Source organism: Monodelphis domestica, chromosome 2, assembly GCF_027887165.1.
Source record: "Monodelphis domestica isolate mMonDom1 chromosome 2, mMonDom1.pri, whole genome shotgun sequence".
Taxonomy (NCBI): domain Eukaryota; kingdom Metazoa; phylum Chordata; class Mammalia; order Didelphimorphia; family Didelphidae; genus Monodelphis; species Monodelphis domestica.
The window spans coordinates 360,628,014-360,772,192 of record NC_077228.1 but is presented as its reverse complement, the minus strand read 5'-3'; the positions used below and the strand labels follow the sequence as shown (position 1 = coordinate 360,772,192).

Sequence of the window (144,179 nt, the reverse complement as noted above, 5' to 3'; positions counted from 1 at the left end):
CTAGCTTCTCTACACCTCATAGCTGTACTTGCCTTCCTTGATATTTAATAAGAAAGTGAGAAATCATTGTGTTGTTCCTTTTGAATGCTCTGGTGGATGTCACTCCCAGTAGGTAACACAACCCTGATAAATCAGAGACTGCACGTAGGTCCTGATATATGTCCCTGTAGAGAGGTTACAGGATGTAGCCTCTGGAAAGCCTCCTGTCCCAGCACAGAGGAACAATGGAAGTAGAGGATGTTGTAGGGAATCAATGTTTAGTTTACAATGGAGAAGAAGAAATCTTAGGCTACAACAGTGGCAATGTCTGCAGCCATTCTGCCTCTGCTTGGAGGAAGTGGAGCAGTGGTTAGGTCCTCGCATAGGAAGCAATGTTTGCCCTGACAAGAGGAACAGTTGGGCTTCAGCAGTGACAATGTTTCTCCTTAGCACAGGGGACAGACCTCAGCACTGTGGCAACTCTTGGCCCTTGTATAGGGAGATGGTCAAGTGAAGGCATATGGAAGCAGAGTTGGATCTTAGTAATTGGAAGTACCTCAGTAGGGAAGAGTAAAGCAATGGCAAAATTTAGGCCTTGGCACAGTCCTAAATGGCACAAAGGAGACAATGCTCATTTCCAGCAGAAGTGGGTAGTGGTACTAACTCCAGTGACTGTGCCAATAGACTGCAGCTCAGGGCCCAGTGGCATCAAGTATAAGGGTAGACAGCAGCAGCAGGCAGCCAGTGGCACATCATAAGTTCCAGCCTCTGTGGCAGTGGTCAACAGTGAGAGGTTGTGAATCTTAAAATTTCTCAGACTCTACCTTGGAACATTTGGTTAAGGCTATTCCCCATTTTAAACAATAGAGGTACTTAGTCAGGAATGTATGTGAGAACTTTACATTACTCCACCCATACTTAGGCATACTTTAGGGGAAGATAAAGTTGTAAAACTCCTTACTGAACAGTGAAGGTACTTAACTCATACTTATAGTGAGGCAAAAGCCCTTAAGCTGGGCCTATTTTTAAATCTAATACAAAAGGGTGCTAAGTACCTATGAAGGTCAAATTAATCACTAAAAGGTCAGGCAACTTGCAAGGGACAACCTTAGCAAAGAGGTGTGAAATACTCAGAAGTTTTAGTATACCCAGAGGTGATAACAAGATGTGAATTAAGAATGGTCAGTCCTTTGGAAAACATCTACTGTGATTGGTAGATGTGAAAATTTAGAGGAGGTGACATGGGAGAAAATTCTCTTTAAAAGGAGGTCAGAGGCTTCTAGAATTAATTCAGCCTTGGAACCTGAAGTGGAGCTCAGGAGCTGAACTGGAGGGTCTCTCTGAACACTAGAGTTTTGCTTGGAAGGATCTTGTGGTGAGTGATTAAAGACTGACTGGTCTCTCTTAAGGAGAAAGGCCTAGGCCATTGGTCTAGGCCCGATTTCCTCTTACTCTCTCTCTCTCCCTTTCCTTAATTCCTTAATTCGTATTAATTAAAATCTCCATAAAGTCCAGCTGACTTGGGTATTTCATATTTGGGAATATTTCCCATGGCAACCACCTTATTTTTAATATAAAATCAAGACACTAAAAATTTATCTTTGCAGTTTGGGCAATTCAAAGTCTTAAACCCATATTTTCTCAGTCACAGTTTATGGCAACCACTCTTTTATCTGAAACAAGGTCCAGCAGAAGCTAAGTGGATAGAGTCACTGTCATGAGCTGTGAAGATCCAGTATAGCTCTTTGCTTCCTGTAATCTAAAATTGATTGTCAGCACCAACCCTCCCTCACTGTTGACAGTACAGACCTTATGGTTTTTGGAAAATTCCTTCCAAGAAGGGAGCTGAGGATTAAAGGTAATGGTTGGTATATGATATGCTTTCGGGCAACATGAGGGAGGGAAGTTCATCTACCTAGCCCTCAAGGAAATAGTCCCAATGATGACAGTGTGGGCAGATACATAGTTTACAGCAGAGTGCTAGCATGGTAAAAGACATCATAACCCCTTTTCAACTATGTAAAGTTGATAAGCCCCCTACCTCATAGTAAAATATAATACCCCGTTGTCATCTTTCAATAGGCATCACTGTTGGGAAGTGGCTTATTTTATGATGACAAAGAGGAAATGGAAGTGTTTACTAATCCTTAAGGGGGCCGGCATGAGAGAGAAAGAGGAGAGAGAGAGAGAGACTGAGATATAGACCAGAAAGGAACAAAGACAGAAAAGAGCTGGAAGCTGTGATGATCTGATCCTAGTAAAGGATCATGAGTCTAGCTGGGATTATGACTGTGTGCTAGAATAAGAAGTAGGATCATAATTCCAGCCTGTATGGGGGGAGAGGAGGGAAAGAATAGGAATCATGTAAACATGGGAAAATATTTTAAATTAATCCATTAAATAAATAAACTTAATTTTGAAAAATAATTCAGCATAAATTGAGGTTGGAGCTTGTAACTGCAAGAGGCCAAGCAGTAGAGGGGTCAGGATTCAGCATAGCCAGGACCTATGGCTGTATACCAGACAGGTATTGGGAACTATCAACCCAAAATAAAGAGGATTACTATAAACTTTAAAATTAATCTTAATAGTAAAAATTATTTTGTTATAATTTAGGAGGTTTATTAAGTGCTCATTAGAAATCAAGGAATAAAAATACAAAAACACCAACATGGAAATGGAGGAGAGGTTATAGGGAATTCTGGGAAATACCAAGGACTTCTGGGGAATTAAGTCAAAGGTTCAAAATCTCCATTTATATACTACCAAAGAAGCAACAACAAAGGGTTTTGATCAGGGTGAGGAACTGCAGTTTAGGTCACCCCACACAACACTAGAATGCAGGAGTGCCCACTCTGAAATGGAAGGAATGGATTTAAATAAGCATCAATAGAGAGGAGTGATTAGGAAGGGTGGCAATGGGGAGAATTGGCTAATATCTGATGCAATTGAAGGCTTTGGGAGTGATAAGTTTACAGAGATTAATCAAATGATCTTCTCCAACCATGAGGTCAATAAAGTCAAGTTAGCCCCTTCCAATAATTGAATTTAACAGAACACAAAATAAACTAGAACTCTATCACTGTGATCCCATAGCAGGAATTCAGGTTCAGCCTACAGACCCAAACTGGAATGAAATCAAGGAACTTGGATCAAAGTCAGTCCTGCATTTCTATCCATATGAACCTGAAAATCTGACAGAAAAGGTAGCTCACTGGACCTGAAGTAAGCAACTTTCCACAGACATTCTGGGTGACCCTGCAGTTTTGTTGCCCAGACCCAAATTAGGTTTTGGACCCTGTAGAACTTAAACTGGAATGGTCATTAGACTTTGCCCTAGGTCAAACCACTTAGAAGATTTACTATTAGTATGCTGAATTATTTCTATTCCCGAGTTCTGAACTGAGACTTGGACTCGTCTCTTATTCCTTTACTCCTAGGAACTTCAAGGAATGCCCCAACCAATGAACTTGTTCCATTGCAGAATAGATAGGAAAACAAGATTATAGGCAAGATGGTGAGATCTGCCTTACTTAGTAAATGACAAACAACTTATGCCAGATGTATCTGCACATTGCACAATCAATTTTTAAAATTTCTCATTATTACAGAGGTCAGTTTTAACCAGGCAGAACCAGATACAATTCCTTCTAGTGATTGAGAGACATGAGATCAATATATGTCTATTAATCATCACCCAGATGATGGGGAGGGGTTGAGAGTTTTGATGGATTGCCTCCCCCATTGGCTATTCACCAATTAAAAATGTATTGTATGTGTAGGGAATGGGGAAGGGGTGAATTCCCAAATTATACTCAGGGATCCCTGTGTGGAAACTTGCCGTCCTTTGGTTACCAAGAGAAACATTAGACCGAATTAATTTGTATTAACCAGTCAAGTAATAAATTAGTACTCAGAATGCCTCTTGACATTTTTTATCATTATCCACCCCACCTTAGGGTATGTGTGGAAATATCACAGTTCTATGGCCTTAGCTACCTCTGAGATCTGTGACAAGGAAATCACTTTAAAAGACTGATATATATTAATTTAAGGTCACCAAGGAATTCAGCTATGTAATTCCTAAATGAAAACTCAAATCAGCAGTCAACCTTTTATGGAGTTTAATTACAAACAGGAGGAAGAAAGGTATTAGAGAGAGAGAGAGAGAGAAGGGACTAGGTCAAAGCCCTTCCATTGTTCAGCAAAAGGTTTCTGTCCTAAAGTAATCTTAAGTAGGGAGGAGAAGGACCCTCCCATGCCAAGGAGGGGTTCACATTCCAATAGACTATCAGTAGGAAATTTTTCAAGTATGAAATTTCCCAATGGTGAAATTTCCAACATTTATAAGTCTAAGAAATTTTAAGGTTTACAGATCATTAAAGAACAAAGTACTCAGGGAACAGCTGGGTAGCTCAGTGGATTGAGAGCTAGGCCTAGAGATGGGAGGTCCTAGGTTCAAATCTGACCTCAGATACATCCCAGCTGTGTGACCCTGGGCAAGTCACTTAACCCCCATTGCCTAGTCCTTACTACTCTTCTGCCTTGAAACCAATACACAGTATTGATTCCAAGATGGAAGGTAAGGGTTTTAAAAAAAAAAACAACAAAATACTCAATGCTCAGAGAAAGCAGCAGCAAGAAACCAGTGAATATAAACCAGGGCCAAACAAAACCTCAACATATCCAAAATGTATAGAACTGTGGCCTCAAACACGTCTTAGTTCAGGAAATAAGACTGGAAGAATGAGTTAACAGTGAAAGGCAATCATAATAAAGGGACATGAGGGAATCAGAGACCCAAAATGGAAACTCAGAAGAGAATAATTCAACAGCGTCTATAAGCAAAGATTCAGAGTCTTTGGGCTTGTCCATAAGGTCAAATAGAATTCTTAAGCAAAATTAAGTAAAATTTTTAAAAATCATGCTGTAAATGTGAAATATGAACACTAGAGGAAATAATTTAAAAGTAAATAAAAGTGTTAGAGAAAAGACTTCCAAGGAGAATTAACAGCTTAGTTCAAGAGATACAAAACCTTACTCTAGTAACAAAAAGGCTGATACACTCCATGAAACAAGAACTATTAAAACAAAATATATTTTTTAAAAGACAAAGGACTAGGATATTGTTTTATTATGTTTCTGATGACCATATAATATCTATATATCTATATACATAGCTATTTGAAGAATTAACTGAGTTTTGTGGGATGTTATTCAAATCTGTGAATGATTTCAAAATATTTTCATTTTTAGTAACAGTAATCTGTAGGGAATTAAAATTTTGTTTCTCTGTTTCTCTCACTAACTTTTTCTGACATTTTCTTGTACAAAATTCAATTCCTGTGCCCAATCTGCACTGAAAAAAGTTCTCCAAGAATATTTTGACTTTATTTGCACTTTTTTCCTGTGTGGTTACCATACAGCTTTTCTCCAAGTCTCTTAACTCTGTTACTATTTGAGAAATGGTATCCTTAATTTCTGCATCAGTTTGTTTTACTTGTCTCTGCCTGTCTCTTGATATTTTGCATTTGCCATCACTCACAGCTTGTACTAAATTTTCACCATTTCCTGTTTCCTCTTAATTTTAACAGCAGTCCCTTTTCATTATCACTTCTCTCCATGTACCAAACTACATACATTTATAAACCTGGCTTCATAATTCTTTCCTAACCATGTCAGAATATTTTGGTTTGGCTCCTGATTTAATAGCATTTCTCATTTCTTGTAGATCTATTGCCTGTTGAGAGGATTTCAGGGACCAATGCTGATAGCAAGTGGGGTTTTGCTTTTTGTATCTAGCTTGTGTGCATTTGTTATTATTTACTTCATATTTCTTTTTCAGAAAACAGTCTTTGATCAGGTGTCCTGTCTTATGGCAGATAAAACATTGTCTAGTTTCTCTCTGTACTGTTTTTGGTTTATAAGTATGTTTTGTGTATGTCCTAAGAGTATTCAGCTTCTTTATTTCCTCAATCTCCTTGTCTCTTAAATTTTTCTGTTTTCTCTAATTTTTCCTTTTAATCCTGCTTCTGTTTATTTTGCTCTGAATGATTTTCATGGAGGTAAGTCACAATTTCCCGTAATTTGATCAAGCTCACTGTGTCATACTTTGGAAAATAATGTCTGAAAAAGTTTTTCAAGTGAAGAGTGCAACCTTTCAAAAACTGTCTCTTCACGTGATTTATAGACTCATCAGTATTTGCCTCTAAACCCATAATTGATTCAGCCATTTCAGAGAGACCATCTATAAATGAAGCTGGATGTTCCCCTGTATTTTGAATTAGTTTGTCAAATCTTGCCCATGCAATAGGCTTTGAACAACAGAGCTTAATAGCTTGGAGCAAGTCTTCCCTACATTTCATGCTGGTGGGATTAGCAAAATCAAGGTCTTCCCTTTGCTCCTCTGTTGGCCAACTAGTCAGGTTGTTTTCTGACCTAGTCTTTTCAATGAATTGTTGATGCTCGTGGGGGCTAAACAGTTCAGACAAGAGAAATTCTATGTCTTGGAAATCTGGATCAAAAATTCAGAAAGCACGTTTGAGTTCTTTCTGACTTTTATAGGGCTGATAGATACATTTTGGAACCCGTTTCTTCAGGGAATCTAACTCATGGGTTGTAAACTGTCCATGCACCTTTTTTTTTTTAATTTTTAAATATTATCATTTTTAATCACCTTCATTTCCAAATATTTTGATTACTTCTCTCTTTATGTTGATAGGTATATTCCTTGTAATAAATAGTATAGAAGAAAGGGATTAGGAGAAGCAGTTTGGCAAAATTAACTAACACATCAACCCAGGCTGATAATGTATATAATATTCCACACTTATGGGTATATTTTCTTATCTTCAGGACCAAAGCATGGTAATAATAAATACATCATTTATTTGTTGTTTGTTCTATTTTTGGTGTTGTAGTCATTGTGTATAGGTTTTTCTTGGTTCTGATTTCTTCACTTTATATCAGTTTGTGTAAAATTTTCCATGTTTCTCCAGATTCTTCACATTTGTTAATTCTTGTGCCAAAATTGTATTTCATTACATTCATATACAATAATATGTATAGTCCTTGATAATGGGTATATAATTTGTTTCCAATTCTTTTTTTTTTTAATATATTTTATTTGATCATTTCCAAGCATTATTCGTTAAAGACATAGATCATTTTCTTTTCCTCCCCCCCACCCCCCTCCATGCACCTTTGAATGTAACACACCAGCTATACTTGATAACTTGGTAACATCTTTTAGTGGAAAAGTTTTTTCAGGTTCACTATCAGATAAGACTTAGTGTCCTTGTCACTGTCATTTCCCTGTGCATTAGCCTTTGCTTTCTTTGCCTTTCTGTCTTTCTCTTTGGGTGCACTATCTGCCTGACCATTTCCCTTATCCTTAATCTGGTCTAGCTCTTTTGCCTTCATAAATTCTTTAAACATATTCTTAATAATGTTTTCCAAGTTAATATCCACCACCATTATCTTTGCTGTCTGTTTGGGAATTACAATATATAGATGTTCTTCAGATAGGTCAGTGTCTGTATAGCAGCCATGGAATGATATAAACTTGAGTCAAAATCTGCCAGATAACAGTTTCTTTTTGGAATGGCCACTGTAGTATGAACATCGTGGTGGTGGTGTTGCCAAGGTATTCCATCAAATCTATAATCATGGTGGTCATTTTACTGTATGGATGTTGTAGATCCAATAACCAGTAATGACTGCCAGCACAACTATCCCACAGAGCACTTACTGAAACATCTTGCTGTTATTTTTGGAGATTGTAAAGTTCAATCAGTCTGAGGTGCCAAATTGTAATAGATAATATTGTGGGGGTATATTTGATGGGTAGATGATAACTAATCAATCCCTTCCTCCTGTTTCCTCCTTCTCTCCCAGCCTCCCTCTTCAGCCTGTTCAGCTTCCTTCCCCTTTGTCTTCTTATTCTGCTTACTAAATCACTCAGGGTGAGTTTGTGCTGTCTCAAATGAAAATATTCTCTATCATCTTTTAACTTAAGTAAGTTTATTTGGGGAAGACAGGAAAAGATGGAGGATGGAGAGAAGAGGGTTGGGGTTTTCCCTAATTCTATAATTAGACTTAGATTGGAGGATATTGAGAGAAATGGTTGATAGGTCTAGTATCTCAGTCACTATCACCAACAGAGCAAGTCAGAAAGATATATGGACTATTGTCCTTCTTTTGCCTTCAAAGTCACCAGGCCACCTCCAGCTTGATTATTCCAAGTCTCAGAGATAAACCCAGCTTCTTCCTTCCCTGATTCAAAGGCAATCAGGAAACCAGTCAGGACCCTGATTTAAAGGCAACCACACCATCAGTCTGTAAAAATGGAGACTTGAACTTGGGACTCCATTTCCCAGGAGTCCTTGCTCACTTCCCAAAATGCCTTGTAACCTCACCTGGGCCAAGAGCGAGATGGGGTATTTAACCTGGTTGTAAAGGCTATTGGGTCTCTTTCCTGATGCCGCTTCCAAGCAGACGTGTCTCTTTTCATAATGTAGGTGAGGTTGTCTAGGCCTCTCTGGGCCTAGACACATGCTTTCTTATTCTGTATTTTCTTTCATCCTTAACCTTTAATAAACCTCTAAAAATATAATACTCCTTGCAGAGAGAAACTAATTTCTACCTGCCTCAATTTCCCCCAAATTTTAATCCTTACAAGCCAAGTCCAGAAGCCCAGAAAATCAGTCACCAGGATCAGCCATGACCCCAGAATTCACCTAGCAGTTGGTTTGGCTTCAAACTGCCTTTCCCAGTAACATTCCAAATCAGAATCTTCATTTAATTGACAGATTACCACTCAGCCATTGCTTCTTGTCTTGCTGCTTGCTTTCCCTCTGGCTTTTGCATGCTTTCCCAATTCCTCTTTCACAAAAGACAGGAGGAAAAACAAAGTACACCAGGAAAGAAAGGCAGAGCAGAAACTTACTAGGTCAAGTAATCTAAAGCACTCCAACCTCACTCTTGTCTGAACATATTAAAGGACACAAGGGTTTTTTTTAAGTTTTGTTTTTTTTTTTAAACCCTTACTTTCTGTCTTAGAATCAATACTGTGTATAGGTTCTAAGGCAGAAGACTGGTAAAGGCTAGACAGCTGAGGTTAAGTGACTTGCCCAGGGTCACATAGCTAGGAAGCATCTGAGGTCACATTTGAACCCAAGACCTCCAATTTCCAGACCTGATTCTATCTACTGAGCCAAATATCTTTCCCTCATTTCTCTTTTAACCACTCAAGAATACCCTGTTGTGGTTCTATGTTCTCCTTGAATTCTACAAGGTCCTCTGTCTCATCAGGTTCATTTTCCTTTGTTTTATAATATTTATTCAAAGCTGCCTAGATTTATTTACTAGTTCTGAAGGACATTTTTTTCTGCTGTTAATGTTTTCTCTGATGTTTTTTTTCTGCTTATATTCAAGGTTTTTTAATTTTATTTTTGAAATCTTTGGTGATTTCAGAGTCTAATCTCTCTCCTTTTCTCTCTCTATTTTTAACTGTCTGCCTTCCTTCACTCTGATGGTGGTTTCCTTCAGTGCTAGATTTCAAAATGACTCAGACTCACTGGGTAATTCATAATTCACCAGACTAGGTCTCTGCCCCAAGTGACTTTTTTTGGTATCATTCTATCATATTCTATTTACTTTCTGCTTTTTATCTATATATTCTCTTATTCATTACCCTAATAGTTATAAAGTTCTTAAGCCTCTTCAGTACCTTAAGAACTTTATGTATCTTAGGTACTTCATGTATCATAGATATCTTAAGCATCTTATTTTTCACATTCTTACTAATAATGTAATCAGTTTAACCCCATTGTTTTCCTTGATTACCTTAAGTATATTAAGTTCTTTAGGTATCTCTTGTCCCATAGAAATCTTAAATATCCTAGTTATCATTTTCCTATGTAGGGAATTCAACTGCACTGATTCCCTTGAGTTTTATCTATTTACCTTTTTATGTTTCTCTTGAGTGTCAGATTTGCTCATTTTCTTTTTAGCTCTAGTTGTTTCATTAGGAATGCCTAGAAGTTCTTTATTTTATTAAATATCCATCTTTTCCCCTGGAATATTATATGCAGTTTCACTAGGTAGGTAATTTTTGATTGGAGGGCCAGATACTTTGACTTGTTCATGTCCCACACCTTCCAATCTTTTAATGTAGATGCTGCTAGGTCCTATTGTAATCCTAACTATGGTTCCACAAATTGATTTTTTCCCCTAGCTTCTTGGAGTATTTTCTCTTTAGACTGAGAGTTCTGGAATTTGGCTATTATAGTTCTGGGATTTTAAATTTTGAGATTTCTTTCAGGATGTGATTGGTGAATTCTTTCAATTTGATTTTCTCCTCCTGTTAAGGAAAATCAGGGCAAGTTTCCCCTGATAATTTCTTGCAATATGCTGTTCAGGTTCATTTTTTTTATCCTGGCTTTCAGGCAATCTAATGATTCTTAGGTTAGCTGTCCTGGATCTATTTTCTAGGTTAGTTGTTTTTCCACTGAGATATTTTAAGTTTTCTTCAGTTTTTTCATTTTCTTGGACTTTAAAAATGGTTTCCTGTTGTTTTATGGAGTCATTAGCTTCCATTTATCTAATTCTAATTTTTAGGGAGCAGTTTTCTTTGAGACCTTGTACTTCCTTTCTTAGGGAGATAATTTTAGTCTCTTATTTGTTTTTTGATCCATTTGGTACTCTTTGAGGAGTTCATTTTGGGCTTAACATTCTTTTCCTTTTTCCTTTAAGGTTTCATGGTTTCACTGTTGCATTGCTATCCTCTTCTGAGTTTGTATATTGACTGAAATATTTTTTCTAGAATTTGTCTTTTTTTCTGTCTTTTGCTCATCTTGAGATTATTTTTTCCCTTAATTTTGTCTTTCTGCTGAACCTTAGCTCTGTTCCTGGGGTGAAGGGAGTATTGTTCCATGTTTGAACTGTGGTCTTTTCCAGATCCTGAAGTAGGCTCAGCTGTCTTGGTCTCAGGTTGAGCACTCGGCAGTAACTGTCTGATAAAATTGCTGTGGAGAGGTTTGCAGCCGCTCATTTTAGATGTAGTTTGTGCTAGGTTGAATTGGGTTCTTCCCAGTCTCCCAGAGGGAGTTTTTTGTTGGGCTGAGTTTCTCCCACTGCTGCCCATGCTGGGCTGTACCTAGCTTCTGTTCCTGCTAGACTATGCAATGCTGAGTTACTCCCACTGCCACCTATGCTGTATTGCATGTTGGTTTCTGCTCTTCTCCTGTTGAGATTGGATCAAGCCAGCTTTCTCCTGCTGCTTGAGCTATATCACATCTATGTTTTGCAGAGGCTTGTTCAGTGCTCTCTCCTCCTACCCTAGTGAAATGGATCCTTCTTCCTATCTCTCCACATTGTTCTGAGCTAAAGTATAGAGAGGGTAGGGGTACAGAGCCCCCATGGTTTGGAAAATCCATATAAAGTTTTTTGGCTTTCCCATCATACCAGAGAAGTCTTAATTTTTTTTTCTTTTATGGAGTATTTACAGTCAAAGAAATTGTATATATTTATGGTATTCAATGATAAAATATATTGATATTATGTGATAATATACATATATCTTATGCATTTCTGAGTTTCTCAACTTTTGCTGTCATCTGCTGGCCTTCACATGCTGTCTGCAACTTCTACAAAACTCCCCCAAAATTTCAATTTAATTTCTTATGACAATACAATATAGCAAAATGTTGATGGGGAAAGTTGCAATGTGGAAAAGGGATATCTGTACTGTTTTACTCCTTCTTTTGTTGGTTCTGCTGCTTCAAGATTCATTTTGAGGCCTTTTTGTTCTTCTGTGGTCTCTTTGGAGGGTGATTGGTGGGTTTCAAGTGTTTCTTACTATGCTATATTGACAAACATAAGTCAACTCCCCTACGTGAATTTTGATGGGACAATATTGATCTCAGAAGAATCCTAAACTCTTTCCTTTGGACTTAGTGGAGCTTTCCTAGGAGGTGGTGATGAGGAAGGAAGCATGCCAGGCACTGGAACATAAGTAAAGAAAATGCTTAGAGCAAAAAGAGGCAACTCTGTCAGTATAACATTACTGTATTGAAGAATATGTGTACCAGAACAAACTCTGCAACTATATGAACACAAGCACAAAATACTTTACACACAAATAAGGGCAGACCTAAACAATTGGAAAAACATTCTAAGCTCACGGGTAGGCAGAAATAATATAATAAAAATGGCAATTCTACCTAAGTTAATTTACCAGTTCAATGCCATACCAATCAAACTTTCCAAAAAATATTTTTTACAACTAGAAAAAATAACAACAAAATTCATCTAGAAAAACAAAAGGTCAAGAATATAATAGGATTTAATGGAGCAAAAAAAAACAAACAAACAAAGGGTGGAAACCAAGTGTACCAGAACTCTAACTGTACTATAAGACAGTAATTATCAAAATAATTTGATACTGAGTAAGACATAGAGTATTATACCAATGGATTAGATTAGGTAATCAACATTCAGTATTAAATGAACATAGTAAGCTAGTATTTGATAAACCCAAATATCCAAGCTTTTGAGAAAAGAACTTGTCTTCTGACAAAAACTTTTGGGAAAACTGGAAAATAGTATGACTAAAACTAGGCATAGACCAGCATCTCATGTACCAAGATTAAATAAAAATGGGGACATTATCTAGAAATAGAGAGTGATATCATAAACAAATTAGGGGAACATAGAATAATTAACCTGTCAGACCTATGGGAAAGGGAAGATGATATGGCCAAATAAGACATAGACAATATTATAAGAAGTAAAATGGATAATTATGATACATCCAATTAAGAGATTTTCCTACAAACAAAACCAGTGGAACCAAGAGTAGAAGTGAAACAACTTGGAAAAAAAAAATTATAGCAAGTATCTCTGACATAGGCCTGATTTCTCAAATATATTGAGAATTAAAGCAAATTTATAAGAATACAAACCATCCCCCAATAATCATGAAAAAAAAATGCTCCAAATCACTATCAATTAAAGAAACACAGACAGTCTCATAGAGGTGGAGTCAAGATGTTGGAGTAAAAGCCGGGAAGTTTGAAACCACTATGAGAAAACTCTCCAACCAATCTTAAAATAATGCCACAAAATGCATACAGGAGTGAAAAAACCAACAAGGAGAAAGAGTGAAGCAACTTAAATACAGAGAATAACTTGAAAGGAGGCAGAGAGCCTCTGGATCACTGGGGTGAGAGGGGAGCACAGCTAGCAGGAGGCTATAACAAGGAACAAGGAGCAAGACAACAGCAACATTGCTCCTGCCCCATCTACAGGTTCTGAACCCAAGGCAACATCCAGTTTCTGAGACTCTACCTAAGCCAACAGCAGTGCAACCCAATGCACACCCATAAAGTTCCAAAGAACCTGTAGTGAAGACCAGAATTCCAATCTAAGGCCATCTGGGCTATGCAGCTTGATCTGTATGCGCTCAGAATGAGTCCCAATCTGGGCTTTTGGTGAGGATCTCAATTTCATTTTCTGTCAGTAGACCCAACTGGGCCCCAATCCCTTGCAGGGCAGTCTCTTGGGTGATGGTTTGTGGGAGCCTGGCTGACCTTTGGCAAAAGTTAAGGTAGAGCTCCAGGGCAGGGCAATCTGAGGTGAGGTTTGCCTGACATGTTCAAGTCTAGAGTGACACCAAAAGCTCTTACCCACGCCTGAGGCTAGAATTTGAGCCATCAGCAATCTCAGGGGGTGATTGAATCAGCAGTTAAGGGGTAGCTTTCAGAGCTCCCATCTCACAGACCATCATATTACCTTGGAAGATTTGAAATTTGTAGAAACCCAAAAATAGAGCTAAGGGTAGCAACAAAGAAAAACTAAAGTTTAAGAGAGTTCACTCTCTAACTTGAGAACAGAACTCATCTTTATGATGAAAGTGAAAGTCAAGAAAAAGACTGGGAAAATGAGCAAACATCAAAACATAACACCTAACCATGGAAAAATGTTATAGAGACAAAGAAGTGCAAGGCACAGACATAGAAAGAGACAGGAAAGCAAAGCAAATACAAGTAAAACTTCAAAGAAAAATATGAATTGGTCTCAGGCTCTGGAAGAGTTCTAAAAGAATTCCAAAGCTGGGTGGCTCAGTGGATTGAGAGCCAGACTCAGAGATGGGAGGTCCTGGGTTCAAATATGGTCTCTGACACTTCCTAACTGTGTGACCGTGGGCAAGTCACTTGACTTCCATTGCCTAGCCCTTAGTACTCTTCTGCCTTATACATGGTATTGATTCTAAGAAGGAAGGCAAAGGTTAAAAAAAAAAGAATTTCAAAAATCAATTAAGAGAGATAGAAGAAAAATGGGGAAAAGAAATGAAAGCAATGCAAGAAGAAGAAAATAATAGCATAATTGGCCAAAAGAAAAAGGTAGTTTGCTGGGGACACCTATGGAGTTGCAATAGGGGACAGTTTAGAACTGTCAGGGGACAGCTTAGAGCTGTTGGAGAACAGCTATGGAGTCACAAGAAAGAAAGACTGGAACATTATCAAAGAGGGATAATGAATGTTTATTGTAAGAAGCGCACAAAATTTTAAGCTCTTCTCGAGAGAAACAATCAATCCTCCCCAATCCTCCCCAGAATGTGAACAGGATAGTTAACCCCTTCTCAGGAGATCTTGGAACTGTTCATGCAGCCTTGAACTGAGATTACTATGTTTTGGAATACTCAGAAGGAATGGTATGTCACAAACACCTGTGAAGAGGAACTCTATTCCATGAAGTCATGAAAGGTTCACTGCAATTCCCCCTTTTTGTTTATGCCATCCAATTCCCTTTGGTACAGGGTCTGATTAATAGTTTTTTGCAATACAGCAAAACTAGTCATTAAAGCTTTTAGTAGAGGAGAGACTCTAAATGAACACTCTAATGCAAATAAATACCAACAACATGGAAATGGGTTCGAACCAAGAACACATGTGATACCCAGTGGAATCGTGCGCTGGCTATGGGAGAGGTGGTGGGAAGGGGGGGGAGGAAAAGAAAATGATCTTTGTTTCCAATGAATAATGTTTGGGAATGACCAAATAAAATAATGTTTAAAGTGAAAAAAAAGCTTTTAGTAAACAAGGCAAGCATAAGCAGATAAACAAAATCACAAGTGCACCAACTATAAGAAGAGTAATATGAAATAAGGAGGAAAACAATCCCTTTTTTGTTTCAATCCAATTATACAAAGAATCTGCAATATGTTGTGGTTCAAGGTCCTCCTGTAAGGATGAATCACTATTCTAAATTAATATACCCAAATCATTAATATCTTTGGTGATATTTTCATGGTCCCATAATCCCTGTAATTGTAATTTTATTTTTTCCAATGTTTTTGTATCATTATTTACTGTTATGGGTAGTAAGCAAAATGCAGTATATCTATAATCACATTTCATGTGTGTTTTCACTGATAGATATTCTACTTAATTCGTTAGATCAATCATATTTTTCTATAACATCAATACTTTTGTAAAAACTTATATCAATTTCTTTTTGTCTTTCTAGTGCTGAGATTACATTAGCAGCCAATGCTTTCAAATAATTGACATCATGCTCAAGAGTATGTAAGTTAGATACTAATTGTGCCAAAGATACAGAACCTATTATAGTAGAAGCCAATGCAGAAACTAATGCTACTATGCCTAATGCAATACAAGTAATACATCATTTACGTCATGGTCTTATTTTTTGTTGTAATACATGAAGAACTTGATCCCCTGGACTACCATACCATGAATCTTTATTTTCAGGGGCAAAAAGGGCCATGTGTGGTCACTTAATGATTAAGACTGGCCCATCCACTTGTGATCCTACACAGTAATTGACCCTGCAATTGCTACAGGTTACGTTCCAATATCTAACTCCTTTGTGTGCTATTTCAGTAATGTTCAAAGCTTCAGGACGATTTTTTACTGTAGTTATAAAAGCATATCCCCCTGTTAGGCAAGCTCAAATGTCCAATGTAACACTTCTATTTACTGGTTTTGGGACTTTTCCATTATTAGTAACATTAACATAATAAGACATATATACTTTATCCAATGCCAGGGCTATCTTTCCATAATCAGTCAAAATCTGTGTGAAATTAGCAGATTGTAACCAATTATCTCTAGGGGCCATTACCCACAAAGTGTAAAAATGGAGACTTGAATCCAGGACTTCAATTCCCAGAAGTCCTTGCTCCACTTCCTCAGAATGCTTTGTAATATCACTGAATTCTCACCTGGGCTGAGATCGAGATGGAGTATTTAACCTGATTGGAAAGGCTTCTGGGCCTCTTTTTTCTTTCCTGTTTCTGCTTGCAAACAGATGGGTCTTTCATGATGTAGGTGAGGTTGTCTTGGCCTCTCTCTGGCCTAGACATGTGCTTTTCTTATTTGTATTTTTCTTAAATTCTCAACTTTTAATAAACCTCTAAAAATATCATACTTCTTGCAGAGAGAAACTAATTTCTACCTGCCTCAGTTTCCCTAAATTTTAACTCTTACAAAAGGCAAGCTGTATCCTCCTATAAAACAATCATGAAATTTATAAGAATCCAGTTTTTTTTCCAATACACCTTGTGTCGTTATACCAAGACACCCAAATCATATTTTTCCAATAAATACATGATGCCCTTTTAGATCTACACGATAGCAAGGACGGAAACATATTAACAGTGTCTCTTTATTCATATTCCATCACATATGGACAAATAGGTCTTTCTTGTCCCTAGCTACTATCACAATATTCCCCTAGCCAACCTAGAAATTACAGTTGGCTGTAACTTTCATATTTTACCCCTTTGTCTACAAGATAAGTTCCTATCCAGGAAGAGTCTGACAGGTCAGGATGACCATAATAATGTGCCTGCAGAGATCTGAGGGGCAGGCATTCAGGATGGTCTCGTGTGAGGCACACCGGGGGTGCCTCAACTAGTCCAGTCCAATTGAAAGGCACAAACAAATTATTGGCCTGATTACTGTCCTTAGCTTATCTCTCAAAATGGTAAACGCCAGGAATATCGGAGTTAGTTTTTGTATATAAGATGACTTCCGGTAAAGCGTGTCCTATGCCGACATACTCTACCCAAAGTGGTTGTTCCCAAAAGACCTATCTCTTTATTTCAGTAGCTGTACTTAAATTCTGGAATAGAAGCAGAAGAGTCAGTATCTTATGGAGATGTTGTCGAGTCTCCTTGCGAGGCTTCCTGCGTCCTCTCCTTGTCCTTCTCTTTATGGTCAATTTCTCGAACTCGGCAGGAAGGGAGCCATACTCTGTCTTTACCTGTGGAAACACAAACAAAACCTCAGCCTTGCAGGACCACTGGGTGGGGTCCTTGCCAAGATTGATTATCATCTTTCCACATGACAAATTTTTGTTCTGTGGCACGGGGCCCAGGAGTGGTGGTACCTGAATTTCGTTCATAAGAAAATGCAGAGAAAAAATTTTCAGCTCTGGATATATTATTGGAAGTAAAGATCAAATTATTTATAGTATATATAGTTATTGCCAATTGTCAATGTGGGGTGCTGTCTCCCCCTTTTTGTTTTAAAAGAAATGTTTTTAGTATTTGATTACTGCACTCCACAATAGCTTGTCCTTGTGTATTGTACAGGATACCTGTGAGGTGTTGAATACCCCAAGTTTTGCAAAAAAGAAAAAATTGTTTGGAAGTATAAGCAGGTCCATTATCTGTTTTAAATATTCTGGGGGGACCAGCCATCTGAAAAGTCATTAAGCAGTGATTAATAGCATGAGAAGTTCTTTCTCCCATCAAGCAGGAAGCCCACAAAAATCCTGAATAAGTATCCACAGTGACATGGATATATTTAAGTTGTCCAAAGGATGGTTCATGGGTCACATCCATTTGCCATATATCTGTACTATTTAAGCCTCTGGAATTCACACCAATATGCATTGGGGGGTGGCATAGAACACAATTAGGACACTTTTTAACAATACTCCTGGCCTGATCCTTTGTGAGTTGGAACATTTTGCGTAAAGCAGTACTATTTTGGTGAAATCTATGATGTGATTCCTCAGCTAATTGCATATTAGTTAGGTAACATTGAGCAATTAAAGCTTGGCCTATGATATAATTTCCTTTAAAAATAGGTCCAGGCAGAGTGGTATGACTGCGTATATGCATGACATATACTGGATGTGTCCCTTGTCATATGACAGTTTGTAATTTACATTTGTACATTGCTTTAAGTAGATCTGGTAACAGCTTGTTCTATACCCTGCAAAGACTGAAAAACATATTTAGAGTCCATTATAAGGTTGAAAGGCTCCTGAAATAACCAAAAAGCTAGTAAAACAGCTGTTAATTCATTTTGTTGGGTAGAAGAAAAAGGAGTGGTAAAAATGACAGGTGAGCTACCTTCCTTGTATACTCCTGCCTTGTAACTAGCATTTGCATCAACATAAACATTAAGTCCTGATACCAGATGATCTCTTAGAATATGAGGAAAAACAATAGGATGTTGTGACAAAAAAGAAAATAAACCTTGTGGAGTGTAGGTGGTAATAGCAATGGGGTATACTAATAGTAAAGACCATTCGTCATGACTTTGTAAATATTTCTGTAGTATATCCTTAGCAATGGGTACCCAGATTTCATGAGGATACCATCCTAAACCTGAGACCACATGTTCTATGCCTTTCCATATTAATTGAGCCACAAGACAGTCATGACTCTGTAAAGCCTTTCCTGTTTTGCTTTTTAGATGTAACCATTCAAAGACTCTTTGTTTCTGCATTATGGTGACATGGGCACTGTACCCCAGAAACCCAGGCAAACTATTGTCAAGGAAACTCTCTTATTGTTTTCTAACTCTGAGCCTAAAAACACCCAATGACCCCACCTAGGGTCCTGAGATGACTATCTTCCTTTGATCGTCCTCTAGATGATCAGAAAGATGCACCTTCAGACCACACCTCGATCCTATCAGATATCTGTTTGTCCCCTAAAACTAAGGAATCTTTATGTTTCCAGGCAGACCCCAGTACGATCACCCCACCTCATGCCTGAGTGACTAACTGTTGTGAAGAATGTATAAAATCCCCAGAACTGATGTCGTCTGGAGGACAGCCTCTCCATTCATGCTGTCCTCTTGGGGGAACAGCCTTTCCTTTCATGCTGTCCTCCCAGGAAACTGCTCCCCATCTTGTTGTTCTACCTTGCTATCCTCCTGGCCACTCTCAACATTACTTTCTAAATTAATAAATCTCTTTTTGTTTTTAAGCTAAGTTTTGGAGTCATTGCATGCTTGCAAAAGGCATCCTTCTCGAAGCCCAAAGGGTATCCTTTCCATGCCCATAACAATGGTACCTGTTGGTAACATTGGAGTTGCAAAAATAGTCACTTCCATGGCTAATTGAGGCTGATAACGGTTCAGTAGAGCCTGATTAAATTTGTCTTCTACTATCTCTAAAGCAAGAGAGGCCTTAAGTGTCAGTATTGTAGGGGAATTCAAATCAGAACTCCCTTTCAGTATTTTGAATAACGGCTGTAACTCAGCTGTAGTAAGAAATGAATATTGCCTAACCCAATTGATATCACCTAACAATTTCTGATAATCATTTAAGGTATTAAGGCAGTCCTTTCTTAATTGTATTTTTGAGACATAACAGATGTTGCATATAACTGAGCCCCTAGATAGAGTACGGGACTTGTTTTTTGAATCTTTTCTTAAGCAAAGACTAAATGGTATTTTTGCAAGGTAATTTCCAATTAACTATAGCACTTTCTTATTTGGGATTCATCTTTAGCCGCAATAAGAATATCATCCATATAATGGATGATGTACAGAGCAGGAAAATGTAGTCTTACAGAATAAAGGGCTGAAGTTACATATTGTTGACTGAATAATCTTATCATTCTGGACATGGAATGTTTGCATTAAAATTCCACAGCTTCAAACAAGCTACTTGGTCAGACAGGGCTGGCAGTTTGTTTGTTTGAGCATCTTAAAACCTCTGAATCTACGATTAAAATATACTCATCTTTAAGTTCTATCACACAGTGGTTGTTAACTCTTTGAGGTCCCTATTTCAGTCCCTAAGTATCAGTGTGGAACAATTATAAGCACTTCTTTCTCCTTCCTGTGTGCAAGGAAGGGGTTAATAGCTTCTGAGCAATTTATCCTAAGGCTCCTTGGCTCAATTTAGATTTATTACTTAACAGCCTTGTCCCATCTTTCTTTAACAAGTGAGCTTACTACAATTTAAAATTTTGAATGTATCAAACCTCTTTTATAATAATTTACTCTGAGTGGATTTTAGTTTGAACTCCACAACTCCCAAGTAACTTTGATTAAGTCCTCTAGCAATGTTTCAGTGTGTAACCAAACTGAAGTTTGAAGCATTTACCTGCACTCCTCTCAAACCTCTGTCTAAAGTAGAATAGATCCTCCAGTTTAGTTTTCTTTTAGCTCAAAATATTGCTACATACCTGATTAAATTCCAATTTATAATTTGTTATATCTATTTCACACTAAAATTCATAGAATCAACTAGTATCTCTATCCATTACTCTTATTTCTTCTGGCTTCTCCTCTTTACCATTATTGTAAGTAGAGGAAAGGTACTATCCTGAATTGTATTTAATCCTTATGACAAGCCCTTCTTGATTTCAAGTCTGCAGTTTGCATATCATATGTCCTTAAATTCCTTCCTATACATTGTACACATTTTTAAAGCAATTCATATAACCTTAGTCAAAGACAACATCGGTTAGAATTTCTCTCTTGCAAAATACAAAATTCTTAGTACTAGTATTATTAAATCCCATGCACAGATTAACCACTTTAAAAACTTCTTGTGTGTTGTAAACCTCAAATTTCCTTAGACTTATAAATGTTGGAAATTTCACCATTGGGATATTTCATACTTGGAAAATTTCTTACTGATAGTCTATTGGAATGGGAACCCCATTGGCATGGGAGGTTCCTTCTCTTCCCTTCTTAAGATTACTTTAGGACAGAAACCCTTTGCTGAACAATGGAAAGGACTTTGACCTATGCTTAAGCATAGAACAGGAATTTCTTTGAGTCTTGATTGATTTTAGAATTGATACAATGGAGATACTTGGAATAAATCTCCACCCTATTCAGTCCTAATAGGATTGAGTAAGGGCTGCAGCCTAGATCAAAATTTAATTATTCCAATCTCTACCCTACTCAGGTTAACAGGATTTAGAAAGGGCTGTAGCAAAGAAGTAAAGATTTAATCATTTGAAAATATGACCTTCAACAGACATGTGCAAAAGCCAGAAACCTCTGGGCGGTCCTGGGTTAAGCTAGAGCCTCCATTGGCACAGGGAAATTGATGAACAGTGATTGGTAGATGGGAGAACTGAGGGGAGGAACTTGGATGGTTTCCTTAAAGATAGGGGGTCTGAAGACTCCAGGGGAGGTGGAGAGTTGGTCGGTGTGGTTCGTGTGGGCTCTGAGAAGCTTGCTCTGAAGGAAGCTGAAGGTGGGGGCCCCTGAGACTGTTTCTCCATTTTGGACACGTGAGTAATAGGGACTGATCTCTTTTCTTTGCCCCAGCTATCTAAGGGCTTGGGCCTTTTGGCCCAGCCTAAACAGAAGGGGTATTAAGCCCTATTCCCTTCTCTCCCTTTTTCTCTCTCTCTATCTCTAATTCCTTTCTTACTCCTATTGTAATTAAACTCCAAAAAAGGCTGACGGCTGACTTGAGTTTTTCATTTAGGAAATACATAGCTGATTCCTTGGTGACCTTAAATTAATATATATCAGTCTTTTAAAGTGATTCCCTTGTTACAGTGTCATATGATTTCTTGTTACTAATTCTGACAGCACATGCATGAAAATAAATCTGATTTGAAAAAATCCCAAATTTAAATTCTAGAATAAGTTCTTCTCAAAAACATAACAACTTTTTCTGGATGACTTTTACATCTATAAAGTAGCCAGTGCATTTTCTGTCCTTATAGAACAAAACATTCCCTCTCTGTGTCAGTCTGGCTATCAGTCACATTTAGACAATTCTCAAATTCACTGAAACCATTATGCATAGCAAGATCTAACAAAACAAACTTCTAACCATGAGTTTTCTTGTGCTCAATAAAATCTGGTTAACATATCACATTTAACTGATAGTTACCACAATACATGAAATTATATTTGTACCATATCAAAATCATTAACAATCCTCCCAAATTGCATACATCTAAACATTAATCTTAAATGAAATGTTGCCTCTAATTATGGAGTAAAAATCTCCCTTTTTCTGTTCTGAATTTTTCTCTTTTTTGCTCCTTTGGGGGCCTATCCAAAGGAAGAAAGAGGAAAAAATCATTGAACAGGTATTTGCTTTTGTCCTCTGCTGAGGATTTTTGACAGACAAGTTCAATCTTGCAACTATCCCATTTTTTTTTCTTTTTGTGAGTGTCCAATTTAAGAATACATAGAGACGAGACTGTGACAAAGACAATGATAAACAGAAACATACAACATTGTGACAAGCATGCTTTGAAAGGAAAAGATCAGTGTTTTAGGATCCATTTTTAAGAAGAAATATAATTTCCCTCTCACCCTTAGAGTATCTCATATACTCACCACCATGGGGATCTCTGTAGAGTCAAAACTGCATGACCAGCACACAGTGTTGGGGGTTCTCGAAAGAACTGGACAAGTCAGGGATTCTCCAAAGAGAACCGAGGGGAGGGTTCCAATAAAAGAACTGGGGGAAGGGGTGTCCCTGTTCCAGGTGCCATTTGCCGGGGACATCTATGGAGTTGCAATAGGGGACAGTTTAGAACTGTCAGGGGACAGCTTAGAGCTTTTGGAGAACAGCTATGGAGTCACAAGAAAGAAAGACTGGAACATTATCAGAGAGGGATAATGAATGTTTATTGTAAGCAGCACACAAGATTTTAAGCTCTTCTCGAGAGAAACAATCTATCCTCCCCAATCCTCCCCAGAATGTGAACAGGGGAGTTAACCTGTTCTCCTTAGAATTGGACAGGTAGAAGTTAATGACTTCATGAGACATCAAAAAACAATAAAACAAAGTCAAAAGAATTAATAAATAGAAGAAAATGTGAAATATCTCATTGAAAAAAATAATTGATCTGGAAAATAGATCCAAGATAGCCAGTTTAGGAATTATTGGAAAACCTGAAAGCTATGTTAAAAAAAAAAAGCCTAGACAAGAAATCATCAAAGAAAACTGCTCTGATATTCTTGAACAAGAGAATAGAAACCGAGAGTCCACAGATCACCTCCAGAAAGAAATCCCCAAATGACAGCTCCCAGGAATAAAATAGCTAAATTCAAAACCCCCCAAGTCAACTAGAAAATACTACATGCAATCAAAAAGAAGTAATTTAAATACCATGGAGCTACAGTCAGGATTACAGAGGACTTAGCAGCCTCCACATTAAATGATCAGAACACATGGAATATGATATTTCAGAAGGCAAAAGATCTAGGTTTACAACACAGACTCACCTACCCAACAAAACTGAGTAAATCCTTTGGGGGGGGGGGATGGTTATTCAATAAAAAAGAAAAATGCAAATTAAAACAACTCTAAGATGTCACAGCATACCTATCAAAATGGATGATATGACCAAAAAGAAAAATTGGCACTTGGTGAGGGATAGGGGGCATTGACATGGGCACTGGACCCCAGAAACCCAGGCAAACTATTATCAGGGAAACTCCCTTGCTTTGCCTCCTCCTGACTCTGAACTTAGAAACACCCAATGACCCCACCCAGGGTCCTGAGATGTTTATCTTCTTTTGTCCTCTAGATTTAAGATGGACAAAGAGATAAATCTTTATGCCTCCAGGCAGACCCCAGTCAGATGACCACCTCACCCCACCAAATGCCTAAGGGCTTACCACTATAAGTCATGTCCCCACCAGGGTATAGAATCTGTTGTAAAAGGTTCACCATCACTGGCCTAGCCTTTATTGCCTGTTTGCCTTGGAATCCATACTTAGTAATCAATTTTAAGACAGAAGGTAAGGTGTGTTTTTCTTTTTTTAAGAAAATAAAAAGAAAAGCACACTGGTTGCTGAATATTGGATTAGGGCAAGTCTTGAGGCAGGCAGACTCATTAGTAGACTTGTAAAAGTACAGGCAAAAGGTGCTGAGGAGCTTCACTAGAGTGGTAGCAGTGTCAGGAGAGAAGGAGTAATATTTGAGAAACGTGAAGATGAAATTGATATGCCTTGACAAAATATTGGATAAAGGGGGTGAGAGACAGGGAATAGTCAAGGATGTCTAGGTTTCTAACTTCAGGGAGAATGACATTGCTCTCTATAGTAATGCTCTCTAATGCTCTACAATACAGAAAGTAGAAGAGGGAATGGTATTGGGGAAAAGATAATGAATTCAGTTTTAGACATATTGAGTCCAAGAGGTCTATTGGACATTCAGTTTGAAATGTCTGAAAGGCTGAGAGATTAGGACAAGACAGGTAGACTTCAAAATCATTAACATAAAGATAATAATCAAATCCATGTTTGCTAATGAGATCACCAAGCAGTATAGAGGGAAAAGAAGGTCCAGAAAAGTAACAGGATCCATACAAAACCCAATGGAATACTTATGGTTAGAGGACATGGTCTGTATAAAGATCTAGTGATAGAGTCTGAGAAGCAGTTGTATAGATAATGACTTGAGTCCCAAAAACCTAGAGAGAAGCTGGTAGGGCAAAATTTCTCTATGCTATTCCTTTACTACATGGTATGACAAGCATGAAGACACCAGGAAGGATTTTCCTTCTCTCTCTCTCTCTCTCTCTCTCTCTCTCTCTCTCTCTCTCTCTCTCTCTCTCTCTCTCTCTCTCTTCTCTCTCTCCCTCTCTTTCTCTCTCCCTCCCTCCCTCCCTCCCCCCCTCTCTTTCCTCCTTAACTTTTTGATTCTGTGACCTTTCTCTCATTTCCTCTTTACTACTATAGTATTGCAATAGTTCACTAACTGGTATCTATCTTTAGTTTCTTCCTCCCTCCATTCTTTCCTACATAGTTGACAGATTAATTGTCCAAAGCTTAGATTCCAACACTACTCCTTCCCCCAAATTCTTTCATAATTCCCCAATGCCAAATGAGTAAAGTCTAAATTTCTTAACTTATTGTCTTGATCTTCCATATTTTGGCCCTAATGAAGCCTTATTCCCTACAGTATACTTTCATATACTTGTGTGGCATCTTAAATTGTTTAATAGGTTAAATGAGGATTGTAGTCAGTATTTGTAGAATAAAGAAAAGTCAAAGGGCTACTCTAAGGTTTGGCCTAAACACTGTAGGTAATGGCAGGTATTGCTGCAGATAATTAGGAAATTGTCCCAATTGGAGCAAACACTTTCCCCATCCTTTGGACCAGGTTCCTCTCAGCTCTATTTAAAGTTTAAAATCTATCAGCATAACCAAAGAACATATATTTTACTGTCAGTTACCTAAACTCTTGAATCTCCATGTGCCATATATTCTCCCCTGACACTTCTACCCTTTTTCCTTGACTTTTTCTAGTTCTGCTGGATAAATGTTGAATTAATGTTCATTTGAAATCAGTTTGCCTTTTACCAATAAGCAAAAATTTTAAGAGTGAGAATCTAGTTGACCTCTGAGCTAGGCATAAGATAGTGAAGATGTCTGGAATTAAGTGAGAGAACAATGTGGAATATTGCAAAATACCATTATTCAGTGACTCTCCATTTGTTGTAATCATTTTCTGACAACTACTGTCATCATATTTTCTGAATGATAAAGAATAAATAAAATAGCATATTAAAAAAAAATAAAATCTATTAGCATTGGGGACAGCTGGTTGGCTCAGTGGATTGAGAGCGAGGCCTAGAGATGGGAAGTCCTAGGTCCAAATCTAGCCTCAGACATTTCCTAGCTGTGTGACCCTGGGCAAGTTACTTAACCCCCATTGCCTAGCCCTTACCACTCTTCTGCTTTGGAGCCAATACACAGTATTGACTCCAAGACTGAAGGTAAGTGTTGGAAAAAAAATGTATCAGCATTGTCTTTTTTTCTTTTTTGACACTGAGATTCCCTATATTGCTGGAAGTGCTCACAAGCCTATCCCACTACTGATAGTACAGCTTTGACTTGTCCTGTTTCTGGTCCTCCTTAAACTGCATATTTGTCTCCTGCTCCTGGGAGGTCACCATAACCATTTCAGACTTAGTGTAGATCATGATCATTTTAGTCCTAATATAAGATAAAAACTTCCAAACACAAGCAATCCACTAGCCTCAGCCTCTACAGTAACAGAAATTATAGTGTGTACCACCAGGTCCCACTACAATTGGCTTTGTTACTTTGTTGCTACTTGCTGATAGGAAGGTGTTCTAAAAATAGAATTCATGCCTCATTCCAAATTGATTACTATTTTCTTTAAAAAATTTACATTGTATTTTAGAATATCTTTACTGCAAGAAGTAGGAATTGAAAAAGATACAATAACATTTTTTTGTTGCAGTGTACAAGTGGGTTTAGATGTGTTGTTTTGGGGCATGTTGCATTTGAGATATCTGTACATTCCATACTTTCACTATTTTGATGAAATGATTTTACTTTTCTGAGTATAGTATATTTTAATATAAAGATTAAAGTAGACATTCTTGTTAATGAATATGAGCAATCTCCAACTGGTGTAATTTTTTTTTTTTAGTACTTTTCAGAAACTTGTGGTTCTCCAAAAGTTTTTCCTTTTGGATTCCAGACATTCAATGAACAAATTTAAAATATACTAGAGGAAGTTTTTTTCTGTTTGCACAGTGAACTGATATGGATTTGAGATTGTAGATTTAGAGATAGGGTTTTAAAAGCCATCTAGTGCTCCTCCCATTTTACAAAAAAAAAACAAGGAATGGAGGTCTAGAAAGTGTTAAGTGAGTTGCTTAATATCCCATAGGTAGTAATAGAGTTCTCCAGTTTTCATCCAAATTCTCCATTTTTTTCTCACTGTTCCACACTGCCTCTCTTTAGGGGTGCAGAAAAAGAAGCTTCCCAACTTGAACACAATTAAGCCAAGTAGTTTAAATCAAAACACTGCAATCAAACCATTCTTATTTAATAAATTATAAAGATCCGTTCGTTTAAGTAGTCTGTAGCTGGAGGTAAGGAACTGCAGCAGCTGGATTGACCCGCCTAGATGCATCTCACTTTCTTAAGGGCTCTTTCACTCGCTCGCTCGCTAGATGGCAGCAAAACTGGACGTGCTTCAGGTTGATCCCACTTAGGGTTAACTAGGGTCACTGGGCCGCAGCCAAACCCTACGGGCTTCTTCCTTGTTGGGTTGGGCTTTCTCCAGAATCCAGAGCCAGCAGAGGGCAGAAGTCGCTGAGCTGCCTGGCTGGGAAGTAGTTAGTGGTAAGTAAACGTGTGGACGAGTCTCCTATCCACTCCTTGAAGCCGGTGTGTGAGGTATGTTTGGCCCAAGTCCCTGTCCGTAGCTCAAGAACCGTAAAGACTACTGCCACAAGGGCAGCCCTGGACTCCAGAAAGAACGGTGGAACAGCTTCATTCCTTCTCTCCGCTCCCCCTGCCGAAAGAGACTCGCCATAGCAACTTCTCCCCGCCCTCGGTCGGAAGCACACACGCATTACACTGGTTGCCCACTCCAAAGGTAGAAAAGGGGCTTTCATGAAATGTAGCATCTGTTAAGGGCCGTAGCAAAGACATCCCGAGGAGCTACGTTCTCAGTTGTTCCAACCCGGCCATATAAGTGAGAAAAAGGAAGTCGACAGAATTCTTTCCTCTGAACGTTTCCAGGACAGCGGCCAACCGGGCAAAACGAGACCAAGTCACGTGTCCACATCCCTAGCGGGTTCAACAATATGGCTTGGGTGGCGGACCGGATGTTGTCAACAGTTACTTCCGGGTGACAGCGCTCTGGCGCCATCTTGTCTTGTTCGAGAAGAAGTGGAAGGAGTGAAGGGGGTGGAGAAGACGCTGTAGCGACCGCATCTGCGGTGGTGTCCCGGAGCCAGAGTGGGTGAGTGTTAGAGAAATGTTGGACAATGGGACTCATTGGGCTGCTGCCTTCCACTACGGACCTCGTGGAGCAGGCAGCGTGGAGCTATAAACGGGTTGGTTGTGTGCGTTGCCTGCGGCCGCCAAGTACTTCCCTCCCCATCCCCCCCTCACTCTTCCTCCCCCCCCCGGAGGTGACCGTGGTAGCTGTTAGGCCTAGTCAGAGCAGCAGCGCCCTCTGCGACGGGGATGCATCCCTGCTGGCGGGAATGCTACCTCTTCTTTCGGGGCAAGTCCCTTAGATGAGAGCTGGATAATTGTCATGTTCCGGGCTGGCCGTTGAGCATTGCGCGTGCGCGCTGGAAACACCCTGGTGAGGAGGATTGGGGGGGTGGGGGTGGTGGGAAGGGACAAGGCGGCAATACACGCATGTGCAAAGTAAGAGCCTGAAGCTCCTTTTGCTGTTCTTACTGCTCTAGTACCATTAAGAGGTACCTGTCCAACACTCCAGAGAAACGCTCGGCTGAAATTAGGTCTTATGGTACTGCTTGTGTTTCGAGGATTTTTATCCCATCTTCCCTGTTATACTGTAAGCTTTTGGATGTCTGGAATTCTCGTGTAATGTTTTGTCTCCTTTGTCTCCATGGTATTTTTCAGTAACTATTCTCTGGAGGCCTTCAGTATATGTTGACCAACTTATGGTGGAAGCTGACGCTTGCTTTTTGGCATTCTGATAAACATTATTACATTAAGATTCCTCCAAACAACCACAATCCATACAAAACCATTTTAGTCAAGTACATACCATTTAATTAATGGTAAGAGTATAACACAAGTACAACAAAAAAGTACTAATTTCTAGCATTTATAAAGTTTTTTAAAGGTTTGCATAGTACTTTATATCTCATTTTATCATCAGAACAACCCTGGCAGGTAGGTGCTGCCATTTTCTCTGTTTTCAGATACAGAAATGAGACCCATAAGTGACTTGTCTAAAATCACACGTGTAATAAGTGTCTGGAGCTGGATTTGAATTTAGAAAGACCCACTCTAGGCTCAGTATGCACCCCCTTGAAGCAAAAATACGACTGTTATCCAATCTTTAGAATAATAAATGGAATTTGTGGAGGGAGGAGATAAAAACCATGCTTTAAGAAATAAGTTTCTATCCAAAGTTCCATTTTCCCTTATTGCTTCTATTTACTATTTTTTTGTTACTGTTAATTCAAATAAAATATTCTGAAACTTAAAGAGTAAACTTTTCAAGCAATTATTACCGTGTTTGTTCACTAAGCAAATGAAATGGTCAACTTAGTCATTCCAGTGTTAAGGGCCATCCAACACAGGATTAGAATTTTTTTATTGTATTTCGTTTAAGTAGTTACTTTGTTCAAATACTTTATATAGGAAGTGGCATGGATTAAAGAAGTTGTGTATTGGGGCCTGTGAGATATGGCACTTTTATTTTTATTTTTTGTGAAGTTTGATTAGGAAAGCATTATACTTTCTTTCAGAGTATTATGAGACAACTGGCACCTGCTCTAGTAGTCAGAGGACCTGATTTTAAATCTTGCCTGAAGTACAGATTACCTTTTTGATTTTTGCAGAAGACATTTAACCTCCTTGGGCCTCAGATTTATTTTCTGTAAAATGAACTAGATGAATCCTGAAGTTTCTATTAATTTTATGAAATCTAGCGGTAGATACCAGGACTTTAATTTTAGTTGATAATTCACTTATATTAACCTATTATGTTTAAAGGATGTTATACTTCCTTTTATTATAACAGTAACTATGAGAGTAGAGAAAATCTTATTACAGGTAATGAAATTGAGGCCCAGAGACCCCAAATCCCATAGGGAATGAGTAAGAGCCAGGACTAAAATTGGACATCTTTTACCTCCACGTCACTGTGCGAGTGAACTTCATCTTTCTCATGTGAACAGTCTCACTGAAATTGAAGTGTATTTTTTAATGTGGAACTTTTTCTTGGAGGAAATTATGTTCTTCATGGGAGACTGAAAAACACTAGTACTGCTTTATCAAGCAAGAATGGATGGACTCCCTATTGAGACATCTAATTAGAACTTTTTTCTCCTTAAAGTCTAAATTAAATAGTTGCCTTTGTTCATATTTAATCAATGGTAGTAATAGACAACTAAACCAGTAAATTTAGGGTTCCAAACTAAATATTGTAACTAGCTTAAAGAAAAAATGAAGTAAGATTATCTTAGTAACTGGGAAAAAGGTTCTCTTTGCTTCTGAAGCTATGTAATATCATGCTAGATGTGTGTCTCCATCATTTGTGATCTGTTGTAGATGTTGGTAATTAATTTTCCCCCTCCACTGTTTATACTATTTTTTTTTCCCAGATTCTTCAAATTTTTTCAAGAGAAATAGTGACTTACTGTCAGCTCATCTGATCAGAACAGGATGACTTCTGTCAGAACAATTCTGGCCCTGTTGGTTATTTATTTAAAATTTTTCAAAGCTAGCTTTTATACCTATGGGAGTCAGGCTAAAATAATGGAAAATTAATTGAGAATACATTTTCAACTGCCTAAAATTAAAGTAGCAGTTTATTTTTAATATGATTTTGTAGAGGAAACATAGTAACATTAGAATGTAATTGTTATTTAGCTTCAGAACAAATTTGACAAGGCACTTCTAATATGCAGAGAGGTATGATTGGTTTCCCTGAAATTTCTCCCTCTCTTTCTTCCTCCTTCCTTTGTTATAAAGGATAGCTTCTCTAGGAACGGTGATGAAGGGTTTCAGGTTGAGATTTAGTCAATATAAAAACAAAAGATATCAATAAAAATACTTAAGGGTGTAATTACATGGAATGCAAAATTAAAGTATTTACTTGGTAACAATGGCTCAATTTTTGGAGTGCCTAATATATTTAAGGCATTGTGTTAGTTACAGTGGGTGATACTGGGGACATGTTAGACATGATCTTGGCACTGAAAAAAGCTTAAAAAGCAAGAAATATGAACAGTTATATAAAAAAGTGAGCTAGCCATTCAAACTAACTTAAGAAATGTCACAAAATCGTACATGATATGCCAGATGAATGGTATAGTTGAATGGATTACAAGCTAGGGATTCCCTTTAAAACAAAAACTTTTGTAGAACTCTAAGAATACAACTAATTTAAAATTCTTTTCTGTAATATTATTAATGGTTCCACTTAGAGAAATAGATGATATTAATTCTCATTTGATATATTTTTTTTAATTTTATTTTTTAATTATCAAACAAAACACACTTCCATATTGGTCATTGTTGAAATAGCAAGTCATACATAACCAAGGCTCCCCTCCTCCCCCCATGCACTGAGGTGAAAGATGACTCCAAAAATTCTTTCTCTGGAGGTGTTATAGTATTCCCTGTCATAAGTCTTTCAGGATTGTCCCAGATCATTGCATTGCTGAGAGTAGCCAAGTTTTCAAAGATAATCATTGCCTAGTATTGCTGTTATTGTGTACAGTGTTCTTCCAGTTCTGCTTATTGCATTCTGCATCAGTTCCCGCAGATCTTTCCAGCTTTTTCTGAAATCATCTTGCTTGTCATTTCTTGTAGCACAATAATATTTCATCACCAATATGTACCACAGTTTGTTCAGCCATTCCCCAAATGATGCATATCCCCTCAATTTCCAATTCTCCGCTACCACAAAAAGAGCAGCTATAAATGTTTTTGTATAAATGGATCCCTTCTTTTTTATTATCTCTTTGGGATACAGCCCCAGTAGTGGTGTTACTGAATCAAAGGATATACACAGTTTTATAGCCCTTTGGGTACAGTTCTAAATTGCTCTCCAGAATGGTTGGATCAGTTCACAACTCCATCAACAATTCAGTTGTCTCAATTTTGCCACATCTCTTCCAACATTTATCACTTTCCTTTACTGTCATTTGATCTTCATAATGACCCTTTGGGGTAAGTGCTTTTATTTTCCCTGTTTGACAGATAAAGAAACTGAGGCAACAGATTGAGTGATCTGCCCAGAGTCACAAAGCTAGTTCAGAGATGGAATTTGAACTTGAATCTTGCTGACTCTAGTTTTGACATTCTCTCTACCATCTAGTTATCCCAATCTAGAAATATGAAGCTCCTTTTTATTTCTTCCAAAGCTTAATTTTACATTTCATGTTCATTGATTGGAACACAAAAGGGGGATTAAGAATCTGATGTGATTTTCAATTAGACTTTTAGGCTGTCACCATTAGGAAATAGAAATGGATACCTATGTATAGTTTACTCTTGTCAGTGTGGAACTGAACTGAGGGAGATGTCTTGTTTCTTCTAGAAAAGAGCTTCTTAATTTTTATTGTATCATAGACCTGACAATCTTTTGAAGCCTGTGACCCCTTCTTAGAATAATGTTTTAAATAATTGAAACAAATTTTAAATTTAAGTTAGAGATTAGTGAAGGTAAAAGGTGTAATTTTCCCCCCATCCAAGTTCAAGACATCCTCTGAAATTTATCCACAAAGTCATAAAGGGGTCTGAGGACCCCAAGATAAGAATTGTTTTTTTTTTCCTAGATCAGCTGCTGGAAGAGACTATAGTTGAAATACAGATAAGAAAGTCTAAAAGGATTTCTTCTCATATTTCCTCTCTTAATGGGGGGAGAAGTGGCTTTTAATTCTTTTGATCATATCCTGTGAACCAATAACCTCGGAGAATGCAGAGTTTGATAAAAGACTATTTCCCCATGGTTTTTAATGGAACTTGGTATTTCAAATTTATACTATTATATAAAGTCTTAGATGGATGATTGCTGTACCTATGTGAGCATAGATAAAAGGGAATGTGGGGAAAATTTTTAAATGGTAGAGGAGGTAGAAGCTAAAGTTTCATTCAGTTGTGCCTGACTCTTCATGACCTCATTTTGAGTTTTTTTGACAAAGATACTGCAATTTTCTTCTCTAACTCATTTTACAGGTTAGGAACCAGAAGCAAAACAGTTAAATGACTTGGCCAGGTTCACACAGCTAGCAAATGCCTGGGACCAGACTTGAACTTAAGGAAGATGAGTCTTCCTGACTCCAGGGCAGGGCTCTATCCACTGCCTCACTTAGCTGCCTTCCATAATAACAGTAGCTAGCAATTATTTAGTGTTTTAAGGTTTGCAAAGTACTGTATAGTATTGCTTTTAGTCCTCATGACAACTCTACAAGTATCATTATTCCCATTTTGCAAGTGAAGAAACTGAGATATCGCTTAGGTGACTTTTCTAGCCCGAGATAGGATTTAGACTTCTGGCTCCAAATCCAGCTACTCATGTCTACTACATTTCAAGAACAGTCAGGTGGGAAAGACAGTTGTAGGAATTCAGATGGGGCAGTCAGAATGAAGTGGAGTTATTTTCAGAGGCTATGGTATTTCCTTTTTAAAAAAAAATTGTATTTCTAATTTAAATCCCAAGGTATGGGCTACTGTGGTTGGTGGATTAACTGGACAAAGTAAACTAAATTTATTGGGGATGGGGTAAGACAAAAAGAAACAACCATTTATATAGTTACTATGTCAGGCACTTTACAACAGTCTCATTCAGTTATCACAATTTTTGATCCTATGTGGTAGGTGCTTTATTATTCCCATTTTACAGTTGAGGTAACTGAAGCAAACAATTTAAGCCCATTTTCAGACAGCTAGTAAATGTCTGAGACCAGATTTGAACTCAAGCCTTCCTTGACTCTATGCCCATTGCTCTGTACACTTTACCACCTAGCTGCCTTCATACATATTAAATAAGCATAAGAACATTTTGCATCTTTGCAACAAATAGACAACTTTCATATTTTAGGTTTTTTAAATCATTTGTTTTATAGTATTTGACATTGAAATCCCAAGATTAATAAGTGAGTTCACAAGATAGACCAACACATTATTTCTTCATTGGTTTTCTTTGGAGTTTGTTAGATGAATTCCCAGGCCACTGGTTCATGTTTATTTCAATCTTTGGGATAAATTTCTTAGCCTTTCATGAGTTAGTTTGTTTCAGTATCCTAGCTCCAATTGTGAATTTCTGCAAGTTCCAAAACTACTCAGTATGTCAATATATTTATCAGAATTATTATTACCTCTATAAGAGCAAGATTTCAAGAATCACTAGAAGTTGTGAAAGGAAATTCTTGGTTCTCTTTGTCTATTCTGAGTTTACACTTGTGAAAAAGGGAGTCCTTTATTCTCTTTGCCTAGTTGGAGTTAAAACTTTGGTTAACAATAACTTAAGTACCCCTATAGATTGTGAGGACCCTTTGTTTGCTTTAGAATTAATCAATAAAAGCTAATGCACCCATACTTAACCCTAAAGTGAGGGAAGTCCACAAACTCTTACTATAGGAGTTTACACCTCCTAAAGGAAAATACCCCTACTTAACCTTAAGTTGTAGGGAGGTCTGCTAAACTGGCTGACAACTCAGAAATCTGTGAATCCTAGGAGAGTTTTAACATCTTTAGAGGTGAGAGGTCAATCCCACAGACACTGCCTCTGGGCAGTACTGGACAATTTGGAAACTGATTGGCCCCTGTAAAGAAGGGCAGGGACAGGAAACCATCATAAAAGCCACAAAATTCATTCTTGGTCTGGGGCAGTCTGGTGAAGTTGAGTCTCCTGGAGAGATAGCCTTTGAGGGAACTTGCCTGCAGACTGCCACTGGTATTGGGGCTTCAACTTAGACTCAGACTCCTGGACTACTTTGTTAAATAAACTTTTAACTTGAGATACAATAATTTTGGTGATTACGTTATTTCATAATTTAAGTACAACCATTAAATTTATCCTTTACAAAGTTAAAGAAAAAGCCTAACATTTCCTCAGAGAATGTTTTACAATCTGTTGATTATGCTCAGGTTTTATAGGCTTGCTTTGGCTTTGGTATAGCCTTGAATGAAAAAGTGAATTTTTTCAGTAAAAAGTGTCTCTTTTTTCCTCCTATTTTAGAAGTTATCTTTGAATTATGTTGCACATGTCCAGTGTATTTTCTTCATAGTAACATATAACAATTGCTTTTTTTTACTAGTCTTATGTATTTCCAACTATAAAAGGGGAAAGAATTAAGCGTTTGTATTGCACCTACTATCCAAGTTCATACTAAGATTTTCTCATTTGACAGTAACTCTTTGAAGTTGGTACTATTATTTATCATCATTTTACACTTGAGAAAAGAGGTTAAGTGATTTTCTCAATCATACTAAATGTGTGGTACTGGATTTAAACTCATCTCTTTCTGCCTCGAGACACTTAGCTTTCTCCACTGTTTCACCAACTGCCTCTGTTAACCTGTAAGAAACTATGATGTGCTATAGAGGAATCAGTTATAACTAGTCGCCAGGCCAGGCCCATCTGAAGGTTTTGGTTTCTTTTCTGAGGATTAGTCTTTTTTATATAGGAATATATCTCAGTTCTTGGCTTTTTTTTGTTTTCAAACACATTGTCCTTTTGAGTTTTAGTATTGGTGATCCTAATTCATTGTGGGCTTGCATAATCCTTGACTTGTATGATTTATGCACTAAGAGCTGCTGAAGTATTTTTAACACTGAATTGTGCACTTAAAAAGCTATGACCTTTGTGTATTTCCTTAAAGGAATATTCTTTAAAACCATAGAATAAAAAATAAGTCAAAAGAGAACAGTGAAATGCGTATGGCACGAAATCCAGCACTTAACTGACAACTAACTAAAAATGAGAGTTCATTCTGTTTTCATTTGGTCAAGTCAAATATTCTGAATTAGCCTTGTGTTAATAGAACCATAATGTGGTCATTGCTGTCAAAAAATGAAAGCATATTGATTATTACTTGTTCCCAAGTAATTTTTACACTATTGTGAATCAACCCAAGGGGATGGTAGCTACTAAACACCAGTTTCCTTAAGTTCCAGGGTTACATTGGCAAAAATGAACTAGAATTGATAGGAATTTTAGAGATCCATTTTGTCTAATTTCTTGTTTTACAGATGAGGAAACTGCACCCCAGAGAAGTGATGCAGATTGTTCTGTCACACTGCTATTAAGTAGTATGCCTAGACTTTAAATTCAAATCTTTAGATTCCAAAACCAGAGCTTTTTCCCCATAGTAAACATGATTTACAAGCTATAACATTTTTTTGTTTTGCCCTCTTTTTTTGCTGCTTTTTGTTTTGTTTTTGCTTCGAATATGTCCAGTTTAAATGTTAAAACTGAGACAAACTTATCAAAAGAGACTTTTCCTTCTACTTTTTTTTGAAACTAGAGGCAGTCTCAAATTCTCCACCACTTCTTCACTTCATACTTCAAAACAACTTTGTGGTTGCCTGTTTTTCTTTGGGGGGCGGGGCAGGGAATTTGTTGACATTGTTTTTACACTGTGCCAATTTTTTACTATCCCACTCCTGTGAACCTTCAAAATCACTTTTTTCTTCCATCCTCTCCTCTGACCTACTAATCCATTACCTCTCTCTTTTATCTTAAGTCTCTAGGTAGAGAGATGAGAGAGAGCCCAAGAGCACACTAACTCAGGCAAACACATGCACAAGTCAGCCCAGGAATTAAGTCCCCTGGGATACAAACAAGAAAGCCCCCACCCTCAAAGAGCTTATGTTCTAATTGAAGAAGATGATACTTTTATAAAGGGAAATGGTAAAGAGTAGGGAGTATATGCAGCAGCATGGTATGGCAGTGTAGTTGGGAAAATGACAGGGTGGCCATACTCCTGACAAAAATATGGTGAGTTTCCCCATCAGAGTCAGATTTCTATGGGTAGATGTCAAGATTCTAGGGGTGGGGGGAGAGGAGTAGGGAATAAGGAAAGAGAAGGGTTGGTGACTTAAATAGTATTGTATGAAGATGGCATAAAAGTGGCTTCTCAGTTGACTTCTTCCCTACCACATCTGTAAATAGGCCCTGATCCCACTCCTTCTCACCTTAAAAAGCCTTCCCTTGATTTTACACTTCCCTTAAGCTATTGTCTTTTCCCTTTCACAAAAAAGTCAAATACCTAGGAAGGGTTGTCTGATATGTTGCTTCCATTTTCTCTCCTCCTAGGCCTCAGCCCCTTGTACTCTGGCTTCCAACTGCACCTCTCAAGTAAACAACTTACCTTTCCAAAGTAATCAACAATCATTTGACTGTTTAATCCAGTGGCCTTTTCTCAGACCTTAGCCTTCATATTTTCTCTTCCTTAACTCCTGCCCTTATACCAGTATATGATTATACTACCTTAAATGTCCTAACTTCACAGTTTCTCAGCTTATTTCCTTTGACCTATTCCTCCTCCCTACCTCATCCACACACAAAGATGGTCTTACCCTTGATTTGCCATTCCCCCCATTACTTCCATGCTCCTCAACTCTGAAATTATCTTATTTGATCATAATCTGTTGCCATTCTATCTTTACTTTCCTACCTCAAACCCAGTTCTTTAGTCACACAGGGTCTGATCTTGTAATTCCTCAGTTCATTCTTGGGCCATCACCACTGCACTAGCTACAGTCTTGTAGTTTCTCCATCCTTAACCCAGTGAACTAGTTCGGCTCTATGCTATCCTCTTCTCTTAAGTTCCTTAACCCCTATTTTGCTGATTTTTTCCCTGCTAAGTCTCAGCCCTGGAACACTCTCATCCTCCACTGCCTTGATTCCTAGTGACTTGTTGTTGAATGAATTTGGCTTTTAAAAAAATCATACAATCAGAAAATCATGCAATTGTACTGACTTAGTCCACTACAAATTTATGTTTATATAACTCCAGCTGGGTTTTCACTCTTTCAAGGTAATAATTTTATGCCTCCCTAATTAATTCACGTTCTCACCACAGGTTCTTCAAACCTTTTCATTCCTCCTTAAATTTCCCATGGCTCCTCTTCTACCAACCCTTTTGCCTGAGAACCTTGCCTCTTTTTTTTTTTTAACTGAAAATATGTAGATCATTCCTTGAGAGCTCCCACTTTTATTCTCATATCACTCATATTCCTTCTGCCACTATCTCCTTCTTTACTCTGTTTCACATGTAGGTGTGAACTTCCTTGTGTTAACTTGGGGAAAACACAATTACTAAAGTAGTCAGAAAAAAACAAGTCTTTAATCAGGAAAGAGATAGTTGTTCAATATTTGACACAGAGTCAAGTGCCCATAAACTACACAGAACCAAGCACTCTGGCAACAGTATCTCTTGAGAGGATCACTATGCTAGATGATCCTCTGAAGAACAATAGAATTTGGGGAACTAAGGTCAGGGGAATGTGATTGATTGACATTACCATGGTTACAAGGAAATGAGGAGCCCAAACTACACTGACTGTATGCAAACAGGGTTGTAAAAGAAACCATAGCTAGAGGCTGGGGGTGTATATCAGGGAATGGTGTACTTACAATAGATACTAAAAGATGGTCTTTAAGGTAGTGGTTCTCGGAAACAAAGGGGGAAACTTCTAAGACAAAAACAGTATTTAACATTTGATTAGATCTGCTAGCCCCACCTAAACTGGAATTGTCAAGTACTTTTGGTCTATTGTTCAGTCTGAAACTGGTGAGTCTGAGACCTCCTTTTGGGGGTATTCTCATAGGACAAGGGCAAACTTGGGGTCTCCAGATTTCAAGTTGACATTTGCCAAGACTCTCAAAATGCACAAGAGAACTCATTCTATCCCTATTCCTCCAGTAGATTGCTTCCTCTATCATCTCTACTCCCTCACTTTGAAATCTCTCTTTGACTGCTTTCTTGTAACCTACAAATGTACCTATATATTCCATACCTTTTCCATTTGAAAAAAAAAAATCCTTATTTGATCCATCCATTCTCCACTTGTGGGAGAAATATTTCTCTCTCTCCAGTGTCGCCTTTTTAATGTCATCTCTCTGTGACCTGGAGGTCAAATATCCTTGAGTAAATTCAGGTATAGATAAATCCTCTGAGGAAGGAAGTTAAAGAACCAAGGAACTGGTTCCACAGGCACTGCCCCTGGGTGGCCCAGGCAAATTAGGAAACTGATTAATTCCTTAGATTTGATGTTTGAGAGTTAATGGGTGGAGAAGAGTTTATATAAGTGGAGACCAGGAGGTCTTAGGGATCTTGGCATGCTTGTGAAGAAGCTGAGGAGACTCTGTCTTATAAGCTAGAGGCCCATAAATGGCAGCCATAGATTTGAAAGTTAAGTATCCCTCTACTTCTCCCCAATCTTTCCCTCTCTTTACTATTACTATTATTGCTTTGATTTAATAGTCATTATGTTATTACCATCCTCATAATTTTAGTTATTACACACTGCAATCTTTTGAGAAAGCTATCTATAAAGGTGACTCCATATTCTCTCCTTCCATTCTTCTTAACTAATGCTCTATAGACTGCTCTGATGTCATTTAAGTGAAATTGCTCTCTTCAAAATTAATAATTTTTATTATTTTTTTAATCTTTACCTTGTCTTACAATCAATACTATGTATTGGTTTCTAAGGCAGAAGAGTGATAAGGGCTAGGCAATGGCAGTTAAGTAATTTGCCCAGGGTCGCACAGTCAAGAAGTATCTGAAGTCAAATTTGAATGCAGGACTGCCTGCCTTTAGGCCTAATTCTCTGGATCCACTGAGCCACTTAGCTGCACTCTTAATTATCTTTTAATTGACAAATCTAATGATCTTTTCTCAGTCTCTAGCCTTCTTAATGTGGAGATAGAATTAACTCTCCCCTTGTCTATTTTTAGTTAATCAAATCAAGTTAATCAAACTAAGTACCCCTACTTAGTAGCTAGCTAACCATTAAGTAAGAGAACTCACAAGTCACTTACTAGTTTACACTGTAAAAATTAAATTTATATCTCTAATAATAAAATATTACATTTATTAAAGATCATTAGAAATCAAGGAATAAAGAGGGATACAGAATAAAAACCACGTGCCCATGGTTGATTAGCCATTTTCAAATTTTCCCCACCTTACCACCATCACTGCTAATGCTACATCATGCAAAAAAAGAGACACAGGAGAGATTATAGGGAATTCTGGAAAATACCAAAGACTTCTGGGGAATGAAGTCAAAGGTTCAAAATCTCCATTTATATAACACCCCCAAAGGCCATAAGCACTGTGCCCGCCCGCCCCCCCCCCCCTTGGGCAGTGCTAGGCAGACTGCAATTGTTTCCTTTAAAGTAGGGGAGAGACAGGAAGTGAAGTGGAAAAGGGGGGATAAAAGACCAAGTCCAAGGACTGATTCACTCACTCTGCTTCAGTTAGCTGTGCTGGAGAAGGTTGTTTTGGTTCCTTGGAGAGACTCTTCCCTTGGATTCTGTGCCAGTGAGTAGAGCTGAAGTGACATGCTTTTCCTTGGATTCATTCTGTGTTGGTGGAACTCTGGCTGAATATACCACTTGGACTTCTGACTGAGGAGTCCTGGGTAATCCATGTGGTCTTAGAGAAGCCCCTGGGGGTGTGGTGGGGCTGAACCAGACTTCACTGGAGTAGCACTTAGGGCTGGTAGGCTAGACCAGACTTTTGTCTCCATCCTATATTTCCCACTTTCACTATTTACTTTGTTGTAAATAAAAGCTGCTAAGTCATTTTGACTTAGGGGCTAATATTTTATAAATGACGACTACAGTATTATTTTATAATTCATATTGAGTCAGACCAATTCTAAATCTTACATTGACTTATTTTCAGCCTTTGACAATATTGATCACCATCTTCTTAATACTCTCCTATCTGGTGTAGATGACACTGCAGTACTCAACAAAGTGTTTGGCTCATTATATGATGCTTAATAAATATTTATTGACTGATTGGTTTACCTCCTACCCAAGTACTACTTGGTCTTCTTCAAGATCTTGGTTCAGATTATTTCCTATGCCTAATCCAGGTCACTCCCAGAATCTCTTCTCTATACTATTTCACTTGGTGATTTCATCAGCTTTCCTGGATTAAATTATCTACTCATTCTTATCTACTTATTCAGCTTTAATCTCTGCTAACCTCTATACTTGCATCCCCAATTACCTATATTTTCATCTAGATGTCTTTATGAATATCTTAAACTTTACAAATCCAAAATCGAACTAATCTTTTCCCCAAAACCGTTCTCCCCTTCCTGTAACTGTCTAGGACACCACCACCATCTCTCAGATTTGCAACCTAGGTGTTGTCCTCTACTACTCATTCTCTTGTCAAGGCCTGTTGTTTTTACCTCTTTTAACATCTCTTGCATATGTCCTTCTCTTCTCTGACACTCCATTCCAGTCTATTTTCCACTCAGCTGTCAAAGTGATCTTAAAGCATAGACCTAACCTCAGGTGTCATTTCTCACCCATCCCCATATATTCAGTCAACTCTAGGTTCTTTCCTATCATCTCAGGATCACATAAAATTCTTATTGGGCTTTTCACTTCATAATCTGACCTCTTCCCTTCTGTCCCCAACATAATTAAATATACCTTTTCAGTCTTTTTATACTTTATACCCTTCTAAGATCTAGTGACACTGTCTTTTTTGTTCTTCCACAAACAAGACTCCATCCTCCCAACTCCAGGCATTTTTACTGGCTGTTCCTCATGTTTTCATTGCTCTCCTTGCTCATCTTCACCTCCTTTCTTACTTTATTTTCTTTAAATCCCAGCTGAAATCTCGCTTTCTACAGAGAACATTTTCTGATCCCTCTTAATTCTAGTTAACTTGTTTCTACATAATTTTTTACCTATTGTTTCCCCCAGTTAAATTATGGGCTCCTCAAAAGTACAGACTGTCTTTTATCTTTCTTTATATCCTCAGTGCTTAGCACAGTGCCTGACACTTAAATACTTATTGATTGACTTCTTGATCTCTGTGGTTTTTGACAAACTTTTTCTTCTTTGGTTTCTGTGATGTTGACCTTTCTTGGTACTGTTACCCCTCTTACCTTAGAATCCTTTGCTCTTTCCCAACTAAGTGTAGAAGGTCTCTCAAGGCTTGTTCTTAGCCCTCTTTATACTTTCTTTCTTGGTGGCCATTTTGAACTCTCATTTATTCTATGAACATCTCACTGTAGAAGATTCCTAAATCTTTATAACAAGCCTACTATTTCATCTGAATTATCACCTTCTTGCTAGTTAGCTATACTTGGATGCCTTATGAGTATCTCAGACTGACCATATCCAAAAGCATAACTTAATTTCCTCCCAAACCCAACTCATCTCCAGATTGATATATTTCTGTTCTCTTATCTTTACAGGTACCTATTTTCACAACTCTATCCCTGGCTCTTCCACATCTCGATTTCTGTATATCTAATCACTTGACAAGTCTTGTTGATTTTACCTCCACATTTCTTATATATGTTCCTTTCTTTTCACTTGCAGCCTCCACCATAGCTCAAGCCCTTCACAGTTTTTAACTTGGACTATTGTAATAACTTCCTAATTGATCTTCATGCTTTCAGAGACTTCCCTCTCAACTCTATTCTCATATAATTGCCAAATTGCCAAAGACTAAAACACAGATTTCATCATGTCATTCTGTTCCCCCCCCCCCCCCCCCAAATCTGAATTGACTCCTGTGGGAAGGGAATTCACCTCCCCATTCCCATGTCGCTTTGTTTGACGTCATCAACCAGGGACCTGAAGATCCTTTACCACTGAGATGTGCAAGTATAGACAAACCCTTAGAGAAAGGAAATTGAGACCAACAAGATAGGAAACTGATCCCACAGATACTGCCCCCCCCCCCCCTGCAAATTAAGGAACTATGATTGGTTCCTGAGGTGTGGGAGAGTTTGGAACTTGAAGGAATGCCTGTTGGTGGTGAGCTTCAATCCATTATTGTAGTCAAGAGATTACTAAGCTAGTTATTTCTCTACTCCTCTACCTTTCCCTCTCTTTATTATCACCACTTTAATGTAATAAAGCTACTAGCAGCCCTATAATTTAATTTTAACTCTAACATTCCTCATTATCTTTTCTTTCTCAGCCTTGCTAAGAATGGTTCCAACACATCTGGAATTAATTTCCTTATTTTTCCTTGATAGAATGCCTTCTTGGTCACTCCCCCCCCAATTCCCATTCTTTATTAGCATACTCTCCGTGAAAGCATTCTGTATTTACCTGTTTTATGTACAAGTTTCTCTGAAATAAAATGCAATCATGGAAGCTTCCTTTCTTAGCTCAGTGCCCTACATAAAGTAAGCACTTAATAGGTGTTCATTTTAATTGAATTAAAGTTTTTTATTACCAGCAAGATATATCTACATCAAGACACTAGTTGTTTTATCATGCTCTACTCATTTTAACTTCTTAAAACTTGCATTTCCTCATTGCAAAAGCTGAGCATAATGATATTAGGCAAGATGGTGAAGTAGTAGGCAGTATGTACAGTCTAACTCTCAACCACAGCCATTAAACAGAAATCTAGAAATCTTGATTTCTGATTTAGAAATCCAGGAAAAAGTCATTTTTCTAGCTCAATATGGCATGGGTAGGGAGACAGGTCTTTGGACATTAGGGTTAGTACTGTATTCCAGAGCTTTACTCACTACTTAATGTTTGGTCCCAGATCTAGCTCAGGTTAAGGAAAAGATCTGTGTCTATCTATGGGTTGTAATCCAGAGTAAGTAGCCATTTCAGACCCTGCATTACATACTGAAAAGAGCTGATGTGTGACTTTGACTGAGGAAAAGGTCATATAGGTATCAGATCCAGCCCTCAATCAATATTTGGTAAAATAATCAGAACAGGAAATCTAGACCTGTTGAGCCTAAAAAAAAAAAAAACTTTTCATCAAATTTCTCTGATAAATAGTTCCTTTCTAAGATATTCAGGCACACATCATAGATGTTGTGGGTTTGGTTTCAATAAAACAAATGACACAACTTTTTTGGTTTTCCATGCGTATAAAATTATGTTTATACTATGCTATAGTCTATTAAGTATGCTACAATGTTATGTGAAATTATATAAATATAAACCTTTAAATTATAAAAATAATTATTTTTTAAATGTACATTCCTTAACTTAAAAATACATTGTTAAAAATGCTAATCATCAACTGAGCCTTTTGCTAGTAGAGGGTCTTGGTCTTGCATTGATGTTAATGTTTGCTGACTGATCAGGGTAGTGGTTTCTGACTATTGGGGTGGGTGTAGTAATTTCTTAAAATAAGATGAAAATGAAGTTTGCTGTGTCAGTTGATGCTTTCTTTTATTTCAACACTTAGAGGCCAATGTGTGTTTATTAATGGGCCTAATTTTGATATTTTTGTGTTTGGGAGAAGAGGGTTGGTAGAACAGTCAGCATACAACATTTATCTATTGAGGTCATCTCTCAAACTCGAATATGAAACCGTAATCATCAAAACAATTTGGTACAAGTTACGAAACAAAGTTGATTAGTGGAACAGATTTGGTATATACTGAGCAAATGGATAAACTAACTGATAAATCCAGAGATCTCAAATATTTGTATCACTTTTTGAGGAAAACTTAAGAAAACTGGAAAGTGGGCTGTCAGAAATTAGATGTAGACTAACCTCTTCCACTGTATATAGCAAGATAAGTTCCAAATGGGTACATGACTAAGACATAAAGGGTGACATCATAAACAAATTATAAGAGCTTAGGAAGAAATTATGTCAGATCTGTGGATAGAAGAGTTCATGACCAAACAAGGTATAGAGAGAATCACAAAAGGTAAAATGGACAATTTTCATTATTATAAAATTTAAAAAGCTTTTTTACAAACAAAAAGTTCAGTTAAAAAGAAGAGATTAATAGGAAATAATTTTTGCATTGTTTCTCTAATATCTCATTTCCAAAATATATAGAGAATTAATTCAAATTGATTAAAATAAGCTCAATGCTCCAATTGATAAGTGGTCAAAAGATATGTTAAGGTAGTTTTCAGAGAAAGATATCCAAGCTATTAATAGCCACACCAAAAAAAAAAAATCCAAATCACTAGTGATTGGATAAATGCTAATTAAAACAATTCTTTGAGTTTCCATCTCAAGTCAGATTGGCAATTGGCAAAAAAGGAAAATGATGTGATTTGAGAAAATATGCACACGTATATCAGCTCTTTGTGGTAGCTCGAAACTAGAAATTAGTGCTAATTTTTTGGGAGTGGCAGAACACATTATGGTATATAAATTTGATGGTATTTTTTTTTTTGCTATAAGAAATGATGAAGGGGACAACATCAAAGAAACCTGGGAATATGAAAATGTAGTTATATAAGTGAACAGAACCAGAGACAAGCACTTTGTAGCCACTTAAAAATTCTGATTCAATGCAATGAACAATTGTGATTCCAGAGAACCCATGATGGTGCCTGTTAACTTTCCCTGATAGGGAAGTGATGGACTCAGTACAGATTGTGTTTTTATGGGTTTCTTTTTTTTTTTTTACATGACCATAGTAGAAATTTATTTTGACTCCAAATATTTGTTATACAAGGTTTTCACTTTTTCTTGTCAGTGACAGGGGAAAGTGAGAGAGGGAAAAAGGAAAATGATTATTAATTGGAAAAGGAAATGGGGGAGGGGAGACCATAAAGCTGATAATCATATGAGTGTTCGAAAAATCTTTATATGGTTTTCAGTGTGACTGCCTTTTGGGATGCCCTATATTATTTGTCTACCTACCTCGCAGGAGGAAAGTTTAAGCCATAAGGTTTTAAACTAGAAGGGAGGGGTAATTACATCCTGATAAAGGCAGTATAGACAATGAGGAAATATCAATACTAAACATGAATGCACCAAATGGTATGGCAACCAAATTTCTAAAGGAGAAATTAGAGACGAAGGAGGAAATAGATAGTAACTCCCAGTGATCATTGGGGGATTGTGACGATTGGATTTAACTCTCTCTTGATTGTAACAATGAAGATACTTAACTCTTCCTTTATTGTGAAGATTACATTGTAATCCCCTGATTGTAACATTGAATGTATTTGGCTCTTCCTTTATTGGGAATATTGAATTGTAATCCAGTCTTTTTTTATTTCAATCCCCAAAAGTTGGTAACTCAGTATTTGAAGTAGATCTATCCATTTTAACTATGAAAATGTGTTAACCAAAAAAGGTGTTAAGTAACCAAAAAAGGTATAATCTAACCAAAGAAGGTGTGAACTAAAGAGTGGACAGTCCTGGAGAGGAGCGTCTGCCTTGATTGGTAGATATGAAATTTAGGGGAGGTGACACAAGAGAAAAAGATCTTTAAATAGAGAACCGCAGAGTCTGGCCAGAGGAGATAGATTCCCCTGACTCTCAGTTAGATATTTTGAAGAACTCTTGACTCGGAGTTGGACTGGAGGATCAGTCTCTTGAGCTTGGAGTGAAGAAGAGTCACTTGGAGGAGAGACTAGAAGATAGATACTTGAGGAGAGACTGGAAGACAGACACTCAGACTTGGCTGTGAAACTTGACCCTGGAGGAACTCCTGCAGGAAATCTCATCAGACTGCTTTCCTTTTAGATGGTCACCATTGGTGAGTGAAAGGCTGGCTTAGTTTCTCTGCCTTTCTGGAGGTGTGAACCTCCGAGAAAGGCCCATCATCTTGAGACTTCTTTCCCTGATGAGGACCTTAGAATTTCTTCCTGGCTCAGAGGAAGCTGGAGTTTTCTCTTTCTCTCTCATTCCTTAATATCTTCCCTCTATTGTAAATAAAACTAGCATAAATTACATTTTACTTTAGTAATTCACTTTGGGATTTGGAAATTAAATCCCTTGTGACCACCAATTTAATATTCAGTCTCAACCAATAAGTTTAACAAACTATACTAGTCAGAGACCTGAACCTTCCTCTATCAGATCTAGATAAATCAAACCAAAAAACAAATAAGAAAGAGGTAAGAGATGTGAATGAAATCTTAGAAAAATTAGAGTTAATATACATGGGGGGGAAAATAGAGACAAAAAGGAATACACCTTTACAGCAGCACATGGTACATTCACAAAGATTGGCCATGTACTAGGGCATAAAAAGATGACAAACAAGTGCAAAAGAGAAGAAATAATAAATGGAACCTTTTCAGATCACAATGCAATAAAAATAATAATTAGCAAGGGTACATGGAGAGGCAAGTCAAAAATTAATTGGAAATTAAATAATATGATTTTTCAAAATTGGTTAAAGAACAAATCATAGAAACAATTTCATTGCAGAAAATGATAATGATGAGACATCCTTCCAAAATCTATGGGATGCAGCCAAAGCAGTACTCACGGAAATTCATATCCTTGAGTTCACATATTAACAAATTAGGGAGGGCAGAAGTCAAAGAATTGGGCATGCAAATTAAAAAACTAGAAAGTGAACAAATTAAAAATACCCAGATGAAAACTAAATTAGAGATCCTAAAAATTAAAGGGGAAATTAATAAAACTGAAAGTAAAAGAACTATTGAATTAATAAAATAAGACCAGAAGTTGGTACTTTGATAAAACAAATAAAATAGACAAAGTACTGGTTAACGTTTTCTGGAGGCGGAGAGTGGGTTGGTGGCAGCGTGCTGGGCCTTTCGGCATCTTAGAGTGGCTACAAGCTATTGTTCGGTTCAGTGGTGAGTTTCTGGCTTGAGTTTTCCTCCTTTACTTTCTGGCTTTATCAAACTCTTAGAAGCCTCTAATCTTCTTCAGAGACCTAGAGGCGAGATTTTAAATTTCCTCTTGGCACAGGCTAGGCAGGAGAAATCTTATATCCTCTTTCCTCCTCCTTAAATTCTTTCCCTCTATATTAATTAAATTACCATAAATTTCCAGACTGACTTGAGTATTTTATTTGAGATTTCCCTTGGTGACCAATTAAATATAGATTTTAAGTCACGACCCTAAAATTATCTTTATAGTCACTAGCATGATTTTTAGGGTGCAGCAACAAAGCAGATGTCAGAACCTCTTTTAAAATGTCATTTCTAGTGACAATATCTTATTTCTGTGTTTAAACATTTGTCAGGGTCTAGAACTTTGGAGACAAGAACATAATCTTCTGGGTCTTTAATGACTGTAGCACCTGCAGGAGCAGTTGCCAGTTTGCATCTCCACAGAGTTTCCTTGCTTATGATGATGTCTGAGGCCTCTGCCCTGGAAACATTGTTATTCCCAAATCCTGTGTTCTTAGGGTCCTGTGCTATCACCATTATGATCTGAGGAAAGATCAGGTGTTGTTGATATATGGTCTGCCTGGCACACTGCCTCCTATATCTTCTCCAATGGTACCTTGCTCCTTCAAGTAGGTTGGATACTGTTGTATGTGATGGTTGACAACCTATTTCTAGAGATGATGGTTAATTAGTACTGGGCTTGAATCAGAAATGGAGGTGGAGTTTTGGAGTGGAGCTGGATACTAGCCTTTTAAGTGCTTCTTCTGTGCCTATCTGTCTATTGGTGACGGTTGGTCAACAGGTATTGGTAGTGAGAGAAAAGTAAGCCCCCCCCTCTCCACAATGATTTCCACCTTCAAGGAAGCAGGTTTGGTGGTTTCAGAGGGCACTTCTATTCCCAAGGCTCTTGGATTCAATGTTCAAGGCTTTCCTCTTTTGGATATGAAGGAAAATCATCAGTAAGAGTGGTTGTTTTTTGAGTTGTCTGGTACATGTCTCTTCCCCCATAGGATGTCTTGCTGCATCTATTGGAATTGGAATAAAAAATGGAGTATAGCGAGTTAAAGGAGATGATCTTAAAGTATTAGAAGTAGTTCTTAGAGATAATGGTCAGGAGCAAAAGGTATATTCGTATGTGTTTGTAAGTAAGGTTGCTAGATTCTTTTTTAATTTAAGTTTCTTAATAAAAAAGTAGTCTCTTTCCCTCCTCCTCCTACTAAAAAGAGAAATCAAAATCCTTAAGTATTTTAATCTGTATCCCAGCTCTTTCTTTCACCTTTAACTATACTCTGCATCAGTTCATATAAGTGGTCCCAGATTTTTCTGAAATTGCCTCCTTCATTATTTCTTACACATAATTTGTTCAACCATTCCCTACTCATTGGACATTCTATGGATTTCCATTTCTTTGCCACTATAAAAACTGCTATAAATATTTTTGTACACGAGTCCTTTTGTCTTTTATTTCTTTGGGGTATCTACGTAGCGGATCACTGGGCCAAGGATATTGCTCAAGTTAATAACTTTGAGGCATACTTCTAAATTGCTTACTATAATAATGGTACCACTTTCACAGCTCTACCAGCAGGACACTATGTGTGACTGTTTTCCCATAGCTCTTCCAATATTTTTCCTTTTCCTTTTTTTTTTAAACTTTGCCCATCCAATGGGTATGAGTTGTGTAAATTTGCATTTCTCTTATTAGTGATTTGGAGCATTTTTTCATATAGCCATTAATAGATTCTTTAAAAAAAAAACTTTACCTTCTGTGTTAGAATCATTTCATTCTAAGGCAAAAGAGTGTTCTGGTTTAAGTGACTTGCCCAGGGTCACACACCTGGGAGAAGTATCTGTCCAGATTTGAGCCCAGGATCTCTTTGTCTCTAGGCCTGGCTCTAAGTCCACTGAGACACCTCACTTCCTCATAGTAGATTCCTTATAAAGGAAATTAAACACAGTACCAGCTCTGTTGGAGTTTAATTTAAGAAACATTACTCTTATTAGGTGATTTGTTTATCACACTTAGGACTGTGGAAAAATTAGTCGTCTTCCCCACAGAGTGTATTTCTCCTTTCTATTTAGTTCTTTTTATGGGGTGGTGGTATTAATCCATTTTTCAAATTTTTTATTGTCAGAGTTTTTTTGGCATTCTTTTAAAAAATTTTGAGTTTGGATTCTTCCCCACTTTTCCCCCACCCATTTAGAAGGTAAACAATGTAACATCAATTATATATGTGAAATCATGCAAAACATTTTCATATGGGGGGGGGGGCAAAAAAAATTTAAGCTTCAATCTACACCTACCACTTCTGTCTCTGGAAATGGTCAATCATTTCATAGAAACAGAACAAGTTAAATGTGTTGGAACCAGATTGAACACTGTCAACAATAGAGCAATCAAATATTTATTAGTTTCCTTTTTTGTGCCTGACTTGATTAATAAAACAGTCCCTATTTGAAAAGAAAAGCTTATGACATTGACCTTTTGATCATACTTGAAAAAAGGTTAATCCTTTTGTTGGACTTGAGGCAAATTACTCCATTTTTCCTATTTTGTGTATACCCCTAAATAAAAATCTGAATGCAACTTTCCTTTTTACTGTTTGTTAGCTTGTGCAGAAATAGTGAAATATGAAATCTTTTTAAAAGATGCTCCTTTCCTTCCTTAGATTTTGTGAGGTTGTTTTGTTGTAATAATTGAAGGAGGTATATTTTAAATCATGATATTGTGGGAAAATTGTAACTTTTCATTTTTTGTCTATTCCATTTTTTTGCCTAATGCATACTTACATGTTGGTAAAACAAAATATTTTCTCCTCCCTTGCCCCAGAAAAAAATCTTAAGTAAAATTTTCAAAAAAATTTAAAGTCTATTTTATCAGAATATTTGGAGTGTATATTTATCAAATTTATTTGAGTAATGAAAAAACAATTGTTTGCTAGTTTTTATTTTAAATTTCAGGATGAAAATAAACTTGCTGCTATGATCCTTAGCTGCATCTGTGAAGCAGCCTGAGTTTTAACGAGAAGGCAAACACGTAAGGTCAGTATTCATAGCTGATTTAGTGTTTATATCAAATGTTACTTTTCCCTTCCCTTATTGTAACAAAAATAAGTTTACTTTTTAGTTAAAGGTATAAGAAGAATTTTGTTAGTCTGTGATTCAGTTGTGGTCCAACTCCTTGTTGACCCCATTTGGGGTTTTCCTGGCAAAAATACTGAAGTGGTTTGCCATTTCCTTCTCCAGTTCATTTTGCAGATCAGGAAACTGAGGTAAACAGGACTAAGTGACTTTCCCAAGGTCGCACAGCTAATAAGTGTCTTGAGATCAGATTTGAATTCAGATCTTCCTGACTCGAGGCCATGCCCTCTATCCACTGCTCAACCTAGCTCCCCAAGCAAAATTTCTAACTTGACTGATAAGTAGCTCAGATTTCCTTTTTTTTTCCAGTTTATTTCATTAATTACTTCTGAAAAATTTTCCATGGTTGCATGATTCATATTCTTTCCCTCCCCTCCTTACTCTTACACAGACACACATGCGCATGTGAGTTGCTGAGATTTTTAGGTTTGCAAAGCACTTTTACATACATTATTATTCATTTACTGCTCTATACATATATATAGAATATATATGCATTTATACATTTGCTACCTAATACTTTGAGATAGGTACAACAGGTGTTGTCATATCCACTTTAGAGGTGAAACTGTAGCTGACCGAATTTGTGATTTGTCCATTGTCACATAACTATAGTAATCAACAGGGGTGGGATCCTGGATAAACCAGAGCTAGATTTAGCAGTCTAATCCTTTGTGTGCAATCAAATAGTTATAGAATATCTTTGGATATTACTGGTGGACTTAAGTCATAAGTAGATAAGAAGAAAGTAAGAGAATAGAAAATTTAGGGGGAGAAGAAAATGAAAAAGAAAAGATGTAACCTGGTTACTATAAAAGAGAAAGTATGGCATCATGGGGGTGAAAAGCTGGCTTAGAATCAGGAAGACCTGGGTTCAAGTCTAAATTTTGATATATACTGTGTCCCTGGGCAAATCACTGAAACTTAGAGCAACCTTATGATCATGAATCATAAAATAAATGTCAGTCTGCATTGATAGAGAAAATGTCCTAATCTCATATTTGCAGTACCAGTGTTTAGAGGCCTGATTTAAAGAGGGGAAAAAAGAAAAAAAATGGTCACTACTTAGTGCCTATTCTTGCCAATGTTTGGTCATGTTTTAGTAGAATACAAAAAAAATTTTTTTTTAGTCATTAATTATAGGAAATAAAGAAATAATAATATGAAACATATTCTTCCTTTGGCAAAATCATTCTTGGCTCCGGAAATCAGGAATTTGTTGTTAATGACAGGTCTGATACTATTACAGAGGTGAAAAAAAAATGTTTATGCTGATAGTACAAATTTCATCCTGGAAAAACAAACTTTCACTTCCTTGGACCAAACACAGTATTTCTGTTTCTAAGTTATCTTCTCTTCTGTTCTAGCTTTAGAAATCTATTGTGATACTAAGGGATAAGTGAATTATAGTGGGGAATGGAAGAAGTGTTAGAAGAATGACGAAAATTAGTAGATTCGATTTATGAAATTTAGGGAAGTCTTAGGATTTAAAAAAAATGCGAAAATAATGCTTTGTGCCAATCTTAAAAATGACTTATTAGTTATTCATGAGACAAATTAGAGCACACTGAACTAAATTTAGCCTCCCCCCACACCCTATTAATTATTAAAAACTATAGGATAGCATTACCATAAAAATTTCTTTTTCTGCCTTTTAGTTTGAAAATTCCAGTTGCCTCTGGCAACCTGTTGATCAGAATTTTAGAACTCTGATCACATAAATGTTTCTTGTAATAGTTCTAGATGTGTTAAGCTAAAAAAAATTTCTATTTAAAATTAAATAATTTGCTTTTACTTTTGTATTTGATTTGTTGAAGATAGAAAATATAATTTATAAAGAAGCAAAAATGTGGGATCAAGGAGGACAGCCTTGGCAACAATGGCCTTTGAATCAACAGCAGTGGATGCAGTCATTCCAGCACCAGCAGGATCCAAGTAAGGAAAAAAAATTGAATTTTATTTTAAGATATCAAAAAGGAGGGAAAATGCCCATCAGAATTTTGGTTTTATTTATTGTCATAATGCTTTTTGATAAAGTATAGCCCAACACATATGGTGATGGTTTTTGTGAGCTTAATATTTATTCCTACTTCCATGAGAGATCTTTTTAGATAACTTCAGGAAAAGTAACATCCTCCTTAAGTTTTTTTTTTCCAGGCTAAACATCATTAGTTCCTTCAACAGGTCCTCTTATGGCATGATCTTGAGTTCTTTTTCATGTTTATTGTTCTCATCTGGTTGCTTACCAGTTTTGCCATGTCCTTTCTAAAATGTGTTACTCAGAAATGTGATCTGACTAATAAGTCCTGGATCCTTTGCCTTCATAATATATCCCAAGGCTTACATTAGCTTTTTTGTTGCCATGATTAACTCATATTAAATTTATAGTCCACTAAAACTAATGCATCTTTTCACTGAACTGTTGCTGAGCCATTCCTCTTTCATTTTGTATTTTTGAAGTTTGTTTCTACAATAATTCCTTTTAAATTTCATCTTAAATATTATATTCTTATCTTTCAAGAACTTTTAAAATATTACTCTGATCTAGTGTGTTATATGTACCTCTCAGTTCTGTGTCAACTGCAATTTTGACAAGTATACAGTCTATGCCTTGATACATGTTAAATAACAATATGGCCAAACATGGATTCTTAGAGCAATTTCCTAGAGACTTTCTTCCAAGGTTTCACCAAACTATTAATGACTGGGCTCAGTGTCTGGCCATCCAATCACATCTGAATCTACTTATAGTGTCATCTAGTCCTTATCTCTCTCTCTCTCTCTCTCTCTCTCTCTCTCTCTCTCTCTCTCTCTCTCTCTCTCTCTCTCTCTCTCTTCTTTTTTAAAAATTTTTCATGGTAACATGATTCATGTCGTTTCTCCCCTCCGACTTTACAAGAAGTTCCACTGTAGTCATTATCTCTTAACTATTACCAGATATTTTATAAAAATCTAACTGCATTTGCAGAATTCTTTTTCTTCAAGCCTAACTGGACAAAAGAGAAAACAAGATTAGTCTAGAATTACCCGTGTTTGGACTTATGAGAAAGAACACTGTCCACATTGAGAAAGAACTATGGGAGTAGAAATGGAGAAGAAAAACATTTGATTGATCACATAGTTTGATGGGTAAATGATCACTGTATTATTGAAAACATTAATAATATGGAAATAGGTTTTGAATAATGATACCTGTATAACCTAGTGGAACTGCTTGTCAGCTCCAGGAGGGGGGAGGGAAGAAGGGAAGGAAAGAACAAGAATCATGTAAACATGGAATATTCTAAATAAATGAATAAATTTAAAATTACCTATGTTTGATGACCCCATTCTGTCTCTTTGTGATCTTTCCTTTTTCTAGGTGTTCACTACTTAGCCTTTAATAGTGTACTTTAGAATTTTTCCAAGAATCAAAGTTAATTTCATTATCTTTTCAAGTTTTTGGATAATAGTTGATTCCCTTTTTTGAAACTCAGGACATTTGCTCTTTTATTGTAGTACTTCTTGGTTCTTTATTGGCTTCCAAAGATAATTAACAGGACCTCAACCATCATATTCACTTGTGTTCTCTGTATCCAAGAATGTAGTTAGTATATGAGTCATATGATTTGAACTCAAGAACAACAACTTTGTATTCTCTTTACCATCTCCTCACCCACCTTGGATTTAAATTCTTGATTAGTGGGTTTTTTTTTTCTTTTTTAGTTCAGATATCATTCTCTATGGCGTAAAAAAATAAGAGCAAAATAGTTGAGGTCTTTTTCTGTTATGTGTTATCATTGTCCCATCTACCTTGATAGTAATCCCATTCATTCTTTAGTCTTTCTTTTTTTAATGCAATATAGCTTCATAAAAATTCAACCCAAACCTTTTTGCTTATTTGTTTTCTTTCCTGGCCCCAGATCATTTGAACATTTCATACTCCTGACACTAGTTTTTATAGGACCATATCATGGTTTTGTTTTGATGAATTCTCTTTGCATTCCTGTTGGTCTATTTTTCTCTTTATTGGAATTGTTTCTGTTTATAGTTTCAGAACTTTATTTGGAACAAACTTGATTGCCATGTTTTGAATATAATTTTTTTTTTTAGTTTGGACCATGGTAGTGCTACAGGATGATCAATGTTATGAAGGTCATTTTTTTTTGTACTGTACAGTAGACACAGAAAAAAATGGTATTGAGTATTAAACTGAGAATGTTCTATTTTTTTCCTTTCAAATTATTCTTTTGTCATTGTTTTTATTTTGTGATATTTGGGAACATGGAGAAACAACATTCTTTCACACACTTCTCAACTCTCCTTTTGGTTCTCAAAAGTTTCAGAAATTACATTTTAAGGATTCTAATTAGTTGGGTTTTTGTTCATTAGAATTTTGTTCTACATAGTTTTCTGTATGTATTGACAAGAGTTACTAAGAATTTTACAGTTATATTTTTGGGAAGCCATTTTCACAAAATATGATATAAATAATGCGGTTTTCTTTTTCTTTTTTTTTCTTTAATCCTTACCTTCCACCTTAGAATCAAGAATGGTAAGGGTTAGGCAATGGGGGTTAAGTGACTTGCCCAGGGTCACACAGCTAGGAAGTGTTTGAGGCCAGACTTGAACCTAGGACCTCCCATTTGTAGGCCTGGCTCTCAACTGAGCTACTCAGCTGCCCCCTGCCGTTTTCTTTTTAAGGCATTTTAATTTATAGTAGTTGGAATAAATAAGTTCATCTTTTTAGCAGTTTTAGTAAGTGAAAAGTGATAATTTGAAAGTATAACCCCATGTAAATTTTAAATGAAATTGTACCATGGAATTATAAAATAGAGTGACATTCATAGCTTTTCCCTCTATTTCCATCATCCTAATATTTATTAATAAGCTGCTTCTAGTTACAGTAAGAAAATGTTGACAGTGTAATACAGCTATTTATTAAGCATTTTGTTAGTAAACTTAAAAACACATTTTTAGGTGTCTACTCTGGGCAGAATTCTGAACTAGGTACAATGTTTTGATAAACCTCATTGAATTTCTAGTCTCTTAGGGGAATAATAATAATGGGGGAATTAGACTTATAATTTCATTGGTATAAGGAGATTTCAGTGACTAGTTTACTCTGCCGATGCAAATTACCTATTTTGTAATTTGGTATCATAACTTTGAGATATCCCAGTGCCTCTTAAATAATTTCTCTTTGATCATTTTTCTGTGTCAGTTCTATTTTTTTCCTAGTCCTTTGAATTTGCTTTAAGTTTCTTGTTGTCTGTTGATGTCATTAATTTTATCTTGTCTGTTCTGACTTTCTTTTGGGGTGGGTTTTTGTTTTTAATTCAGCCCTTCCTTCCCTGTCCCTGTTGTTGCAAGCTGGAGTGTCACGAGAGGGATCTAGAATAAGAGATGGTGGTGGGAGATAACGAAGGGGTCAAAAAAGAGACTTTTACCCCAGCAGGCTTTTAACAGTTCTGATTTATTCCATCATGTTTCACCTCTATCAGGTTTCTTCTCTCTGACTCTCAGGCTTCTTCCTCTCAGGCTTCTTCCTCTGACAGAGCCAGAAGCAAAGTGTATGTATATACCTTATTCAACTGTGAGAACTGAGCTAGCTCTCATGGGAATCAAACAGTCAGCAAAGATAATTTTGACTAGAAACTGTTTTCCTACTAGCTGAACATCTGGAGCAAGGGAGGGGAAAATTCCCTGTCAGTCTCTCTTTCCTAAGGTTGCTTCTTTCTCAAGATTTTGCCCTATTCCTGATTCCCAGGAGAGGAGGAGGGGGACTTGGGGGGCGGGATTTAACCCCTTGGCTCCCCACACTTCCCCTTTCCATATCATAAAGGCATCATCTGGCAAAATAGATGGATTATGTCTTTCATTTTTTCTATTTTCTCAGTTCATTCTGTAGAGGTAAATATTCACAAGTTATTCTTAAAATATTAAATCTGTAGTTGTATATATAATGTTCTCTTGATTCTACTTGTTTCACTCATAGTTCTTTCCAAGTTGTAAAAAATTAATATATTTACTTTCTTATGGCACAGTAGTGTTCTATCACAATCATATACCACAATTTGTTTAGTCATCCCCCAATTGATGGACATCCCCTCTATTTCTAATTCTTTGCCACCACAAAGAGAGCTGCTATAAATATTTTAGAACATATGGGTGGTTCTCCTCTTTCCCTGATCTTAGAAAATAGACCCAGCTGTGGTATTGCTGGATCCAAGGGTATGCACATTTTTATAGCTCTCTGGATGTCATTCCATATTGCTCTCCAAAATGGTTGGATCAATTCATAGTTCTACCAATAGTGTACTACTAGTACCTCCTTTTTCCACATCATTCTAGTTTTCAAGTCTATTTCTTAGATAAATTTCAACTTCTGTCTGTCAGGTTCCTAATCTATAAAATGAGACTATATAATAATAAAGACTTTTCCAAACATTAAAGCAGTATATAAATGCTAGATATTATTACTATTGTTACTCTCACTATAGTGAGAGCAATAATTTTGTGCTAGACTGTTAATTATTTTTCCCAGTCTTTGTTTCATGAGTCCGATTTTCAGATTTTTTTCCTCTAGTGCTCTTATTTATATAATAATTTTAAACTTTAAGTAAAAAAACCAAAACCTTTGCTTCATTTTCTCCATAAATTTTAGTTGAAATCATGCTAAAGATGTGTGCTTTTGAGATTTTCCTTATATTTTGGTATCATTCTTTCTGTTGCCACAATGGATCTTTATGCTAGGTATTCTTTTTTTGGTTTACTCATTTGACTTTATTTTCTAAATTTAGACTTTATGTTAGAACTAGGCTCTGTACACTTCTAGAGAGAAGATATCAGTCTTCCTTGGCCCGGTTTTATATTCTTTTTGGTTTCGCTGATGCTTTCTTTGAGTGTTAAGCATTGTGTTCTTCCAGGATCTCATAAACATATCAGACTGAGCGTTTATAGCTATCTGATCCAGCTATCTGGTCTGATTTTTATAGGCTCTTGACTTCATTTTGGGTCTGGGTAGCATATTTGTGGACTTGTTCCTGGTTGGAGTTCTGCCTGACTGGAGTGATCTGGCTAGAAGGCTCTGCAGGTTGAGAGCAACAGAACTACAAGCGTCCCCTGGGTATTTTCTCTCCCTGTCCTGATTATTCTTCTGTAAGCTTCAGATTGAGCTCAAGGGAGCTGGGTTCAAGACTCCGCTCCAGGGTCAGGGCCCCATAGAAGCATGTAGTACCTGTTCCAGTTCATTTCCCAGAACACAACCTTAAACCCAGGCCCAGATCCCTATCTCTGTCCTGATTGGTTTTGTGACCCAGGTATGAGTGATAGATAAATTTGTCAGTTGGTACCTGTTTCTGTTCCCTGATCTTCATTAGGCAACCTTAGTACTTCATCCAAGTGATCTTTTCTTGTCCTAGTATACAGACAGTCATAGGAATTGGTGTTCAATGTCATCATATTGGAAGGTTCTTCATGGCACTCATATGCCTAAAGCAGAACTGGAAAAATGACTGGTTATAGATTTTTCACCCCTTTGGATTTGCCAATCCAAACTTGTTCCAGTACTCTTTTGGGTCTTTTAGAGTAATTGTGTTTTGGGAAGAGTATCTCCAGAGGACTGGGCTACATTGCTTCCTCTTACTCTGACATGTTGATTGATGTCTTCTTTGCAATGTCAGGCCTTAGCTGTCTGTTGATTAAGTGATATGCTCGGAGGTCCCACAGCCAGTATGCATCAGAGGGGGGGACTTAAATTCAGATTTTATTTTTCAGCTAATATAAGCTCTCTAGTAATCTATGTTACCTCTTCGTAAGGGAATAAGTCACGCAAATAGATAACTGCAACATAAAGTTTACCATAAATTCTTTAGAGTTGCAAAAGTAAGGGTTTGTGAGCAGGAAGTAGAATATGTAGAATTTTTTTTTACTAGATTGTGAAATGAAAGCTAATAGTATGTTCTAGTGAGATAATATATGTAAAATTTCAAAGTTCAAAGTGCTTTACCTTAATGTAACTTAAGTGACACAGTAGGTGAGCATGCTTGGAATCAATCCAGATGACTTGAGTTCAAATTCCGCCTTAGACAATTATTAGGTGTGAGACACTGGGCAAATTGCTTAACCTCTTCTTTCAGCCTCAGTTTCCTCATCTGTGAAATGGGGATAATAACTACTTCACATGATTGTTGAGGATCAAATTACATGTATGCACTTTGCAAACCTTAAAGCTCTATATAAATGCTAACTGTTGGTATTATAATATTACAGTAACTCTAAAAAAGAAGAGAAAGGAATGTTAATCTGAACAAGTAGGAGCAATAAGTCTGGAAATTTTCTAGCTACAAATGCAAAAACAAGCTCTATTCTTCTACATAGCCTTTAGACCAAGAAAGTTTCTTAATCAGGGCTTTAATGGAAAGTGATTAAATTTTGATTACTGGAGAAGGTAGAATACCTTTATATTAGGGATGAAGCAAGGATCTGATATAAGCAAACCTATGAACATTAAGTAGACATGAGCTGAGCAAGGAACTTGTTAAATGAGACCAGTCTCTTTGGACTAGAGAAATAGAGGATGTGGAAAAGCAGAGGAATGACATGTGATTAAGATTATTTTGGAGATAGTCATACCTAGTCTGAGAGCCAAAAAGAGATTAATATGTTCTTTTAGAAAAAAAGTCATTATACTTGGTGTTTTAATATGAGGGTAAAGAAAGTTTAAAGGACTAAAAATGTTTCTCAAGTTTGTGACCCATGGGTATTGGAAAGGTAATAATTATAGGGAAGTTGGTATATGAAATAAAAGGTAGAAAGTTATATGATTACATGATTATATAAGTGCTTTCAGTTAAATATAGGGGAAATTTTTTGATATTTAAACATTGAAAAGGACGTCAGGGAAGTTGTGGATTCTCTGAAAAAGTGAAAAAATAGAATAGATTATTTGTCTTACTAAAAGGTGCTAGGAGTGGATTTGATAGCATTGTAAAATATCTGGCTACCCTATGTTATTGAATCTTATTTAAATTCTCTAGGCAAGAAATAACTTGAGAGATGATTTTTTCTTTTAACAATGGATATAGTAGGGTAATAGTGGCGATATGATAGTATACTCAGAATCCTCAATGTTGCTCTATTAATTTTAGGTCAGATCGATTGGGCTGCGTTAGCCCAAGCATGGATTGCCCAGCGAGAAGCCTCAGGACAGCAAAGTGTGGTGGAACAGCCTCCAGGAATAATGCCAAATGGACAAGATATATCAGGAATAGAATCTGGTCCAAACAACCATGGGAATTTTCAAGGGGATACAAATTTTAACCGAATGTGGCAACCAGGTTTGTTCTTTTTATTTAAAAAATGGGAATTTTCCATTTAATTTAGTGTTAAGAGTTTTATTTTTAAGATACAAAAATGTAGGATTGAAATGATTTAATTTCTCTATGACTTCTTGAAAATGAATGTTTCCTTTAAAAGAATTCATTTCAGTTTGATTTGACCTATACAGTTAATGGTTGACATTATTCTGTACTCAGCCTGCTTAGCATGTGGCATTCAGAATTTGATTCTTTTCTTGGTTCTTCATTCCTAGGCTGACAGGGGCTGGGAACACTGGAAACCTCACTTGGCACCTAGGGAAGAGAGCACTTAGTGCTTCTCTGTTGCAACCTCTGGCCTTTTCAGAAGCAGCACTGGCAGAGCAAAACATATCCAGCATCTAGTTAAAGAAAAATGGTGTCACTGTGATGACCATAAGAGAGAAATTTGCTTTGTCAAATATATTATTGCCCCTACTCTCCACACATCATTTTCTTCCCTCTTTTCAGATAGTCATGTGTTTCCATGCTGTTTATCTGTTTTTTTTTTAAACTTCTGAGAAGTTGTTAAATAATTTATGAGATTTGGATTTCTTGATAGTAGTTCACCATTTTAATTTTAATTGCTTGTATAGTTACTTACATCAGTGATTTTCATTAATAGAGAATAAATTCTCCTAGATTCAGTTATGCTGAGTATCAGATCATTCAACTTTTTCACATTGGGTGAACAAGCTTTTTACTCATAAGACTAAATGACTTTGAGGATGTATTCCACCCTTCCTTCCACTTCCCAAAATTAGCATTATAAATATATAAACACCTTAGTTTCTGATGCCATATGATGGTTTCAGTTTGTCTTACTTAGTTATAGCACTGAATCCATACCAGTTGCCTCCCAGATTTAAACATGTTTTAGCTTCAAATCTAAACATTTTAAGTGATGCGGTTTGTGACTACCCTACCCCCAATTATTTCCTTTGTGACCCCAAACAGCTAACTGTGTGTACCTTGGTTTTCCCATAAATTGGGGGTATTTGGCCCTCCCCCCTACCTCACAGGGATGTTGTGAGGATAAATGTTTCTCGTGGAAGAATTTATGGTTTTTTTCATGTTGCTTTTACTGGGAAAAAACCATTAGAAAATTCAGCACAAAAGAAATTGTTTTAGATTTGATCGTTCCATTCAATAGAATGTTTAGGCAAGCATTTGATTCTTATTTGTATAAATCAAGCATTTGGAAGGATGAAATGATTAATCCATTCAGGTTCTGTATTAAGGCCTGGAGAATAAATTTATCTTGAATCTTGAGATATTTTATATTGGATGTATTTCTAAAAGGCTAGTCCCTTTTTTTCCACATGTGTTTTCACACATAGTCTCCAAAAAGTCAGTTCGCTTCAAAGCTTTTATTACTTTAATCTGCACTGACTTTTGGGACACTATATATGTGTGTGCATGCGTGCGTGTGTGTGTGTGTGCGTGTGCACAAGATGAGAAAGAAGTTATAAATTATATAAAGAGCTCTGATTCTTTACTAAAATTTTACTTTCTTGAGATCTTAGAAATAACATTTGTTGATATTTTTATAACGCCCTGTTGAATGTTTTTATGCCTAAATCCTAAATAGAATGGGGAATGCATCACCAACCCCCACACCCCCCTCCAGATCAGCCATGGATGCCACCAACACCAGGCCCAATGGACATTGTTCCTCCTTCTGAAGACAGCAACAGTCAGGACAGTGGGGAATTTGCCCCTGACAACAGGCATATATTTAACCAGAACAATCACAACTTTGGTGGACCACCCGATAATTTTGCAGTGGGGCCAGTGAACCAGTTTGACTATCAGGTGAAAGATATTTTGTTACTTTAATATAGTAGATGTGAACATAATCCATTCTTTGGAAGTATCCCATCAAGAATACCTAAGATGTGTTTCACTTTTCAGTCCTGTACAGATAAGCACTGTTTTTTTTTTAAATGAATAGTGTTAATTATTTTTGATTATTAAAAGCATTAGAAATTTCTTTTCAGAAGATATTTGATTTTCTAAGTTAACATTTTAATGATGCAAAGGCCCTTCATAGAATAAAACTTGAGAAATTGGAAAAAAAATGTTAAAAAGTGCGATAACCTACATGATGTTTTGTCTTAAATTTCTATTTTCAGAGTGGCATATTAAGTATTAAATAAAGTTTAGAAAATGCTCAGTAGTTGAATACCTTATTTATTTAAAAATAGATTTTATACTTAAGACATGCATAGCATACATGAAGAACATAGATCATCTTCCTAAATGCATTCATAGTGTTACATAGGATTTGCAACAGCTTTTCTAAAATCATCATTGTGTTTTTTTTTTCCCCATCTTGTTATGACATGATATTGAATTGTAAATATCCTTTGTAGCATCCAATTCATAACCAGGGACATAGAACTCTATGGAGGGTAATAATATTAGTCTGTTGGGATTTTCTTTATTTTTTCCTCCACTTTGTTTGAATCTCTTAAATTTAGTATCATTTCAAGCTAAATAGTTCAGAAATATCAAATTTATGAATTGGGCAATTACTATTTTAAACTTTAAAGAGTAACCATGAAAATTCACAATCTGAATCAGACTTAATAATGGACATGACTATAAATAAAGTTTGATTAATACAGTAAGCATTTGTCAGTTATATGTTCCAAAGTGGTATTCAATTTTAACATTGTTACATAAAAGTATAGCAGTAGAACCTAAACATTTAGCCACATTTGTTCTCTACATTCCCATGCTTTGTAAAACAGAGCTGCATAATTACCCAGCTTAGAAGCCTAGTGACCACAGCAAATTTCCATCTGAAATTGCCATTTCAATACCAACTTGACATGCTAAAGAATTTTTTTCCTCTGCTGATCTTGCCTTTTCTCATTAAATCACTGAGCAAGCATCCTGTAACAAGGGACATGTGTAAATGAGACATGGGAGTCATAGGCAGCAAAAACTATAGAGTACTAGATTTAGCATCAAGGAACCTGGGTTCAAATCCTTGCTCTGCTACTTATTACTTGTGTGGCCTTTGGCAAGTCACTTAACCTCTCAGGATCTCAGTTCTTCATTCATAAATTGAAGAAGTTAGTTTAAGTAAAGATTTCAGTGGTCCTGGCTAGCTCTAAATCTCTAGTGATGGTGATGATTTTAAACAGAAATCCCTTGACTGACTGTCAACTATTTAACTTCACCAACAGAAAGCTATTGCTAATAAGATTTTGTCTGTTTACTCCTTAAAGTCAATGGGTCTTTAATTATTTGATGGTAGAAAAACGTTTAGCATCCAAATGGGTTCAAAATCATCTCTCACTTGACATGGGAAAGAGTCATATATTCCTTTCCTTGACATTTTATGAGAAAAATTAGTATATCAATTTATATTGTAAAGACTCTTTGCAGTTAGATGGGCAGAACACTTCTTACCTTTCTTAAGAAAAGCAAGCTTAGGCTCTAGAAGCAACAGAAAAATCGGTGGACACTAGTACCTTGGAATTCATGGATTTGCTGCACGCATGGATTTCTACTGTCCCAGTTCATAACACGTGTGTGTCCCAGAGAATGTATAGTATTAATGTGAAGAAAAATAAACTGCAATACTCTTTCAGCATGGGGCTGCTTTTGGTCCACCACAAGGTGGATTTCATCCTCCTTATTGGCAACCAGGACCACCAGGACCTCCAGCACCTCCCCAGAGTCGAAGAGAGAGGCCATCATTCAGGGATCGCCAGCGTTCACCCATAGCATTACCTGTGAAGCAGGAACCTCCACAAATTGGTAGATATTAACTTTATTTAGTGCACTATAATCAGCCTGATTTCCTCCTCGTGCAAAGTATGAGTTCTATTGAGTTTTGTTATGGATATCATTTAAATTTTTTGGCTAATTTTTATTTCTAAGCTTTGCTCTTACTGTTTTTTCCCTCTTTTCTCTACTACTTTAGTGGTGGCATGACATAGTGAGTAGAAAGCTAGCCTCAGAAGTAGGAAGCACCTAGGTTCAAGTCTTGCCTTTGAAAGTTCCTGGGTATATGTGACCTTGGGCAGGTCATTCACTTTCTCATTACTCTGATCAGTTCTCTTTAAGTCAAGGGGAAGAGCTATTATTCTATATTTGTAGAAGGAGTTCCTTATATAAGTAATAACAAGTTCTTTGTCTCACTATTTTATATCAGAACTGTTTATCTCTTGATTTCTCCTCCAGATGTAACTTCTTGCCAACACTAGCTTCTTTACTGCTACCTTTTTTTTAAAAAAACTCTTTAACTTCTGACTTAATTAATACAAGAGTTAATTCTAAGGCAGTAGGAACAGTCAGGACTAGGTGGGGTTAAATGGCTTGTCCAGGTGCACAATAACTAAGAAATGTCTGAGGCAATATTTGAACCTAAGTCTTCCTGACTCTAGGCCTGGCACTCTCTTCACTGAGCCACCTAGCTGTCTCTACTAATACTTTCGGCTCAACTTATCTTGTCTCTATCAATCACCCCCTCTCTTTTCTTAAGCTTTAATCTGTATTTACTGGTTCTTTCTCTTCTATATGTCTTTTTTGTCTCTGTCTTGTTTCTCTTGCATTATCTCTGCTTCCTTTACTCTTACTTCTCAATATCTTACAACCTCCTCATTCAACTGAAACTACTCTCCATATTTATTAATAGTTGATTTGTCAAATTATTTTTCCTAAGCTCTTATCCTTCAGGACCTTTATTCATTATTTGAGCACCATTGACCATCCTCTCCTATTTGAGTTTTTTGGATCTCTTGCTTCTTTTCCTACCTGTCTGACTTCTCCAGTCTTATTTGCTAGGTTCATTGTGTCTTGCCCTTCAATTCTTAGCACACGTTAGGACTTTGTCCTATGCCCTCTGTTTTCTCTACGTACTTTTGTGTTTTTATCAACTCGTACACATGCCTACACAGAGATAATTAAATCCATATAGCCTTAAGCATTTCAAACTCAATTTATCTGAAACAGACTTCATTATTTCCCCTGCTTCCCCCAACAAATTCTTTTCTTAATTTATTTGTTTAGAAAGAATTCCCTTCTAGGAATCTAGGTTTGGAATCTCAAGAGTCATCTTCAAATCTTAACGTTTTTCACTACAAATCCATTCAGTTACCAAGTCATATTCATTCTGTCTCTATAACCACATCTGTCTCCTCTCTATTCACACAATTATTACTCTAATTAGTTCAGACCCTGATCATTCCCTTTCTTAACTATTAAAATAGCCTCCTAATTGATCTCTCTAACTCAAATCTCTCCCCTCTCCAACCCATATATTACATAACTGTCACCTTAATATTCCTAAAGAGCACAGGCTTCTTCTTGTCACTTTCTTAATGAGAAAGTTCCAGTAGCTGCCACTATCTAATGCCCTCTAGAATAAAATATAAACTCTCTGGTTTTTCATTTAAAGCCCTTCTTTCTAGTCTACTAGGGTTAAGTTACAGTGGCTTTCCATCTTCTATGTCGCACCTTTGTATAGGCTGACATTATGACTAGGATATAAGAGTATAATGTGACCCTGTTGAACTTCACATCTTTTAATCCCTAGATTCCTCAAATACCATTTTTTACTTGAAGCCTCCAGTCAACCAGCCCTAACTGCAAGGGCCTTTCTCTGCATCCCTTGTATTTAATTCATATATATTTTGTACTTTACTTAGATAGACTTTAAGCTCCTTGAAGGCAAGGCTTGTTTTCATTTTTTTCTTAGTATCCCCAGTACTTAGCACAATTAATGCCTGGCTTATTGGTTGATTGAAATTAATCAGCAAAGAGTAATACAATTCACAACATTAATTCTATTTTAAAGCTAAAGTAATGTAAATGAAACAAATCTCTACAAACTCCAGATTACCTTTCCTTCATTATGGTAAAGTTCTAATGTAAAACAATTATAAGATATCCTAATATATTTCTGGCAGTTTCATGTTTTTTATACAAATAACTTTTAAAAATATTAACATTTATAATCAATATTGCCTACTATTGACATAGTGAATTTTTATATTGAATTAATATGGACACCCAACATGTCAAATAATAATTTATAATTATGAAGCAAAAACAAACTCAATGGCATTTTAATACTGTTAAAAGTTCATCTGTTTTTAATCTAGTAGACATTTGAGGACAATTCATCTTTAAAATGTTAACTTTATTATGTGGCCCATGTATTTATTTATTTTATTTTTAAATGTTTCTTGATGTTCCCCTTTTTATAGTTATTTTCCAGTGATTAATCTATCCACCTCCCCTCCAAGAATTGTAACAAATAAATATAGCCAAACCAAAAAAAAAAAATCAGTACATTGGCTTTGTATAAAAATGTCTCCTTTTGTATTTACATTTCACCATATCTCTGCCAAGAGGCAGAAAGCATGCTTCACCATTAGGCCTCAAAAGTCATAGTTGCAAGTTGTACACTGTATTTATTTATCAGTATCTCAGAAGTGTTTTCCTTTATATTATGGTCAAGCCATGAATTCTTTTGCCTTTATTGCATTCAGGACTTCAATGCCACAAGCAAAACTTAAGTACTTAATTTGTACAGAGTATTGTGGTAGGCCCTGGGACTCCTAAGGAATTTCAATAAAACACCATCCTTGCCCTCATGGAGCTTATACTCTAGTAAACTTCTCCACGAATAGCTGTTGAGCCTATCTTAACTTAAAATTCTTACCTAATTCAAATGTAAATGTAATTTTAGGGAAAAATGTAAAATATCCTATGAAGGTTTTTTATTTTTTTTATTCTGTCTTAACAGAAAAAGTTATTTATCGAAAGAATTTCTGTACAACAAAAATCTGTTTCATTTAGTTTTTCCTTCTCCCCCCCCCCCCCAACCCTGAGCACAGATTGGGGTAGGCATGGAAAGAAGGGAGGGAATTGGCCACAAATGTGAGACCTCAGAAATTTTGGTTTTCATTTCAATTGACAGAATTGTAAAAATTTTCCCATATGATACAGATGCAGTAAAACGCAGAACTCTTCCAGCTTGGATTCGTGAAGGTCTTGAAAAGATGGAACGTGAAAAACAAAAGAAGTTGGAAAAAGAGAGAATGGAACAGCAACGTTCGCAATTATCCAAAAAAGAAAAAAAGTCAACTGAAGAAACGGAAGGAGGAGATGGCCCTCGTTTGCCTCAGAGAAGCAAATTTGTAAGTAAAATCTGACTTTTATTTAAATGAAGAATAGTTTCGCAATCCTAGCACCATAAAAATCTTGTTTCATTTATGTATTTTTAAAAACTGGCCAATTATAGAAATGTGCTTAATATATATCAGAATCATCAATAAATGAACAAGTATTTCTTAATTGTGATATTTGGGATGAGGTATTTTTGCTAATATATTGTACTATTAAAGTCTCTGCCATGTAATCAGTCACTTTTTATTCCACTTATAAAATATTGTAGGTAGCAGGTACAGCAATATATCCTATATGAACATTTAGGGCTGCTCTGATGCTAAACTTTATTGTTGGTAGCAGTTGCTTTGTCTGAGAAGTAACACATTTCTTACCCATTTGCTAGTGACATGTCAAAAAAAAACTAAAGTTCTGATAAACTAAAAAGATTTTAAGCTCTGAATGTGACCATCCCTTGCATCTACCCAAAGATCCCATAATGTCCAAGGTAATCATTTTGGGAGCCTATAGTGATCCATAACTTTTATAAAGAAATAATGATTGTTAAGTGACTAGATTACCCATTGTGCTAATGATGTGATCTAACTTGAGCTATGAGACAGAAAGATGGTCTATGTAAATAGCTGAGCAGAAGGAAACAAGAAAATAAAAGTACTCTTTTTCAATTTGCTGTCTTTATTTTTTGTTGCCCTATTTAATGCAATCTTAAAATTGCAGAGTCCAAATTAATGCACATTACATAGAACATTTCGTATGGGGAGTTTACTTTTCATTTTCACTTTTAAGACTAAGGACTTTAAATTTTCTGAATTTGATGATCTTTGAATAGATGATTTTACATTATAAATTAATTTAGATACACGTACTATTCATTTTATAGGATAGTGATGAGGATGACGATGATGTTGAAAATGTTGAGGCAGCAAGCAGTGGAAAAATTACTAGAAGCCCATCTCCAGTTCCTCAAGAAGAGCAAAGTGAACCAGAGATGACAGAAGAAGAGAAAGAATATCAAATGGTATAGATAAAATGTTTTTCTTTCCATTTTCTTGGGATTTTAGTTTATGAGTACTTGCTGTTATTAGTTGTCTAGATATTATTTCTGAGTTAGGTGTCTATATCAATATAAAATGTAAAATCATGAAAATTTCTATTGGCCAAATCATATAAATAATACTTTTACACAATAAAAATGTAATTAAACAGAGCATGAAGGAAGGAAATGAGCATTTATTAAACACTAAACCCCAGACACTGTGCCAATAAAATAAACTTTACAAATATGATCTCATTTTGATCCTCACAACCACCCTGTGTGTGTAAGTGTTGCTATTATCCTTAATTTGTAGTTGATGAAACTGATGCAAACAAGTCAAGTGACTTGCCCATTGTCACACAGCTGGGCAGTGTCTGAGATAGGTTTTGAATTTAGTTTCTCCAGACCCAGCACTCAACCACCTAGCTTCCCTTTGTAAGGAAAAACTAGGGTTAATTTTTATCACCATGTAGTAGTTCCATATAATACTAGCAGCTCATTTCTTTATCATTTTAATACTTGCCAGGAATGTTGGACCTGGAAGGAGCCCAATTGCTAATTTTACAGAGAAGAAACCCATAGAGGTTAAGGGATATACTAATAACTACACTACTTTATAGTGACAGAGTCAAAACTAGAGCCCCAGGTCTCCTAAATTCTAGCCATGTTCTTTCTACTAGTTTTTACTGCTTCTTACAAGGTTTCCACTATGATTATTAATGCTGTAGTCAGAGAAGAGTATTGTCTGTTCTTAAGAAGGAAGGGGATTGTGTAATAGTCAAACCTTGGAGCATGAAAGGTACAGAGAAAGGAGAAGTCCTCTATTAATATCTTTGGATTTTCTGCTCAATCTGTGTGTACACTGGACTTGCTGAGGAATTTCTTAATGCAAATGGAAAGGAATTGTAGTGGAACATCATTGGAGAATTATGGAGTGTTTTTCTGAGTAAATATGCTCTATATTGCTCATTTACCAAGGTTTCTAGTTCTATTTCTAAAAGATGCCAGTTTGTATCAGGACACTATTAAAAAGTCAATGTGTACCATTTGCTGTGATAAAATTTATGGTCTAGAATTTTAACATTCAAAAGCAAATATCAGTTATTAGGATTTGATACCTCATTTAAATACACTAAAAACCTAAATCAACACACTTGGATTTTTTGGATGTGATTAATTTTTTGAAGAAAATCTGTTTGGAAATAATTGCTTTACAATTTGATTCTTCTCTGGAAGTTAATAGAATGTGTATGTGTTTTAGTTTTAAGTTCAGTAATTTTTTTTTTGGCAATGAATAAATGTATAGCAATGAATAAATTGTATACTGTTTAAATATTTTTCCTGCAGATGTTGTTGACAAAAATGCTGTTGACAGAAATTCTCTTAGATGTCACGGATGAAGAAATTTATTATGTGGCCAAAGATGCACACCGGAAAGCAACAAAAGGTATATGTGGGGTGTTTTTTTGTTGTTTTTACTATCCTATGTTTGGATATTCTATTCTTGCATGTTTTTTTCCTTTTCTTTTCTTTTTTTGAGAGTTTAAATTTGTAGCCACTATATACATAAAACAAACCCCTTAAATATTTTGGTTTCATCTAAAATATTACAGCACAAACTAGCAATCATATAATGTTGTCCTGTCCAGTGTATTGTGAAAATTTTCAGTCATTCAGTTTCTTTCACGTAACCCTTTTTTGTTTAGCTATGATGGTACTGATGTAGACATGTTACTAATATTAGTTTGTATTGAACTGATGAGATGAATTGTGCATCCTCAGTGCTTTGTTTTCACTTGTTTATAAGTTACTATAGCCATGTAACAGTTCATTTTCCTCTCTGTTTTTGAGTATTAAAATTATGAAAAATTTAAAGGACAAACCACAGAAAAAGACCTATGAATATATCATTGAGCCCCTTTCCCTTTGTAACCCAATATAGTTCACATTTAAATTCTAAAGTTTCAAAGCCAGACCTGCTCAAACTAGATTTCAATGAATGTTATGTTTTTAATGTTTCTTCTCTCCCCAAAAAGCAGCAATAGTAGTAGATTTAACAATACCATAGACTCTCATGACTATGAAATCGTGGCTATTTGTGTTAACATGTTGTTCCTGTTGTTGATGTGATACAAAGCTCCTGCAAAACAGCTGGCACAGTCCAGTGCACTGGCTTCCCTCACTGGACTTGGTAAGTATTTTCCGTATTTTTGAGAGGGGGCTTAATGGGGAAATCACACTTATCTTGCCTTTCTACATATTCTGTTTTGAAACTGTTATAAAAGTAGGTTTTAGGATTTATGATAACCTAAAAGGTTTGTTAATTTTGGCTGCTGTTTTTAATTTCTAGAACATAAATTCACACTTGTAAAAGAATATTAATTTAATGGATAAGTCATAATAGTAGGAGCAAATTGTAATAAAGAAGAATTTTTTCTTTTATTAATTGCTCCTAGGTTGACATAGTTTCTTTTTTAATTGTAATTAAGGCATCATAATATACATGCATACATATACATATAAAATATGCATGTGTATGTGTGCATAGTCACGTTCCAAACTTATGCATACATAAATTGAGGGAGCACTACCAATTTTATTCTGAGTACTGTCATATTTAGATATAATGCACAAAATCAGTTTCTGATATGATAGGACAAAAAGCACCCGTCTTGTCATCATAATCTAGTACTAGTGATGTGTTACTAATGTGCTATTTGCATGACATGTGACTGTGGCCATAAAATCTTTTTATTTGCTATTTCAAATATCCTCACTTTAAATTGATCATTGTAAAGATTGAGAGAAATGGGCAAAACCAAATCTCCTTGTTATGATAATGATTACTTGGATCACTTCAGGGTGGGGAGTAGTTTCAGCACATTACTACTGAGAAAGAATTAGCTAAATTTTTAGAAAGCTTAGCTTGATATCTATGTTTCATAACTTTGTACAACAAAATTATCCTGCAAATATTTTTAGGCTTAGTATCCTAGTCTTCTCTTAGTATATGAGTTGCCTTAAATTTTGGCGAGGCAAAATTATTGCCCTATCGAAGGTTTTTCATGATTTCCATGGGCAATTGAGACCATTATGACCGTATCTGGTTGGTGAGAAATAGATGAAAGGTTCCAGAAGAATAGGTAAGATAAAAATGCTGAGTAGCCATTTGGCTCAGGGCTTTGTGGATGACAGTGACATGTCTGCTCCTCCCCACCCCGAATAAGCCTCTTCTTCAAGAAGAAGCAGTGAAAGAGGAATAAACTTTCCTTTTGGCCCCTCAATTTTTAAAAAGTAAGATATAATCTTTCCTTGTGATAGACTGGGCTTTATGCACGCAGGTGGACTGGGTGGTTATGGATCAGGAGACAGTGAAGAGGAGAGGAGTGACAGAGGCTCTGAGTCATCTGATACTGATGATGAGGAATTACGACACCGAATCAGGCAAAAACAGGAAGCATTTTGGAGAAAAGAGAGAGAACAGCAACTGTTGCATGATAAACAGGTGGAAGGTATGTGTTTTAACTTAGATGCCTAACAGTTTTGATAAATTAGTCATTTGAAAAATTAAAAGAATAGATTAAAGGTTATTTTTTTCAAGTGAAGTTAATATATGATTTGACTTAAAATGTTTTCAGGTATATTTCAAGTTTTTTAGTTCTACAGAAATGAGGTGGAGTAAAATATTTTTAAATTTGGCTATTTCATGTCCCATTGCTTCCTTACTCCCTCGCCTCTTAAAAAAATGTAAAGTCTCATTCTTTTGGATAATTGAATTTTTGGAAAGTAAAATTCCCTTTGGATTATGTTTTTAAATATCCTTTCACATTCAGTTGGCATTTAGGTATATTTGACATCATGCAGTTTTTTATTTGGAAATTTAAAATTAAATTATTTCAGATATTATGGTAATTAATTTCTTGATAATATAATGACGTTTAATATGAAGTCATTTCATTGGTTTTACTTTGGTGTTGGATCTTAGCTGCCAAAGTGGACAAGTTAAGCCTGTATGGGATCAGAGTCAGGTGAGGTTGTTAGAGCTCTGGTCAGTCTTAAAGAATTGTAGTACTTCTCTTGGGGACTTTAATTTCAGGGTCTATGCTAGATTACCTTCTATTTAACTACCTAATATTTTTCATTTTTGTTGGGATTCATCAGTTACAAATAATTTTTTGAAACATGGATGGGGGAACATAGCCTGATAAAGAAGAATATTTGCCATTTAAAATTGACCCCCCTAAGTCTTTTATACTAAATTGTTACTTTGCTTTGTTAGAAAAATAGTGTGATTTTTACGATTGACATCCGGCTTAAAGCTTGATTTTTATAAGAGTATTTTGCTGTTAAAGAGATTTTTTGAAGGATCTTCTGTTGTGGTAAAATACACCATTTTGGAAAAATTTGCAAAAGATATTTTATAAAAATGTCCAGTTTGATCTGTTTTTTTTCCCCTGTGATTATTAAAACTCTTTGGGTTTTTTTTTTAAACTCTTACCTTCCATCTGAGAATCAATACTGCATATTCATTCTAAGGTAGAAGAGTGGTAAGAGCTGTTAAATGACTTGCCCAAGATCACACAGCTATGCAGTATCTGAGACCACATTTGAACCTAGGACCTCCTGTCTCTAGGCCTAGCTCTCAATCCCCTGAGCCACCCAGCTGTTCCCCACTAAAACTCTTAAGGTTTAGGAAATATATTACTTTAATTGTCCACAAGGACAATTCTCCCAAGAGAGAATAAATATTTCCTCTGCAAATGGCTACATACACATATGTTCTATTCTTTTGTAACTATATAAAATGGTATTTTAAATAAATGAGATAATCCTCTCTGAAATTATTTCCTTATTTTCTGTTCAGTCCATTATTCTTAGCAAAGCTTTTGCATTTCTTTTCCAGAAGAAAAGCAACAAAATGAAAGGGTTACAAAAGAAATGAATGAATTCATCCATAAAGAACAGAACAGCAGTTTATCACTCCTAGAAGCAAGAGAAGCAGATGGTGATATGGTTAATGAAAAGAAAAGGACGCCAAATGAAACCACACCAAATTTAGAACCAAAAAAAGAACATAAAGAAAAAGAGAGATTAGGAAGGAGTCAGTCAGGAAGTTCTAGTAGTGGTAGTACTAGCAGCAATAGCAGAAGCAGCAGTAGCAGCAGCAGTGTATCTAGTTCGTCGTACAGTTCTAGCTCAGGTAGTAGCCGCAGTTCTTCACGTTCGTCTTCTCCTAAAAGGAAGAAGAGACATAGTCATAGCAGATCTCCACTGCATAAACCTAGGCGTAGCAGAAGTAGAAGTTACTCTCGTAGAATTAAAGGAGAGAGTAATAGAGCTAGGGAAAAGGTAAGAGATAGGAGGAGATCTAGTAGAAATAGTATAGAGAGAGACAGAAGAAGAAATAGGACTCCTTCCCGAGAGAGACGTAGAACTAGAAGTCGCTCAAGAGACAGGCGAGCCAATCGTGCTACTCGCAGCAGAAGTCGAGAGAGACGTAAAGCTGATGACCAGCGTGGAAATCTTAGTGGGAGCAGTCATAAGCATAAAGGTGATGGTAAAGATCAAGAGCGGAAAAAAGAGCGAAGTAGAAGTTTAGATAAAGATAGGAAAAAGAAAGAAAAAGAAAGGGAGAGAGAACAGGATAGAAGAAAAGAGAAGCAAAAAAGGGAAGAAAAAGACAGTAAGTCCAGTAGCCAAGATGACAGGTTAAAAAGAAAAAGAGAAAGTGAAAGAACATTCTCTCGAAGTGATTCAATATCTATTAAAATCTTACGACAGGATTCTAGACAGGAGAGTAAGAAAAGTTCTACCAAAGATAGTAAAAAACATTCAGGCTCTGATTCTAGTGCAAGGAGCAGTTCCGAATCTCCGGGAAGTAGCAAAGAAAAGAAGGCTAAGAAGCCTAAACATAGTCGATCGCGATCCATGGAGAAATCTCAAAGGTCTGGTAAGAAGGCAAGCCGCAAACACAAGTCTAAGTCCCGATCAAGGTAGTATACTTTTTAAAGTATTTTGTCTGAATTTATTTTTAATTTGACTGAATTTGTTCAAAGTTGAAAGTGTCCTTTCTCTCTCTCTTTTAAATGAACTCAGTTTGGTACTTGATATAATGATCATAGACTTAAAGTAACTTTAGAAAACCTATATACTTTTATTTATTTATTTTAAATTGCAGATTCTTTAGTCTAAAATGAATTTTATCTTTAAATTTTGTCTTTTCCCTTTATTTTTCAGATCACCATCCCCTCCCCGTCGTAAGCGCTGAGGAATGATGTGGCATGACTGCCATGATGTTGTTTAAAAAATTCCATGAGTTTTAAGGGCTTGTCTCATTATAGAGGCACATTGTGGCTGTGTAGGTGAAAACAGAATCTTTTTTTTTTTTAATCTGTAAATAGGTGTATTTTTTCCAAATGCTGCTCCAAGTTACTTTAATAGGATTTCTTTGTATTACTTTTTTTTTCCAAAATAGTGCTTAATAAGAATATAAAATATACCATTCTCTCTTTCAGCTGTAATGTTCTTAAAATTACTATTGAATGTACTGTGATGTCAATAAAGCTCTTTAGTTCATTTTTGTTAACTTCTTGCACCTTAATTTTATGATTTTTAACTAAGGAAAGTACTTTTATAAAAAGGCAGCTGGATTTTTGTATAATAGGTTTTAAAGGTAATCCCCCAAATGGTTTTAACCTATATAGTTTGTCAAAGTTTGTAAATTGTATTCATGGACTTGTCAAAATCCGCCATTCAAGGTGTGAGAGAGGGCCAGAAATAGACCTATATTTTTCTCTATGGAAGTATTTAATAGCTTTCTAAGCTTTTCCTCCTATTTTAGATTTTCAAGTAAAATATTCTGTGTATGAAATATGGATCACTCTGTAAAATGAAATTTGCTTAAATCAATCAAGCCACTGCACAGTAGGATTATTTGCAATGACTGATCGTGTTTGACACTAATATTCAGCTCTGGATCTATACTGTAAAGCCACCCACTTCTATTTTAGAAGTATATTCTGAGTATGGGTAATTATAGAAATGAGATAAATTCAATTTGTGGTGCTTTTATTTATATTTTTAACATATAATATGACCTCAGATATATTGAGAGATACTCTGTAATACATGCACACATCAGTTGCATAGCATCAAAACTCCCAAGTTTCCTCAGAATTGCGATTAGTGGTATGGGTTTAACAATTAAACCAATTGTAGGCTGGTGGATAGAACAAAAATATGGAGGCATTTTCATTAATGCCCCGTTGCTTTCAGGATATTGTGTGACAATATGCTTATATGGCAGTATCTTAAGTTATTCTGTGAAGAAAAATGCTTTAAAAATTTTAGTTTTCTTTAAAAGAAAAGCATACCAGGTAGACACAGAGAATAAATTTGAAAAATGTTTCTCCAACAGTAGTACATTTTAAGAATAATGCCAGATTTTTGCCAAGGTCAGTGTTTTCTCATAAATAAAGATAAAAATAGATTATGTATAATGTGCCCTTGTACATCTATATAGATTCATAACTTTTTTGGCAATTATGCATTTATCTAAAAGTTTACAAATGGCTGAATAAATGCATGTTCATCAAAATGACTGTTTTACAGTGCATTTAGTTCTGATATTTATAAAGTTGAAAATTCATGGAATAACTTCAAAACAGTTTGAAATTATATATGGTTAGTCATATCAGGCATCAAAATAAAGGTAAATGTGCAATATGATGTTTCTATTTAGATTAGATTAATAATACATTGTACATATCTTGCGAATCATCTGGTTAATTTGTAATAGCATAGTTCTATAAGGATTTTGTATCTACAATGCTTTTCCAGAACAAACTTTTAGTGAAAATTTATTTTCAGAATAAAATTCTACAGGGAAACTCAGCTGGCACATTTTTGGCTAGAGCTGTAGCCAAAAATAATATTAAAAATTTATATACTTACACGTTTTGAAAGCTACTCACCATCTATAACTCTGGAAATTGTTTCTTTAGCACAATCATAAATGTGTGTGACTATCAGTAAATACAGCAATATTATAATGCTTATACTTGAGTTTGTTATTTTCTAAATTTATATGAATGATTTGCTAAGTTTCATCATTGCATTGGCATGTTTGTTCATCTTAACATGTTGGCAACCAGCTGTCATAAAATAGAGTGCCTATGTCTGTGAGAATGCTAAAAGATATTCCCAGTTAATTGGATTTCATTATTATATCTTTTGGATAGGAAACTTAGTAAAATGGAAGTCATCCATAAATTAATATAGAATTAAATGCTTGGAAAGGTTATTGGACTAGTAATGAAATGGCTCATGAATGCCATCTAAGGAATCCTTTTTCCCCAAATCTTTTAATATCTTAATAGCATTTGCTCTTGTGGATGGGGATGAAGGATAACTCTTTGCATCCTCTCAAGAATTAAAATACGTGTAATTTGGGCATGGTGGTCATAAGGTTTGTTTTAGGTTCTAAACCACAAATAAAAAAGATGGTGTGGAATTTCTTTAGTGTAAACATTTTCTATTATTGAAATTGTCTTTTAGGAAGTCAAATCATGAATATAGTATGGAATTGTAATGAGTTTGTCCACTTGGATAAGAAATTTTATTTTTACTTTTTATTATGTTGTAACACAAGGAGTTTGAGGAAGGACTTGACTTATACCTGTGAACAAATATCAACACTGTAATAAGGAGGACTGAGACAGTTGACATTCCTGTTTTTAAAATTTGATCTTTACAAATTAGGAATGTAGAGGGGTTTTCTTCTTTTTTATTTTTAATTAAAATGTACCTATCACCTAACTATACATGTAAGAAACAGAAATTAGTATAAAAACATTTTATTTGGACCCAGGAAACATGGTCCTCATCTGGATTTTATGCCGTTTAATGGGGACATTGAATTAAATCCTAGCCCCCAATTTGTTTGTCCTATGGTCCTAATGAAAACTGATATTTGTTGTCCAAAATCTATGTCAACACAAAGTTAATTAAAAGTATTTGTCTACATTATGCCCTGAAATATGAATTAAATTTTAACTCCAGATGCCATTTCTGGAATTTTCTTACAAAAATGTAGAAGATTTGTTCTGCTAGATCATAATTGCTTTTAAATGGTGTATGGAGAAATTCTGAAACAAAGTAAGTTAATGTACAACTTTGCAAATTCAAATGAAGCACTACATCAACTATCTTTTTATTTAATGTTAACAGATATTCTAAAGGCATTAAACTTTGCTTCTAGAGAGAAACTTCTGATCAAACTATTTGTCTTTAGATAGAGAAAGAATTCATAGAAACCATGTAAAATATAAATCTGGTTAACTTTGAGAAGAAAATTGAATGTAACCATAAGCAGTTACCTACTTGTAAAAGTTTCAGCTTCAGCTATGTAAATATCACAGCAATGTCTGGAAACCTAATTACACTCACATTTAAGTACTATTTGGAAAGCCTAATGACTTTCAGCAGTCGGTCTTTTAAGAATATTGTTTAAGAAAATCCCTGTCTGCCTGAGATTAGGATCTTATGGTACACATTGATGTAATTTCCCAAATTCTCTTCAACCCAGTTCTTCCTTTTTAATTCTTTTACAGTGCCTATCAAAGACATTTGTGCCTAGATTTTCCATCTAGCTCATATCATAGTCTGAACAGGAGATATTCTTAACTTGTTTAGTTTTATCTGTATGAATTATTAGCCTCCTGTTTCAACTGGTCATAAACTTTAGTGAGGAATGCCTAATTATCAGATTTCATTGAGTTTATTCTCGGATTTGATGCCATCAATTCAGGATCACCTGCAAATAGCATCTAAAGGAAATGATCATCTATGGGGAATCTTTCCATTTGAACTACAGGACATTCTCTTGAGTCTCCCTCTTTTATGCCTTGTTTTATATTGATGCTCAGGATTTCTAACCAAGTTTTCTGTGGTTGCATCTATCAAAATATCTTTAACTTAAGTAACACCTTATTGTACATCTTTAAGGCTTCATTTTGCTCTGCCAAGTTAAATGCCTTTTTCTAATCAAAAAATAATGTAATCTTGTATGTTTTGCATCACTTATGAGACTACTGTGTTCTGCTATAGGGAAATGGTTGGATGGGTGTGTAGTGGAAACTCTGTTTAATTTGCATTAATTATTAATGATATAGAGCATTTTTTCAAATGGGTATTGATAGTTTTTAAACTGTGTTATTGTACTGAGCTAACCAGTCTAATAGGTCTCCAAAAAATCAAAGAAATACTGGCTTGACCTAGTCTTGTTGAAGCATATTGGATCTTTAGGAATTACTTTATTTTTAGATGTACAGTAATCATCACCTTAATGGTATGATTTAGAATTTAGAAGCCTTTAAATTGAGCTTCCAAAGTCATAGACTTTTTTTTTTTAAACCGTTACCTTCTGTCTTGGAATCAATTCCAAGGCAGAAGAGTGGTAAGTGTTAGTTAGGTATTGGGATTTAACTTGCTCATGTTCACATAAGTTTTCCAAAATATGCGATCCAAACTTTCTCCTTCCTTGCCCCTCCCTCCCTTAGAGATGGTAAGCAGTTTGATATTGGCCATCATGCAAAACATGCTTCCACTTTGTTTATTATTGTAAGAAACTCATTTTTTGAAAAGGGGACAATCTTCTCTAGTTTTTCAACATTTTTCCCTTATGGTATTATTCTAGAGGTGATTGGATCTTTTTTCAATGTCTTATACTCCCAATTTCAATTGTAAATTATGAGAATTTTTCACAAGAGTGTTTTGTTTCCTGGTTTCTGAACATTCGTTTTCCTCTCCATTGTTCTTCTCTGTGTTAAGAGGTAATAGCTGCTCAGAATCTTATTTCATGTTTTAAGAATGAGTTTATATTTTAATGTATTTCCCAGCTGTTCTGTCTTTACTGGGCAAAGAGGTCAAAGTGTTAGTTGACTGGTCTCTTGCCTTCTCGTTATGTCAGGGTATTTTGTTTGTGTTTGTTCAGGAGTGAAATGATTTGATATGTGTGAGAAGCTCATCATTCAGAAACACTCTGGGTTTATGCATAACCGATTTGTCCACAATTTAACATGTTTAGAAAGTTGTCTTGGGGTTTTAAATTACTTCATCATAATCATACAGTTTATATGTCAAGAAAAGATAAGACTTAAATTCAAGTCTAACCAAGGAAGGTTGAGCCTCTGTTTGATAAACCATGTTACCTATTGATAATTGCTTTGCACCAGTTAAATTATATAAAGTAGTGACAATTGGCATCATTGTCTTTTCTTTGTCTTTTTCCCTTTTGGGAAGCCTCTGTAACTTGTGTTAGTAGGTTGAGCTGAACCTTAAAATTGCCTATAGTGTCCTAATCTTGTCCTTTTTTAAAAATTTGCTTTTGATTTTGTAATTCTGATTTGGTCTGTCTGCAGACAAACTGCTGGTTCAGAAATGATTTCCAAATTAACCTTTTTTTTTTCTTGTCATATTTCATTTTTTTGTGTTTTGTTTGGTAGTGTATATATTATCTCTCAAATTTCCCTAAAGACAGTGTTTAGAATATAAGTAGTAATTACAAAAAATCCAAATGATCCTTTGGACGCTTTTCTTTCTTAATCTGAAACTTGTGTTTTATGAAATTTTTTTCTTTAGACTCAAGCTCATCTTTACATTGAAATCACTTAGTATACATGCTGTGTGGCATGAGTTTGTTCATTTTGGAGGATCTTACTGAGTTTGTAGAGGTTCTCTACTTCGTTCTCCATAATAGATATTGGTGTATAGGTTAGACCTTTTGCTTATGCTTATCACAAATACAAAGGTAGAGGCAGAATAGCGTAGTGGAAAGAACATTGGATTTGGATTTGTTAAGTGATCTTAAACTGGTAACTTTTTCTGAGTCGTCATCTCATTTGCAAAATGGGAATTTTCTTATCTACATAATTTTTCTGAAGAAAAGGCTTGGTAAATCATAAGGTGTTTTATTATTTACCATGACCTAATATCCCATTATGTGATGGAATTTTTTTCTCAAGATTTTTTATTTTTAAAATTATTTAATTGATTAATTTAGAACATTTTTCCAGGATTACAAAAATCATGTTCTTTCCCTCCCCTTCATCCACCTCCCATATCCGACCCACGATTCCAGTGGGTTTTACATATGTCTTTGGTCAAGACCTATTTCCATATTACTGATATTTGCACTAGGGTGATCATTTAGGGTTTATAACCCCAATCTTATCCCTATTGACACATGTGATCAAGCAGTTGTTTTTCTTCTGTGTTTCTACTCCCACAGATTTTCCTCTGAATGTGGACAGTGTTCTTTTTTTTATAAGTCCTTCAGAAATATCCTGGATCATTGCATTGCTGCTAGTAGAGAAGTCCATTATGTTCAGTTGTGCCACAGTATATCAGTCTTTGTGTACAATGTGCTCCTGGTTCTTCTACTTTCACTCTGCATCAGTTCCTGGAGGTCATTCCAGTTCACATGGAATTCCTCCAGTTCATTGTTTCTTTGAGCACAATAGTATTCCAAATGATGAAATTTTTTAAATTGCCTTTGGAATCAAAAGAAAATTTACTTTTGTTTCTCTGAAGAGTACTTATGACCTGTCCTGTCTACTTGCAACTTTGTTGTTTCCTGCCTTCATTTATAGTGAGAATCTTCATGTTGATATAGTTCAGGTCTTTCAGTAAATATATTTACTCAGTTTTTGGATAAGAGTGTCACAGAATAGAAGCAATTATTTATAAACATTTATAATGTTTATACATTTATATACATATACATATACATATACAACATTTATAAATGTTCCAAAGCTGCTTCTTAGCACTCAGACTTTTCCACCATCCTGTAACAGTTACGATAGAAACAGGTGGTCATTCTATATAAATGAGTACAATTTTTTGTTCTCCTTTGATTCATAATTTGGCATAATTATAGAATTTATTATAACCTAGCTAGGTAGGACCACAGGCTCAGACATGGTTCATTGTGGTTACTATATACTCATTTCTTTTAAAAGTGTAATAGAATCTGTTAGAGATTGGTCTCTGTTGACATTGCCTTCAGGAACCCAAAGAACCCTGTATGTCATAATGAGGCTTTGGAATAGGATTTCCCTGCTGGCTGGAAAAAAAATGAAACAAAACCAACTTGGGAGTATGAAGAAAGACCTCAAAGTTAATCTAGTCCAACCAGTACTTAAATAAGAAAACCTGCAACAAAATAAGTCATCTAGTCTTAAGATTCTAAAGAAGGGAAATCCATTACCTGCTGAAATAATCTCAAAAAGCAACTTGTCCAACTTAAATTGGGTTATTCTTCTTTATATCAAGTTTAAATCTTTAACTATGCAACTTCTAACACTTGTTCCTAGTTATATCTTGTATGGTCAGACAGAACAAATCCAATATCTCTTTAACATAGCCCTTCAGATTTAACTATCATTTCCCTATCCCATTTCCAGTTCTGTTCTGTCACTTTCCTTCAACTGATATTACTGTGTCATGACACTCAGGTTTTTAATCAGCCTGGTCTCAATCCTTTGGACATTTTCCAATCAGAGCCAGAATTGAACTTAATATTCCAGATATGATTTGATCAGGAATAATTCAGTAGGACTAAAATCCTTAGTTTTGAACACTCTTGACTCAGTGCAACCTAAAATTATATTGTTCAGATGGCAATATGGAGTTAAATTTTTTTCAATCCAAGTTGATGACATTACAGTTTTCCATAGTAATTGACTTGCCAGGGCCAGGGCTGATTTAGAATATAAACTTGTAAATTTTATGGAGGATGATGGAAGATAGTGAGTAGAATCCTCTCCTAAAACACAAAAAAAGTGAGAGAGCTTAGAGGTTCCCAATTAAGCCATGCCATTTAAAAACATGGGAAAAGTTTCCATAATGATCTCTTCTATGTCAGTGATGGCAGAACACATATGACTTCTCTGATTACAGTCTCCTATTTGTTGTATAAAAATGTACAAATTACACTTAAGAAAATAAAAGGAACTCAAACCAGGTACAAACAAAAAATTCCAAGCTGGCAGTGATCATTTTGAGGAATCATTAAAAAAAATTTAAGTGGTGGGGAGTATTAAACATTTTGATTAGTTACATATATTGCACATTATATCTATCTATCTATCTATCTATCTATCTATCTATCTATCTATCTATCTATCTATCTGTATCATGTTACTACTGCCTCTGAAAATTTGAGAAGAGGTTTGAGGAACAGAGAACAAAAAGAAATGAGCTCTTCACAAATATTTTTTTTTACTCTCACATTATAGCTTACTTATGACCACTGTAAACCCCTCCATTGCTCTTAGGGTGTGTAAGTGAATATGACTTCAATGAAGAATTACACAAGAGATCTGTATCAGAAATCTAGGATTAGAAAAGGAAGTGGGTCAGTCACAATTTTAGGATTATAAAGCATCTTGGAGGATACCTTATCCAACCAGTACTCAAGGCAAAAATCCTCTACAGCATACTTGATAAGTGATTATTTTTTAAAAGACTTGCATTGAGAAATAAATTGATATTTCCTCATAAGTAGCCAGTTATGCTTTTGGATCTCTGTTTCTCTTGATATCAAGTCTAAATTTTCATTTTGCATCTGCCACACATTGCTCCTAATTTTGTCATCTGTAACCAAATAGAATAATTCTTCATGAGAAAGGTATACAAATATTGAAAGACAACGTCTCAAAGCTAATATCTCCAGTTCCTTGTTAGTTGTTTTTTAATTCTCTCAGTATTGCTTTTAAGACAGAAGAGCAGCAAGGGCTAGAGGTAAGTCGGAGCAAAATGACTTGCCCGGGGTCACACAGGAAGTGTCTAAGGCCACATTCAAACACAAGTCCTTCCAAGTTCAGGCTTTGCACTTGATCAGCCAGTTTTAATACAACCAATCACTGAAGGTTCCTTTCTGATATTTAGCACCAGAATGGCCCTCTTCTCGTATTCCACATTCTCTTGTTTACCTCATTTTCCATGGGTTTAATTGTTAGCTCTATATAGATGACTCCTAGGTCTCATCTCCATCCCTAGTTTCTCTCCCAAGCTGTAGTTAACATATTATTGGATATTGTAGTCAGAAGGTTTGAGATATCTCAAAATGGGCACAAATCAGAATTACTTTCTCCCTAAAACCATCTCTTTTCTGAACACCCCCTTTCAGTCAAGAGAGCAAAATAATTCTCATCTAGGTGTCCTTGACTCCTTCTAAATGTTCATTTAATTGCCTGGTTTTGTTTCTGCTTCCACATCTTTGGAATATGACTATATATGGCCATCCCTTTCAGTTCTTCATAACCTCTTTAATGGATTTTTTGCACCAACCTTGTATGGCTTGCTGCCTGCCTTCTCCAGTTCAACCTATAAACAGTTACCAAAGTCATTAACTTGGGCACAGGTCTGATCCGGTTTTCCCAAACTCTGCAATGTCTCCCTATTGCCTTGAGGATAAGTATAAACTTTACAACATTTAAAGACTTCAAGTCTGTCCCTGATCTTCCTTGCCATGTTTTATTATACATTATTCCCATTCTGTACTTTTATTTCCTTATTATTCCTCATTCATGGCACTTTTCTGCTTCCATGTCTTTACACTGCTTTTATGCTTAGAATCCTTTTTCTCCTCATTGCTACCTTATTGAATCTCTTGTTTCAGATTAAGCTCTAACACCTTAACTGATCCCTACAAGTCCCTAATGCCTTCCCAAAACTATCCTGTATTTTATTTATATTTTATTTCATGCTGAGTTTTTTTTTTTAATCTTCCCTTCTGTTTTAGTATGGATACTAAGTATTGGTTTCAAGGCAGAAGACTGGTAAGGACTCAGCAATTGGGGTTTCAGTGATTTGCCCAGGATCACACACCCAGGAACTGCCTCAGGTCACATTTGAACCCAGGACTTTCCAAATCCAGGTCTGGCTCTATCCATTGAGTCATCTAACTGTTCCCATGCTGAATTCTGAAGGAAGTAATAATGGTTATTCAATGATGGTAGCAGCTGAGATAGATATAAAATCTGTAATTTTCCCATTTTGTTTCCTTCAATTCCCACACATCGTCAAGTGTTCAATAAATATGACTATAATGAGGCTATCTGAGTCTGTTCAGACTACAGTAAATAAAATGTAGGTTTTTCAAATTGAGACAGGAGACTTAAGGTTTGCATGATCCATTTGCTCAAAAACCTAGGGCTAGTTTCTAGTTCCTACCAAGACTCCTCCCTCAGCTTTATAGTTTCGTGTGTTGACCTGGGAAAAACAGGACTACTAAAGTAAGAAAAACCACTTCTTTAATATTAATCAATATTGGGCTGACAGACACAGTCAAGTGGTTTTTACCACACAGAGCCAAAGATATTACTATGGTTACAAGGAAATGGGAAGCCCCCAGACAGGATTATCAGAGAGAGGTGATGATAGGCCATGGATTCAAAAGGGAAGGGCCAGCCTCAGGCTGATTTACCTGGGAGAGGACTTTTGATACAATGGGAGAAACTACTAAAAAGGGTACTTAACATTTGATTTAAGTCTACCTTGGGGTCTATTCTGTTTGCAATGGCGAATTTGGGACTTCTTTCCAGGTGTGTTCTCAGGGGATGGGCAGACTTGGGGGTCTCAGATTTCAAGTTGACACAAGCCACATAAAAGGTGAATAGAGATGAAGTAAGACAGTAGTTAAGAGTCAGCTGTGCATCTCAATTCTCTTTCTGGAATCTTCTACCAAGATAAAGCTCTTAAAACATTACCTTTGGTTTTTCACCTCACATTTGAAAAAAAAAATACTGGTTATAGCAGTACATGTATGTATACAACATGTGTATTCCTAAACTGTTAGCCAATAAGCACTCCAAAAAGCTTAGAGACTATCCTTGACCTCAAGTAACTCACAGTTTAATATTGAGAGGCTTAAGGCTCTAAATTGAAGATTCTATTCCCTAGTATATTGTGGTGTTAGTTTTTGTTTTGGGAGTATCAATATATGCCACAAAGTCTGAAGAGTAAAATACAACAAAGCATGAGTTCTACCCTCTGGAATTCAAATTCCATACCCCTACCTTTTCTCTCCATACTGTGAAGTGGAAATTGAGGAAACCTTGAAAATGTCAAAGTATACCCTCTTTAACCTCTATTAAAAATGGCTAGGAAAGATCTTGAAAATAGAATGTATTAAGAGAGGTGGAGGGAGAAAGGATTTCAGGGAGAGACAAATTTACTTTAAACCTCTTAGGGAAAATACAATCAAGCATTTTAAAGAAATGATCTGGAAGTTGGAGACATAAAAAAATGCAAAGAGGAGAGTTCAGGACTGGATTATGGATTATCTGGGAGGGGCCTATGTAAAGATTAATCTCTGTATTTGACCTCCTGGAAGAAGCTTCCAGTACAATAAGAGACTTCTAAGACAAAAAAGTACTCAAGATTGGTACTTAAAATTTGATCCTGCATATTTCAGTGTCTAAGACCCTCAGCCTAGGACTCCTGTCTATGGCAAATTCCTATACAAACTCAAAAGATCCAACCCAAAACACTTTATTCTACAAGATGGAATGGGGGAATCTTGTAAATGGATCCCTCCCCCATCAGCTTTACTTATTTCTGAGATACTTTACTATTATTTTATAATATCACTTTTCTACATCACATGATACTGGATAAATAATTTAAAATTTTAAATGGTAAAAGGAATGCCCATTTCAGTTTTAAGAGGACAAATCAAGAAATGAGAAGATAAGCATTTTAACATCTTTGTTGAGTATTGTATGTACTATGTGCTGGCAGTATGAAGTGGACACACTTCTGTGTCTGAAAAGCAGTCCAGGGGTACAGAACATTTAGTTAAGTTGTTGAACAGGAAAAAACACAGACCTATTAAATAGTCAGAAAAAACACATCTAATCAGGAGAGGAATGGGGTACAATTCTTAGGCCTCCTCGTGCTCAAAACCACCCAGCTAAAGGCTACTCTGGGTACTGAAATCACCTTGTGAGGTGATAACTGAGGAACCATGAACATTGGGCAAATTATATACCTCTTGGGAATTGAGGATTGGGAGAGTATAGTTGATTGGCTTTACAATGGATACAAAGACTTCAAGGTTTGTTGTTGATCTGAAACTTGTAAAGTTGGGACTTTCCTCTGGGAGCAATTATGTGAGGAGGTCAAACGTGAGAGACCTCATGCTGCTACAAACTTGGGGTTCTCCAGGTCTCGAGATTTGGGTTTCTAGATTCTAAGCAGACACCACTATTAAAAAAAATATGACTAGGGAAACTGTTAACTTGGAAATAACTACTAAAGAAGTCAGACAATGTCTTTAATCAGGAGACTAGCTCTGCAATCAGCACAGAGCCAAAAACTACTCAGGGTCAACACCTTGGGGCTCTGGATATATCCCTGGGAGAATAAAAGAATTCCAGGGGGAATGATGATTTCTCCAAAGAACAATAGAATTTAGGGAACTTATATGCCTTTGGGGGAAGGAAGGATAAGGAAGTATGATTGATTGATATTACCATGGTTAGGAGGAAATGGGAAGCCCAAGACAGGATTATCTGGGAGAGGCTAATGCTAGCAATAGATACCAAAGGGAAGGGTCCAGCCTAGGGCTGGGCTATCTGGGAGAGGACTTTGATACAATGAGAGAAAAAGCTAGGACAAAAGGGTACTTAACATCTCATTAGGTCTACCTGTAAGTATAGTTCACCCTCAGGGTGAGTTCTCAGGGGACCAGAGCAGACTTGGGGGCTCCAGATGTCAAGTTGACAAAACAATCACTTAAAATATAAGGGAGAGAGTGAAGAGGGGTTCAGGCACAATTCCCTTAGGCACTGTTTCAAGCCATTGACCTAAGACAGGCCCAAAAATTCACAGAAAAATCCCATATTTATAGGAGAATTCTGATGCAATCAACCCTCCCAGAAGGGATTATAACATTTTTACAATGGTTGGAGACAATGTTGAATAGCTTTACTATGGCTTTACAATGGCCACATTAAGCTAATTCAAGAAATTGGAGACTAGCTTTACCTTGAGTACATTCAAGCATTTTTAACATTTTTAAAGAAATGATCAAGAAAAGGGAAGTAGTTCTGGACTGGATTTTCTAGGAGGGGCAGATTTGAGGATCAGTCAAGCCATAGGGCTTGACCTTGGTGAAGAAGCTTCAACAGATAAAATAAAAAAAAGATAAAATAAAAAAGAGAGACTTCTAAGACAAAAGGGTACTCAAGATTGGTGCTTACGATTTGATCTTGTCAGTCTGGGGTCCGTGCCCGGGCAAGTTCCCAGACAAACTCCAAAGACCCAATCCAAACACTTAAAGCTGTGTCAACTAGAAAAAACACAGAACTATTAAATAGTCAAAAATCACTCTTTAATCAAGGGAAAAGGGGTTAACGTTACTAGTGCGACAACAGAGCTGCTTTCCAAGACTGCACAGGAGTCAAGACGCTCTGGTCACCAGCCCCTGGGAGAGCCACCGACTCAGGATGGACTCCGAGGAACAAAAGAACTTGGGGAACTTATATACCACTCTAGGTGACCTGGGGGCTTTAGGATTAGAGGGACAGTTGATTGACTTTACAATGGTAAGAAAGGAAAATGAGGAGTTCCAGACAGGAGTAATAGTGAGGGGCTGATGCCCCACAATGGACACAAAAGGGAAAGACTTAGCCTAGGGCTGGGTCACCTTGGTCATGGACCTTAGCCTAGGGGGCAGAAACCATTGGGACAAAAGGGATGCTTAATATTGGGTGGGAATAGCTGTTCCCACCCAAACTACCAGGAAGTTCACTGTCTGGTGAAGAGGGACCTTCCCTCAGGGGGAAGCTCCTGTGACAAGGTCAAAACCTGGGGTTTCTACACTCAAACTAAATAAACTGGGGATCTCTATATTTCCATGTTGACAGCTGCCTCAAAGGGAATAGATGTGGGTGGGGGAGGAAGCAGCTTTTACAACTTTTTGGAGATATTAATTACTTGAGAATAACACTAATTTCTCACTCTATACAGGAGGGAGACAACTTGAAATCTAATTTTTGAAAATGTATTTGGAAATGTTATTAAAATAAAACAAAGAAATTATTAAAAGATGGGACTTAAGTTTCAAAGTCAGGGAGGTCAGTCCACAGAGCAGAGGAGGGAGAATATTTCAGGCTTAGAGGATAACCAGAGAAAATTCTGGGAGCTAAAAAATGTGTCTTCTTACTCGGAATAGGCAGGAGGCCAGTGTCATTAGATCAAAGAATCTATTGGAGCATAAGAAAACTAGACAGGCAGGAAGGACCTGGGTTTATCAAGGGCTTTGAATGTCAAACGGAATTTGTATTTGATCCTGGAGACCACAAGGAGGCACTTGAGTAGTCAGGTGACATGGTTAGATGACCTGCACTTTAGGAAAATCATTTTAGTGACCAATAGTCCAGATGTGAGGGGGTGTAGGTGTACACCAAAGCAATGGAGTGCCAGAGAAAATAGATAATAGAGTTGCAAATCAAAGGGCCTTGGCAACTATTATTCCTCAAATTCTTCAATGTGCAAATAAAACCATTCAGGCAGACTTTCAAGCCAATGGCTATTTAAGGAAATGATCCCCTTCAACCAACAGGCCCCAGACCTTCCTGGGTCAGAGACCCTTTCTTGCTCCAGGGTACAATGTAATCCTTAAATCCCAGATTGCTATCTACAGACCCAGATTGTCTAAATCAGGACAGTAGAAAATACATTTCCATTATGTAAAACTGGAAAAAACAGAACTATTAAATATCAGAAAAACCACTTCTTTAATCAGGAGAGGGTTTTGGAACAATTCCCTCAGGCCTCCACTAAGAGTTGAGAGCTCAAAACCCACACAGCCCCTGAGACTCTGGCCACGAAAGCCTGGGAGTGCCAACTATGCTAGATCGACACAGCCCTGAAGGACTAAAGAATTTGGGAAACATATACCTCTTGGGGACTTGAGGATGGGAGGGTATGGTTGATTAGCTTTACAATGGCAACAAAGAAAATGAGGAGATCTAGACAGAAATATCTGGGAGAGCCTGAAGCTTTACAATGGACACAAAAGGGAAAAATCCAGCCAAAGGCTAGGCTACTTTAGGGAGGACTTTTACACAAAGGGAGAAGCTACCAGAACAAAGGAACACTTCACACCTAATTAAGACTGCTCCACCTAAAGTACTTTAAGGTTTATTGTTAGTCTGAAACTTGTGAAATTGGGATTTCCCTTCTGGAGAAGTGCTCATGTGACAAGATCAACTTTGGGGTCTTCAACTTTCATGTTAACTAAACTCGGGGTTCTCTTCGATTCCACCTTGACAATTAGTAGATCACAACCAGGCAGAACTAGGCATGACTGATGCTGGCTCCTGTCACTGGCTACAAGTCAGGGTCCAAAGGGTGGAGGCAGGTCCAGATGTAAAACAGAAGTCCTTGGTCTAACAAGATCTGCCTTGTGTTGGCTAATCGGGATGGGACTTAAAGGCTCCTAAAAAAAACCCGAGACTTTTCACTGACTCTTGTAATGCTGAATTTCAATGATTGAAACTAAGGTGGAAATGGAAAGACCTAGGGTGGATACCCTTTAGCTGTGGTCTGGGACCTATCTTAACATAAAGAGAATCTACTCAACTCTTTAACCTAATGACTCCTAATTCTATTATACTTTAGGATTAGTTGATTGCCCTTAACTCATTAGATGTATATCACTGTTAATACCAAAAAATTAATCACTACTTCTTTTTTTTTTTTTTAATATATTTTATTTGATCATTTCCAAGCATTATTCGTTAAAGACATAGATCATTTTCTTTTCCTCCCCCCCACCCCCCATAGCCGACGCGTAAGTCCACTGGGCATTAGATGTTTTCTTGATTTGAACCCATTGCTTTGTTGATAGTATTTGCATTAGAGTGTTCATTTAGAGTCTATCCTCTGTCATGTCCCCTCAACCTCTGTATTCAGGCAGTTGCTTTTTCTCGGTGTTTCCACTCCCATAGTTTATCCTTTGCTTATGAATAGTGTTTTTTTTTTTCTCCTGGATCCCTGAAAGTTGTTCAGGGACATTACACCGCCCCTAATGGAGAAGTCCATTACGTTCGATTATACCACAGTGTATTAGTCTCTGTGTACAATGTTCTCCTGGTTCTGCTCCTCTCGCTCTGCATCACTTCCTGGAGGTTGTTCCAGTCTCCATGGAACTTCTCCACTTTATTATTCCTTTTAGCACAATAGTATTCCATCACCAACATATACCACAGTTTGTTCAGCCATTCCCCAATTGATGGGCATCCCCTCGTTTTCCAGTTTTGGGCCACCACAAAGAGCGCAGCTATGAATATTTTTGTACAAGTCTTTGTGTCCATTATCTCTTTGGGGTACAGACCCAGCAGTGCTATGGCTGGGTCAAAGGGTAGATATTCTTTTGTCGCCCTTTGGGCATAGTTCCAAATTGCCCTCCAGAATGGTTGGATCAGTTCACAACTCCACCAGCAATGAATTAATGTCCCTACTTTGCCACATCCCCTCCAGCATTCATTACTTTCCTCTGCTGTTATGTTAGCCAATCTGCTAGGTGTGAGGTGATACCTCAGAGTTGTTTTGATTTGCATCTCTCTGATTATAAGAGATGTGGAACACTTCTTCATGTGCTTGTTAATAGTTTTGATTTCTTTATCTGAGAACTGCCTATCCATTTCCCTTGCCCATTTATCAATTGGAGAATGGCTTGATTTTTTGTACAATTGATTTAGCTCATTATAAATATGAGTAATTAAACCTTTGTCAGAGGTTTCTATGAAGATTTTTTCCCAATTTGTTGTTTCCCTTCTGATTTTAGTTATATTGGTTTTGTTTGTACAAAAGCTTTTTAGTTTGATGTAGTCAAAATTATTTATTTTACATTTTGTGATTCTTTCTATATCTTGCTTGGTTTTAAAGCCTTTCCCCTCCCAAAGGTCTGACATGTATACTATTCTGTGTTTACCCAATTTACTTATGGTTTCCTTCTTTATGTTTAAGTCACTCACCCATTTTGAATTTATCTTGGTGTAGGGTGTGAGGTGTTGATTAATCACTACTTCTATAGAATGACATTAAAGTTAGTTAATACAGATTGAAATTTAACTGGAGGGAGAATAAATGACTTAGGGTGGATGGGGTCTATGCAAATAGGATAGGGATCAAATAATTTCTCACCCAACATTGGTTAGAAATAGTGAGGCTAACGAATTGAGAGCTTGGTGCCCTCTGCACTAAAAGGGAAGAGATGGAGAGGGTTTCTGTAGAGATGAGAGGATTAGATTTGATTGTCTTAAATCTTTGGGATCCTATCTTATAAAGGAGCAACTGTGGAAGTAGCATGCATATCCTAGTAAAGTGAGTCCGGCACTGAGTCAGGCCCATGAAGATTTCAATTCTGATCTCAGAGGTTTCATTGTATAACTTTAGTTCTGGTGCCCTTCCTGTAGATTTCACATTTATCCTGAATGTTGCTTATTTGCACGAGTTACTTGCATGTTGTTTCCTCCTTGAGAGTTTCTTGAGATCAGAGATTGTTTTTTCCCCTTTCATTGTATTCCCAGCTCTTAGCACATTGCCAAGGCTATTACCTGCTTCAACAACTTTTGTTGACCTATTCGAAGAGGTCTGACATACAGGCAAGGTGACTTACTCTCTAAATGGAGTCTACACAAGCATCGAAGTTGCAGACTCGCCAACCCACTTGGGTAGGGGTAGGGAATTGCTCCAGTCCCTACTCAACAATTAGCGATCTGGCTTCAGCTTCTTCCTTGAGGAGGCTGGAGTGACTAGTGGTACATTTTATGATTTAAACCACATTAATACTGGATAGAAATCTCCTTCGAATTTTTTTGAACCATGACTTTTCCTTTTAGAATCAATATTAAGTATTGACTTGCCCAGGATCCCACAGCTAGGAAGTGTCTGAGGTTAGGTTTGAAACTAGGACTTCCGGCTCTATTCACTAAGCTACCTCGCTCCCGTACGTCGGAGGGTTTTAAAGCTGGAGACCAGTGAATAGGCAGTGCTTGGCCTCCTCTCTCCTCCTCCCACCCTTTCCATAAAGGACCATCCACCATTTAAGGCGCAAGAGAAGAGCTCTATGTCAGACTAGAGCACATAGCGTCCGGAACCTTTACGAATCAGGTGCTCGTTTGCCGGAGGGACCGGAAAGGGCAGGGGACTCGAGCGCCCGACGATGTGGGGAGGTTGTGGGCTGAGAGCCGCGAGGGGTCGCGCCCTGGGCCTAGCTGGGGTCAGGCGCGTGGGCAGAAAGGTCGAACCTCCTCGGGCAACGGGACTGGAAGGTAAATGGTGCTCGCGCTTGCTCCTGGGGGCACACTACTAACTGGAGGATAAGGGAAAGAAGGCTGGGTTGTGGCAGTGCGCAGGCGCAGACGAGGGCGAAAAGGTTGGGGGAGGAGGTGGGAAGAGAGGAAAGGAATTCCCGAATCCAATCGAAAAATGTCGGCCTTGGGGCGGGGCCTAGGGGTTTGGAAGGGTGAAGAGGGCCGGGCCAGAGGGGAAACCCTGACATTGATCGTGCCTTCTGCCCATGCTCGGATGATCTTACGCGACCCCTGGTAGAGAGCCTCCAATTTAAACTGGCCACAAGCTCGGTTCCAGGGCTATTCTGCTTTATACTTTTAAAATTTTATTTAAATGAGCAAACATTTTCTTTTCTCTTTTAAAAGAAAAAAAAAAGCGAAACGCTTGTAACTGTTAAGCATAGTCAAGGAAGACAATTACCATAGCGTTTAAGGCCAAAAATGTCTCACACAATCTCGAATCCATCACCTCTGTGAAGAGGTGGGTGGCATAGATTATTATTGGATCTTTATAATTATGGCTCCTCATTGCATTGATCCTTTCTTAAGTCTTGAAACTTCCAAGTCTTTGCAGTGTTCCTATTGTATATTTGTTAAGGTTCTGCTCATTTCACCTGTCACTAGTTCATAAAAATCTCAGGCTCCTCATGTCGTTTTTTCTGTATGATAAAACTCCATTACATTCAAAAATCATTATCGTATTCATAGATCATTATTTGTTCAGCCATTCCTCAAGTCCGTGATCACTCCCTTAGTTTTCTTCTTTGCCATTGTAAATAAAATACAGCAGTTTTTCATTTAAAAATAAGTTTGTAATCATTGATTAAGCACTTAATGGTGTATCAGTGTTCTGAGTGACAGTGGGGATAAGTGAAAAGGCCAAAATAATACTAAAGCTTACATTCGAAAATTGTTTTTTAACCTTCACTCCACCTCCATATAACTTCCAATAAAAAAAAAAGAAAGTAAAAACTTTGTAACAAATATACACAGTCAAATCAAACAAATTATCCCATTGGCCATTATCCAAAAAATAAATTTCTCTTTCTGTACCCTAACTCTATCACTTTTCTGTAAAGAGGTTGGTAGTTTAACTTTATCATTGGTTTTCTGAAATCATGGTTGTTGCATTGTTCATAGTGCTTATAGCTTTCAAAGTTGTTTTGCCTTTACAAATTGTTATACAGATTATTTTATATTCTTTGCTCATTTCGATTTGTTCCAGTTTATATGTCATTGCAGGTTGCTACTCCCATTTCAGCATTTCTTATGGTATAATAATATTCTATTGCCTTAGTAAACCATAATTTATTCAATCCTTCCTTAGCTGATGGATACCTCTTTAGTTTCTGGTTCTTTGTCACAATGAAAAAAGATGTTAAAATATTTTTGTACATATGGGTCCTTTTGATGGGGGTGGGGATGCTAGTGATATTGCCAAGTCAAAAAAAAATGAAGTTAATAACTTTAAAGATATAATACAAAATTGCATTCCAGAACAGATGTATCAATTCATTCATAAATCCATCAACAGGGTAAATGTACCTGTCTCTCCAACAATTGTCATTTTTTTTTTAAACCCATACCTTCCATCTTGGAGTCAATACTGTGTATTGGCTCCAAGGCAGAAGAGTGGTAAGGGCTAGGCAATGGGAGTCAAGTGACTTGCCCAGGGTCACACAGCTGGGAAGTGTCTGAGGCCAGATTTGAACCTAGGACCTTCCATCTCTAGGCCTGGTTCTCAATCCACTGAGCTACCCAGCTGCCCCCATTTTTGTTTTCTTAATGATGTTTTGATCCAAGTTTTTTAATGTTTGGGATATCTCAATCCAATTCAAGGAAACATGAAGTACAGAACAAGACAATAAAGCATGTCATCTTTATACTGGTAACATATTTCCAAGAAGAAAGGGCAGTTAGAGGGGTTTCCTAGAGCCTGTTTTAATTTCCATGTAGTTATTAAACATAAGTTCTGTCCCTTTGGTGGAGAAGCAATCTAACCAATCAGCTCCCTCTTTATCTATGCTCTGTTTTTAGGATCTGAATTTCTAGATTGCTGGATTTTTCCTACAGCTAGGAAGTGTCTCTCCCCCCCTCCCCCCCTCAGGCTCTGGTTTTCCCCATTACCATCAATTTGGGATAGAGGGAGCCTAAGAGACCTTTTTTTTTTTTCATAGGGAGTAACCCTTTGGTGTTTGTTGCTGACCAGAGGAAGGAATTTAAAAGCTCACAGATGCCTGACTACACTACTACACTGACTAGGGAGTGAGAGCTTAAAACTGTCAGCAGCCACAGCAACATATTTTCCTGCCATATTTTAGCTTATTTGCGACTCTAGGCCAGGAAGCATTTAAAAATAACTGTGGAGACCAGAGACTGGCAAAAAACTTTTTTTCCTAGCATTAGGGAATCTTGGCCAGAAAGAAGCCATCCCAGGGGTAATTCATTTTAGATTAGGGGGATGTACCCCATTTCAATTCAGTTATAGAAATGCCCCAGTCATGTATGTTGGTTTTTGTTTCAAAAGGACCACATCCAGATTTTCTGATCACACATTTTTGTTGTTGTTCAGTTGGTTTCAGGCATGTTCCACTTTTTATGACCTTGGGGTTTTCTTGGCAAAGAAACTTGTGATTTGCCATTTCCTTCTCCTTTTTTTTTTAACATGAGGAAACTGAGGCAAATAGGGTTCAGTTAGTTGCCACACAGCTTTTAAGTAGCTAAGACTGGATTTGAACTCAGGAAGAAGAGTTTTTGTGACTCCAGGCCTGGCAGTCTATCCACTCTGCCACCTAGCTGCCCTTTGGGATAGTTAGCCAGCCTTAAAAACATTTTATAGGTGGTACCTTAAAAACATTGTCATACGGGGACCTTCTCATAATCTTAGTGTAGGCAGATAGTCAGATAGCAAAGAGTATAAATCACAAGCAATCTGTTTTAGATCTTACTGATTTGGGCATCTTGTCTTTGTAACCAGAGGTTTTGAGCTTCCCTAGAAATTTTTGTTTAGCAGGATAGCGAGGCTACTGGGTTCATTTCTTAAGTATGAGAAGGTACTTCAGAGTTAGCACCTCTTCTTAGAGTGATAAAGAATTGGAAATTAACTGGGATGCCTTTCTTTTCCATTCAGTAATGTTTTATTTTTTCCAATTACATGTAAAGACAATTTTTATATTTTTCTAACATTTTTGATTTTTAAGTTCTTCCTCCCTTCCCTCCAGACAGTAAGCAATTTGATAATGGTTATACATGTGTTATCATTCAAAACATTTCTATATTCATCATGTTGGGGAAGAAGACACATATTTTAAAGGGGGAGAGGGGCAGCTAGGTGGCTTAGAAGATAGAGCTAGTCCTCCAAATGGGTGGGTCTGGATTTGAATGTGGCCTCAAGACACTTCCTAGCTGTGGGACCCTGGGCAAGTTACTTAATCCCAATTGCCTAGCTCTTACTATTCTGCCTTGGATCTAATACTTAGTATCAGTTCAAAGACAGAAGGTAAGAGTGAAACTTGAAGAAAGTAAAATGAGAAATACAATGCTTTGATCTACATTCAGACTCCATCAGTATTGTGGACTGCATTTTTCATCATGAGTCCTTTGGAATTGTCTCAGATCATTGGGTTGCTCTAACACTATTTGGGGGCCCAGTATTTTAGAAGATGCCACAAATGCGAGGGGTTTCTATGTAGTAATTGTTACTTTGGACCACGGAAGATGTTTCAGTTTGTGAGATTTTAAGCTTCCAACTATATTAATGAGGAAAATAAGATACCAAATAGAACTTTAAGAAGCATAGCTTTAATTGATTCCATTTTGCTATTGAATTTAGTGTTTTGTGGATTATTATTTTTTTAAACCCTTACCTTCCGCCTTGGAGTCAATACTGTGTATTGGCTCCAAAGCAGAAGAGTGGTAGGGGCTATAGGCAATGGGGGTCAAGTGACTTGCCCAGGGTCACACAGCTGGGAAGTGTCTGAGGCCAGATTTGAACCTAGGACCTCCCGTCTCTAGGCCTGGCTCTCAATCCACTGAGCTACCCAGCTGCCCCCTATGTGGATTATTTTTTAAGACTTCAAATTAGGGAGTATAATGAAGCCCCAAGTGAGATGATAAGCAAGAGTCAAGTCAGATGAATCATATCCAGAGAACTAAACAATTTATATATGGAAGGTCTTTGTCAGTGATGAGTTGAATTGGTGTCCTGGGACTCCAGTCCAGGAAGGAAAAATGTGGTCTAGTTTTCAAAAAGGGAAAGAAATTAGATTCTATAGACTTCTGAACTTGACTTCTATTCTGCAAAATCCCATTATGTATTTTTAAAATGACAGTATGTGAACATTTAGAAAAGGAAATAATGATCACTATAGGGCCAGTTCTTCAAAAAAGAATTACATAAATCATGTTGGCCTAATCCCATTTCCTTTTTATTTATATTAATTTAATTATTAATTTAATTAATTAACTCATTTCCTTTTTTAAGAACGGTTTATCAGACTTGCTGACTGAGGAATATAAACATACTACATGTGTATTTCAGCAAAACATTTAGCAGAAATTTCTCATGATTTTACAATGGACTAGATGATAATACAGTTAGGTGGATTTAGAACCTGTAAGGAGAGGCTGAGGCAGTGTTGCAGGATTTTTTTTTCTCTTTTAACATTATTATCAGTGCTTTAAATGAAGACATAGCATTTGCAGATGAAATGAACCTGGTAATGGTAATGGTAAATGGACTTGGTAATATCCTGAATGACAAATATCTTGATCCACAATGTTCATTGTAGAGTAGAGCAGTGGACCACTTAACATGATTTGGGGGGAGGGGGGAAGGAATGGTCTTTTTTCTATCTTTGATTTCATTGGTATAGGAAAGATAAGTTCTTCAAGTAAACTCCCTGTAACAGCACAGATCAGCAACTCTTTGACAATTTGTTGTAGCAAGTAATCTAAAGCATTGAAAAGTAAAGCAACTTTACTGTGTCTGAGGTCACAAATCCAGTATATATTAGAGGCCAGCATATGTCAGAAACAGATCTTCCTGACTTTTAGTGGTTCTTTAATCTGTAATCCCCTGGTGCCATTCAAGATGAAAGTAGTAGTAGTCTCTCAGTAACTGAGGATGACGATTGTCTTTGTGGGCTTTCATCTGTGATGTAGATGAGTGTGCACAAAGACACTTGTCCGTGAAGGAGATTTAAGTGGGAAAGTCGATGCACAGAGACAGTCCCACTCTCTCGGCGTTGGAAGACTGGGTCCAGTGGCACGAAAAGTCCTTACACCTGGAGACTTCCTCAGCTGCATTGGATGGCCGTGTTGTTTTTTGTGCTCCAACATGCCCTAAGCACTCCACAGTGCTTTGCTGCGTCGCCATCTCAGCCATTGAACCTTCTTATTGGTTTCTTCCGCCTGTTCGCAGTCTTCACATGCTGGGTGAGCAAAGCCCTGGTTCACCAGGGGTCGACGACCCAATGGCTACCCTCACAAGGTTTAGCCGACCTGTCGAAGCCGTTGCTGCCGCATGCTAGCAGCTACTGGGAGCCACAAGTGAGAGCTGGGTGTCAGGTGTCAAGATGAAAGTAAAAAGTGACAAAGGACAGATTCTCCATTTGGCTTTAAAGAATCAAGCACTTGCGATGGTGTGGAAATAAGAAATGGAAAAGCCTGCAACAGCGATGCAAGAGCTGAAACTGCTGAGCTGTCACTCAAAAGGAGAACATTCTATTTGGAATGATGTCCAGAAAAGATGACTGAGAAAGGATCAGAACAAACTGAAACTGGCTCTTTTTACTTGGGGAGACCAACTGAAAGTTTGAAGTCTTTAGCCTTGAAGACAGAAAAGAGAAGGGTCACTTGGCTTGGGGACAGAAAAAAAGGACAGAAGTCCAGCTCTCACTGTCTTGCTCTGTTGTGATTCAGTGACTGAACTTCCAGACCCATCAGCCCATTTTCCAAATTGAACTATATTCCACTATCCTCCAACCTAAGACTCATTCTACTATTACGGAAACCCCAAACCCTCTTTCCCTCCATTTCTCCATTTCTTATATTTCCTTTCTTTCCCAATAATCTCCTTACTTAATTTAGATAAGAGAAAGAGTATTTTAAGACATCATAAACTCACCCTGAGTTGATTTAGAGAAACCAGAAGGAGAATCAACAGGAAGGGGAGGGAAGAAGAAGGATGAAGGGAGGGAAGAAGGGAGGAAGGAAGAATATTAACAGCCCTGATCTTTAGTTATTTACCATTCAAATAATCCCTTATTACACACTACAGTTCAGGATGGGGAAGATAAGACTAGAAAAGTGTTCAGAAAAAATGAACTGGAGTTTTTCATAAAATGCAAACTTAATTTATGGCAATAATGGCTGAGAAGTTGATTCATGTCTTAACAGAAACCTAGTAGTAAAGAACTGAGTAATTAATGCCCTGTACTATTTTCATGTTATGTTACATTTGGAATATTGCGTCCAGTTATAAGTGCACATTTTAGAAAGGACATTAATTAATTAGTATGTCCAGAGAGGTGATGACAGGATCACAAAGCATGCTGGATGAGGATCAGTTGAAGAAATGAGGATGCTTCAAAGTCTGAACAGTCACATAATAGTTTTCTTTTAAGTTTCTGAAAGGGCTATTAAATAGGTGAGTGATTAGAATTGGCTAAGGCCATACTTAGAGTAAACAATACACTCATTGAATCCTTTTGAGGGTATGAGGTTATCACTCTCATTAATCAAACAACAAATAAAATCCAGAAAATAACATTTTGTATTCTCCTTTGGTACTGGAAATGGTAGGGCCAAAACCCTTTAACTTGCTGTAATGTTTCTGTTATGGGAGAATTATTATTTCTCTACTAATGTAGAGAATATCAAATAGTAAAGAAACAGGAATATGTGATATCTCTTCTCCTAGAACCTGGCTTTGATGTCTCCTTATAGTAGAGAGGTATGTAATCCAGGGATCCCAAAAGTTGATGCCAATGTAGAACAAACTGCTATGTTCTATCGTGATAGAGGCTTCAGGTCAATAATGGACTGAATGCCTATATGACTGACTGTGGATCAGATTGGCTAAATTTATTAACAGAAAGAAAGTATCAGTTGGATTGTAATCTGTATCTTGATAGAAAGCAGTGAAGTGAATGAGTTCACATCTCAAGGCACTGTGTTTTTGGTGTGGTAGCTTTTAATATGCTTCATTTGGTCTGAAGGTAATGTGGCAGGAGAGCTTATTATTGTTGTCCCCTATGACTCCTTTCTCCTTTATACACAAATTTAGCAACACTACCAAATTGCTTCCATCATTTATCACTGCTAAAATTAGCTGAGATTATCTGTGGTGATTTAGGGGACATTTTGGTTCAGATATTAAAAACATTGGTAGATCTAGCTCTGTCAACTGAAAAAACACAACAAACAGGGCTTTAATTGGAGCAGACATTATAACCTGGGAAACTACAGAACCCATAACACTGGAACTTCCATTGAACCAAAGAAAGTGGGGTGATTAAAGTCTTTTTTTACATTTACTTTCGACTTAGAATTGATACTAAGGAAAGTCAAAGGTATTCTCTGAAAATAATTTCATCAGTTCTAATAGTATTTTTTGTTAAAGTAGGATGATGTTTATAACTAGATTATTAAGCAGGCTGTATGCTAAAAGATGACTATAAAATAGACCTTGGAAGATGATAGGAACAAAAGATGTTGTTCTATATATTGAGGAGAGGCTTTTTGAGTAAATGAATTATCTGAAGTATTAACCTTTTAAAACCAGAGCAAAACAGTTGTTCTCTTCCCCTGAAAACCAAAAAGCCACAGGCATTATACTCATTAGTCCTGAAAAACCAGAAAGCCACAGTGTGCTCACCAACTTTGTTTCCTTTCAGAGAGGGAGAACATATATGTGGAAGTTGGAATAGAATAAAGTCCAGGAAGGACAAGAAGGTTATGGGTTTTATTACTATTCTAAGAAAGAAGGGAGAGAGTCTTTGGGATTGGGCAACAAGAGAAAACTTCTGCCTAGCAACACAAGGTATATTCATCAGCAACTTGAAATCTAGATCAGGACCTAACTTTGATAACATGGAAGAAGGTAGCCTTGGTATTATTTGTGGGGTCTCCTGGACTGTTCAGGGATGGTCTGAATTGTTCTAGCTTAGGAACATTTGCAGGGTTACTTCCAGGGCATGTTTTATAGGTTAATCCTGATATTTTTTCATCAGGATCTGGAAACCAAGGCAATTCAAAGCAACACAAAGCCATTAGAAACACCACCTTAAAAAATCACCTTAACAGAAGCCAAGCAACTACTGTCATTTGCAATTTACTAGGAACATTAATAAAATGAATGTTGTTGGGTAGATATGGCTTATGATTTTGAATAATTGTTTTGTCCTTAGAATAAAGGATAGTGAATACTACTACATCTATGACTACTTTATATTTAGTCAAGATGTCTTAAAAATCTTAGTACAGTTTTAAGCTTCCACAGCTTAAATGTGTACCTTAGTAAGTCTTAAAATTACACTAAGACTTTTGGGATACTCTGATACTCTGTAAAGTGCCAAACCCTAGGAAGAAGGCAGTGTAAGCATTATCATCTACATTTGACAGGTTCAGAGAAATAAAATGACTTTCCCAGCATCACATAGAAGTAGTTTGTTTCTCTTATACTATCAATTTTAAGTGACTAATGTAAAAATGGAAGAATAGGTACTAGTTTGAATACATATATTTTCATATAATTGGGTGGTGAGAGTTGGTTTCGGGAATAGAAAGATTCATTACTTTCATTTTTTTTTTAAACCCTTACTTTCTGTCTTGGAACCAATACTGTGTGTTGGTTCCAAGGCAGAAGAGTGGTAAGGGATAGGCAATGGGGGTCAAGTAACTTGCCCAGGGTCACACAGCTGGGAAGTATCTGGGCCAAATTTGAACCTAGCACTGAGCTACCCAGGTGCCCCCCATTACTTTCATTTTAGAATGTGCCACTGATGGTATTTTTAGTATGTTGAATAACAATGGTTTAAAAAAAAGGTAGGCTCTAATTACTCTTATTATTAAGTAATGTTGTTGTCCAGTCATCTCTTGACTTTTTGTGACCCCATGGACCATGTTGTTCATGGAGTTTTCTTGGCAAAGATAACTGGAATAGTTTGCCATTTCCTTCTCCAGTGGATTAAGTGGATTAACCACTTAACAGATGTAAAGATTAAAATTTAGGGGAGACTGAGGCAGGTAGAAATTAGTTTCTCTCTACAAGGAGTATTATATTTTTTAGAGGTTTATTAAAGGTTAAGGATTAAAGAAAATACAGGATAAGAAACAACATGTGCCTAGGCCAGAGGCCTAGACAAGATAACCTCACATTATGGAAGAGACGCCTCTGCTCCAAAATGGAAGTCCAAAAAAAGACACAAAAGCCTTTGCAATCAGCTTAAATCCCTTCTCGATTTCGGCCCACCTCAAAGCATTTTGGGGAAGTGGAGCAAGGGCTTGTGGGGATTGAAGTCCAGAGTTCAAGTCTATTTTTACACAGAGGTTAAGTGACTTGCCCTCTTTCAGGTCCAGCACTCTTCACTGAGCCACCTACCTGACTGTTGTTGGTTAATTGTCTACAACTAAAATTTTGATTTCTTTTTTTATAGTGTGCAGTCTGAAATATTTTTTCCTCCCTTATATTAAAATCTATATAATTTTTTTCAGTTGTGATATAATAGAGGAAGAATTGTGTAAGTAGTTTTAAAAAATATTCCCCCCAATTATCTGTAAAAACACTTTTAACATTTATTTTTTTCAAGTTTTGAGTTCTAAATTTCTTCCTCTCCTTTCCCTAAAATAGTAAGCAATCTGATACAGATTTTACATGTGTGAGTTTTTACATGTACAGTTTTTTAATATTAGTCATTTTGTGGAAGAGATCTCAAGCAAAAAAAGAAGTAGAAAGTGAAATACAGTATATGTTTCAATGTATATTCAGACTCCCATCAATTCTTTCTTGGAGGGTAGACGGAATATTTCATCATGAGTCTCTGATTGTCTTGGATCACTGCATTCCTGAGAATAATTAGGTTATTCACAGTTGTTTGTCAAAAAATGTTGCTGTTGCTGCTTATAATACAATATAATTCTTTTGGTTCTGCTCACTTTGCATCAGTTCATTGAAGTCTTTTCAGGTCTTTTGAAAATCATCCTCATAATTTCTTATAGCACAATATTCCAACACAATCATATATACCACAACTTGCTTAGCTATTCCCTACTTGATTAATAACTTCTTAATTTCCAATTCTTTGCTACCACAAAAAGAGCTGCAATAAATATTTTTGTACAAACATACCCTTTTCCTTTAAAAATTTTTATCTCTTTGGGATATAGACCTAGTAATAGTATCAATCTAACAGGTGTGAGGTGGTATCTCAGTTGCCTTAATTTGCATTTCTCTAGCCAAGAGTGATTTAGAGCATTTTTTCCTATGACTATAGATAGCTTTGATTTTTTTTTCACATGAAAACTGTCTGTTCATATCCTTTGACCATTTATCTATAGGTAGTTTCAAGATAAAATTATATTCTCAATCAAAAAGATAATTCTTTGGAAATTTTTTGCCTTGTCTTTCATTGCTCTTTATTTTCTTATTTATCCAGGAAAGCAAACTAATAGGACTCTACTGGTTATACCTTGGCTATTCAGTAACAATGGAATCATGTGCTTAAAATCTAACAATATATCCTTTGCCTACTCAAATAAAATGAGAAGTCTCAGGTATGTTTGTTGATTAGTCAGTAAAATCAGTATTTATTTAGGGGGGAAATGTAATGATTTCTCATATCTTAGTGTGAGACAATGTTTGCTTATTTATCATTATATGATAGTCTTTTAAAGATTAGAATGCAAAATTTCCATAAGTTACATGAAACCATAAAATATTCTGGTCAAACAGTAATAAATATACTAAGGATTTTTGTGTGATTGCATTAGCTTCACAAAATGTAACTTAGAATTTTATGGAAGATAGTAAGTTGCATTTAGCTTAAACTCTGTTTTCTAAATATCTATCTTAATTTCCTGTATGAGAATCTTTTTGAAGTTATCAGGTGATGAAGAATGAAAAAAAAGCTGATGATATTGACATAACATTAAGGAAAAGTTCTACTTGAATTTTAAAAGAACATGTGTGTTGTACCTAGCTTTCAGGATTTACAGTATAGCTGAACAAAATATAATGTAATGTGCTAAAGCCTAATTGGCATCAGTTTGATAACCCAATATTCAATAAATTTGAATTTTACTGTAATAGATTTTGCTCTACTAGGACATGGAACTCAAAATGATACAGGTACCTTTTGAATTCCAAATTTTTAAAATTTCTGGAAAAGTTTTTAAGGGCCTTATTTAGAGGTTCTGTTAGGAGCTTTTTGAAAAGTTAAAACAGTTGAGACCCCAAACCAACGGAGCATAGTCCTGAGAGTGTAGCAATTCTTTTTAGTCCAGCTCTCTTGGAAAAAGGACTAGAGAATACAACTTTGTAGTTTTGCTTGGTGATTGGCTTTCTTCAGAGGACCTATTCCCCAGACATTGCTGCACAGTACTACATACTGTATTCCCTTCTGCCCAAGTTTGCCAGAAATTGTATTATCCACTGGGTTTTTCAAAATCGTCATAGTGCTATCCAGGCATGAGCCTAGAAAGCCTCAAATTAGTAGTAGTAACTTAGGTGGACAATAAACTTTTCATACTTAATGGGATAGTGAACATATGTTATAAAATATTTTATTTCTAAGGAAATTAGCCTTAATGATATTAACAGAATTCCCCCCCCCAATAAGGAATATGGGGGCTTTGTATTTTATGAACTATAAGCAAAAATATAATATTGCCCATGCTATGTTTTGTAGACTTTGCATTTCATAGGTTTATTATTTTCATTCTTCAGGTATGTTGGAACAAGATTCCATAGCACTTCAACAACAGTGGATCCAAAGGAGATGAAAATATTTCAGGCTCTGGCCTTCAAATGGTGGGATGAGCAAGGAATATATGCACCTCTTCATTCTATGAATGACTTAAGGGTGCCATTTATTAGGTACTGTTTGGTAAACTCTTTACCTTCTTTTTTTTTTTAAACCCTTACCTTCTGTCTTGGAACCAACACTGTATATTGGTTCCAAGGCAGAAGAGTGGTAAGGACTAGGCAAAGGGGGTCAAATGACTTGCCCAGGGTCACACAGCTAGGAAGTATCTGAGGTCAGATTTGAACCTAGGACCTCCTGTCTCTAGGCCTGGCTCTCAATCCACTGAGCTACCCAGCTGCCCCCTCTTCACCTTCTTAAATGATATTATGTTTAGTACATGATCTTGTTGAGTTTTATTTTCTCTAAATATATACTCAGCTTCATAAATATACATTTTGTACCAAAAATGCATATAAAAATAACCATTGTTATTGTGCTCTGAAAGTTAGAATTTCTACAAAGCTATTTGAATATTTTTGTTTTATTATGCTATAAGTAATATCACCTAATATAATCTTTTCTCTAGTAATTTAAAGTACCTCATATATATCTAATTAATTATAATTAAGTCCCTTAAAGACCCTTAAAGATAATTGTGGGTAAATGACATCCAGATCATCTTACAGTTGAGAAAGTTGGAGTACAAAGATGCTAATTTTTTTCTCTGGGTGACTTAGTTAATATTCCAACCCAGTCTTTGTGATTCGTGGCTTGCTGTAATGCAGTCTGTAATTCCCTGCTTTCAATTCAGTTCAGTAAACTTTTTTTTCCTCTTACCATACCTTAAAAGTTGTTTTTAAAAATTTAATTCTCTTCTTTACCTTTTGCCTTCCTTCAAATCCCATCTAAAATCCCACCTTTTACAAGAAGACTTTCTAGGCAGAGGGGACAGCCAATGAAAATGCAGTCAGGTGATATAGAGTGCCTTGTTGAAGGAATATCTGTGTGATATAAAATGAAGAAGAGGGGAAGAAAATGGAACTCTTAGTGTATGACCTCAATTTTTTTTGTAAAATATGAAAGAAGGTCCTCAGCTATGAAGAGTAGGAGGAATTTGGGGAGTTTTGAGGAGGGAAAAAATAATCTAGAAAAGCTACTGTGGTCAGTAGGATAGTAGAGATGTAATTTGGGAGATATAAAAGGTTTGTTTTGCTGCAGTGAGGGTCCACTTGAGATTAGGTAACATAAGTTTGTTAGTGTTCTCATTTACTATAGTTTCATGATTTTGCCTAGCTTTGTTCAGTAGCATATAAGTAAGAACAAAGGCAAGGGATGGCAGGAAAAATCCAAGGTTGGGGCTTGGCAAGGTAAGTTGGAGATGAGATGGGGGACAAGGAACATGAGGGAAAAGGACGGAGCCAGTTGAATGGTTTACCCAGGGGTCAAAATGGGGAAGGGTAGAGATAGTTCCTAATTCAGTGTTGATGGCTAGGAAAAAAAAAGAGGGATGAGAGGATTAGAACACAACAGGAAGAACTTGCAAGGCAGGGAGAAGCAGAATAATAAGATTGTGATTGGATTGGGAAATTTCTAAAATCATGAACATATAAGGGGTGAATTGTGGATAATGGCAGATCAAAGGAATGACCATCTCTGTTTGTAGCTGAAGTCATGTGGAAGAGTACATCATGGGAAATGAATAAGTTGAAGAATTGAGAGGTTCAGGCGTTTGAGGGACTCTTAATTATGAAATCCCTAGTGTAAGGACAGGAATTGGGGAGAGAAAGATTTTGAGCCAAGCACTGAACTCATTGAGGAAGGAAAGGCTGCCAGCTACCAGAATTTTGGTTGTGTGTTAAGTGTGGACTGAATGAACCTTAAAGGAGGAGAGGTCTTTGAGTGATGGTAGTAGAGTGAAAACTTGTTATTGGGGAGCAAGGAGTATGCTTACTCCCCTACCATGACCAGGGAGTTGGAAGAAATAAGTAAAAAAGTACAGTCAGTACATAACAGGCAGGCCAGGGAGGCTATGTCATCAAGAAGTAGCCAGGGCTCAGTGAAAGCCAGAAGATGGAGGGAATTGTGAAGGAAAACTTTTAAGATGAAAGCAAGTTTGCAGATGAGGAAAAAACATACAAATAAGGATGCTGAAGCCTAGAGAGCTAAAATAAGCCTGGGCTTATATAGGCCTGTTTCCTCATCTATGAAGTGAAAGGATTAAACTAGATCACCTGAAAGGTCACTTCCTACTTTTTTAAATCTCTGATCTTTGGTCCAGTGAAAAATCCATCAAGAAGACAGAACAGAAAAAAGATCATTCTCCAACCTCCCCACTTCTAATCACTTTGTTTAGCTTACAGTTATGTTTTTTAACCAATTAATGTAAGGTGAAATCTTGCCTGAATTTGCACAAAATGGATGAACTTTTAAAAAATTGCTGAAAATAATGAATGTAGATCAAATTCATAAGTAGTGAAATATAGATGCCTTTCCTCCATTAGAGATGAGCTAATTGATAAATAGTGATGATTTTTTTTTCTAAATGCAAGATCTTCTTGTATTTCCTCTTTATTGACAGGCATATACTAATTTCTGCAGTGCTATGACTATCCAAATTGTCTTTTCTTTTAGAGAAAAGAAGAGAAGATTAGAAATTTTCATGCAAAAGTTCAAACTTTGTATCTACTCTTTTGTGTGGCCACATTCTTTGTGACTCTAGGCAAGTTATCCTCTTTCCTCATCTTCAGAATGAGAGAATTGTGCTGGATGACCTCTGAGGTCCTTTTCAGCTCTAATAATCAATGATCATGATTTTTAACTTCTTTTCTTTGTATGGGACTTAATTATTATTTGAAGATACTATATATTTCCTCATGTGCTTTGGAGTTCAGCTTTGCACCATCTAGACTATATCATTTCACCCCCTTCACCTATTCCTAAAACATCTTTTCAGTGAGCGTCTTTCATTCTTCCTATTAGCACTATTGTGACAGTTTTTTGGATTAATTCCTGAAATGCCCAACAGGTATATTGGCACTATTTGTTTGTTTTTAAATCTGCTCACATAAAACTTCCTTGCATAAACTATTTGAAAACAATAATAAATTGAGAGGCTGGTAGAATGTTTTGTTAAAGTTGGTACTTTGTGATTATGCGAGATAGTCTGTCTACCTGCCTATTTTACTGATCAAGGAAACACATCATGAAAGCATAAGTGACTTGGTTCATGATTTTAATCATTTAACCTCACTGGGCTTTAGTTTACTTAACTTTTTTTTAAAAACACCTTCTTGTTTTAGATTTAATACTGTGTACTGATTCTAAGGCAGAAGAGTGGTAAGGGCTAGGCAAAAGGGGTTAAGTGACTTGCCCAGGGTCACACAACTAGGAAATGTCTGAGGCCAGATTTGAACCTAGGACCTGGGCCTGGGTCTCAATCCCCTGAGCCACCTAGCTGTCCCCTACTTTACTTATCTTTAAAATAAGAGTGTTGGGCTACATAATCTCAAATCTCTTCCAAGTGATTTGTTCAAGGATACATAACATGGAAAGAAATATGATGATGTCTGACGATTCCAAGGGACTCATGAGGAAAAATGCTGTCTACCTCCAGGGAGAACTGATGAACTCAGTGCAGACTGTAGTATAATTTAAAAACTATTTTTTCTTGCTTTTTTTTTTTTGCAACATGACTAATATAGAAATATGTTTTGCATGATTTCACATATACAGTTGGTATCATATTGCTTGCCTTCTCAATGGATGAGGGAGAGGAGGAAGGGAGAGAATTTGGAACTTGAAAGTTGTTTTTGAAAGGTTAAAAATAAAAAATAGATGAAAAGCCACTGCTTGACTACAGGGGTTGAGGGGATATGACTGAGGAGAGACTCTAAATGAACACTAATGCAAATACCAACAACAGGGAAATGGGTTTGAGTCAAGAACACATGTGATACCCAGTGGAATCGCGTGTCAGCTAAGAGAGGGGGGAGGAGGAAAAGAAAATGATCTTTGTTTCCAATGAATAATGTTTGGAAATGACCAAATAAAACAATGTTAAAAATAAATAAAATAAATAAAAATAAAAATAAATTGGGGAAAAAATACACTGTAAGTAGGTGGCAGATTAGGGACCAAAAACCCTGGTCTCTTGATTTTGTCATGAATTTTCTTCCATAGCTTTCCCACAGTGGCTATGGAGAAGGCAAACTTTATGTTCCTCTTCTAACTATTTAAAAGCATCATGCTTTGGCAATACACTGAAGATTTTTTTGTGCCTATTAGTCTTTTTGTAAGTTTTTAAAAAAATTAATTCCTCTAAGATTGAGATATACTGCAATGTGTGACTGTCTTATAGTAACAGTATGGTCTGAGAGGCATGGTAGCTTATGGATAGAAAACTGGCTTTGGAGCCACGAAGACCTGAACCTTACCTTTGCCACGTACTGGCTGTGTGATCTGGGCAAGTAATTTAACCTCTCAATGCCCTTAGCAACTGTCTAAGACTATATACATTGTAGAGAAAGTGCTGGCTTGCAGTGTTCTCTGACATTGAAATCAGCAGTCCAGTCCTTAGCCATTTAATAACAGTAGAATATTAGTGTTAAAAAGATGGGCCTTGGAGGTATCCGGGTAGCTCAGTGGATTGAGAGCCAGGCCTAGAGACTGGAGGTCCTGGGTTCAGTGTGGCCTCACACACTTCCCAGCTGTGTGACCTTGGGCAAGTCACTTGACTCCCATTGCCTAGCCCTTACCACTCTTCTGCCTTGGAACCAATACACAGTATTGACTTCAAGATGGAAGGTAAGGGTTTAAAAAAAAAAAAAAGATGGGCCTTTATGATATGTCCAGTATAGTTTTTAAGACCCAACACTTTATTGGCCTTAACTTTTCTGCTCATTTTCACTTCATTATGAGCTTTCACACGCCTAAAAGGATTTTTATAGGATTGTGCCATTTTTGTGTTACCTTTCTTTTTATCTAATGTACATTTCTTAAGATTTTAAGTATTTTAATGAGTTCTTTGGTTTTCTTAAGATAGCTCTCCCTTTTTGCTTCTTATTGGAATTATTTTTCACTTTTGAACTCATCACATATAGGACATTTTAAAAATGTAATATTCTTTTGTAGTAAGGCATCCCGTTTTGGCCATTCCTCAGTTGATAGGAAAATACTTTTGTTTCCAGCTTTTGGCCATAAAAAAAATATTACTATAAATTTTTCATTGTACATGGTATCTTTCTTTTTTTCTTGGACCTCCTTGTGGTATTATGTTTAGTAGTCAGATCTCTGGGACATTTGCCATTTTCTTAGCATAATTCCCAATTGCTGTCCAAAAATTTTTGGACTAACACACCTCTACCAATAGCATGTTAGTGTATTTGTCATTACATAATTCATCCAACATTGACTATTACTGTCTTTTATCAACTTTGTAATTTTGCTGGGCATGAAGTAGAGATTCTTGGTCAGGTGGCTTACTATTAAAACCCCCCCACAACTTTACCTCTGATCTGTATTATTTCTTCCTCCTATCTATTAAATTATCTTTTTTTTTTCTCCTTAAACCCTTACCTTCTGTTTTATACTCAATCCTTTGTCTTGGTTTCAAGGCAGAAGAAAGGTAAGGGCTAGGCAATCGGGGTTAATTGACTTGCCCAGGGTCACACAGCTAAGAAACTGACCTAAGGTCATATTTGAACCCAGGACCTCTATTTCTAGGCCTTGCTCTCAATCTACCAAGCCACTTAGCTGTCCCATACTCCTTCAATTTCAAAGTTACTCTTTAGCTTTTCTGGTTTTAATTATTAGAAACGCTTCTGTATGTACATAAATAAAATTTTGAAATATTTACAAACTGATTTTAAGAGGTTCAGCAGTTTTTTTTGGCATGTGGCCTACTTAAAAACTTTTTATTGATAAGCCAGTCACACTCATCTTCATATTTTTGAATATGTTAGAGGTACCTTGTCACTAATATTTTTCTTACTTATTTTTTAGAGATAACCTTTTGAAAATGGTTGCTCGTCACCAGTTGGAAAGCCCTTTGTCTGGAATGAAGATTCTAGATGTTGGCTGTGGAGGTGGATTGTTATGTGAAGTAAGAATCAATTCAATAGTTAACTATGTAACTTTTTTTTTCTTTTTTAAATCCAAGTCAGAAGCCAAAGAAGGAGGGGAACAGATTTAAATAGTATTCATTAATTATTTTAAAGAAATATTTGAATGAATGCACGATAGTAATGAACTTATATATCCTATGGTACAACTTCTAATTTCATGGGAGTATGGAGGTTGAAAGGGTAAGACTGGGACTGAGGGAGCTCTTCTTCTAATACAGTTACCTAAGTTTGCTGTGGAATTTCAATAGTTGACAGTAAAGTTTGTGGCTCAAATATTGACTGGGCCTTGGGGATTAGCAACTAGTCTTTCATTCTGGGTACTTTTGTTATAGAACCTCTGACAGAAGAATGTTGCTGAAACACTGTCCCTCAAGTCTTATGTTGAAAAATATTGTAAAATGACATTGTAATTATACTGCCAGATTCCAGGGGCATTGATGTAATGGCATGTAAATAGTGAAAGCAAAAAGAAACCATAAGTGTATATCATTCTACCTCTCAAAGTACCTTAGTTATAGAATTTTGGGTCAGAAGCTAAATGTGAGGTGATAGACTGGTACTCATGAGGGGCTTATGGGATTGTTAAAACATTTTTTAAATTCACATTGGTATAAGCTAAGTAATTCTAATAATATAAACTATTAACAGTTTATATTAAATGATTTCCAATTTCCAGGGGAAAAGGGCTAGGCAAAGAATAGTCCTCTAGAGTTGTTAGAGAGTTCAAAGACTGATTATGTCTTTATTTTTAAAATACATAGTATATAAACTTAGTACATCTTTGTTCTTTTGCTACAATGACTACAAAAAATAAATACAATGCCATGTGCCCAAAAGCTAGGGAAAAATTTTCATAATCTCTGACTTCTGGCCTTATAAGATTATTAAAAATTTTAGACTGCTAGGGTGGACATTTTGTTTTTTTTTCAAAGGTTGATAATCCTTTTTATCCTTAGCCTCTAGGGCGACTGGGAGCTTTAGTGACTGGAATTGATCCTTTGAATGAGAATATTAAAACAGCACAGCAGCACAAATCATTTGATCCAATTCTGGACAAGAGAATCCAGTACAAAGCATGCATCCTGGAGGACATTGTGGAAGAAACTGCAGAAAGTTTTGATGCTGTTGTAGCTTCAGAAGTTGTGGAGCATGTAAATGATTTGGAAACCTTTATTCAGTGCTGCTGCAAAGTATTAAAAGTAAGCATTGCTTTAGGTTGGCAAAAGGTTCTCTTTTGTTTATTTCTTTCAAGAAGTTGGTACGCAAGCAGATATTGGCAGGGCCATCATGAAGATTTATTGTGCATGTGGTAATAGATATCCTTATGCTACTGAAGCCATCCAGTTTCCAGTGGCAGCCTTGAAAGTAGAACATGCCTTGAGGAGCCTGGTAAGGCCTCTTCTGACCATATCCCTATGTGTTCTTGGCTTGGTCTTCAATATTGATACCACTTAGCAGAGAATTGATATCTTGAAACCCAGATTACTGACTCTATTAGGCAATGCAATGGCAGACACTTTGGGAGCCTAGTTTCTTAATGAGAGTAAATGACCTTTGACAAATGTGAATGTGGAACGCTACACACATTTATACCAGTATTCTTTTGTGTAATTGACTAGGTTTAAATAATAACTAAATTATTCATTAAATAATTAAATAGTGGTGCTTTTGCAAAAATTCTGAGAACAGCTGATTTGTAATCAACCAAAAAAAAATCACATTTATTACAGTAATTTCACTTATCAAATTGGATATGTTAAACAACTCCATACATATACATGTCTGTTCAAGAGACTGTGCAGAACATCTGTTCTAGGAGCATGTTCCAAAATTTATTTTAATATGTAACTGTATTTATTTGCAATAATAATCATCATTTACTTTTGAATTTGAAACAGTATTTTGTTTGAGAGAATTCCTTACAACCAGGTGCCAAAAGAACAGAATGCCCAGTTTTCTGTTATTGCTCAAACATCATTGATTTATGGAAAATACTCCCTTAACTAGTGTGTGGGTTTTAAAATATCTTAAGTATTATATTTTAAAAGTTTTATTAATAATAACTAGGGCAAAAGAACTGTTTGAATTCAGCCCTGTCCCAGGTACAAAAGAGAGAAGGAGGGAGGAGTTACAGCCACTTAAATACAATCATGAAAAACAGGGGGATGCAAGAAAAGGGAATTTTGGGAAATACTAAGGGACTTCTGGGGGATGAAGTCCAAAGGCTCAAAATCTCCATTTATACAAGTAGAATTATCCACTTCGTTCCCAACCTCTAAATTTCATTCTTAATTGTTGAAAACTCATATTTTAGGCCTGCTGAGAATGTAAAATAAAGAGGTACTTGCATATTGATATGGAGATGAAATATTCCAGAAAACCAATATACTAATCTTCATTTCAGGAGCCAGAGAACTGCTTTGCCTTCCAACTTCTGTTTACTTTTTCATTTCCCTTGCTGAGTTTTTCTTGCATAAAATCTGTCAGCAGGAATTGAAAGTATTGAATTTGAAAGGGGCTTTCTTTTGCTATGTATACTTTTTTCACCAGAACCATGTAATCAAAAATTACTTTTCCTTTGTCTTTTTCATTTAATCTAATAAAAGAGTAACTAAGTCAATGAATTTAGGGAGATCTGCTCAGATTGCTCCTCCCACCCCCTTCATTTTGAAAGGTAAGTGCTATTCAAATGTTAAAAGAGTTAGGAAGAAATTGAATAAAGGCAAGGTCCAGAAATATCATCTCCCTGTAATTATTTTGCATTAAATTATTTGATTTCCCATATTGTTTGATGGATAGGAATATGTTGTAAAGCCATATATAAATTACTTTGAATTAACTGATTTCAGAGTTATTTTTGCACTTTTTTTTTAACCCTTACCTTCTATCTTGGAATCAATACTGTGTATTGGTTCTAAGGCAGAAAAGTGGTAAGACCTAGGCAATGGGAGTTAAATGACTTGCCCAGGATCACACAGCCGGGAAGTGTCTGAGGCCAGATTTGAACCTAGGACCTCCCATCTCTAGGCCTGGCTCTCAATCCACTGAGCCACCCAGCTTCCCCCTTTTTTATTTAAACCCTTGCCTTCCATCTTGGAATTAATACTATGTATTGGTTCCAAGGCAGAAGAGTGGTAAGGGCTAGGCAATGGGGGTCAAGTGACTTGCTCAGGATCACACAGCTAGGAAGTGTCTGAGGTCATATTTGAACCTAGGACCTCCCATCTCTAGGCTTGGCTCTCAATCTACTGAGTTACCCAGCTGCCCCCTCCCTTTTCTTTATCAGTTAAGATCATCTAGTAGATAATATAATTCTATTGTAAAATGCAATTTTTATAAGAATGCTAGAAATATAGAGGGAATAACTGAGGTAACCTTGTTTCAGGTCTTTCTAATGACCTGGCTGTGGCAAAATCCCTTAGTGCCTCAACTATTTTCTCTGATTTTTAAAACCTAAGCTTTCATTGGACACTTGTTGAATTTCCTTTTTAAGAAGCTCATAAATTGAAGTTATACCTTCTTCCTATGAAGGGAACTAAACCTACTTGCATCTCTCTCCCAGGGTGCATTTCTCATCTGTTTTTCTATGATAGGGTCCTCCTTACTCCCTCCTTTTTCTCCAAGTCTTCCTTGGGTACTTAGGACTCATTTCATAGTAGAAAACTGGGTATTTTATCCTAGCTCCTATGGTATTTGTAAAAAATCAATGATTTCATATTTCACAGAAAATCTTTTTATAAATATGAAGTTTATTGCTGTTTATCCCTTTATAACAGGATTCTGTTGTGCATAGATTGTTCAGGTCAATCAGTAATTTTTGCATAAGATGTTATTGAATGCTGGTACTTCACAGGGAAAAACATTATTAAGAGTCAGAGTAATTATTAAAAGCCTGATATAGTATGTAAAGTGCTTGTACTTAGACATATTATAATTCTTTCAGTTTTGTTTTCTAGGTTATTTTAAAAATGTTTTTGATCAGCATTTTAGAGCATCTTATTTCCTTATTTCTTTTCTATTGTGAACTTTATCACTAACAAGCACAAAAATTTCATTATGTGAGGAAGGAAGCTTGTTTGAGAAATTAAATTTCTGTTATGTATTTTTTTTATAATATATAAAGATATATACCTAAACAGACATATGATGATAACATTTGACCAAACTGGTCTTTGTATCATACATACATTTTCCCCTTTTGGTCTTTTAAAGAATTTTTTATTGATGCCCTTTTTTCCATGTCAATCATTACTCACTCACCTACTACCCTCACCTTCCCCCCTTCCTGATAAATGTCCTTTCTTACAACAAATATATGCCTAGGTTAGCAAAACAAGTCAGCTTATGTCTGAGAATGCATTGAGAATCTTGTTTGTAACCTTTCTGTCAAGATGTGGAAGATATCATTGTTGGTCTTTTAAAATTAGCATTGTTCCTATTTTGATCAGAGTTCTGAGGTCTTTTGAAGTTATATTTCTTCATATTGTTATAATTTCATAAATTGTTCTCGTCCTGTTCATTTCACTACATGAGTTTCTAAGAGTTTTCCTATGTTTCTCAGAACCTGTCATATTCATAATTTCTTTTGGTAAATAATATTTCCTTAAATTCATAGTACCATAATTTTTTTCTGCTACTCCCCAATTAATAGGGACCTGTTTTATTTCCTTTGCTACTACAAAAAGTTATATTGTGGATATTTTTGTATATGTGGATCCTTTCCTTCTCTCTTCATAGATTTCTTTATATATATGCCTAATAGTAGGCTTGCCAAATTAAAGGGTATATATGGTTTAGAAACATTTTAGGTATAGTTGAACCAGTTCACAATAGTTCTACTCATAGTGCACTAATCTGCCTGTTCTACTACAACTCTTCCAATAATTTCTATTTTCCTCCTTACTCTCTTTACCAATCTGATGAGTATGAGTGGAACCTAAATATTGTTTTAATTTGCTACTTTATTTTCAGGTATCATTTCAGAATCCAAATTAGAAAACATAACTATAGTTAGCTTTGTGAGAATTTTAAATTCAATACTAATAAAAACCTCCCTTTGTATAGAAAAATAATATTTGTTGATGTTAGCAAAGAGATGGATTCCCTGCCCAAGACAATGAATATTAATTTGATAAATTATGCTTTTCTGGTATTCATTTCAGCCAAAGTTATATTGGTTTTAAACTTACTATGAATCTCAATCCTGTAACCTAGCTGTGGCTTCAGTTTCCATACTTGTAAGATGGGAGGGTTGAACTAGATTATCTTTAGGGTCTTTTACAATTCTCAGTCTATGAAAATCAGGGCATTGGGTTAGATGACCTGCCAGAACCTTTCTAACTCATCTGATGTTTTGTGTTACTAGTGGGTTAACCTTGCTGTGGTGCTACATTCCCTTCTAAAATTTTTACTACCTTTTTTTTTTTGGTCTTCTTAGCCTGGAGGCTCTTTGTTCATCACTACAATCAACAAAACACAACTTTCTTATGCCTTAGCTATTATTTTTGCAGAACAAATTGCAGGCATTGTACCTAAAGGAACTCATACCTGGGAGAAGTTTGTTTCACCAGAACAATTAGAGAGCTTTTTAGAATCAAGTAAGTATTAATGCAATTGTACCAGCTTAAGTCCAAATAATTCTTCCTAAAATATAAAACCTTCTTAATCATGTGACTTTAATGAAGTCTTGTAATTTATTCCTTGCTACAAATAAAATGACAACACATATAGCAGTAAAATAGGGTCAAATTCAGTAGGAACCAACCCTCAAATTTAGGAGGCAAGCAGAGAAAGATAAAAGGGAAAGTTAGAAGGAGAAAAAATAACATGACTCTCTGTGTCATTCATCTCAACCATAAGCTGAGACCCAAGTTAGAGTTACTTAGGACCTCCAGAAAGTCCTAAAAATATCTTCAGGAGAACATCAAATAGAGAGGATTGTGCAGTGTTGAGAAGAGAGCTGGACTTGGGATGTAGGGGACCAGGATTCTGGTATTGGTTCTGTCTCTAACAAGCTTAACTTTAATCAAATCACTGAACTTTTTTGGGCCTCATTTTATTTTAATCATTTACAGGGGGCAAGTTGGCCTTCTTAGCCCTTTTTTGGTAATGGATCCCTTTGGTACTATAGAAAAGCCAAAAGCCTCCTCAGAATAATGCTTTAGAGTAACAAAATAAAATATATAGGATTATAAAGAAACCAATTGTATTGGAATATACAGTTGTTAGAATATTTTTTTAATGTCATGATGTCGTGGATGCTCCACTAAGAACCCCTGGTCTAATAAAAGGAACACTAGCCTTAGAGTAAAAAAAATGCTGCACAGTGGATATATATGTGACTTGGGCACAGATTCTCATGTGGCTCTCTTTTCTCCAAATTTCTAAGCTTGGCTTCAGTTTCCATACTTGTACAATGTGAGGATTGAGCTAGATTATCTCTAAGGTCTGCTACAATTCTCAGTCTATGAAAATTAGGGCACTGGGTTAGATGACCTGCCAGAACCTTTCTAACTCTACTCTGATGTTTTGTGTTCCTAGTGGGTTAAGACCATTGGGCCAGGGTATTTCCTCTTCACCTTCAGCACATGAAAGCCCTGGTGTCCAGTTGCACCCCTCTTTATTCATTTCCCCACTTACTTTTGTCCCCTCAGATGTTGAATTATTTCTAGTGTGGGCAAAACCTTCAGGCTAATCCCCTAAGTGGCCTATACCCATTGTTGCTAAGGATTATGGACTTCTTTTTAACAAAGGCTACCAAACCTTGAGTGTGTGAGTGGGAAGAACCTTCTACAATGTTGGACAAATTTGCACCAAAAATACCTAGATCAGTGGTTCTCAGCCTCTCAATCTGTAGCAATGAAAATACATAATGCATATCGGGTATTTACATTCTGAATCATAACTGTAGCAAAATTACAGTTTTGAAGTAGCCACCAAAATAATTTTCTTTTGTCACTGCAACATGAGGAACTGTATTGTGGGGTCACGGCATTAGAAAGGTTGAGAACCACTGACCTAGATGAACCTGCTAGGCTTCACAGCTATTTGACCATTATTAAATCCCAAACCACTTATTTTGTGACCATTGCATTTGTTTAGCATAGAGATTCCCAAATGTGTCATGTGTTGGCTACGTTGTGTGTTAATTTAAATGATTCAACTTCATAGTATTTGATGCTCCACTGTGGTTCAGACCCTCATTACCTCACACTTTGATTACTACAGTAGCCAGCTGATGAGTGTGCCTGGTTCAAGACTGTTCCCGCTCTATAATCTCTCCTCCCTTCAACTTCCAAAATGTGATCTCCCCCTGCAAACCCCCATTAAATTCATGGTTTTCCTATTGCCCCCACACTTTGGGAGCCATTCAGCGGTCTCCCTGAGGGTGAGTGCTTGGTCAATCTAGATGTGATGATCTAGTTGAGTAATGGGGATAAGAGACACTGTGTGCTCAGACCTACATGCTTAGGCATCACACAGTGTTCTGCCATAGCATGGAGGCTCATTTATTATATTAGACTGATGATTACATACTTCTTTGGCACACAATCAATTTTATGCATATATGTTTCCATGGAACTTAACAACAAGATGTGTAGCCTGCCTGGTTTTTGTCCATCAACAAATTTGTTGGAGTGTGGTAACTGTAAGGAAAGATTTATTATAGTGCTCAAGCATTTGGCCAATGTTTATTATGGGGCCTTGAAGTGTATCTGTGCTTGAGAGAAAGGAGGGTAATAAGCAATAAATCTTTGGACTTTAATTCTGTAAATGCAATCTTTTGGGGGTAATAACCTAGGGGTATTAAAGTGGTGTATATGTATATCCTATAAGTATTTGCTCTCATATTATTTCTCCTGTATTTGGGAGGAAACAATAATCACAACAAGTCCATTAGGAAGGGAAGTTGGAGAGAGAGAAGTCACAGAAGAGGGGCTTTGTTCTGGGGTGGGGGTGGGGGCTGCCTTGCAGATCATGACTCCCAAATTGTGACCTTGTCAGCCAGTGGGGCTCTATTGACTCCCTACTCCCACAGGCAAATACAAAATACTCTGCTTGGTGATTAGAGCCCTTCATTACCTAATCCCCACCCCTTGCTCCAGTCTTACACTTTATTCCCTAGCACGTATTCATGGATCCAGTGATGCTGGCCTCCTGGCTATTCCATGAATAAGACACACCATTTCTCAGCTCTGGGCATTCTCTGACTGTGCCCCATGCCTAGAATTCTTTCTCCTCTCCACTCTGACTACCAACCTCCCTGGTTTCCTTAAAGACCCAGACTCAATTCCTATAGGAAGCCTTCCCTAACCTCTCTTAGTTCCAGCACCTTCCTTCTAGTAATTATTTCCTGTTTGTCCTAAATACAGTTTATTTGTATGTATTTGTTTGCCTGTTGTCTCCCCCAATAAATTCTAAGCTCCTTGAGGGCAGGGACTGTCTTTGGTCTCTTTTTGTATCCCCAGCTCTCAGCATAGTACTTGCACTATTTTGAAAAATCAGAATCAAGAAGCTATCTTTGTAGAAGCCTCCTCTTAGATGAGATGTTTTTATCTGATTCATTAGAAAGCATGACCGCCTTTACATTCAGAAAGATAGAGATGTTATTTCAACCTTGCTTTTTCCTTACTGGTAGTTACCTCAAGATTTTAAGAACTTTGCTTGTTTTAAATTACTAAATTTGTTTTGTGGTTTGTTTTTTTTTTAAGATGGTCTTTTGGTCCAGACAATAATAGGGATGCTGTACAATCCTTTCTCGGGCTACTGGAGATGGACTGAAAATACCAGCCTTAACTATGCCACTCATGCTGTAAAATCCAGTGTACAAGCGGAAAATGAAGAGCACCATGCTAAGGCTCCTGGTGTACATGGCATGGGAGCATCTCAGAAATGAATCATTTATGTACCTTTTAGTTATGTTACTTGCTAGTCTAATGCTTTTAAATATTAAAGTTTTAAAAAATTAACTTTGTAGAAGGAATCATGTGGGAAATGAAGAAAACGGGAGTAAAGTTTTATTCAAAATTATAGTCATCTTCAAACATACCTGTTTTAATATTAAAATCTTAGTTTTGATAAAGTGATATATAAGCTAGAGGATTTTCTTCAGGTTGCATGTCTTCTACCCCCATTCTTAAAAAATATAATCTTTATTTACTTTAAATATTTCATTTTATAGAAATCTTTACTATAAAAACTTTGCCTTTAATTTAAAAAATTATATATCATATTTCTCTTCATTTATTTTATCTTTAAGCAGTTAAGCAACCGAGAGCACAAATTGGCAGATTTTTCCAGATTACATCCTTAAGTTAAATGAATGTTGTCTCAATTCATTGCAGCTGCTTCTTGCAACTTAGGGATTTCTAAAAAATTTAACTAAATTTTTTTTTTCAGTGAACAAAAAAAAATCTCTTTGTTCTCTCCCCTGCCTATTGGGGGAAAAAAAAGAAAAACAAAGCCTTTGTAACAAATGTGCATAGTGAAGCAAAACAAATTCCTTCACTGGTCATGTGCAAAAATACACATCTAAATTTGCACTTTCAGTCCATGAGTTCTTGGTACCATTGACCAAAGTTCTCCTCAAGTCTTTCAAATTTGCTTGTTTTTACAGGGTGATGTTATTAAATTGTTCTCCTGCTTCTGCTCATTTTACTCTAGATTAGTTCATTCATCTTCCCAGATTTCTTTGAAATTATCCTTTTCAGCATTTCTTCTGATATAATATATTCCATTAAATTCATATGCCATAATTTGTTCAGCTATTCCTCAATTAACGAGAGCTTCTTCCCTCCCCCTTTCCAGTTCTCTGTCACTGTAAGGAACTGCTATATTTTTGTACATATGAGACTTGCTGGAAAATAGGCACATAGATGCATTGTTGATAGAGCTATGAATTAGTCTAACCATTCTGAAAAACACTTGGAAATATGCCCCTGAAGTGACTAAGCTGTGTGTATTCTTTGACCCAGCTCTATCACTAGGCCTATCCCCAAAAGAGTTCAAAAGAAAGAAGGACCTAGAGATTGTCATAGAAGCCAAAAGCCAGTGAAGGATGTTAAATGCAATCCCCTGTTATTTGGCATCTTTTCATTCATATGAGGGAAAACCTTATGACAACTTTAAATATGTAAGAGCAGTATGCCTTGCTTTATCACATGACACAAGGATAACACCTGATCTCCAGAGGGGCATGATACATCTGTGACTTAGACATCTGGGTCTTGAGCTGATTGTTGGCAGAAGAAGAGGATGGATGATTATGTGAAAAGCTCCCTCCTGACTCAAAAGCCACATTATTCTAGGCTCTTGTTCCTTCTCTGTTTGATGTGGTTACCCCAAGGACATTGCTCAAGAAGATGGGAAAGGGCCAGGAGTTTGATAGGAAATGGCAAGGCCTTGTTTTAATGCAATTGATCTCCCATCTGTCTATTACAAGTAGATAGGTGCTAATTGACCCAGAAGCTGAAAGTTTCCAGCAAGAAAAAGAAAGGGCCCATGTCTGGTACAGAAACAGCCTAAAGAAAAAGGCTGGACCCCCAAAATGAAATTTTTTTTGGAGTACCACAGATTTTCCTTTTTTTTAGATAACAATCATTATTTTTGTATTAAAATTAGGTTTAAACTTTTAAAATCAATAAGTTTAGATACTATTAGCTGCAGCTTTTTACAAAAAGCCCACAAATGTTCATTGCGACAAGTGAACTGTATCTTTTTCTTAAAGGAGTTTTTTAATACAGTTGTACAAATTGCATTTTTTTAAAAAGCAAATTAATTTTACTTAAATCTAATTTGTGTACAAAAGTTTCTTAATAGTTACTCTTCATTAGATGTTACTAGTGAGTAAAAAAATTCCTTTTGAAGTACCTTCTGAATTAAGTATATAGGGTTCGAGGCTTGACCTGTGATTTTATTGCTTTGGGGAATGCCTAATTTCTTAACAGTGCGGTCTAACCTCTTATCTGCAATTTCTAGTTGGAGATACCTACCTAGAGCATGGAGATGTTAAGCTATTTGGTGAGGGTCCAGAGCCAGTATGTTTCAGTGAGAGGACTTGAATCCAGGTCTCCCTTACTTTGAGACCAGTTCACTAGCCACTACATTATTTGATCTCTCAAATATTGTATACTAAAAAATATACTTGGCAAATGGACACCAAGAAATAGCATAATGTCTGCTTAATAGCACTATGTATATGGTGAAGAATGTCACATCTAGAAGGTCAATTTATAGCTTTTCATCACTTTAAGTTTTTATAGCAATGGAATAATATTCATGCACTTCAGTCTTTTGGAGATGCTCATAGAATTTGAACTCTCTACAATTAGGAATCTTATCTTAATACTTATATTTGTGAGTCACATTTGGCTTTTACTCTTAACTGCTTCCATCTGCAGCCTTTCAGTATAATTTTAAATGAGGTTAAATCACTTTAACATGATTTTTTTTTCTTTAGCTATATACTACTAAATTAGGAGATTAAAAAAAATAGAAGCGCTTACTTCCTTATTGGTCCTTACTTGAAGTCGTGGTTCTTAAATGGAATAACTGCAAAAATAATGCCAATAACAAAAATAATGCCAATAACAATAATTATCTATTATATTTTATTAATTTATTGCCAATTTTGTTTTATTTCAGTTTTATAGATGCCTTTTGTTTTAGATCGCATTCATTTTTCAATATATGCCCTTACTCAATACATTGACTTTTCTCTTGAAGCAGAGGAAAAAAGTTAAGCAAAACTAATCAACTAATCAACAGAATAATTTCTACAAAATTCTTCATGCAGAATCCAGCTATTCTGTCTAGGCAAGAGATATGTAATTCATCACTTTTTCTCTGAGACCAATATTAGTCACAGTAATGAATGAGTTTGGTTGTGTTTTAGAGTTAATCTATTTATATTATTATAGTAAGGTGTATTGTTTCTGCTTCCTTCATTCTGTAACAATTCATAAATTCTTTCTGTTTCTCTGAATTGCTCATACTTCTCTTTTCTTACTGAACACATTCATATACAACAATTTGTTCAGTTCTGTTTGAGGCCCCCTGAGGAAAGCAGCCATGCTTGCCTGAGATTGCTGGGGCAATCTCTCACACAAAGGCACTGCTGCTCTCAGCCAGAGGTCATCGTTAAACCCTGAGTCCCCCCCTCACTCTGAAGAGCAAAGAAGTTCTTGTATCATCATGACTGAAAGTACCAAACCTGCCTTTCCCCAAGAACAGATTAGCAATCAGTTTCTCAACTTGCTTGTGTCTATAATAGCAACCCTGGTAACATTCATGTGTGAAGTCATTTTCATAAACATTCTGTGGGAAAGTAGCACCCCCCAAGAATGTAGTAATATTTTACCCTCTATAAAAGTCTTTCTCTTTGTCATAATAAACGAAGATCACAGCCCCTAGTCATGGTGCTGTGATTCTTCCGCGTGATTCTTCTCAGGCATGCTGGCCCTTAATCATTCCTGACCTCCTTATCTCACTTTCGCTCTGGCCACTAGTCTCCCTAGCAGGCTGGCTCTCCATGACTATAGTGGCCCTCAGATCCATTCACTTACCCCCATGCCTTCCACACTGACCCATGACAATTCCATAGTCAATAAATACCCATTTTGTTTTCAGATTTTTTCCTACCACACATTTGTTCACTTTGGAAGAGAGTTCCTATACCTACCTACTAAATGTGAATCTAATGAATATGGTCGAAGTTATTAAATTGTACCTCATGTAAAATCCATGCTGTTTGAAAAATAATTCTCAACTCTCGTGTTTACTAGAGTTCATATTCTCCAAGTTTAGAAATTATTGAAGATTCATTTATATCTGTTACTTGTGATTTACTTTGAATGAGGTATTTTATTTTAAAAGTTACTTTCTTCATATAATATAATTAGGATTGCTCCTGGAGCTAATTTTAGCCAAAATTGAATGAAAGAGTAATGGGCCCAATGGGCATCTTGATTTTATTTTTCTCTTAACGTGAATATTTCTAGAGAGCTGGCTGAACCTGGGAAATCCTAGCTGAAAAAGAAGCAGCTTATTTATAGTAAAAAAACAAACGGGGGCAGCTGGGTGGCTCAGTGGATTGACAGCCAGGCCTAGAGATGGGAGGTTCTAGGTTCAAATCTGGCCTCAGACACTTCCCAGTTGTGTGACCTTGGGCAAGTCACTTGACCCCCATTGCCTAGTCCTTACCACTCTTCTGCCTTGGAACCAATACCCAGTATTGACTCCAAGACAGAAGGTAAGGGTTTAAAAAACAAACAAACAAACAAACATAGGCAATCTCTTAAAGGCAGTGATTTAGAAATTTTAAAGAAACTACAAACCAATGGTCACTATCAACACCACGTATGCAACATACCCCTGATAACACAACATCTTCCATAAAGGAATGGTTAACTGAATTGTAGGAGATTTGTTTCTCTGAATTAGACAAATCTAGTAGAAAGATAAGCAAAAAGAGAGCATGGAGAGGAACAAACAGTAGGTAGATGGTAGCCTTAAAGGGAAAATGCTAGCAACTTGGAGGAGGGGGTAGGAATGGAACACAGCCCTAGGAAAGATCTGTAGAAAATATTTGAGTTGAATCTTGAAGGAAACCAACTGAAAGGTAGAAGCAAAGAGGAAAAACATTCCAGATATGAGACAGCCAGTGCAAAGGTATGGAAAAGGAGTTGGAGTGTTATTTATGAGGAATAGTAAGAAGGCTATTGTGACTTCTTTTGTGCATGGAGTTTAGTGTATAACCTCTATACCCAGGATCATTTGATTGGTTGTTTCCTCCCAGAATCTCCATTTTAAGGAAAAAAAATGCCCAAACCAGTCATGTCTTTATTCTTCAAGCTCCACTCTGGCCTGGATGTTCTCTACAATGTCCTGAAATGGATATTTCCTCTCCCTTTTCAGATTCCTTTCATTATGTGTTGTCTTTTTCCATTCCCAGGAAAATGTAACCTCCTCCAGGGCAGGAGAACTATCTTTCTGCTTGTATTTATATTCCTGGGGCTTAGCACAGTGCTTGGCATACTGTTACTTAGTTGTTGTCCTTGGTACTCAGAGGACCTAAATTACCTTACTATGTTGAGGTCAATGCACAATGTGTCTGACTGTGGCTGATAGGAATTCAAAAGGCTCTGCCACAGGTTGGGCACCATAACCCATATGAACAGTTGGGAGTAAACAATTACCAAATAACTTGTTGACTTACCTTGTTAAAAGACTGAAAAGATGAAGCAGTCAATTTGTGAAGAACTTTAAATGCCAAATAAGCTTATATAGGAGCCACTGGAATTTTTTCAGTAGGAGGTGTGGTCAAATTTATTCTTTATGTAAATCACTTTGAAGAAAGGATTAGAGTGGGGAAAGATTTTATTCTGGAAATCCACTTAGAAGACTACTACAATAATCCAGGTGAGAAGTTATGAAGAGCCTGAACTAGAGTGGTGGTTGTGTAAGTGGAAAGAGGTTGAAATGTCAAAACTTGGCAACTGATTGGATATGGTTTGGGGTGAGGGAGATTGAGGAGCCAGGATAATGCTGAGGTTGCAAACTTGAATGCCTAGGGGAAGGCAGTGATAAAGAATTTCAGCAAAGGGATGGATTTTAGAGGAAAGTTAACTAGTAAAATTTAAATTTAGGGTTTTATGCTAATATGATAGTTATAAAGTAATATTATAGTTTCTGAATTTAAAATGTAGCTTAAGTCAAAATGATTTTTAGCAACTTTATTTACAAAGAGGTGGAAAGAGTGAAAGTGGAAAAATGTAGCTAAAGAGATGGATTTTAATCAGCCTACCAGCTCTTCTCTGGTGAAGTGAGACTCAGCCCCACAGGGTCTTCCCCACATCCCTTATTCCCACATGGATTTCCTGGTAATCCTCAGCCAGAAGTCCTGGTGGTGTCTTCAGCCAGAGTTCCACTCACCCAACCAGCTGAGTAAGATCCAGGGAAAAGGTCTCCTCCAAACCAAGGCAGGGATCTCTGGAACCAATCTCTTCAGAAACCAGGAAAGGGATGTATCCAGACCATGTTGGTCTCTTCCTTTTATACTCCTCTTTTCCATGTCACTTCCTGTCATTCCCCCTTCACAGAAACCAATGGCAGTCTTTCAATTTGCCTAACACTACTCAAGGTGGGGGAACAGTAGTCTTTGGAGGTGTGAGCTTATTCTTGAGAACTCTCTTACTTAGTGGTAAGTAAAGGTGCTTTGAGTTCTTGATTTGATTAGCTAAAAATAGTTAATCCTATCTTCACATAGTTCTGTTTTGGATATATTGAGTTTGAGATGCTTAGAAGATATATGGTTTGAAATGTCCAATAGGCAATTAGTAAAATGGGACAGGCACTCAGGAGAGAGACTAGGGATGGATAACTAGATCTGGAAATCATCTCCGCAATACTGATAATTAAATCCATGGGAACTGAAGAGATTGTCAAATGAGAAAGTATAGCAAGAAAAGGTAAAAGACTAGGGCAAAGTTCTGGATGTGGGTGTGACATGGATGAAGATCTTCCAAAAAAGATTGAGAAAGACAGTCAATCAATCAACAGCCATGTATTAGGAAGAAAATCAAGAGATCACTCACAAAAGCCCATAAAGGAGAGAACATCCAGGTAGAGATAGTAAATAGTCTCAAATGTGACAGAAAGATCCAGAAGTATAAGAGGCTATTAGACTTGGGATTTAAGACATTGTTGGTAACTTTGGTGAGACCAGTCTTAGTTAATAAATTGAGAAACCAGATTTCATAGGGTTTAGAAAAGCAAAGTTCATCCATTGGATCCTGAGCCATCAGAAAAGAGTGAGGAGAAAGTGGAGGCACCTACTTTAGATTTTTTTTTTCAAGGAGTTTAGATGAGAAATGGGAGGAGTGATATAGGATGGAGATGGTAGGATCTAGTGAGGCGTCTTTTCTATATTTAAAATGTATTTTTTCCAATTACATATAACATTTTTATATATTTTTAAAACCCTTACCTTCCATCTTGGAATCAATACTGTGTATTGGTTCCAAGGCAGAAGAGTGGTAAGGGCTAGGCAATGGGGGTCAAGTGACTTGCCCAGGGTCACACAGCTGGGAAGTGTCTGCAAAGATTAAAATTTAGGGAGACTGAGGCAAGTAGAAATTAGTTTCTCTCTGCAAGGAGTATTATATTTTATGAGGTTTATTAAAGGTTGAGCATTTAAGAATATACAAGTAAGAAAAGGCACATGCCAGGTAGACCATAAGGTCCACCCAAAATTTCACTCACATCATGAGGCGCGTCTGTTTGCCAGTGGAGACAGGAAGTAAAGAGAGACCCTGTCTATGGGGAAGACCCTTTAAATAAAATTTTGCTCTCGTCCCAGGTGAGAATTCCGTGAGATTAGAGGGCATTCTGGGAGCTAGCAAGGACTCCTGGGGAATGGAGTCCAGAGTTCAAACTTCAATTTTACATTACCCCCGTTTGACCCTCTGGGAAGAAGTCTTTCCCCAAAAGATCATAAAAAAAAATCAATTTAAAGATTACAATAATTTGAGGATGAGAAAAAAAGAACAAAACCAATAATTTCTGGACGCATTGACAGAAAGCCAGTTAGGAGGTAGTCCTCTTTGGCATGAAAGTATACATACAAATAAATGTTCAATCAACTACACCCAAAGTTCATTTTTGTGCAGCTTGTGGTCTGGAGGCGTCTTCATGGTGGCTTCTCCAACAGTTCAGTTTCTGGGTTTGGAGAGGTAGCATCTTTCTTTACCTAAAATTCTTCTCAAAAGGAATTTAAACTTTGCAATTTAAATAATGATATATATTTTTTAATCCCCCTCCCCCTTAAGAGGGTGATTAAAAAAACAGGATCACTTAGGGATGCATGGCTGAGGTATGAGTATATGAATCAATTGGCAAGAGATATTAAAAAGATATCAGAAAAATTGAAATAAAAAAAGAAAATACTGGATGAAAATATAGACTAGCAAAATCTTATGTGTAAAAATTCCAAGTGAAAAGAAAAATAAATCTATAACAGGTCCTTGAATCAGGGCCCAATCAAAATGATTGAAGCAATGGTGCATTTACCCAGTCAGTAGCCAGGACTACAGAAAGGTACCACACTATGAGAGGCAGAAAAGGGGACCAGATTATAGGAGCTAAGGTTTTGGAGATACTCATCTGTGAGTATTTTCAGAGTGAGAGTGGACACAAGGAAAGCTTATGTCTAGCAATGATAAACACAGTAACCTCCAAGTCTTCACACTAGGTTTAAGACATTTGTATTGGCTTAGAAGTGCATCAATCCATCCTGGATTGGCTTTTCTTTGGCCCTGTGAAATGGCTCTTGTGTGTATCTCTTGTCCTGGAATCAGAATCATTAAGCAAAGTCCCATAATTTTTAAAAATAATTAGTGGCATTGTTTTTATAGTCACAAGCTTTTTAGGGCATGCATTTACAAATGTATTTCAAACTTATAGTACTGAAAAGTCAAAAAGTTAAAGAAAATCTTAATGCTGGTGACATGTGCTTCAAATATAAAAAGGAGAGAAAAAATAATAAAAAACAAATAGTATATTGCACATGTAAGAAAAATATAATAATAAAATAGCTTTAAAAATTCAAAAATATAGCTTATAATCATTGACACTCTGTGTCAGCTAAGAAAATATAAAATACAAGGCTTTCTCACCAAAAATGAGATCCATTTCCTCTTATATCTGGCCATGATCACTATGAGTAGAAGGCAAATGAATTGAACAAGGTAACAATTTTTCATTTTTAAAAATACAGTATTACAAATACATAGGTATCAATATCCCCCAAATTCTCAATAGCCCAAATAATTACAATAGCAGACAAACACACTTTCATATTTCACACAAGTTGCTGTATGGCATGTTTTAAAACCTATGAATTGATGGATATTTGTCACAAGTTTTTACAATCATAGCAAATCTTTCAACCTTGGTATTTAAACATTTTTAAACAAAGTAAAACTCATTTTGGGTTTAGAACATAATCAAGAAATCTATATATCATTCTGGTGGAAGTAAAATAGTGAGCTGAAGAGTATAAATAAAGGGATGCTCCTTTTTTGGAGGCTTTTTAGGGGTACAAATGCCCTGAGATTAACTGCCCCAACTCCATTCACATATTTAGAAATGCAGGAAAGTTGGGGGGTTATAAAATGTATTTCACTTCAGCTACTAGAGTGAGCCTTATACCTCATGGTGGGGGTAGGCAAAATAACCAGAGATTGTTTAAAAAAAATTACAAAAATCATATTTTAAAAAACCCTTAAAATCAGTTGAGATATTTAGCACATACAATTTTCCAAAGGTTATTATACAATTATAACCAGTCCTGAAGCCCATCTATCCTCTATGTGACAATTTACAAAGTCAAAATAGAAAGGCTGTTTTTTTTTTTATGTGGGCTTAATTGCAATAATATTTGTTCAGCACAGTTATAGGGGAAAAGCAACAGAATTTAACAGTAGTTAACTCAGTACATTAAATGAACAGTATAACAGAATAATATTGAATCCAGTAATATATGAATTTAAAATCACAAAGTTATATCTTAAACAAAACAATCAGGAAATGCAATAGAAATACAGAGATTTTTTATAAACCATTGAAGTCTGAAATGCCTTAAAATCATAACCTCCAGTCTTTAAAGTTCCTTAGGTGTGTGTGTGGTTTTTTTGTTTTTGTTTTTGTTTTTGCTTTTAATTAATTATCCATTTAAATGTCTATTGTCCAAAGGCAGAGTGGTAAGGGGTAAGCAATGGGGGTTAAGGGAGCTGCTCAGGGCCCCACAGCTGGGAAGTATCTGAGGCCAGATTTTAACCCAGGACCGCATGTCTTTAGGCCTGGCTCTCAGTTCGTTGAGCCACCCATTTGCCCCTTCAAAGTTAAAGTTGAATCTTTGGGCTGAATCTTTCTTCTGGCAAGCAGGTGAAATCAGTGAAATTACCAGAACAGTCAAAAGGTATTCTTTTAAACAGCCCATTGCTTAAAAGTCTGTTTCTTCCGCCCATGTGGTCAATACTGCGAGTTTGTTACCAGCTGGTAGAAATGAGTCCTGAGCGATCTGCTCCAAGGATCTGGGTGATGAATTGGCTGGGGTCATGCTTGTGGGTCTGGGGTGCATAAACAGGCAGGCAGTGGCCAGCAGATGGCTACAGGCAGGAACACAGGCAGGCAGGGCCGGGAGAGTGGGCACCAGGTGAGAGGCCAGGAGCAGGAGCCAGAGCCGGAGCGGGCTGCCGGGGTGGGCAGGGCAGGGACCAGGACCAGGGCCAGGTGGGCGGCAAACAGGTCAGGAGTGAGCCTGTGAGCTATCTAATGGCTGGAATGAGCAGCAGCTTTGCAAGGGTAAAAAAAAAAAAAAACTTGGCCAGAGAAATGTGGCTTAAAAAAAATCATTATCTAGGCTAAAAATTTTGAGAAGTTCTCATCCAATCTAGTGGTTGCCAACTGTAAAGATTAAAATTTAGGGAGACTGAGGCAGGTAGAAATTAGTTTCTCTCTGCAAGGAGCATTATATTTTATGAGGTTTATTAAAGGTTGAGAATTTAAGAATATACAAGTAAGAAATGGCACGTGCCAGGTGGGCCATAAGGCCCACCCAAAATTTCACTCACATCATGAGGCGTGTCTGTTTGCCAGCAGAGACAGGAAGTAAAGAGAGACCCCGCCTACGGGGAAGACCCTTTAAATAAAATTTTGCTCTCTTCCCAGGTGAGAATTCCATGAGATTAGAGGGCATTCTGGGAGCTAGCAAGGACTTCTGGGGAATGGAGTCCAGAGTTCAAATCTCAATTTTACATGTCTGAGGCCAGATATGAACCTAGGATCTCCTGTCTCTAGGCCTGGATCTCAATCCACTGAGCTACCCAGCTGTCCCCTTTAACACTAATTTTTTGAAATTCCAAAAGAGTTCCAAATTCTCTTTCTGCCTTCCCCCCACCATTGAGAAGATAAGCAATTTAATATAGGTTATACATATATAATCATGCAAAACATATCCATAATCGTTACATTGCAAAAGAAAATGCAAACCAGAAAACTAGCAAAATAAGGAAGTAGCAAAAAAGTATGCTTCAATCTTCATTCAGACTCCATCAATTCTTTCTTTGGACGCTGATAGCATGTTTCATCATGAGTCCTTTGGGATTGTCTTGGATTATTGATGAGGATAGCTAAGTCATTCACAACAAAGATCATTACAATTGATGCTACTCTGTACAATGTTCTCCTGGTTCTACTCCCTTTACTCCCTTTGTATCAATGCATGTAAGTGTTTCCAAGTTTTTTCTGAACACATCCTGTTAGTCACAATAATAATTAGTAAGGGTACATGGAAAGATAAATCAAAAATTAATTGGAAATTAAAAATATGATTCTCCAAAACCGGCTAGTTAAAGAACAAATCATGGAAACAATTAATAACTTCATTGAAGAAAACGACAATGGTGAGACATCCTTTCAAAACCTATGGGATGCAGCCAAAGCAGTACTCAGGGAAATTTATATCCTTGAGTTCATATATTAACAAATTAAGAAGGGCAGAGGTCAATGAATTGGGCATGGAAATTAAAAAACTAGAAAGTGAACAAATTAAAAATCCTCAGATGAAGACTAAATTAGAAATCCTAAAAATCAAAGGAGAAATCAAAAAAATTAAAAGTCAAAGAACTATTGATTTAATAAATAAGACTAGAAGCTGGTACTTTGAAAAAACAAATAAAATAGTCAAAGTACTAGTCAGTCTAATTAAAAAAAGGAAAGAAAAAAACCAAATTGACAGTATCCAAGATGAAAAGGGAGACCCCACCTCTAATGAAGAGGAAATTAAGGCAATCATTAAAAACTACTGTGCCCAATTATATGGCAACAAACGTGGTAATCTAGGTGATATGGATGAATACTTACAAAAATATAAATTCCCTAGACTAAAAGATGAAGAAATAAATTACCTAAACAACCCCATAACAGGAAAAGAAATCGAACAAGCCATCAAAGAACTCCCTAAGAAAAAAATCCCCAGGTCCAGGTGGATTCACAAATGAATTCTATCAAACATTCAAAGAACAGCTAATCCCAATATTATACAAACTATTTGACAGAATAAGCCAAGAAGGGGTTCTACCAAATTCTTTTTACGACACAAACATGGTACTGATCCCAAAGCCAGGCAGATTAAAAACAGAGAAAGAAAACTATAAGCCAATCTCCCTAATGAATATAGACCTAAAAATCTTAAATAGGATACTAGCAAAAAGACTCCAGCAAGTCATCACAAGGGTTATCCACTATGATCAGGTAGGTTTCATACCAGGAATGCAAGGATGGTTCAATATTAGGAAAACCATCCACATAATTGACCATATAAATAAGCAAACTGGCAAAAATCACATGATTATCTCAATAGATGCAGAAAAAGCCTTTGATAAAATACAACACCCATTCCTATTGAAAACACTAGAAAGTATAGGAATAGAAGGGCCTTTCCTAAAAATAATACAGTATATATCTAAAACATCAGCAAACATCATCTGCAATGGGGATAAACTCGAAGCCTTCCCAATAAGATCATGAGTAAAACAAGGAGGCCCATTATTACCCTTACTATTTAATATTGTACTAGAAACACTGGCAATAGCATTTAGAGAAGAAAAAGAAATTGAAGGTATTAAAATTGGCAATGAGGAGACCAAGCTGTCACTCTTTGCGGATGATATGATGATTTACTTAAAGAATCCTAGAGAATCAACCAAAAAGCTAGTCGAAATAATCAACAACTTTAGCAAAGTTGCAGGATACAAAATAAACCCGTATAAGTCATCAGCATTTCTATATATCTCCAACCCAGTTCAGCAGCAAGAATTAGAAAGAGAAAGTCCATTTAAAGTCACCCAAGACAATATAAAATACTTAGGAATCTATCTGCTGAGACAAACATAGGAACTATATGAACACAACTACAAAACACTCTCCACACAACTAAAACTAGATCTAAACAACTGGAAAAACATTGATTGCTCATGGGTGGGACAAGCTAACATAATAAAAATGACCATCCTACCCAAACTTATCTATCTATTTAGTGCCTTACCCATTGAACTTCCAAAAAACTTTTTTACTGAATTAGAGAAAATCATAACAAAGTTCATTTGGAAGAACAAAGGATCAAGGATATCCAGGGAAATAATGAAAAAAAAATACAAAGGATGGTGGCCTTGCAGTCCCAGATCTCAAACTCTATTACAAAGCAGTGGTCATCAAAACAATTTGGTACTGGCTAAGAGACAGAAAGGAGGATCAGTGGAATAGACTTGGGGTAAATGACCTCAGCAAGACAGTCTATGACAAACCCAGAGACCCCAGCTTTTGGGACAAAAATCCAGTATTTGATAAAAACTGCTGGGAAAATTGGAAGATAGTGTGGCAGAGATTAGGTTTGGATCAATACCTCACACCCTACACCAAGATAAACTCAGAATGAGTGAATGACCTGAACATAAAGAAGGAAACTATAAGTAAATTAGGTGAACACAGAATAGTATACATGTCAGACCTTTGGGAAGGGAAAGATTTTAAAACCAAGTAAGACATAGAAAGAATCACAAAATGTAAAATAAATAATTTTGACTACATCAAATTAAAAAGCTTTTGTACAAACAAAACCAATGTAACTAAAATTAGAAGGGAGGCAACAAATTGGGAAACAATATTCATAACAAAAACCTCTGACAAAGGTCTAATTACTCAAATTTATAAAGAGTTAAACCAATTGTACAAAAAAATCAAGCCATTCTCTAATTGAAAAATGGGCAAGGGACATTAATAGGCAGTTTTCAGTTAAAGAAATCAAAACTATTCATAAGCACATGAAAAAATGTTCTTAATCTCTTATAATCAGAGAGATGCAAATCAAAACAACTCTGAGGTATCACCTCACACCTAGCAGATTGTCTAACATGACAGCAAAGGAAAGTGGTGAATGCTGGAGGGGATGTGGCAAAGTGGGAACACTAATTCACTGCTGGTGGAGTTGTGAATTGATCCAACCATTCTGGAGGACAATTTGGAAATATGCCCAAAGGGCAATAAAAGACTGTCTGCCCTTTGATCCAGCCATAGCACTGTTGGGTTTGTACCCCAAAGAGATAATAAGTCAAAAGACTTGTACAAGAATATTCATAGCTGTGCTCTTTGTGGTGGCAAAAAAATTGGAAAATGAGGGGATGCCCTTCAATTGGGGAATGGTTGAACAAATTGTGGTATATTGTTGGTGATGGAATACTATTGTGGTAAAAGGAATAATAAAGTGGAGGAATTCCATGGAGACTGGAACAACCTCCAGGAAGTGATGCAGAGTGAAAGGAGCAGAACCAGGAGAACATTGTACACAGAGACTGATACACTGTGGTTCAATCGAACGTAATGGACTTCTCCATTAATGGCTTTACAGTGACCCTGAACAATCTGCAGGGATCTATGAGAAAAAAAAAATTATCCTCAAGCAGAGGACAAACTGTGGGAGTAAAAACACCAAGGAAAAGCAACTGTTTGACTACAGGGGTTGAGGGGATGTGATTGAGGAGAGAAGCTAAATGAGCACTCTAATGCAAATACCAACAACAAGGAAATGGGTTCGGAGCAAGGACACATGTGATACCCAGTGGAATGGTGCATTGGCTAGGGGAGGGTTGACGGGAGGAGGGGGGGAGGAAAAGAGAATGATCTATGTTTCCAATGAATAATTTATGAAAATGACCAAATAAAATAATGTTTAAAAAATAAAATGGAAATGTTTGCAATACTCATCTCAAAAGGTTAAAAAAAAAAAGAATTTCAAAATTCATGTTGATGATTGCTCTAACCAGTTGATCTGCACAATTTCTCAGCTCAAATGAGCCTCCTTTATTTGAGCACTAACATAGTGGCTTCTCCATTTCCTGGAGGTAGATTGTCTCCAAGATCTGGATCTTGATGAATCTTCACCAGAAGTGCCTTTCTAGGACTACCTTTATTATATGATTTCTCTTCTTTTGTACCACAGCTGTGGAGACCTACTGGGGAAAGTCATGTAACTGAATCAGTTCTACTCACTGCAAATTAAAGTTGCATCATCTTATCTGGGTCTTTGATACTTTTTGACAATCCATCCATTTTTCCCTTTCATTGTTCTTCAGTCCTTTTCAGTCTTGTTTGACTCTTTGTGACCCCATTTGGAGTATTCTTGTTTAAGATTCTGGAGTAATTTATCATTGCCTTCATCTTCATTTTAAGGAGAGAGGAACTTTTCTCTCATCTCCATATTTACTTTGACATTCACATTTAGGAGCAGATAATCTACACTTCATTACTTCATTGAAAAGACTGAGTTATGTGATATAAACTAAGTCAATTCTCTTCTTCCATTCCTTATAACATGCCAGCAGTATAATATTCTTTCTGGTAACAGAAGAGGGATACCAATTGCTCAGCTCATCTATCTCATCCAACATCCATTATTTCCTTACTTGCCTACAAATATGGTCAGGTCTTCCCTGTCCTTAAAAAAAAAAAAATTCTTTCCTTGATCTTTTTAGCCTACCTGATACCTTTCCATCCCATCTATCTTCTTCACTATAGACCTTGAAAAAGTTATCGACACTTGATGCCTCCACATTCTCATGCAGTTGTCTATGCTTAATGCCTCTGCTTCATATCTTCAGTTGCACTAAAAAGCATATTATATATTTTATATAATGAGTACATTATATATAATAAACATATTATATATGCTTAATATAATAAAGATATTAAGATCTTCTTAGGTCTTATGAATGAAAATATGAACAAATGGTAACAATGGTTGGCATTTGTATAGCTCTTGAAGGTTTGCAAAGCACTGGACAAACATAATTTTATTTTGTCCTTTCAACAATCCTGGAAGGAAGGTGCTACTATTATCCCCTCCCCCCTTTTTAAAAATCCTTGCCTTCTGTCTTAGAATCAATACTGTGTATTGGTTCCAAGGCAGAAGAGTGGTAAGGGCTGGGTAATAGGAATTAAGTAACTTGCCCAGGGTCACAGAGCCAGGAAGTGTCTGAGGGGCCAAATTTGAACCTAGGATCTCCCATCTCTAGGCCTGGCTCTTAGGAAGGCCTGGGCCACCCAGCTGCTTCTCCCTATTATTAATGGTAAGGAATTTGAGGTTAAATAATTTACCCACAGTCTGAGACCAGATTTCAACTCAGATTTGGCTAATTCCAAGTCCATCAATTGCTCTATCCACAAAACTACCTAGCTTCCCAAAGGAAGGTAACCTTATCAATACTCAAATCAAATGTAGGAAACAAGGCCCTGTAGTGAATTCTTTTTGACTTTTCCTGATTATTTTTTATGGAAGTATATAAAAGTTTAAGAAGAAAAGCTCATGTCTAGGAAAATGGACTGAAGTTGTTAACCTTGGTTGGAATAGGAAATACATAGATAATAATTAAGATCATTGCCTATCCTTAGAAATTAGAGGACAAAAGGAAAAACATTTGATTTTTCAGTTAATAGAAGTGTCGAAAAGAAAATTCTTCAAGGGAATAGTGAAAGATTGATTGAGTGGTTTCAGGAAAATGATTCTCTAATAAGTTTGTAAAAAGTGAGGTGACTGTTGTTCTGTTTGATGAAACAAAATGTTGTCAGTTGTTACATAAATCCTGGACTCTTGTTCAGGTTTGACTGTGAAATATTCTTTGTTAAAGAATCCTATAAATTGTGATTTCAAAATGAAATGTTGGAGGATCTGAGGAAACCCTTGTCAGTTTAGACATTTTTCTCCATGTGCAGAAAAATCCTTGCATTAGAATAATTTTAATTAATACACTTTTGACATGCTTATTGTAAACCTCAAATTTCCTTAGACTTATAATTGTTGAAAATTTCACCATTGGGATATTTCATACTTGGAAAATTTCTTACTGATAGTCTATTGGAATGGGAACCCCATTGGCATGGGAGGTTCCTTCTCTTCCCTTCTTAAGATTACTTTAGGACAGAAACCCTTTGCTGAACAATGGAAAGGACTTTGACCTATGCTTAAGCATAGAACAGGAATTTCTTTGAGTCTTGATTGATTTAGAATTGATACAATGGAGATACTTGGAATAAATCTCCACCCTATTCAGTCCTAATAGGATTGAGTAAGGGCTGCAGCCTAGATCAAAATTTAATTATTCCAATCTCTACCATACTCAAGTTAACAGGATTTAGAAAGGGCTGTAGCAAAGGAGTATAGATTTAATCATTTGAAAATATGACCTTCAACAGACATGTGCAAAAGCCAGAAACCTCTGGGCGGTCCTGGGTTAAGCGAGAGTCTCCATTGACAGGGAAATTGATGAAGAGTGATTGGTAGATGTGAGGACTGAGGGGAGGCAACTGGGATAGTGTCCTTAAAGATAGGAGGGTCTGGAGACTGGAGGAAGATTTGAGTTTTTGGTCGGTGTGGTTCCTGGGCTCTGGGGAAGCTTGCTCTGAAGGAAGCTGAAGGTGGGGGCCTCTGAGACTGTTTCTCCATTTTGGACACGTGAGTGAAAGGGACTGATCTCTTTTCTTTGCCCCAGCTATCTAAGGGCTTGGGCCTTTTGGCCCAGCCTAAACAGAAGGGGTATTTAAGCCCGATTCCCTTCTCTCCCCTTTCTCTCTCTATATATATCTCTAATTCCTTTCTTGCTCCTATTGTAATTAAACTCCAAAAAAGGCTGACGGCTGACTTGAGTTTTTCATTTAGGAATTACATAGCTGATTCCTTGGCGACCTTAAATTAATATATATCAGTCTTTTAAAGTGATTCCTTTGTAACATTGTGGCTGACCACACGGGAGTCTAAAGAATCCTCTCAATAAAACTTTTTCCTTGCCTTTTTACTATACTGTTTCACCACTTAGTCCCTTTTTTTAAAAAAAAAAAAAAAACTTGGCTTAAAGACACAGCTGCTAGAACACGTGAGTATAAAAAACTTTTTCTCTTTTCTCCTTAAGTTAAATTGGAATCAGCAGTTTTTTCTTTTTCTTCCCTTTAATCTTAAGGGGCAGCTGGGTAGCTCAGCGGATTGAGAGCCAGCCCTAGAGGCAGAAGGTCCTGGGTTCAAATCGGACCTCAGATACTTCCCAGCTGTGTGACCCTGATAGACAGAAAACAGCTGTTTTTAAATCTCAGCAACAGGACTCTAAAGTCCTGGCTGGAAGAGTTTCTAAATATCCTTTCCCTTAAGGAACAACTTCCTGGATTAAAAAAAAAAAAAACCCTGTGGGAGTTTGTTGCTTTGCCCTGCTCCCCACGTGTTTTGTGAAATTACAAAATATACATATAAAAATGAGTACTACATTCTTTGACAATTATATGGCAGCTGAAGAAGTAGGGGCATTGAGGAATGAAGGATACCTCCAAATTTTTATATTAATAGGTACTGTCATTTTTGTACTCCTCAATACTATATTTAGAGATGAAAAAATAGAAAATGTTGAGGATAAAATAGAAAAAAATGAGGATAAAATAGAAAATATTGAGGATAAAATAGAAAATACTGAGGATAAAATAAAAAAAATTGAGGATACAATAGAAAAAATTGAGGATAAAATAGGAAATATTGAGAATAAAATAGAAAAACTTGAGGATAAAATAGGAAATATTGAGAATAAAATAGGAAATATTGAGGTTAAAATGGGAGATATGGAAGATAAAATAGGAAAAATTGAGGATAAAATGCAAGCCCAATTAGAAGATCTAAAATGTTTCTTACAGGATCAAACACCCACTCTACCAGAAACAGACCTGTTTCTGAACCTTTGAATGAGGAAATTTCCTTCCCTGAAATAGAGATGGAAAACACCTTCCCTATAGCCCAGTTAACAGACTGCTTCTCTCGTGTAGTGCAAATCTTGTCTGAATTTAATCCCCAAAACCCTTCCCCTGCAATCCCAGCTTCTCATGTTCCTTCTCCTACAGAAAACCAAATTCCAATGCAAGGGAGATCTTGTCCTCCTAGAGAAACCTGTCCTTGTCAAACTGACCCACAGGTGCAAAATTCAACTAGAGGCCTGTTTCCTCTAAGAGAAGTACCTGAAATAGGACGAAATGGGGATGTGGTGACTTTAAGACATAGGATACCGTTTACTCCCCAAGAAATAAATGAATTTACACGAAATATCCCCACATATGAACAAGATCCTTTTCTAGTAACAAAAAAGATGGGAGACATATTTTTTCAGTATAATCCGTCTTACAAGGACGTTGAGAGCTTACTACAGGCTTTTTTAAGTGAACGTGAAAAAAATAAAATAATTGCTCATGTCAACAAAACCCGGGGGCGTAATGCAGCACATTGGCCATCTCAGGATCCCGAATGGGACTATAATAATCCTGAGGACTATCTACAACTATACCGTTGTAGAGAGGCCATCCTCAAGGCCATGAAGGAATGTGCGGACAGTACAGATAAGTGGATGGAACTGGAAAAAATTAAGCAAAAGGAAAACGAAACACCCTCCAGATTTATGGACAGAATTATCGAGTTTGGGGACAGATACTTAGATTGGGACTTAAATAAAGAGAATAGTTTAAGACAAGTTAGAAGAATCTTTGTAAACAATTGTTGCAAAGTAATTAAAAATTATTTCAAAACACAATGCCCAAGATGGTCAGATATGGACCTTGAAGAATTGCGAAAAACAGCTATATATGTTTTTAAGGGAAACGAAGAAAAGGAGAAAGAGAATAATGATGACATGGAGGAAATGAAGAAAAAAATGAGATGTGTAATAGATAGGATAACTAAATTAGAAAGTGGGCATGATAATGAACCAACGACAATTGCCCCTCTCCAGAAATCCAATTATCAATCCATTACTTGCCACTTCTGTGAGAAGAAGGGCCACAAAATAATGGAATGTAGAACCTTTCTTAAGATGTTTGGAAGGAATACACAGTTTAATAATGGTTTTAGAAATAACTATAGAAATTATGATAATGGTTATAGAAACCAGAATTCTAGAAATTATAATAATGACTATGGAAATAACTATAATGAATATAGAAATAAGAACTTTAGAAACCAGAATTATAGAAATAGGAATTGGGAATTTAATGACAATGCTCAAATTGAAGAAAATTTTAATGATAATACTCAACAATATATGAGAAATGGCGCTCGTCCAAAAATTACTCGAGGTGCTAATGATCCTCAGAGAGGTGCCCTTCAGGAGGGTGCCCAGGGAACTTCCCAGTATAATAAAGATGATTCTTCTTAGATTGTATTGATTTTGTTGATATTAATTAACCTTTTTCAGTTTTTTTTTTCTCTCCTCTCCAAATAGTAGGAAAGATGAATAAAGAACTTAAGACTATGATTGGCAAATTATGCACTGAGACCCATTTAAAATGGCCTGAAATTCTCCCTCTGGCCCTATTTTATCTTAGAAGCAGGCCTAGAGGAGACTTACATATTTCACCATTTGAGATGCTTTTTGGACATCCGCCTATACAGGCTAAGCCTTTCTCCCCGGCTTATACATCGCTATTAGGGGGAGATATTACTATTGCTTCCTATATACAGGAGTTACAGCACAAACTACGTGAACTTCATGAATCCGGAGCTGCAGTACAAGCTGGACCATTAGACTTTTCTCTGCATGACCTGAACCCAGGAGATAAAGTTTATATCAAGAATTTCAAGCGAACTGGAGCAACTGAACCTTCATGGGAAGGACCATTCCAAATATTATTAACTACTCCAACATCTATAAAGATTGGAGAAAGAGACTCTTGGATTCACTGCTCACATGTGAAGAAAGCATCTTCTGCTGAGACTGATTAACTCTATCTTATCATATGAATTGTGACTCTATCTTATCATAAGAATTGGAGATAATAATCCATAGACAAATGGATGCTGGTTTTTTTTCTTTCAAGAATATATTGAATTACTGATTTTTTCTTATTTTTTCTTATTTCTTTTCTTTTATTTTTTATCAGAATATTTGATTTTTTTCTCATTTTTTGTACTGAAGGTACACATAATTAATATTAATATTTTTTTCCCTGCAGTAATACAAGTTAATATATATACTCTTGCTATAATATCAATATATGCCTAAAAGCTTTAAACTATGGGAACCTGCCATTTATTGATAAAATATTATAGGACTGTGATTAATGTTTGTGTCTGATTCCAGGAAAAGGGATAAAAACAAGGAGCACAGACTAAACCTGAATAGTGCCAATAGAGCACACATGAAATATTAAAGTGAGACTCAAGGTTGCGACGCTTAACTTATGTTTAAGTCGTAGGACTTCCTTGTATCTACACTCCTTTTGAAGTACTCAAACAAGTAAAAAGCTTGACTATCATGCTGGCTCCCTATATCCCTGAGGAAAAATCAGACAAGGGAATGACATTTCCCCATCAAAATAGAATTCTAATTCTTTTCTTCTTATATTATGGCAACTTCCTGTAGTCTTGGCTACAAATGGCTAAGTGAAATATTACTGCATTCTGTCCTACATACTTGTGGGATAGAAATTACTTTAAACTGGACCTATACAAGGTCTATTTTGAATTTTTCTTATGTTTTTGATTATTTTTCTATTCTTTTGATAATTGACACATACACCCCCATAACTGAACATTGCATTCTGAGCTAAACTTGATATATATATATTTTTTAATACTTACTTCAGGGGGGATTGTATTTTAATTTAAAATCTAAGAATTTTTGAATTTTTTTTTATTTGAGATTGTATTTTTATAAAAATCCAAGAATTTTGTTTAAGATTTTACTTTATAAAAATTTCAAAGATTTTGATTTTGTTCGAGAAAAGATCTTCAAGAAAGAAGCTTGAAACTTTTATATCCAGAGAATGAACTGTTGCAGAAAGATGCCAAAAACCTACACTTCATCAAGAAGATCAAGAATGAACTTTGGATGTGATTGATTGGACTGAACTTTTGATTGAACATTTATTGTAACATTTATGCCAAAAGGGACTGCCCCTAATTTGGCTTTCTGTCAATGCGCCTAGCAAACATTGGTTTTGCTTTCTTTTCTTTTCTATTTCCTCTCTCACTATTCTAATTTCTCCTAGAAAATTGAATATTGTGTATATCTTTAGTTAGAAGTGAATTTAGAACTACAAAATGATTATGTTAAATGATCAATGGGGAGACTAGTCTCCCAATGATCATCAGGGGGGATTGTAAACCTCAAATTTCCTTAGACTTATAATTGTTGAAAATTTCACCATTGGGATATTTCATACTTGGAAAATTTCTTACTGATAGTCTATTGGAATGGGAACTCCATTGGCATGGGAGGTTCCTTCTCTTCCCTTCTTAAGATTACTTTAGGACAGAAACCCTTTGCTGAACAATGGAAAGGACTTTGACCTATGCTTAAGCATAGAACAGGAATTTCTTTGAGTCTTGATTGATTTAGAATTGATACAATGGAGATACTTGGAATAAATCTCCACCCTATTCAGTCCTAATAGGATTGAGTAAGGGCTGCAGCCTAGATCAAAATTTAATTATTCCAATCTCTACCATACTCAAGTTAACAGGATTTAGAAAGGGCTGTAGCAAAGGAGTATAGATTTAATCATTTGAAAATATGACCTTCAACAGACATGTGCAAAAGCCAGAAACCTCTGGGCGGTCCTGGGTTAAGCGAGAGTCTCCATTGACAGGGAAATTGATGAAGAGTGATTGGTAGATGTGAGGACTGAGGGGAGGCAACTGGGATAGTGTCCTTAAAGATAGGAGGGTCTGGAGACTGGAGGAAGATTTGAGTTTTTGGTCGGTGTGGTTCCTGGGCTCTGAGGAAGCTTGCTCTGAAGGAAGCTGAAGGTGGGGGCCTCTGAGACTGTTTCTCCATTTTGGACACGTGAGTGAAAGGGACTGATCTCTTTTCTTTGCCCCAGCTATCTAAGGGCTTGGGCCTTTTGGCCCAGCCTAAACAGAAGGGGTATTTAAGCCCGATTCCCTTCTCTCCCCTTTCTCTCTCTCTATATATCTCTAATTCCTTTCTTGCTCCTATTGTAATTAAACTCCAAAAAAGGCTGACGGCTGACTTGAGTTTTTCATTTAGGAATTACATAGCTGATTCCTTGGCGACCTTAAATTAATATATATCAGTCTTTTAAAGTGATTCCTTTGTAACATTGCTCCTAAAAGAGTACAATACTTTTTGGTCAAACACTATCTACTACATATTTTTTCAAGATCTTGTAATCATTGAAATGAAGATATTCTCTCTAAGATCATAAATGTTCTCTTAGTTTTGAAAGCCAGTGGCCCTTTTCAAGCCTAACATGATTCTGCAACTTTGAACACTATTGATTAACTCCACCAGCCACTCAATTCTTTTGGCCTTGAAGACACTACTGTACTTTTCTGATTCTCTCCTCTCTCTTTCTCTTTCCTCCCCTCTCCCCTCTCTCTCGATTTCTCCATATCCCTCACTGTCTATTTCTGACCCTTAATATGGATCTTCCACCTGGGACTTTCCTTGGTCCTCTTTTCTCTCTCTCTGCTTGCTTTCCCTTGGCTATTTTATTCTCTCTATGGCTTCAACTACTGTCTCCAGGATGATGAGTTCCAATCTACATCTACAATTCCAAACATTCTTTGGACCTTCAGACCCACATCCATTAATTGTGTAAGTCCCTTGACAGTGAGGATTGTAGTTTTTTTTTTAACCTTTTGCTTCCCTTTGTATTCCTAGTGCTTAGCCAGGGTCTGACACTTAGTAGGTTTTTTAATAAATTATTTGAATGATTACTTCACTGTCTGTAGTTCCCTACAAAACAACTACACCTGTCCTGATAGCATATCTGAAATCAAATTTATTCCCTTTTGTCTTAAGCCTGACTTTTCTTTTGGTTTCCCAGTTCTGTTTGTGGCACCCCAATTCATGAAGGGTGAATAATCTGGGAGTTAACTTTGAATCTCCTTTCTTACTTCTTATATCCAAGTAGTTGTCATGTCCTGTGGATTACACATCAGCCACATCTCAAATGCACCACCTGTCCAGAAGCAGCTTAATATAGGGGAGAGAATACTTGGAGTCAGGAGTTCTGAATTGAAAGCCAATCTATCTCAGAGATTTACTTTTTGTGTAGGGATAGGCAATTCACCTATTCTTTCAAAGCCTTCCTCTTCTCTCTTATAAAATGAGATTAATAATAATAACTGAAATCTCTTAAAGAATTGTGAGGAAAGTGCTTAACCAAATCTCTATCAGTATAAGATTATTGCCTATTCCCACTGCCATCATCACGACATAGTTTTCTATTCCCATTCACTTGGAGTATTGAAATAGCCTTCTTACTCCAATTCTTTCTCTAATTCATTCTCCCCCCACTCACTCTAAACCCTTAACTTCTATCTTAGTACAGCTCTAAGACAGAAAGGCAAGGGCTAATTGAACACAGTTAAGTGACTTGCCTAGGGTCATATAACTAGGAAGTATCTGAGGTCAGATTTGAACCTAGGCCTTCTTGACTCCAGGCTTGGTGCTATA

General features: G+C 36.5%; 2 protein-coding genes across 7 annotated transcripts; both read left to right on the top strand.

Moving 5' to 3' along the window:
- The first annotated feature begins 27,841 nt into the window (after positions 1-27,841).
- On the top strand, positions 27,842-74,749 carry PNISR (PNN interacting serine and arginine rich protein). 6 transcript variants are annotated; one of them, XM_001377616.5, is made up of 13 exons: positions 27,842-27,978; positions 50,458-50,538; positions 52,459-52,572; positions 59,769-59,957; positions 61,567-61,790; positions 63,581-63,749; positions 66,948-67,138; positions 68,008-68,145; positions 69,511-69,610; positions 70,301-70,354; positions 71,505-71,675; positions 73,067-74,156; positions 74,401-74,749. In XM_001377616.5, the coding sequence occupies exons 3-13, from the start codon at positions 52,485-52,487 to the stop codon at positions 74,429-74,431; spliced, it is 2,445 nt and encodes an 814-aa protein (XP_001377653.2). In that variant the 5' UTR covers positions 27,842-27,978; positions 50,458-50,538; positions 52,459-52,484; the 3' UTR covers positions 74,432-74,749. The 6 variants fall into 6 exon arrangements, with proteins under 6 accessions (XP_001377653.2, XP_007484421.1, XP_016286690.1 ...); XM_007484359.3 differs by having other exon boundaries at positions 52,455-52,572; XM_056818616.1 differs by lacking the exon at positions 27,842-27,978 and adding an exon at positions 44,302-44,585.
- A 17,525-nt stretch (positions 74,750-92,274) lies between these two features.
- On the top strand, positions 92,275-122,608 carry COQ3 (coenzyme Q3, methyltransferase). Its single transcript, XM_001377592.5, has 7 exons — positions 92,275-92,516; positions 103,196-103,313; positions 104,485-104,634; positions 110,504-110,603; positions 111,582-111,824; positions 116,063-116,222; positions 119,337-122,608. The coding sequence occupies exons 1-7, from the start codon at positions 92,408-92,410 to the stop codon at positions 119,519-119,521; spliced, it is 1,065 nt and encodes a 354-aa protein (XP_001377629.2). The 5' UTR covers positions 92,275-92,407; the 3' UTR covers positions 119,522-122,608.
- The last annotated feature ends 21,571 nt before the right edge of the window (positions 122,609-144,179 follow it).

What these genes read in the sequence shown, in the direction of transcription:
- PNISR (XM_001377616.5), top strand. Translation starts at nt 52,485, where the DNA reads ATGTGGGATCAAGGAGGACAGCCTTGGCAACAATGGCCTTTGAATCAA. An exon ending in GCAGGAACCTCCACAAATTG is followed by an intron (nt 63,750 to 66,947) that starts GTAGATATTAAC and finishes CATATGATACAG; the next exon opens with ATGCAGTAAAACGCAGAACT. An exon ending in GGCTTCCCTCACTGGACTTG is followed by an intron (nt 70,355 to 71,504) that starts GTAAGTATTTTC and finishes TTATGCACGCAG; the next exon opens with GTGGACTGGGTGGTTATGGA.
- COQ3 (XM_001377592.5), top strand. Translation starts at nt 92,408, where the DNA reads ATGTGGGGAGGTTGTGGGCTGAGAGCCGCGAGGGGTCGCGCCCTGGGC. An exon ending in TCGGGCAACGGGACTGGAAG is followed by an intron (nt 92,517 to 103,195) that starts GTAAATGGTGCT and finishes TTATTTATCCAG; the next exon opens with GAAAGCAAACTAATAGGACT. An exon ending in GAGGTGGATTGTTATGTGAA is followed by an intron (nt 110,604 to 111,581) that starts GTAAGAATCAAT and finishes TTTTATCCTTAG; the next exon opens with CCTCTAGGGCGACTGGGAGC.